The sequence below is a fragment of the Phyllostomus discolor genome, chromosome 2, assembly GCF_004126475.2.
Source record: "Phyllostomus discolor isolate MPI-MPIP mPhyDis1 chromosome 2, mPhyDis1.pri.v3, whole genome shotgun sequence".
NCBI classification, from domain to species: domain Eukaryota; kingdom Metazoa; phylum Chordata; class Mammalia; order Chiroptera; family Phyllostomidae; genus Phyllostomus; species Phyllostomus discolor.
The window spans coordinates 91,997,988-92,142,166 of NC_040904.2; the positions used below are offsets into that span (position 1 = coordinate 91,997,988).

At 37.1% G+C, this 144,179-nt stretch overlaps 1 protein-coding gene and 2 pseudogenes across 1 annotated transcript; 2 read left to right on the top strand and 1 right to left on the bottom strand.

Annotated features, from left to right (window-relative positions):
• Window positions 1-11,329: 11,329 nt before the first annotated feature.
• SLC9C1 (solute carrier family 9 member C1) lies at window positions 11,330-112,477 on the bottom strand. Its single transcript, XM_028504510.2, has 25 exons — window positions 112,327-112,477; window positions 111,092-111,192; window positions 102,641-102,769; window positions 99,472-99,637; window positions 94,561-94,686; window positions 90,263-90,424; window positions 86,669-86,768; window positions 84,811-84,954; window positions 83,441-83,615; window positions 67,145-67,226; window positions 64,506-64,672; window positions 63,739-63,864; window positions 60,773-60,867; window positions 55,359-55,478; window positions 50,283-50,478; window positions 46,973-47,158; window positions 36,795-36,944; window positions 35,382-35,433; window positions 34,074-34,222; window positions 26,451-26,576; window positions 23,514-23,612; window positions 22,720-22,893; window positions 16,966-17,097; window positions 16,648-16,833; window positions 11,330-11,470 (listed from the first exon to the last, which is right to left on the bottom strand). The coding sequence occupies exons 1-25, from the start codon at window positions 112,475-112,477 to the stop codon at window positions 11,330-11,332; spliced, it is 3,435 nt and encodes a 1,144-aa protein (XP_028360311.2).
• On the top strand, window positions 74,776-76,523 carry LOC114490501 (annotated as a pseudogene).
• On the top strand, window positions 107,662-109,398 carry LOC114490502 (annotated as a pseudogene).
• Window positions 112,478-144,179: the final 31,702 nt, after the last annotated feature.

Sequence of the window (144,179 nt, forward strand, 5' to 3'; positions counted from 1 at the left end):
GTTTATTTAAGAGTTTTTTTAGAGTCAGGAATCCAATAGTTAGCTAAGACTTCCTTATCCTACTTCCGTCCAGAAAGTATTCAGAGACAACGGATACTGTGTGGCAGATAACGCTGAGAAGTCTTCCTTAGTGCAAGAGTACTTTTTAACTATTTATTCCTGGTGCCAAATATGAGCTGATAGGAATCTTGCCTAATTTCAGAGAGTAATGTGTCTGGAAACTGTGAACATTAATTGCTGATATTCTCTCTATTAAGGAGCTTTTGGTTTTAAAGAGGAGGAAGCAGCAGAGTTCCATGACCTCTCTAAATAAATTGTGGGGCTGGGATTTTCTTTCCTGGTGGAGGGACATATTCATATAGTTCCACTGACTTGCCAGAAGCAATAATGACACAGAGGGTTATTTTATGGTAAGGCCGCTGTTTGAAAATACAATAGGAATTTGTTTAGCTCACTGAGGGGGCTTCTCAGGATGTACCTGGCAGGAGGATGCTCCAGCACCTCCCTGTCATTGTTTGAACTGTGAACAACCTTTGGGAAAAATGCCTCTTTTTGTAAAGTTTCCTGTTTCTCCTTTGTAAGATTAACATAGAATATAGAACATTAACTATCTAGAGGAAAATGAAAACTAGGTGTAATCACTGTAAAAGTTAAAAGCTAAATTAAAAAAAAAAACATTCCAAAGATCAAAGGACTAAAGGAATCCTTTTATTTAAAACTTTTCAAAGCAGACAATCTTCTGGGCTTTGTGAACAAATAAGTGGGATTCCTCAGAAGAGTCAAATGGACGTGAGCTGAGTGCCCTGCTCAGGCCAAAGTCTGCATGACATTCTCTCAGATGCAGGAAGAGACCTGGGCGCAACTGTATCCTGTTTATGAGGGCTGGTATACACCATGCATGCTGCTGATTATTTCATATCTAAGTGTCTTGTTTAGGGTTCTTTCCCCACATGGCAATGTTTATACTCCAGGACACAAACCTAGTCAGACACTGACAATGGCTACCATTTTTGGTGAGTATCCTTCACTTCTCCAATGGCTTAGATATACAAAACAAACTTGAGAGAACTTAAAAATCATCTCAAATTATATTGAATGTGCTTAGGGGATTTGAGTCTCAGTGTCATCACATTTAACATTGACTTTGAGCAATTAATCTGAATTCCTTAAACTCCCTTACTTTCCCTTTGACATGGGGCAATGATAGCACTCACCTCCTAAAGGTCATCGGGTGATTGCCCAAGCTAATGCAGGCAAAACCCTCAGAAGAGTGTCTGCTCCCTACTGAGCTCTCTGTGACTGACAACTACTATGGTGAAGAGAACTTCTTCTCCCTCTTGGTGTCTTGTTCCAGTTTCAGGGTTTTACTCTCCCTGTCATGCTGAGCTGGACAGAACCTCCTCCTTTCTGTTGAGGTGTGGCTGACCAAGTTGATGAATTTGGAAGCAGAATCTGGATATTTTTTTCCCAGACACTTCTTCCTGATTTACTTTTGAAGAGAAATTGCACTTAGAAATTTTGTATTGTTTATCTGGCCAAGATGGAGGCATAGGTATATACACTTTGCCTCTTCGCACACCAAAAGGAAGACAACAACAAATTTAAAAACAAAAACATAACCAGAACTGCCAGAATATAGAACAACCTTGGTTGTATGGAACTCCAACAATCAAGGAGTTAAAGAAGAAATATTCATCCGACTTGTAGGAGGGGTGGAGACAGGCAGACAGGGTGGAGAGAATTGTGGCAAGGTGGTGGCTGAAGGACAGGGGTGGGTGAGGCGGCAGCTGGTGGAGTGGACTGCCCCACATTTGTGTGCAGATAAACCCAGAGGAGCAACTGGGGAGCAAGATAGACCACACAACCCAGGGTTCCAGCAAGGGGAAATAAAGCCTCAAACCTCTGACTGAAGAAACCTGTGTGGGTTGTGGCAGTGAGAGAAACTCCCAACATCACAGGAGAGTTCATTGGAGAGAACCACAGGGCCCCAGAATGTACACAAAACTACCCACCTAGGAATCAGCACCAGAAAACCCCAATTTGCTGGTGGGTGGCAGAGGAAGTTACTGAAAGCTGGCCAAGAGCTGAGCAAGACATTGTCCTCTCTCAGACCCCTCCCCCACATATAGCACCACAACACAGTGGCCTGGTTGCCCACACTGGCAAATACCTAAGTTTTCATCCCTTACTATGTAATAGACATTCGAGACAAAAAAAAAAAAAGCCCAAATGAAAGAACAGATAAAAGCTCCAGAAAAAATACAACTAAATGATGAAGAGACAGTCAACCTTTATCAGATGCAGAGTTCAAAACACTAGTAATCAGGATGCTAAAACAAATGGTTGAGTATGGTTGCAATAGGGGAAGAAGTGAAATCTATGAAATGTGAAATAAAGGAAAATGTACAGGGAGCCAACAGTGACAGGAAGGAAACTGGGACTCAAATCAACAGTTTGGAGCAGAAGGAAGAAAAAAAACATTCAATCAGAACAGAATTAAGATAAAATAATTTAAAAAAAAATGAGGAGAGGCTTAGGAACCTCTGGGACAACTTTAAATGTTCCAACATCCAAATCATAAGAGTGCCAGAAGGAGAAGAGGAAGACCTAGAAATTAAAAACTTATTTGAAAAAATAATAAATATTGTTCCCCAATCTGGCAAAGGAAACAGACTTCCAGGAAGTCCAGGAAGCTCAGAGAGTTCCAAAGAAGGTGGACCCAAGGAAGCACACACCAAGGTACATCATAATTACATTACCCAAGATTAAAGAGAAGGAGAGAATTTTAAAAGCAGCAGGAGAAAAGGAGATAGTTACATACAAAGGAGTTCCCATAAGACTATCAGCTGATTTCTCAAAAAAAAAATCTTGCAGGCAAGAAGGGGCTGGAAAGAAGCATTCCAAGTCACAAAAGGCAAGGACCTACATCCAAGTTTACTCTATCCAGCAAAGCTATCCTTTAGACTGGGAGGTCAGATAAAATGCTTCCCAGATAAGGTCAAGATAAAGGAGTTCATCATCACCAACACCTTATTGTGTGAAATGGTAAAGGGACTTATCTAAGAAAAAAGAAGGAGATCAAAAATACAAACAGTAGAATGACAACAAGCTCACAATTATCAACATCAAACCTAAAAAACAAAACCAAAAACAAACTAAGCAAAAAACTAGAAAAGGAACAGATTCACAGAAATAGAGATCACATGCAGGGTTATCAGTGGGGAGAATGGGGGAAAAGGTACAGGGAATAAGAAGCATAAATGGTAGATGCAAAATAGACAGGGGGAAGTTAAGAATAGTATGGGAAATGGAGAAGCCAAAGAACTTATATGTATGACCCATGGACATGAACTAATGATGGTGGGAGGGGCAATGCAGGGCAGTGGGATGTAAAGGGGAGAAAAATCTCCCCTACTATGTAATTATTTCTGGGGGAAAAATGGGTTGAAGTTAATTTTAGAGAAAAGTTGTACTAGTTTGATTTGGCTTTTCCAGTAAGAACAAACCAGCCTGTTTACTCCACAAGAACATTTTGCGAATGGAGTCTCTACACTTCTGAAAATGTGCTTAGCATCAGTTGCAGCAAGAACAAAGTTGGGAATAGCATTCAGATTTTCTGACCTCTTTTGAAAGAATGATTCTGAAGACATATATTTAAATTTTTATGAATTCTTCAGATACTTATTTAGTAGTTACTTTGCTGGAAGGCTATAAGATATAATAGCTGATTAGCTATTATAAAATATCTGCTCTGTTATCAAATCTCTGCTCTGCTTCTTAGTAGCTGTGAAATTTTCAGCAAATTATGGCTCGTTATTTTTTTACTTTACTCCTTTGTTAATTGGAATAATAGTATCTACATTATGTGCTTGTTGTGAAGATTACATAAGCTTGTAAGTATAGCATTTTTTTAAAGATTTTATCCATTTATTTTCAGAGAGGGAAGGGAGGGAGAAAGAGAGAGAGAGAGAAACATCAATGTGCAGTTGCTGGGGGCTGTGGCCTACAACCCAGGCATGTGCCCTGACTGGGAATCGACATTGTGATACTTTGGTTCACAGCCTGCACTCAATCCACTGAGCTACACCGACCAGGGCTTGTAACTATAGAATTTAACTGTATAGTAACTGCATAGCATCTAGCATAGAGAAAGCACACAATAATTCTTAACTGTTAAGCCTATTTAAAAAAAATTATGGGCCAGGCATTGTGCTCATTGTGTAAATATAATGTCAAACACTGGAAGGTTCATTTAGGTCTGAGTCCTATGATTTGGTCTAAATCAGTTTCCATTCTTTACTATTTCAACTCACCAAGCACACCCAGGATAGGTGAAGTACAATGAATGACAAAACTCAAAACTTGGTTCAAGAGCAAACATTTCAACTACATTTCAATAAATAATATTTTATTTTTCATAAAGTGAGACCAGTTTTTGCTCTAAGAGCAACAGGCAAAATATCTTGGTGGCATAAATTTATTTTCTGGCTCTAAAACTAAAACTTACTCTAAATTTTTTGAGTTGTTTATGTATTTAAAGTAATAGATATTTTAAATTAAGGAAATTTTGCAAAAAATATTTTAAAAGAAATGGTTCCAAGGTCCAAACTTTTTTCCATGTGGCACCAAGAACATCCACACAAGATCCATCTTGAAATTCCTCCCTCTTGATGTAGGGACATATGTTTAAAAACAGGAGGCATCTCTTGACAGCGAATATGTGCTTTGGTCTTCCAATCAGTCTTGTCAACCATTCCTAGCAGAAGTGGGAAGGAAAAAAAAACAAATGCAAAAGACCTTGGAATCTTTCAACACTGACCTATGTATGACCCCAAACAGGATGTTTAGAGGGTCAGTTTCATTCCCACATGAACATTACACTGAGGTCAACGAAAGAAGCTGAGCAAGTGAGTGTAAATCAGTCATGATATTCATGAACCAGAAGTAAGGCAGCATGATTTAAACTGAGAGTCAGAGTCTGAGAAGCCAATGGGGCCTGTGGAGCTGGACAGGGGGAGTGATGGATTATCAGAAGGAGGGTTTTCCATGTGGGAAAAATTGACTCAAGCCATTCTCACTCATTGAGTTTCTGCTTTGGCTATTCCCATTCCCATTCCTGGCACTGTGATAGCTGAATGTAAAGGAACATTCAACCTTCAGGTAATTTATATTTGAATAATACTTAAAGCCATGTTTTCCATTATATGAGTAATATAACCATATAAATAAAAGAGGTGAATAAAACTATTTGTGTTCTTACCTTTCTAACACCTAATTGAGTCATTGAATCATTTGGATTTATCTTTTCTGATCTTTCTTACTTTAAAATTGTTAAATGTACAGTTTTGCTGTCTTTTATATTTTACATTGGACTACACAACCAATCTTTTTAATAGTTGTATAATATTCCCTTGTATGGATCATGTTCTTTAATGAAATTGTATACTTTCTTATTGTTGGACACTGGGCTCTTTTTAATTTCTTGCCGTTAGAAACAGAAGTGCACTAGACATTTGGCACTACTGTAATACTACATGTGCCTACTGTAATACTTTGTAATACTCTCTTTGGATTGATTACTAGATGCAAAAGCACTGAGTCAAGTGTGTGAGCATTTTTATGATTTTTGACACAAATTCCTTTTACTCATCTCCCAGAAAAGGTGAGAAAATAAGCATCACTCTATTTTTTATAAATTTCAAAAGAAATCGATATTATTACTGAATAAAAATTGTTAATTTAAAAAAGCAATTGTTCACAGAAACACCCCTCTGCCAATCTTCCCCTGAAAGGTATATTTGCATGCTTTAAAAGTTAAAAAAGCAAATATTAATGTTATTTTTATTTAATTTTGCATTTCTTATTTTCTCCACATTTTGGGCATTGTCTCTTCCCTGAATTGGTTGTTCGTAAGTTTGCCTATCAAAATCAGTGTTTTCCTTATCATTTTGTATACATTTTTCCAAGGTAAATATATAAATCTTATTGTAAATAATTCTTGCAAATATTTTCATAGTGTATTGTTAGTTTTTACATATATTTTTAAATATGGTCTTTATCATAGGAAGTGGCATTCAAGGGTTAACATTTTTTAAGTGAAAATAAAACAATTTATCTGAAGGTCATTTTTAAACCCAGTGATATGCTCTATGTAACATAGAGTCATATAAAACACTCATATATACAAATATTTCCCCGCAGATGCCACATTTGAGCAACCACCAGCAAGGCTGGTCTATTCATTGTTCCCCTAAAGTCTTGCTCTCTTGTGTCCTCTTTCTGAACATCGTTTTCCTTTCTCCGCGAAGACTCTGCTTATGCTCAATAGCCAGCTGTTTCTTTTTTGAATTCCTATAACTTGTGTTGGCACTACCCACAGTGCATTTTGTATTGTTACGTAATTGTCTTCTAGTATGTTTTGCCTCCTTAACTAGAACATAAATTTGTCATAATTATTGCCTGTTTACATCTTCCACAGTACATGACGACCTGAGAAATGACCTGTTGAATTGGGAGCAGCCAATGGTGCATGTGAGATTTAGTAGAGTATAGAGAGGAAACCATGAGTCTATAAAGTTTTTAGAACTCTAGATTAAGAAATCTTATTTAAGAGTTAATTTTCCAAATTAGAATTTAGAAATAACATCTTAAAAAGAAGCAACTAGTTAGTGGACATGACCGTATTGCGAGTACTGACTAGTGGGAAGTGGTATATAATTCACACTATCACATGAAGTGAAAATGAACGTCTGGATTCAATCTGTATCAATCTCCAGGAACAAGCGTGCTCCCAATCATGTTGAGGAAATCGTGGCAGCTTACCAGATTTTCATCTAGTTTATTCTAGGTGTCCTCATCGGTGTTCACCTCCTCCTTTATGCTCTTAAGCATTTCTTCAGGCCGTTCCTGAAGATAGGAGATATTAGTCATATTTTGAGACTGTTAATAAGAGTCAGATATATGAAGCAGGGCTGGTCTCAAATCTGGTCTGTAGAGCAAAAGACCAAGAACTGGGACTTTTGGTGGTGGCAGCACTGTGTGCACTGTCTTGGGGACCAAAACATTTTGTGAGGAGCTGCTTGACATTGTGACAAGCCTTTTCATTGTGGAAAGGTAAAGCCACGTTCTGGGGTGGTGGTGTTAGGGGAGGGGATTTGGGGGAAGTGGGGAGGAAGTGGTCTGGAAACATAGCTAGGACCCAATCAGAGAGAAAAAGGTCTACTAAGTCACATGATTTGAGGATCTTCTCTATCTGTCCTACTAGTCGATGGACTGTCTCTCACTTTCACACTACTTCCTCTATATTAACAACCATCATGCAATCACATTTTTTTTTAATTATGAAAAAGCAGCACTTTGGGGGCACATGTATAGGGAGAGCATTAGCATCCCTGACTCTTCCTTCCATTCCATAAAATATGCTATTAAGCTAACCCTGTAAGCTTGGCAGCTGGCCAGGACCAAGGAGAAAAGCCTAATCAGTGGGATCCAGAAACCATCTAATGTTTTCTCTTAACTCTCCTCTACATTATTTTTTATTGCAATTTCCCTCTGTTACTTCCTAGTCTTCAGTAGCAAATGTGTTGAGAGAATTAGAGGGGGTGACTATATCCATATTTTTAAGAAAATTAATACAGAGAGAGCAAAAGAAGTTAGGGAAAGTAGTTTACAAAGTTAAGAAGGGATAAACAAAAAAATAATAGAAATTATGGATTGTTATGTGCCACATACTTTCCATTTCTTTAATCTCCACAACAGCTCTATGAGATAGGCATTGTTATTAGCCCTTTTTTGTAGACAGGGAAAGTGATACTTAGGCAGGTTAAATTTTTTTTCCAAGATCACATGGCTAATAAGTCATGGAACCAGGAGGCAAACACAGACTTCTCAGACCAGCACCCATACTCTTAGTCCCTATGCTATTCAGTCAAGAGTTCCAGGTAACAAGCTACAACCAGGGAAGTTTCAAGAAAAGTTTTCCCAGGAATACTCCAAAATACTTTAGGAGGAAGTGAACTTCCTTTTTTATGCAGGATGGTAACTTGGGTATTAAAGAAGAGTGTTGGCCCCTTAAAGGCCAGGGAACTTGGATACATTTGAGTTAAAGATGGACTTGAGAAAAACACCTTCAACGTCCCCCACAGAACCTACAACCTCCTTTCATTCAACATACACTTGTGAGGAGGGACTGGGGGAGAAGAAACATGTGTTTTCAGAGTTGTATGCCTAGTATAAGTAGAACAAATGGACTTGATGTAAATATATTTTACCAATCAAATATACAATTTTTTGGTTTGAGTATTTGTAGCAGACATTTCTCAGATTCTGGGTGTTACACTTAGCATCTCCTCGAGTAACAACCAGCTTGGCAAAGACTAGAATTAAAAATAAATTATCTACCCCATCAGGGACTCCCTCAGATCCAGTACATAAGTAGGCTGGTACAGATATTGTGAGGGACTTTCATTCTGTTTCTCTTTGCCCCAGTTTCACTTCCAAAGCCCTGTAGTGCTTCATAACTTGGGGTGTTCTGACGAAGTTGGTTTGGGATTTTGAAAATCCCAAGATCCCCAGAGGACCTATGCAATTTCACTGTGAACCCTGAAATTAATTAATATTTGTGGGACTTTCTGGATAATTTGGGTTAATCTAGGGTAGATTATATTAGGGCACTTATTACCGAGCTCCTACTTTGTGACAGGCATTGTGAAAACAGGGGCAAACTGCCTCCAGGTTGGAAGACCCCAAGTGCATAGCTAAGGCAGTAGTAAAGTCTTCAGACCCAGCTTCAGCACAAGGTGGAAAAGTGGGAGAAGGTCATGTACACTATAACCATAGCCTGTCTAGTGGTGCCTGGGTGCTAATGTGATTCAAGCAAAATACTCTGTCATCTCCTGAACTTTGTTTTTATCACGTCTCTAATACTTAAAATATATATACATACTGCCTTCCACAGTGGCTGCATCAGTCTCTAAGGAGTCAGAGAGTATTACTACAAGAGTATTTAACTAATTATGAGGCCCACGAAAACTCCAAACAAATATACAATGGAATAGATTATTTAATCACGAAAGTAAGTGAGATATTTAAATACAATTTTCACTGAAAAAAATATACACACATTTTCCATTGTGCCTTGTGCTAAGACAAAGCATTCATACCAAAGCTACAGAATGATTAGCAGGTCAAATAATTCAAAATAAAAGAAACATTGATAGTTTTAATAAATTCAAGATTCTTTTCTTCTCAAAATAAAACTTTTAAAAAAGAATACTTTAAATTTACCTCAGTAGGTGTTTGATATCGAAGGCCTTCTTCATACACTGTGTTTAGAGCTGGTTCAGGAAAGACTGTGTTAGTTCAAGTACTGAAACAAAGGACTGCTATAATTAGTCCAACTATCAGATTAAACCAGGTTCGAATCTCTCACAGTCAGGGCCTACGATCTGAAATTAGTGGTACACTCGGTGGGAAGAAGAGTCACTTTTAAAAAAAGGATTAGAAGTCTTTTATTATAAGGATTATGCAAATATGCAGAAAATTTGGAAAATAGAGACACAAAATCACCCACTGTTCCACCATCCCCAAATACTTCCTTATTAATATGTATCAAAAGCACCTAGTCCATTGGTAAGCAATGGGGATTTTTTTTTTTGTAGTTTATATTGTAATGGAGTAGACAGACCATCAAACATAAAGACAAAACAATACAATATGAAGAAATAGGACTGCACACATAATGGGCTACAGGCATATACAGGAGAATGAAGTTTTGTGAATTTGGGACTTATCAGTGATGACTATTTCAGAAGAAGCTGAGATTTAAAGGATGAGAAGAGGTTAGATCCAGGGAATGGGAGGTGTGAGGAGACGGATATTTAGAGGGTTCTTGGCAGAAGGAACCAAAGAATGTGCAAATGTGCAGGAATGAGAGACCACAAGCTCTCCCATATTAGAGGAACCATTTTCACTTTGTTGTGGCTCAGTTTAGAAACGGCTGACAAATAAGAAGATGGTGAAGGTCCTAATACCACGTCCTGTTCATGCTTAATTTGAAGGTCAGTGGGGACTCATGTGATAATGGTACTGTGTGCCTGCATGGATTCAGTTATATAATTGTAACATAATAAAGATATAACTTATTTCAAATTAGTAACATAATGTTCTTTTTAATACATCATTACTATTTTTACTTGACATATATCATTGATCCTTTCCAAGTTACTATGTGGGAAATTAGTTGTTGATTGATACATTAATTTAAGTAACCATTTATTTATCATTGGACATTCTGAATACTTCTAATTTTTGTTTTTATAAATAATGCTTAATTACCATTTTTACATGTTTTGCTTCATTTTTTAGAATAAATGTCTAGAAATTATACTATTATTAATTTACCTTTTCATTGAAGTATAGTGACATAAATAGAAATTTTGTTACTTAAAAGATATAAACATTTTTTATAGTTTTTGGAAGCTTGTACTAAATCACATTTATTAATTTATACTGATATCAAAGTAAGAATTTATATCAGATTATCTACATTTTTTTGTTAACAGACATTATAATTCTTTAAAAAATCTCACTAAATAAATACTTTCTATTTCTTTAAATATTAGCAGCATTGAACATTTTTTCCATATTTTGTTTTCAATTTAAGCTTTCTTCTCTGATTATCTCTTTCTGATAATATCTTGATTAGCAATATTTTATTGAGACTTAGAATCTTAAAATTAATTTCTATATTTCTAAATTTAGAATATTATTTTCCCTTCAGTGAAATGATAAAATTGCATTAATATCACTTTTTTCCACAATTTAATTCTTTATTATTCAATTTCTTAATCTACCGGAAACTTATTTTCCAATATTTAATCAATAGCTTAATATTAGTTATTAAATAATCATTCCTGTTATGATTTAATTTTTATTATGAGACATTTATATGACAGTTATACAAATTATAAATAGACATTCATTCAGCTCCAATGATTTATATCTCTGTTGTTCAGAGAGTACAACACTATTTTCGTTATTACTGCTATATAATGTATTTTAATTATGGGGAAGAGCTACAAATTCCCTCATTAATCAATTTTCATATTACTCTTGATAATTACATGTTTATTCTTATAATGAAATATAAAATAATTTCTAACTTTAACTTAGATATTATCAGTCTGATTTCATTCACTAAAAATGAAATATGGCAGTTAAAAGAATTCCTCAATATTCTAGTAAGGATGCATACAACTTCCAAATATATATACATATATATACCTGGTATTTTATAAATGGAAAGTAAGCTTTCAATTTCTCAAAGAAATCACACATACTCACACAATGATGCTGCTGGACTAGAAATTTGACGTGAAGACAAATACTTTCTAGTGCTCCATCTGAATTTTTTTACATCAATTGGAGTCTGAACAATCATTACCTTTGTGAAATCTTCAGTGCCTTGTATCTAAAAGTTGACAGAATATGTTAATTTCTGTATAAATATCATACAATTAAATATTTCTCTGGTAAGCTACTATTCCAGGCCCTTTCTAAATATCTGTGCCTGAAAATTGAGAATATCTTAAGACACTAGAAGGTATGTTAAAATACCTGGACATGTTGTTTTTGTGAAATTCAACATTCCATACACTTTCATTGATTTCTAAATATTTTGTTCATCTCCCTTACAAGTGGGAAAAATAATCAAGAGTTAATTACCAGAGAGGCTTTTTCTTTAACGTATTAGAAAGTTTAAAAAGCAATGGATTGTTTGCTTTTTTTTTTCTTAATGGGCAAAGGACCTGAATAGACACTTCTCCAAAGAGGACATACAGATGGTCCATGGACATATGAAAAAATGCTCAATGTCAGTAATCATCAGAGAAATGCAAATTAAAACCACAATGAGGTATCACCTCACACCTGTCAGAATGTCTGTCACTAATAAATCAACAAACAAGTGCTGGTGAGGATGTGGAGAAAGGAGAATTCTTCTGCACTGTTGGTGGAAATGCGGACTGGTGCAGCCAATGTGGAAAGCAGTATGGAGTTACCTAAAAAAATTAAAAATGAATTTTCCTTATGACCTAGTGATTCAACTTCTGGGAATTTATCCAAAGAAATCTGAAACACTAATTAGAAAGGATATATGCACCCCTAAATTCATTGCAGTGTTATTTACAATTGCTAAGATTTGAAAGCAGCCCAAGTGTGCATTGGTAGATGAGTGGGTAAAAGAACTATGGGACATTTACATAATGGCATACTACTCGGCCATAAGAAAGAAGAAAATTTTATCCTTTGCAACAGCATGGACGGACCTGGAGAACATTATGCTAAGTGAAATATGCCAGTTAGAGAAAGACAAGTGCCGTATGATTTCACTCATATGTGGAATCCAATGAACAAACTGAACTAACAAGCAAAAGAGAGGCAGACTCATAGATAGAGAGCAGATGACACCTGTGGAGGTGTTGAGGTGGGTGGAGGGATCGAGCAAAAAAGAAAAAGAACTCATGGACACAGACAACAGTGTAGTGATTGTGGGGAGCAGGGGGATCAGTGGAGGTGGAAGAGGGTGGAAGAGGGATAAATGGTAGTGGAAAAAATACAATAAAAATGAACTATTAAAAAGAAGAAAAAGAAACAATGGTGTTTTGGGGATATAAAGTTCAGCATAGGAAATAATATTGTACTAAGTATGTATGGTGCCAGGTAAGCACTTGGATTATCGAGAGGATCACTTGAAAATTATATAATTGCCTAAACACTATGCTGTACACCTGAAACTAATATAAAGTAATATTGAATGTCAACTGTAATAGAAAAATTACAGGAATTTAATCCTTCAACTTCGTGTTGGGTTTTCAGTGTGCTCTCAACCATATTGGTGCCCAAATCCCCAGTGAGCAGGGCTTTGTGTCTAGGGGAGTGAACAGAGTCAGGCAGGTTTGGGGCTGCATGGAGATTCTCTTAGTAGGCCACCTAATTCGCAACTAGCACTCACCCCAAAGCTCTGTTATGCGTTCGAGAATAGAGAGAGGACAGACGCACCATAGTTACGAATAGTGCTTTGCTTCCTTTCCCTCGGCAACAAATTGGTGCTGGTGGTGTTCCACATAGAAAATTTTGTTGTGACCATTTTTCAGTTCAGGATTTCTCTTATTCCCCTCTCATATTTTTTTTGTGTGTCCCAAATATACCCAGGAAGTACTTCTATCACATCTGTAAATGTTTTACTTAACATATTTATATATGTATATTTCCACTTGGTTGAGAGCCTCTTGAGGGCAAGTTGCAAATCTCATTTATCTTGATCATTTTAACATCTAGCATTGTTTTTCTTATATATTAGTTGCTTTAAAATATATGCTTAGTTTAATTGGCTTGAATTCCCTCTTTCCATTTATTTTCTTTTTCTATAATATTTTTATTGATAATGCTATTAGAGTTGTCCCAATTTTCTCCCTTTGCACCCTCCACTGAGCACCCCCCACTCTCTCAGGCAATCCCCACACCGTTGTTCATGTCCATGGGTCATGAATATACATTCTTTGGCTACTCCATTTCCTATACTGTACTTTACATCCCCATGGCTGTTCTGTAACTATCTATTTTACTTCTTAATTCCCTCACTTCTTCAACCATTTTCTCACACACCCTCCCATCTGGCAACCATCACAACACTCTCCATATCCATAATTCTGTCTCTATTCTCCTTGTTTGCTTAGTTCATTTTTTAGATTCATTTGTTGATAGCTATGTATTTATTGATATTTTGTTGTTTATAGTTTTGATCTTTTTCTTAAGTAAGTCTCTTAAATATTTCATATAATCATGGTTTGGTGATGAATTTCTTTAGTTTTTTTCTTGTCTGGGAAGCTCTTTTTCTGTCCTTTAATTCTAAGTGATATCTTTGCTGGGTAGAGCAGTCTTGGATGTAGGTCCCTGCTTTTCCTTTGAATATTACTTTGAATATTTCTTGCTAATTTTTTCTGGCCTGCAAAGTTTCTTTTGAGAAATCAGCTGACAATTTTATGGGAATTCCTGGTAACTAACTGCTTTTCCCTTGCTGCTTATAAGGGTCTCTCTTTATCTTTAACCTTTGGCCTTTTAATTGTGATGTGTCTTGGAGTGGGCCTTTTTGCATCCATCATAATTGGGACTCTCTGGGCTTCCTGGACTTGCATGTCTATCTCTTTTACCAAATTAGGGAAGTTTTCTTTCATTATTTTTTCAAATGGATTTCCAATTCTTGCTCTTTTCCTTCTCTTTCTGGCACCCCTATGATGTGAATGTTGGAATGGTGGAAGTTGTCTCAGATGCTGTTTCACTATCTTTATTTTTTAGATGCCTTTTTTGTTGTTATTCTGTTGGTTGTTTTTAGATTCCTTATGTTCTAAATCACTGATTTGATTTTAGGCTTCCTCCACTCTTCTGTTGATTCCCTGTAAATTGTTCTTTACTTCAGTTAGAGTATCTCTTGTTTCTGATTGGATCTTTTTTATGTAGTTGAGGTCCTCACTAAGTTTTTTTGATCAACTTTATAACCAGCATTTTAAACTCTACATGTGATAGATTGCTTATCTCTATTTTATTTAGTTCTTTTTCTGGAGTTTTGATCTGTTCTTTCATTTGGGCCATGGTTCTTTGTCTCCTCATTTTGGCAGCCTCCCTGTGTTCGCTTCTATGTATTAAGTAGAGCTGTTATGCCTCTCTGGCTTAATAGTGTGGCCTAATGTAGTAAGTGCCTTATAGAGGCCAGTGGCATAGCCTCCCCTTCACCCACTGGGTACTCGAGGTGTGCCTTTTGTGTGGGCTGAGTACCTCCCCTTATTGTAGTTGAGACTTTCTTGCTATTGGTAGGTGATGGAAAGGATTTACTGAGGTCAGTCAGCTGCAAGGGCTGGCCATGACCACTAGCCTCTGCCCTCCATGATGATCAGCTTTGCAGAGGGGTAAGGTGGTGGTACACTGATGTGGCTGTAGCTGTTCACTGGGTGCAAAGGCTCTGAAGTTTCCTAAGTGGTGCAGGCCAAGGTCAGCCACCACCTGTGTTTTGCCTGGGGCTACCCTACATGAGATATAAAGCAATTTGCAGATGGCTGCTACCTAAGCTAGGCTGGAGATTCCCAGGGAAAGCCAAGGTGTGAATCTAACCTGGCTGCTGCTATTACCAGGCCTAAGGTCAACATAGGAAGAGGTACAGGTGCTGGGAGCTCATTGAGGCCAGCTGTGTCTTGTTTGAGAGGGTTTAAGAATTGTGAAACATGAGCCCAGGCCAGCCATTCATATAGAAAACTTACTGCTAATAGCTTGGGAGGGCCCATAATTTGGGTGGGACAGAGTTTCTGGGGATCTCCAGGGTGAGGCAAACAGTGTTAGTTAGATCAATGGAGTGTCAGATATGGCACCAGTATGCCAAGTCTGTGGCTCTGTGGGGGAAGCATTCAGAAAAATTACAATGGCCTTTTCCCACCATTCTGTCTGGGAGAAAGCTGTCTCACAGCTCTTGCCCTGATGCTAGACACTTCGATCCCTCCCTGTATGCCACTGGTGCCTTTCAGTGATGTTACCCTGGCACTGGAGCTCAGAGGGCATGAGTCTGAGTTAAGTCCATGTGTGGTTTCTATAAGAAGAATTGCTTGGGACTCTAGAAGTTTCTTCTACCAACTCATTCTCTGCTGGTATTTTGAAGCCAGAAGTTATGGACACCTTATTTTCCTGACACTGAAACCCTGGGCTGGGAGGTCTGGTGTGAGGCTGGGACTCCTTGCTCTCAAGATATCCCTCCCAAATTTTTTTTTCACTACATGTGGATATGGGACCAGCCCATTCCACATCTCCCCCCTTCCCACCAGTCTGAATGGATGTGGTTTCTTTCATTCTGTGGTTGTCAGACTTCCATTCAACTTGATTTCTGGCAGTTCTGAGGATGGTTGCTCTATAGCTTAGTTGTCGTAATTTTGATATGGTTGTATGAGGAGGCAAGCCATGGCTACCTATGCCACCATCTTGACATCAAGTCTGTCCATTTACTTTCCGTAGCTGCATTTTATATGTCTGCTGATTCCTCATCACATGTGTATCCTTTATTCTACTCCAACACATATACACACAGTCTTTTTTCTCTCCTTCTTCACATGGTATAGCTTCTCACTTTGATTGAAAGAAAACATGACAGCTTAAATGTGAGATGTTCTTCACTTTTACATTTATTTTCAGAGTAGTTGGGGAAATACTACTGGTACTCTATTAAACATGGGACTGATAGAACTCTTCTAGAGTACTATTGATACAGTTCAGGGAGTGTGACCCTTTTGCAATGTGTAAATGAACTTAATAGGCCCCCTTTTGCTATTTACAACTGCAACAAAATTTAATTGCAGCCAAAAAGTACAGCTTGACCTGCCTCATTGACATTGAACAGGAATAGCTTGGTATTTGGGCTACCCAGTGCCAAAGCAATCAGTGAACTTAGGATGCGCAGGTGTGTGCATACATGTGCATGTGCGTGTGTGTTTATGGAGTGGTATGGGAAAGGGACAGCATAGGAAGTTGGAAAAATGACAATTTTTTAACATGAATACTTGTTGGACATTTGGCATGCTGACCTGAAGACATGAATCAGTATTTCTTTACCTGATGACATGTTATAGGAATTAAGAAAGGTGCTGTATAAACTTTTCGTAAATGACAGTCTTCTACAGCTCCATGTATGAGAATGACATAAATTACAGTTTCATCATAGATATCACTCTTGGTGTTCTTTGGTATGTCTCTTATATAAACATTACAGAGCTTTAATTGCATCTTGTAGTTCCAATCCTGTAAGAACAACACAATTTCATAATCCTCTGTTTGCTTATAAAGTTTAAATCCCTAAATAGTTAATTTCTAACAATAATTTAATGCAATCCCACTTAAAGAGAAGAGCATATTTACATAAACACCTCTTACCTCATAAGATAAATGTTCTCTGATTTTTTTGGCAGTAATAGAAAGTCCAAGTTTTAGCCACATTTTATATTCAATGTGAGGACAGCATTTTTCAAAAGCTTCATACAAGTGATTTTTGGAAATAAAACATATCTGAACAAAGGAGGATATAAATTTAATATTTATTTTGTTCACCTGTAGTTTAAGGAAGTAAGATTTATTCATCATATATAACACTGAAGCTAAGAATTTAAATTATGTAAGATTCATGTAATTGCCTGGAAACCCAATAAAATGCTTATATAAGTAAATATTTGTGTAATTTTGTTAAATACTAAATATTAAAAGACTACATAATCCAATGAGAGGTTCTTTATAATTTTTTAAAGATTTTATTTATTTATTTTCAAAGGGAGAGGAGGGGAGGGAGAAAGAAAATCTAAATGTATGGAAGTGTAACAACTGAGGAGTTAAAGAAGAAACATTCATCCAGATCAGTAGAAGAAGTGGATAATGGCAGCTGTGTGAAGGGAATTCCTGGCAAGGCAGCAGTGGCTGGAGGACGAGGGTGAGCAAGGCTACAGCTGGCGGACCAGTTGAGGTGGTGGCTGGTGGAGTGGACAGCTCCACATTCACATGCAGATAAACTGGGAGGAACAACTGGGGAACAAGACAGACCACACAGCCCAGAGTTCCAGCATGGGGAAATAAAGGCTCAAAACCTCTGACTGAAAAAACTTCTGGGGGTTGAGGCAGCAGGAGAAACTCCCAGCCTCACAGAAGAGTTCATTGGAGAGACCAACAGGGTCCTACAACATACACAAATCCACTCACTGGGGAATCAGCACCAGAAGAGCCCAATTTGCTTGTGGGTAGTGGGGGAAGCAACTGAAAACCAGTAGAGAGCAGAGCAAGCGACACTGTTCCCTTCAAACCCCTTCCCCATATATTGCATCACAATACAGCGACGTGGGCTGCCCAGCCCTGGTGAACACCTAAGGCTCCACCCCTTACTATGTAACAGGTGCACCAAGACAAAATAAATAGCTCAAATGAAAGAACAAATCAAAGCTCCAGAAAAAATACAACTATGCGATGAAGAGATAGCCAACCTATCAGATGCACAGTTAAAAACACTGCTTATCAGAATGCTCCAGGAACTCACTGGGTACTTCAATAGCATAAAAAAGACCCAGGTAGCAATAAAAGTTGTATTATGTGAAATAAAGAAAAACCTACAAGGAACCAAGAGTGATGGGAAGGAAACCAGGACTCCAGTCAAGGGTTTGGAGCAGAAGGAAGAAATATTCAATCAGAACAGAATGAAGAAACAAGAATCCAAAACAATGAGGAGAGGCTTAGGAACCTCCAGGACATCTTTAAATGTTCCAACATCCAAATCTTAGGGGTACCAGAAGAGGAAGACCAAGCAATTGAAAACTTATTCGAAAAAATAATGGAGAACTTCCCCATTCTGGCAAAGGAAACAGACTTCCAGGAAGTCCAGGAGGCTCAGAGAGCCCCAAAGAAGTTGGACCCAAGAAGGAACACACCAAGGCACATCATAATTACATTAGCCAAGATTAAAGATAAGGAGAGAATCCTAAAAGCAGCAAGAGAAAAGGAGACAGTTGCCTACAAAGGAATTCCCATTAGACTATCAGTTGATTTCTCAAAAGAAACCTTGCAGGCAAGAAGAAGCTGGAAAGAAGTATTCAAAGTCACAAAAGGCAAGGACCTACATCCAAGATTACTCTATCTAGAAAAACTATCATTTAGAATGGAAGGGCAGATAAAGTGCTTCCCAGATAAGGTCAAGTTAAAGGAGTTCATCATCACCAAGCCCTTATTATATGAAATGTTAAAGGGACTTATCTAAGAAAAAGAAGATAAAAATATGAACAATAAAATGACAACAAACTCACAGCTATTAACAACTGAACCTAAAAAACAAAAGCAAAAACAAACTAAGCAAACAACTAGAACAGGAACAGAATCACAGAAATGGAGATCACATGGAGGGTTATCACTGGGGGAATTGAAGGGAGAGAGGGGGAAAAAGATAGAGAATAAGTAACGTAGATGGTAGGTAGAAAACAGACAGGGGGAGATTGAGAATACTACAGGAAATGTAGAAGCCAAAGAACTTATACGTATGACCCAGGGACATGAACTACAAGGGGAGGAGTGTGGGTGGGAGGGGGAGTGCAGGGCAGAGGGGAATAAAGGGGGGGAAGATGGGACAAAAGTAATAATCAATAAAATACATTTTTAAAAAAGATGTTATAAATGGACAAGACATTGTGCATGTTGGTTTTTATTTATCTTGTGTAAGTATATATGAAGAGGATTGCTGGGTAAGATGGTGTGTGTTTAGCTTTCTAAGAAACTGAAAAACTGTTTTCAGAAGGGGCCATAACATTTTACACTCTTACTATCTCCCTGTATGAGACTTTCAGTGGCTTCACATCCTCACCGGTACTTGGTATTCAGGCTTTTTATTTTAAGTCAGTGTTGTAGATGTGTAGTGATAACCTCATCATACCTTCAATTTGCATTTCTCTGAGAGCTAATGATATTGAGCATCTTCATGTGTTTATCGGCCATTTGTACATTCCTTTGTGAAATGTCTGTTCAAATGCTTTGTCCAATTTTTAACTTGGTAACTTTTCTTCTTATTTCTGAATTGTAAATGTTCTTTAAAGGTTCTTTAGTCAAGTCCTTTTTTTGACAAAGATATTGTAAAACGCTACCCCTCCAGTCAATGACCTGCCTTTTTAATATTCTTCATGGTGTCTTTTTAAAGAACAGAAGATTTTAATTTTAGTGACAGTTTAGTGTATCATTGCTTCCACAGAGGTATTTAGTGTTCTTAGTCCCATTTGTTAGAAATACCATTATTGTCAAAATCAATTTACTACATGTATGTGGGCTAACTTTTGAATCCTCTCCTGTGTTTCATTGATCTATAATGTCTCTACCTTAAGCCAATACCACACAGTCTTGATTATCATAAGTTTATAATAAGTCTTTGAATCAGGTAATATATGTCAGCTAATGTTTTTCTTTATCAAATTTGTTTTATCTATTCTCCATTGTTTGCATTTCCATACAAATTTTACAAGCAGCTTGTACATTTCTATAAGATTTCACTGAGATTGTATTAAATCTATAGATCAATTTGGGAAGAACAACTTAATAAAATTATGGGTTGTTGAATCCATGAAGATATTCTACCTCTTCATTTATATAGAGCTTCTATAAGTTCTCTAGAATGTATTTCAGAGTTTTCACTTAGAGGGCTTGCACATCTTTTGTTAACTTTTTTCCTATCCACTTATCTAGTACAATAGGGCTAGAAAAATAAACTGACATAAAAATTATAGAGAAAACACTAAAACTGTCTCTATGTAATATCTACATTAAAAAAATCCTAAAGAATCCACTAAAACTACTTAGAATATATAGCAAATTTAATAATATAGCAAGATACAACTACATATTCCAAAAGTTAATTGTATTTTCTTATACTAGCAACAAGTGGAAAAAAACTTTCTTAATGTTTTTTTTTTCTCAAAAGAACTGAAAGGGATAAAATGGCCCAGCAAACATTTGTTTCCCAAACATGTGCTTTGCCATCCAGGGAAACTGCCTTCCTCCTATTTCAGTTCTCAAACCACTATTCCCCCTTCTCCTCAGCTTAAGATGTCACATAATCCTCCACTGCCTGACTTGTCCTAGGAATCTATATTCTTATGAGACCTTGTACATGCATATACAATTAAACCTGGCTATCTTCTCCTGTGAATCTGCCTTATGTCATTTTAAGCATTCAATCAGCTAGAAGACCTCTGAGGGTAAAGGGGACTTTTTTTTTAACATCCACATTGACAAAATGGAACTTTAAATGTCTCTAATCCCTGGTACTTCTTGACCTCTAATATCTCTGTTCCACTCTGAACAATCTGGCAAATTTAGTTTGTCTCAATCTGTGCCTGTGTGGCCCACTCCTCAACCAATGACTTGTGGAGAACCATCACACAGACTCCTTAGGCTCGCTCGATGCAACTCTTTTTAGGCCTAGCTCTGCAGATTCTTGCCCACGACTTCTGAGCTTTCCCTTCTCAGCTCGGCAAGATCATTACCTTCGGTCTGGATTATTGTTGCTTGTGGCTGGAAACTGTACTAGGCAGAGGGTCAAGGAAAATGTGGAACTTAACCTATGAGTTTTTCTTCCCTCAAGGTTTACAGACTAGTACTGCCTGTTTTCCAGTGGCTGAGAACATTTTCCTCATATGTTTTGTCAACTTCTATGTTGTTTGTGGGCTACCACAAACTTTATTATGGCCAGAAGTAGCAGGGCAGTGTATTTTATGCAATCCCAGATGTATAAATGCACTTGTAAATATTCCAATGTGCACTGCTGGATGATAGACACATTTTAAAGTTTTTCATTGCCTTCTTCCTCCTCCCTAGTCCCCTTTCCATTGATTTGTTGGAGAAAAAATAGGTCATTTGGCCTGAAATGTCTACCACACTGTAGATTTATCTAATTATTTTCTCCTGTTATCAATTAACTTGTTTCTCTCCTTCCTGCCTTTTCTATAAACTAGTTAGATCTAGAACAGGGGTATCAAACTCATTTTCACTGGGGGCCACATCAGCCTCATTGTTGCCTTCAAAGGGCCGTATGTAATTTTAGGACTGTATACATGTAACTACTCCTTAACAGTTAAATGAGAGCTCAGTGCTGCTGCTGGGTAGAAACAAGGTGCTGGCTGGATAAAACAAGATGAAGGGCCGAATTCGGTGTGTTTGCCACCTGTGATCTAGAGGCTTGGTGTTTTCTCTTTTCTTGTATAAGAAGGCTCTGTGGATGGTATGAGTACCTCTGCAGCATTGTATCATGAAGTATATGATATTAGGTTGTCCTAATTTTACTGATGCTAATGTTGTCTTTAGGTGGTGTCAGCCTGGTTCTTTCATTATAGATGTTTCCATTAATACTCCACATCAATTGATGATTGTAGCTTAGATCCATTATTTTATTAGGGATGGCAAAATGAAGATATTATAATTCTCTCATTCTATGCTTGTTAGAGCCAGAATTCCTTACAAAAAAAATTTGTCTTCATCATATTTTTTTTTTACCTTGGAAGAATTCATAGAGGAAAGTCAGGGTAAATGTTTAATTCTCTTAAAACAATCCATTTTCAGGGTAAAAAGTTTATACCCCAGAAACCTTATTGGAAAAAATTTTTAAATGGTATTAAAAATTGACTTATGGATTTTTATATATTTACAGGATTCAGTTGTTCACTGTCACTGGTCTTTGAGTTCCTATTAGGCCAGTGGAAGCCTATGGTGCTTTGAGAATTTTGTCCTCAATCTCGTCTAGGGAAACTTCCATTCATTTTGCTCAACTTTACTATCAACAGATCCTAGTTCTGTGACTTTCCCCTTTTTTCTCCTCCAAATTATTTACAGTTAACTCATTCTGCCTAATTTCCCCATGAGAGACCGCATATGACCACTTTTTCTGATTAAAACCTTATTTCAGTATGGTAGGTTAACTTTTGCCAGGCATTTTGTCAGGACACTATACTGGGTAAGTAGAATTCTGTTAACAAATTCTGTTCCGTTACCACTCCTATTTTTTTTTTTAAATAACTTCCACTAGATTGTAAGCATATACTAAGTACAAAAATAACCTTAAATTTGATACTAGATGTTTAACAAGATACAATAGTAAGACATAAGGTGATGTTTTCTGACCTCCACTACAGTTTTGCAGGTGGCAGAATATTTCATGGGTTGATTAGTTAAACAGTTTAGCTCTCCTATTATTTCTCCACTGATCACATAGTCTGTGAAAGTTATCTGATGCTCTTTTTCCTCCGACTCAGAGAGCATTTCATCGGTTACCAAGACTGGTTTTGATTTTTGAAGCTGTTCAGAAACAAAAGAGAAAGAGAGAGGGGGAGAGAGAGGGAGAGAGAGAGAGAGAGAGAGAGAGAGAGAGAGAGAGAGAGAGAGAGAAATATGTATGCTAGTTAATTTACCAAAACTGTGTAATTTATGGCTTCCTTTTCTTTTGGTTTTAACATATATACATATTATTTTGAGAATACTTATTACTCATATTTTAAGCATGTTTATTAAATTAATAATGACTTAGAAACAAAGCACTTGAATACCTTGATCGTTCTGATTCCTCCAACTCAGCTAACACATACCTGCCTTAAGTGACCAAATTCCTAAGTCAGACAAACACAAGATGAATAACGATTCATATAATAACTTTACATCTTAAAGAGGATTCTTTTACTTTTTTTGTCATCTATTGGGAAGTAGGGCTTAAAAGTGATGGATGGTGTTATCCACAGTGTTTGAAAAAGGAAATTGCTGTTTAGATGGCAGTTGCTGACCTAAAACAGGAACGATGCAGTTCCTAACATAGAACACTATCAATTCTCAATTTTATAAAGTTTTTAACTAAGCTCACAAGTGCATTTATAAATAGATATAACAGATATCTATTTAAACAGATATAAATATCTCTGCCTTACCTTTATCATGCCTGAAATAATTACATAAATTCCTGAGGGTTCATCACCTTCTTCAAATATATCATTTCCACAGTCGAATGTTACAAATTTGGCTCTTTCCTAAAAAATAATCACCAAATATGTGTTATAAACACTACTTTAGCAATGGTTTGGGATGTTGAAATTTACATTTTAATAAAAATGTTTTCATATTTTTAAAGTAAATATCACTCAATAAGATCTGTGACATTGCATTAATAATAATGTTGTAAGAGAAAATAGTAGAAATTATGAATAGCAAAAAGAGGAGGTGAATATTCATAAATATATATAATTTAGATCGGGTATTTATACATGGATTAAGAAAAAAATAATCTAGAAATAAGAATTTCATGGAAATATGAACATATTTTGCCTATATGAGAAATAATCAGAACAGAGGCAAGCTAATGGCATATACCTGTCTCAGTCATACTCATGCTCTTAAACATCTGATGAAGTAAATACAAATGTATTCACTCACAATATTTTAATCAGGTAGACAATTATAATTGGTTTTTTTTGGCACCAAGTAGATATAGAAAAAGAATCTCATTAGAGCAAGATAGGCCCATTTATTTGTTCACCCCACAAACACTTACTGAGCACCCACTCTTCAATGTGCAAAGTTCCAGGGTCTGCATATTCAAAAGATGGATGAGCTAAAAAATTTAGTTCAGCAGGGAGATAGAGTTCTGGCCAAGATGGAGGTGTAGGTAGAAACCCTTCACTTCCTCGTACAACCAAAAGGAGGATAACAACCAATCTAAAATCAATAAACAACCAAAAGCCCCAGAAAATCAAACTGCATGGAACTCCAACAATCAAGGAATTAAAGAAAAAATCAACCAGAACAACCGGACTGGTAAGGTGGACCATATGGGCCAACTCAATCTCAGCAAGGTAGCTGAGGGGTGGAGCTGTGTGGGAGAAACTGACTTAAGGGGAAAACTGAGACTCAGAGCTGACTGTGGGCTAAGGGTGGGGTTGCTGTGGTGGGAGATACTTCCACCCTGACATGAGCGTCCATTGGAAAGTGGGCTAGAGACAAGCAGCAGCAGGCAAGCTGCATTGTTCCCTCTCTGACCCTTCCCCACAGGCAGCCAGCGTAGCAAAGAGAGTTGCCCTGACCAAGTGAGTACCTAAGGTCCCACCCCTTACAACCTACTGGCTGTGCCAAGACAAAGAAATATGGCCCAAATGAGAACACACAGCAAAACCTCAGAACTAAGAGATGAGGAGACTGCCAACCTATCTGATGGAGAATTTAAAGCCCTGGTAATCAAAATGCTCACAGAACTGATTGAGCTTGGTCAAAAAATGAAAGAACAAATAAAAGATACCCAAAATGAAATAAAGCAAAATATTCAGGGAACCAACAGTGACAAGAAGGAAACCAGGATTTGAAGCAACCATTTGGAACAAAAGGAAGAAATAAACATCCAGTTGGATCAGAATGAAGAAATAAGAATCCAAAAAAATGAAGAGAGGCTGAGGATTCTCTGGGACAACCTGAAACATTCCAATATTCGAATTATAACGGTACCAGAAGGAGAAGAGGAAGACCAAGAAATTGAAAACTTATTTGAAAAAATAATGAATATTGTTCCCCAATCTGGCAAAGGAAACAGACTTCCAGGAAGTCCAGGAAGCCCAGAGACCCAAAGAAGTTGGATCCAAAGAGGAACACACCAAGGCACATCATCATTAAGTTACCCAAGATTAAAGACAAAGAGAAAATCCTAAAAGCAGCAAGAGAAAAGGAGACAGGCACCTACAAAGGAGTTCCCATAAGGCTATCAGCTGATTTCTCAAAAGAAACCTTGCAGGCAAGAAGGGTCTAGAAAGAAGTATTTGAAGTCATGAAAGGCAAGGACCTACATCCAAGATTACTCTTTCCAGCAAAGCTTTCATTTAGAATGGAAGGACAGATAAAGTGCTTCCCAGATAAGGTCAAGTTAAAGAAGGTCATTATCACCAAGCCTTTATTATATGAAATGTTAAAGGGACTTATCTAAGAAAAAGAAGATAAAAAATATGAACAATAAAATGATAACAAGCTCACAGCTATTAATAAATGAACCTAAAAAAAAAGAAAAACAATGAAAACAAAAACTAAGCAAACAGCCAGAACAGGAACATAATCAGAGAAATAGACATCACACAGAGGGAGTTCAGTGGGGAGGGGGAAGGGAGGAATAGCAGGGTGGGAAAGGTACAGGGAAGAAACAGCATAATTGGTAGCCATAAAACAGATGGGGAGAGATAAAAATGGTATAGGAAACGGAGGACTCAAAGAACTTAAATGTACAACCCATGGACATGAGCTCAGGGGCAGGGTGGGAGGGGGATAAAGGAAAAAATGGGAAAACTGTAATAGCATAATCAATAAAAATACTTTTAAAAAAGAAGGGAGATATAAAAATGACTGTAACATAATGTACTTAATGTTGTAATAAAGATATATAATGGATAAAATGGTGACACAGAGGTCCTCCCAACTCAGGATGAACCGCCGGATGATCTACTGATAGGGTGTTGGACCCCAAAGCCTACTTTTCTGAGTACCTTCAGTGGGGATGTATCCAGAGAAGCAATAATCGGGGAAAGTTTGAGAAGAAAGTGAGAAAAAGGCATTTCAAGAAAAGTAAATAACAGCCACAGAGAAATGGAATTAGAAAACAGCATAAACTGCTTGGGGAACCATGAGTGGTTCAGCATAGAGTATAAGTGATGAATGGGCAGGAGACAGTCTGCAGACTTTGCATGTCATTCAAAGAGATTTTGATTTTATCCTACAGGCAATAAAAGACATTTAAAGAGTTTTAACCTGGAAAATATCATGCTTAAGACTATTTGTTGGTACACTGAAGATGATATTTCATTAAAGATGATATTAGTAGGAAATAAAAATATTACCTGAATAAATGTTATATAGTCTTTGTTTTTATCTAGCCATGGAATATGGTAAAGAGCTTGACCAATAGTAAGTGGCTTGATGACAGGTTGAAAATCAAGTAAGTCTCTTTTTTTGGCCGTTATTAACTAAAATCACAAAATTTAAGAAAGAAGATGAACAAAGCTAGGGCTCACAGAATATTTAAAAACAATTGTAGCTTTCTCCCTTTTTCCCCCTCCTTTTCTGAGACTGGCTTTTCCAACCATTCCCCTTTTATAGCATTTTTCTGCTATGATATTCCAAAGTCATACATTCAACTTCTAAAAGTAAAAATTTTTATTCACATACAGCAGATAGGTAAAAAGTGCACAAATCATAAAAGTTAGCTGAAAGAATTTTTTTATTGGTTTATTACTGTTGTCCCAATTTTCCCCCATTGCTGTCCCCTGCCCAGCTTTGTAAAATTTGTATTTTTCTTCTCTGAGACTTTGGTTTTCCAGCCTCTCCCCTTTTATAACACTTTTCTGCTACCATATTCTAAAATCATAGATAGAACTTTTAAAAGTAAACAGTTTTACTGACATACAACAGGCAGGCAAAAAGTACACAAATCATAAAACTTCACTGAAAGAAATTTTTAAAACATTGTTTTGTTGTTCAATTACAGTTTTTCTCCTATTGGTCTCCCCTGCCCTACCCACACACCTCTGCCTCATTCAATCCTCCCCCAACCCTGTTGTCCTTGTCTCTGGGTCCTTCATCCATGTTCCTTGACTTGATCCTGCCCTTTCTGTGCCCTCTTATCTTCCTCCCCCCACCTCTCTGGTCACTGTCCAATTTTCTTTATTTCCATGTCTCTGGTTCTATTTTGATCCCTTGTTTGTTTCATTGTTTAGGTTCTACTTATAGATGAGATCATATGGTATTTGTCTTTCACCTCCTGTCTTGTTTCACTTAGCACAATACTTTTCAGTTCCATCCATGCTGTTGCGAAGGGTAAGAGTTCCTTCTTTTTTCTCTTGTGTAGTATTCCATTGTGTAAATGTACCACAGTTTTTTGATCCACTCATTTACTGATGGGCATTTAGGCTGTTTCCAGCATTGGCTGTTGTAAATAACATTGGGATGCATGGGTTCTTTTGAATTGGTTTCAGGATTCTTAGGGTCTAATCCCAGCAGTGGAATTGCTGGGTCAAAAAGCAGTTCCATTTTTGTTTTTTTAAGAAAATTCCAAGTGTTTTCCACAGTGACTGCACAACTCTGCATTCCTACCAACAGTGCACTCGCATTCCCTTCTCTCCACATCCTCATCAGCACTTGTTTGTTGATTTGTTTATGATGGCCATCTGACTGGTATGAAGTGGTATCTCATTGTGGTTTCAATTTGCATCTCTCTGATGGCTAGTGATATTGAGCATCTTTTCACGGGCCCTCTGTATGTCCTCCTTGGTGAAATGTGTTCAGGTCCTTTGCCTGTTTTTTAATTGGATTGTTTGTCTTCCTGGTGTTGAGTCATGTGAATTTTTTATATATTTTGGAGATCAAACCCTTGTCTGAGGTATCATTGACAAACATGTTTTCCCATATGGTTGGTTCCCTTTGGTTTTTACTGATGTTTTCCTTAGCTGTGCAGAAGATTTTCAATTTGATGTAGTCCCATTTGTTTATTCTTTCCATTATTCCTCTTGCCCTAGGGTACATATCGGTGAAAATATTGCTGTGTGGCATATCTGAAATTTTACTGCCTATGTTTTCCTCTATGTCTTTTATGGTATCTTGACTTATATTTAATTTTTTTATCCATTTTGAGTTTATTCTGGTGTATGGTGTAAGTTAGTAGTCTAGTTTCATTTTTTTTTTTTGCATGCACCATTCTAGCTCTCCCAACACCATTTGTTAAAGAGGCTATTTTTACTCTATTTTATGCTCCTGTCCCCTTTGACAATATTAATTGACCATCAAGGCATGGTTTTATTTCTAGACTCTCTATTCTGTTCCATTGGTCTGTGTGTCTTATACCACTACCAGATTTTTTTTTTTATAGTGGGCTTGTAATATAGTTTGATATCAGGTATTGTGATCCCTTTTTGTTCATCTTTCTCAAAATTGCTGACACTATTTGGTCATTCATGGTTCCATATAAATTTTTGAAATATCTGTTCTAAATCTGTGAAATATGCCATTGGTATTTTGATAGGGATTGCATTTGGGTAATATGGACATTTTAATGGTGTTAATTCTTCCAATTCATGAATATGGTATAATTTCCATTAATTTGTATCTTCCTTAATATCTTTTTTCAGTGTTCTATAGTTTTCTGAGTATAGGTCTTTTACCTCCTTGGTTAAGTTTATCCCTAGGTACTTTATTTATTTTTTTGTTGTTGCTATAGTAAATGGGATTTTCCCCCCTAGTTTCTGTTTCTGACATTTCATTGTTGGTGTAGAAACATGCCTTCAATTTCTGATAAGTGACTTTGTATCTGTAATTTTGCCAAATTCACTTATTAGGTCAAGTAGCTTTTTAGTGAAACCTATGTGGTTTTCTATGTACACTATCATGTCCTCTGCAAATAATGACAATTTTACTTCCTACTTTCCAATTTGGATGTCTTTTATTTCTTTTTCTTGTCTGATTGCTGTGGCTAGAAACTTCCAATAGTATGTTGAATAAAAGTGGTGAAAGCAGACACTCTTGTCTTGTTTCTGATCTTAGGGGAAAAGATTTTAGTTTTTGCCTGTTGTGTATACTGTTGGCTGTTGGTTTCTCATATATGGCCTTTATTATGTTGAGGTATGCTCCCTCTACTCCCATTTTGCTGAATGTTCTTATCATAAATGGGTGCTGTACCTTATCAAATGCTTTTTCCACGTCTACTGATATGATCATGTGAATTTTGTCTTTCCTTTTGTTTATGTGGTTTATTATGTTTACTGATTTGTGAATATTATACCATCCTTGCATTCCTGGGACAAATACTGCTTGATCATGGTGTATGACCTTTTTGATGTATTTTGGATCTGGTTCGCTACTATTTTGTTGAGGATTTTAGCATCTATGTTCATCAGAGATGCTGGCCTGTAGTTTTCTTTTTTTGTTGTGTCTTTACCTGGTTTTGGAATTATGATAATACTGGCCTCATAAAAAGAGTTTGGTAATCTTCCCTCTTCTTGAATTTTTTTTTGAATAGTTAGAGAAGGCTAGTAGTTAGCTATTCCTTAAATGTTTAGTAAAATTTGCCTGTGAAGCCATCCAGTCCTGAGCTTTTGTGTGCCAGGAGTTTTCTTATTTCTGCTTCAATTTTATTAATTGTCAGTCTAACCTGGCTTTTTGCTTCTTCTTGATTCAGGTTTGGAAGATTATATGTTTCTAGAAATTTATCCACTTCACCTGAGTTGTCAAATTTCTTGGCATATAATTGTTTGTAGTAATTTCTTATGACCCTTTGTATTTCTGTGGTATTGGTTGTAATTTTGCCTCTTTCACTTCTGATTTTATTTATTTGGGTCCTCTTTCTTGTTTCCTTGATGAGTATAGTTAAAGGCATGTCAATTTTGTTTATCTTTTCAAAGAACCAGCTCCTGGATTCATTGATCCTTTGAATTGTTGTTTTTTTGTTTTTAGTCTCTATGTCATTTAATTCTGCTCTGATCTTGATTATCGCCTTTTTACTACTTGCTCTGGGCTTTGCTTGTTGTTGTTCCACTAGTTCTTGTAGATGTAAGGTTAGGTTGTTTATTTGAGATTTTTCTATCTTTTTTAGGTAGACCTGTATTGCTATGAACTTCCCTCTCAAGACTGCCTTCACTGTGTCCCATAGGTTTTGGGCTGTTGTATGTTAATTTTCATTTTCAGAAATTTTTTATTTGTTCCCTGATATCGTTTTTAACTCATTAATTATTTAATAGTTATTCATTCCCCACAAATTTGAATGTTTTTGAGTTTTATTGTCTGAGGTTGGTCTCTTTTTTTCCAGCCATTGTGATCTGAGAAGATGCTCGATATGATTTCAATTTTCTTGAGTTTATGAGACTTGTTTTGTGACCTACCATGTGGTCTAGCTCTGAAAATGTTCCACGTGCATTTGAATGGAATATCTATTCTGCTTCTTTGGGGTGAAAGGTTCTGTATATATCAATTAGATCCATCTGATCTAGAATGTTGTTCAATGCCACAATATTCTTGTTGATTCTTTGCTTGGAAGATCTGTCCATTTTTGACAGTGGGATGTTAAAATCCGCTTCTATGAGTGTGTTACTATCGATATCTTTCTTGAAGCCTTCCAAGATTTTCCAATATATAATATGTTGGTGCTCCTATTTTGGGTGCATATATATTTACTAGGTTTATAGCATTTTTGTGGATTGTTGCCTTATATAGTGTCCTCTTCTACTTATTTTTATGGCTTTTGTTTTGAATTTTATTTTGCCTGCTATAAGCATTGCTACCCCAGCTTTTTTTAAGTGCCTCTTTGTTTGGAATATCTTTTCCTATTCCTTCACTTTGAATTTCTGTAGATCTTTTGTTCTGAGGTGTGTCTCTTTAGATAGTATATATGTGGGTCATGTTTTCTTATCCATTCAGCTACCCTAAGTCTTTTGATTGGAGAATTTAATCCGTTTACCTTTAAGGATACTATTGATAGGTACTTATTAATTGAAATTTTCCCTTTGTATCTGTGTTCCTCTCTTTTTTTCTCTCTTCATCTTCTTAAGGCAGTTTTTTTTAGCACCTCTTGAATGCTGGTTTGGTGAAGATGTATTCATTTTACCTTTTTTATTTTTGTCTGGGAATCTCCCTATTTTGCCTACCACTTTAAATGAGAGCCATGCTGGGTAGAGTAGTCTTGGTTGCTGGCCTTTGCTTTTCATTACTTGGAATATTTCTTGCCATTCCTTTCTGGTGTGTAGTGTTTCTGTTGGGTAATCAGCTTATAGCCTTATTGCAGCCCCCTTTAATGTTACTAGCCATTTCTCTTTTGATGCCTTTAGGATTCTCTGTTTTTCTTTAACTTTTGCCATTTTAACTATGATGTGTCTTGGAGTGGTCATATTTGGGTTCATCTTGATTGGGACTCTCTGTGCTTCCTGGACTTGCGTGACTTTTTCTCTCATCAAGTTAGGGGCATTCCCCATCATTATTTCTTCAAACAGGTTTCTATCCCTTGCTCATCTTCTTCTCCTTCTGGTATCCCTATGATAGATATTATTATGTTTCATGTTGTCCTGCAGCTCCCTTAAACCCACTTGCTTCTTTTTGAATCTTTTTCTGTTTGGTTGCTCTGTCTGGGAAGTTTTTCTACCTAGTCCTCTGGCTCAATGATTAGATCCTCTGTTTCATCTAGCCTGGTTTTAATTCCTTCTACCGTGTTCTTAATTTCAGATATTGTATTCTTTATTTCCTACTGGCTCTTACTGATAGTTTCTCTGTCTGTTTTCATGCTGGTGTAGTTCAGTAAGTTCCTTATATCTGCCCTGGAGTTCTTTGTAGTTCTCACTGAGCTCACTGAGCATCATTATAACCATTATTTTGAAATCAGTGCCTGATAGTTTGCTTGCCTCTATTTTATTTAGTACTCTTTCTGGGGATTTCTCCTTTCCTTTCTATTGGGGGTTGTTTCCTTGTCTCCCCATTTTAGGTGACTCTTCTTTTTGTTTATGCCTCTTAGAATGATCTGTTTTGACACCCTGTCTTCATGGTGTTACCTTCTGTGTTAGTGCACTTGTGGGATTCAGTAGTGCAGTCCTTGTTCCCCTGAATCTGATGCTTTTATAATGCCCTTTATGCCACTTATGTGAGCTCTCTGGGTGTAGTTGAGGTTTGGTTGTTGTTGAGTCATTCTTTGGTGGATCATTTCCTCTGGCTGGCTTGCTGAGAATCACTCCACCCATCATGTCTTGTATGCTGTTGTGCAGGTGCACTGTCTTCTCTTTCTAGATCTGCCACTGGTGATGTCAGATGGTGTCCTAGTCTGGTCCTAGGCAGCCTGTTTAAGACTACCAGTGATCCACAGCCTGTGACTCTCTCTTTCAGTTGTTAATCTAGTCAATCTGTAATCAGTAGTCAAGTTTAAGCACCACAAGGTTGGTGCAGAGTAATATTGTGGGTGTAGCTATTGCTTCCCCTCAGGCTGATGCCACTTGGAGGGGACTGCACTACCTGAGCAAGATGGCTCCTGTGGTATGGAGAATGACTCAGCACAGGGATCATCACAGCTGTGCCCTCGGTTCTCTCCCCAAAGCCACCATCACCAGTCTCTTCTCAAGCATCTCTAGTACACTCTGTCCCACCATTGCTAGATCCCAGGGTAAGTGGCTGCAAATGAAATTGTGTGTGTTGGCCCCTTAAGAAGTCTCTGTGTTTCCAGCCTGTTCTCTCCCTGGCAAATGAAAACCCTGCCGCTTTTCACAACTGGACATTGTCTGGGTTCTCTTCTGGCTCTGATGCTGTAGGTTGGGGAGCCCAACTTGGAGTTTAGGCCCCAAACTTCTCAAAGGAAACCCCTGACCACTGAAATTTCTCTCAGGCACTGCTGCTGCTGCCCATGGGAGCTCAGCCATCCCTCTTGGGTCTCCTCCACACTCTGTATCAGTCATGTAGTCATGATCAAAGAAAATTTACAATGTGAAAACATCTGTATAGCCAGCACTCAGGTTAAGAAATAAAACATTTACTGTTGCTAGAATCCTCCCTTATGTTTTCTCTTAGTTATTACTCCTATTGAAGGATAATCATTTGTCTATCACCAGAGTCTAGCTTTGTCTGGGTTTGAGCTTTATCTGCATAAAATCAAAAAGTATATACCTGTTTGTGTTTGATTTGATTTGCTCAAATTATGTTTTTGAGATTCATCTACAATGTTGCAGGTAGGAAAATTCATTCATGTCATTTTCATTGTTTTATAGAATTATTTTGTATTATTATACCAAAACTTTATCTACTGTTGATTAGCATTCTGATTGCTCCAGTTTGGGGCTTTGTAATGCTGCTGTGAGTAGTTGTTTGCTGTATATATTTGTATGTATATATTTCTGTTGAATATATGATTATATAATCTTTGTGTCATAAGATATATGGGAAAATTTAGTAGATTTTGCTAAGCAATTTTCTAAAGTGATTGTATCAGGTTACATTCCCACTCTAATGTTCCAGTTGTTCTATCATTTGCTTATACTTGGTATTGTCAGTTTAAAAAAAAGTGAAGAATTCTGGTAGTTGTGTATTGGTATTTCATTTTAGTTTTAATTTGTATTAAGCTTATAAAATGATATTTGGCACATTTTATATTTATTAGCTTTTAAATACCCTCTGTTGTGAAGGGCCTATTCAAATCTTTTCCTGTTTAAATTTTTTTTTGTCTTATTCTTATTGATTTATTTATAAGAGGTTTTTATGTATGGTGTTAGGAGAGACCCAAGCACAGAAAGGAATGATTCTTCATTATGGAAAGATGGGAAAGAAAAGTTGACCACTAGAGTTTCAGAAGGAAACTTTATGGTGTGTGCTTTGTTCTAGATAATTATTTTGTTAGATATTCATACCTCAGGGATGGCCTATACTAGAAAGAGCCAAAAGTAGGCTTGAAGATCATAAATGACTACATATCAAATAAGTATAATTGGTTTGAAGATATTTTATCTCACCTTGTTAATTTCAGAAGCTTCAATTTTATGAAGAATTCCTTTTAACCTGAAAACCCTAACAATTTCTCTAGCCAAACTGAGCATGACATTAATCTCTTCCTTTGTTTTCATAGTGACAGCAATTTCTGGGTGATCATACTCTAAGTAGCCTGAAAAGTAACAAGATAGTTTCAGATAATATAATGACATTGTCTAAATATTTTATTTAAACAGTAAGCTAATATTTCTGCAATAAATCCATGGAATACAACCCTTAATACAGGAAAAGTCTCTCTCCCTAATGAGGCCTCTGCAATCAGTAGTTGCAGCATTCTGCCTGTCACTTTCCTGTGTTCAGGTCAAACTTGTGTCATGAAGAAGGACAGACATCCTCAGCCTTATGATTAATCATTCTACCAATCTGCCCGCACAGGACACTTGAGAGGCTATTGTCAGCTCTAGGTCTGAAGTTCATGACCTGCTTTTCTATTCTGTTTGAACCAGGATTTTTGATTACAGACTGTGGGTTTAGATATGGCTTTGATTAAGTGTCTTCAATCAGCCTGGATCATTTTCCACTCATTCTATCTGTGCATCTGTGTGCCTCATCCATCTAGGCTCTCTGCCTGCCTGGTCTAGATTCCTAGATGCAAAATGTGAGTTTCATCCTCTTAAATTCTACATTTGAGTTTACCTTGGTCATGCCTTCTTGTATGGCTTGACAACTGTCCACCAGGGCTTGCTGTGTCCCTTTGTTGCCTATCATTTAGTATCAAAATCCCTTCTCTTCACACACACTGTGCTATTAGGAGTGTGTCTATCCTACTCCTGGGATTTGTTCTGCACTAGGAGCATGACCTGGCATGATTCAGAGAATATATTCTGCCATGTTCGGGCATTGAGCCTCACAGAAGCCTTAACAATTCTTTCTAAAGCCTAAATCTTCAGATAGCAGCTCTGTGGCAAGTGACAGGAAAAAATAACTTCTTTCCTTTTGCTGCTCAGGAAGGTATGCACACTTCTGCTTGGAAAAAACAGAGTTTATAAAGTGGTAATAACACGTGTCATCATGCCATGCAAATGTGTTTTCTTTAAACAGAAATTAAAAGGCCTGCATTGTGGCATAAGGCAGAGAGAACAAATTCAGAGAGGTAATATTATACTATTCAGTCCAGCCAAAAGTGATCTATTGATTGTTGAAGTAATCTACTTTATTATTGGTAGTCAAAAGGTTCCCTCATAGATCAGTTTAGTTCTCAAAACCATTGGTCCTCTGAAATGGTAGTAATAAGAGATGATCATGAATCTTTTAGGATGAGAGGTACCTACCTAACTCTTTCATGGCATGTACCGTATTCCTTGTTATCCTCCTTAATAACATCTACAAAACAAAAGAAACATTATCCTCGTTGGAAAACAAACTGTTATGTCTTAACATTGGCAACTGGTGCATTTACTAACCCAAATTGCCAGCTAAAGAAAAATATGAAGAGCTTTTCAGGGATTAGAATTGAGTTTTGTACAATGAATTTTATTTTGCTTCAGAAAGAGGGGTGGGGAGGATAAGGAGTGGCATCATCTAGGCTGATTTTGAGAAGCCTGAAAACGAGTTATGTCTTCCCTTAAAGTAACTTGCTTTAGCATACTATTGATTCTCAAAAATGTGGGCATGGAAGATATTTTGCCATTCAACTTTATGACAGCCTCCATATTTGGAACATACAGGTGGCTTTCAAACTTAGGTGAGTTAGAAAATGTGGCCGAGCTCCGTGAGAACAAAAATGAGGGCTAAAAGTGAACAACATCTTTGAGATTTAAGGCAGTTTGTATTTTCTACTGTGTATCTTCAAATTGAAGAGCCAAATATGAGTGGTTAACAAAAGTAACAACATTCAGGAAAATGGTTTTAAAGTTATAGCATACTCACAACTGTAACCCAACTTTTGCCCCACCCTGTATTAAATGTTCAATTTTCCGAAGAACAAAGCTTGGGCATATAATATATATCATTCAAATGTTCTAAATTTCCCTGAAAAGTAAATATTTAATTTCTGACACAGCTGACAAACTTGTGTGCCCAGATGAGTGTTACTCTGCCTCAATCAAGGAAATAAAATATAAAAGCTAGAACTTAGGACCTAGAATTCTCTTTGCCATTTACCAGTTATGTGTTTTGGGGCATCATCATTTAACCTCTCTTGGCTTCATTTTTCTCCTCTGCACATTGAGCAAATTAAAGAAGGTTTCCCTCTAGATGAGTTATTGTTCTTTTTTCCATTTGCCAGGTCCCCATCCTTTCCTTCTTTCACTATTTACTGTGGAAAATTCAGGGGCAGACAGAAATAGAAGGAATCTTTGTGGATTCTGAGGAAGCTCTATTGGCTCAACACTGCCAGCACTTCTCATTCTCCAACATTTATTATTTAATGTATCTGTAGCCTGATATATCCTGGAACTTGTGCTGGGAGGGAACTAACCACTGCTCATGGCTCTCATTATTGCCTCTCCAAGGATGAAAAGGTCTGTTCTAAGAGCCTTGTGACTTGCTAACATGGCACAGACATTTTAGTAAGGATGCATTTCAGTAATTTAAGTGTAGACTAGTTTAAGTTTTTACAAAAATTACCTAGCAAACCTAGGATCAAAGACAACATCTACATATATAGACAGAGACCATGATGGGAATCTGCAACTGAGGGATGGGGAAAATCAACCATTTTCTCAGTATTTAGTTTATCTCACCTGTTTAACCTGTTTAGAACTTGCAATCTGATCAATTATAGTCATTATGTCTGCTTCACCTTGGACATATCCTTTTAGTATAGCATACCTATAGGACAGCTGGTGACTCATCCTTTTATCTAAAAATTGCAGCAACTTTGGTGTTATGAGCTGAAAAAAGAGGACTACTATTTAATATTAATTGTACAAATTTTAGCTGATTATACATTGATTAACTAAAATAGATAATATTTAAAACAACATGCTCTTAGCAGTAACAATACTAATTTGTAAAGTTTCTTGTTATTGTATTCATAGTATTTTTATAACTTCATGGTTAGAGCTATTTTCCTACAACTACTAATATCAGACACCTATGTAATGTTATGGATTTGTTATTTTATTTTATTTAATAGTTAATTTAAATTATATTTTTCTTTTTTCTTTTTTTTCATTATCATTCTCCACCACCCACACACCCCAATAATGGCTTTACTCTTTACTTATTTTCTTTATAGGGAATTGGATGATATTTTCAACTGGTTGAAATTATTGGAAAACAATGCAATCAATCTTTTATGGACTTAGTTATAAAACTACTGTCTATGAAGTACTGTTACTTTTATCTGCTAAATCTCCTACTAAACTTTTTACTAGATGGTTCATTAGGTTAGGACCTATGACAGCTATACTCTCTCTTTGACCCTACAATTAATTTTTCATTGTTTCTATGCTGAGGGTTTAATTCCAGGTTACCTTGTTGCCATAGTGCAACCCTCTCACTTCAGCAGAGTTGGCTGTTCCTTGCTTTCCTGTTTATGCTTCATAATTTTCACACTCTGCCTCTCAATCATCTGCCATTAATCCTCAAGGAGCTTATATTCATCCTTCAAGATTCACTTCAAGTATCAACTAGTGAAGGAAGTCTATATCCCACTAGTGTTCTGTGAATATTACTGTTTTGCACTTTCTCTACCACATAACAAGGGAATGTCTAGACAGATTACTTGTTTCCCTTTCAGTAAACTGCGTGGAAGCAGAAACTATGTCTAATTTGTTTTCATATTTCAAGGCCAATCATTTGAAATAAGGGTTAAGAGGTTCCTGAATATATAAACAAACTTAGTTGGCATATCAATTTCTTCATTTATGATATTTGGTTTACTCTATATCTTCCTATCAGAAAGAATTAACTAGTCACTGGAATACACTAGACTTACCTTCCTCACGTCAATGTACACACTAGCATCACTTACAGTCTCATAAAATACTAAAAAGGAAAGGCTACTAGTTGCATACTTTAGACCTGGCTGGTTTATGCTTCTCAACAGCAAAAGTATTTTTAAACATATGTAAGAGATCTCTAAATGTAAACATTCTAATCTATTAACTTTATATCTTAATGAACTATATATTATTTAGCTTTGCATCTCCCATAGTGCTTATATGTGTATGTGTCTTGTTTTTACATGCATAGAGAAAGAAGAGAGGGAGGTGAGAGAAGGGAGAATGTCTGTATCCATATATAAATAAATATATATATTTTATATGCTTTGTGATAGAGGGAGTTTTATGTCATTGAAATAATCATATAGAAAATAACTACATATCATACTTGTTGTAGAAAGATGTATTAGACAATTAAAGGTAACTTTTGATGCTGTTATTCTATAACACTATAATTTCATATTCCATAAAATGTTTTTTTTTTGTTTCTTGAATTGTGTAAATGTACACTATTTGTTTTGTCACCATGAGTAGTTTGCATGGTTATTTTTGTTGTTATTGTCACTGATTCACAACTTTTATTCCAGGCATCTATATTAACAAACATTCCTTTGGGGTTAATTTGTAATTATATTAATATAGAATTTTTCATGTGCTCTCTATTCAAATAAAAAGCTATGATTAGAGTATTTCTATACTTTCATGTACTAAATTATTTTCTAATATACTTTGAATATTTATACAATATGTCATATAACTTAATTTGTCAAAAGAATCTAAAATTTAAAATATAAACATCAGTCCAACAGAAGTGGAAGCCATAAAACTAGTCAACTTATTTTAGTTTACATTTTTTTAAAACTGTCAAAATAGACTTCTCTGGGAGGTTGGAAGATGGTGGCGAGGTAAGTGGGAGTAGAGCCCAGTTTTCCCTGTGTCCAGCCGGAACACCTAGCTGATCTTCTGAGGAACAGAGTGAACAGCCAGTGGAATCCAAGCTTATATGAAGTTTGGAGGCAAAAAATTGCAGAGAACATTGAAAAACAGATGGTGAGGAGATTGTGCTGGGATGGGAATGTCCCTGGGATCTACACAGGGACCAAGGCTGCTGTGACCCAGCCTGGCACCTGCTGCAGGATATGGGGACAAGAGTTAGATCACCAGCTCACTTCCCTACCAGAGCAGGGAGGCAGCCCGGCACCAGGAGGGACCTGGAGGCTGGAGGTCTGTGGGGGGATAGAGATGAAGTGGGAGATACACAGAGGCAGTACATATCTACTGGCACCATGGACGCCAGCACCAGAGAAATTGGGGTGCCAGACACACCTATAGAAGGGAGGAGTTGGCTCATGTCAGGCCCCGATTCAGATACTCACCAGACTGGTTGGAAAGTTGGGCTGTGTGAAAAGTTGTGCACTTATTAAGAACTGTGGGGAGCTGCTTTGTGAGGAACTCTCCAGCAGTGGCTAGCTCACCCCAAAGGTGATTTCAGCTGCACATGCCCAGAGAGAGTGGCTAAGGAGAACAATGCACCCAGAGGCAGTAGCTGAGCAGAACCATGCACCCCGCTTATCTCGCACTGCACACCCAGAGTGAGTGGCTGAGCAGAACTGTTGTTCCGCTTATCTTGGGCTCTGCACCTGAGATTGACTCATGCTGTGAGCAGCTGAGTGGCTGATTTGAGCCTGGTGGCTCGTGGAGGACCTGGGCTGGAGGTCCAGCTGGGAAACTGTGAATATTGTGACCCAGACCTGGTCCCCATCCTTTCAAAACTATAGGAAGGGAGAAAAGCAAAGCTCAGCCCCCCTCTTCCTGTGGTATCTAGGAAGACCAGCAGAACTTGCTGAACATGTTTAAAGTTAGCAGGAGGCTTATTATTATCTTTTTTCCTTCTTTTTGGATCCTCTCTCTTTTTTCCACTTTTTTCTTCCTCCAAGTGAGACAGTAAGACATGGAGTTACAAAGGGTCTAGAGACAGATTGAAATGGGGAGTACAAGGTTAACCCCCAAAACTGAGAAACTGAGACAAATGTCACTTTGTTAAACCATAGAGTTGGCATTTTATTTTGTATGTGTATTATTATTATCTTGTCATTATTTTTGCTACTTTTATTTTATTAGTATTTTTTATTTCTCTTCCTTATGTTTAGTTTTCTTCATTTTATTTCCCTGTTTAATTGCACTGTTTGACTGGTTTTCCTTACTCTCTTTATTTTAATTTTCCTTCTTTCACTTCACCCTTGTTCCAATAACACACAACTCTTGATCAGGTACTTTCTATTTTGCTTATCCAAATCATATATTTCTTGTCATATTATTGCTGTTCCAGTACTATTGTAAATAATTGTAGTTCCATACAATTGTACATACTATACAAGAACCCTCCATGATCTGAACCCACTTCACTTTCATCTTTAGCATTATTATTGTTGTGGTTAACTCTATTCTCTCTCACACTTCACCTACTTTCCATCCTTTAATCTCACTATATCTCATCATCTAACCTTGCACAAGCATTCTGTTTTCTGGATTCAGCTCACAATCATCCTCCCCTCTAATAAGAGTCTTATCTCTCTTTCACATTTCATAAAAAAGTGGCCAGTTGGGTGAAATATTACAGTTAATACTATACTTATCCAAAGAATCTCCTATCAATTCTCTACTTCCTGGTACTTTAAATCTCATATAATACTCTCCTGCTGTCTTGATCCATTTCTCCTACGCCCTGCCACTTATCACAACAAGAATAGGTGGGAACTGGGAACATAAGTATACCTACTGGAGGAGAAAAACCACTAACAAAGGAACCACCAAAAGGTAAAAACCCAAGTACAACAAGGGAGCCCACACAACCAGAAAGAAGGGAAAATCTAGAGCATCCAGACAAGGAGGTCAAAGAGAACACATGCTGAACCTCATAGAATTCTGACCATAGAAGTTTACCCTACAAAGACACCTAGCAAAGCAAAACATCAGGAAGCACAGACACAAACAAAAAGAGTCAGTTAAAATGAGGAGACAAAAAAAGAACATGCAATCAAAAGAAATGGAAGACTCCCCACTAAAAGAGCTAAACAAAATGGAGGTAACTAAACTATCAGATATAGAATTCAAATTAATGGTTATAAAGATGCTCAAGGAATTCATAGACAACTACAAGGAACTGAGTGAGAACTACATCAGCATGAGAAAGGAAATAGAAACTATAAACAAAAACTAGGAAGAAATGAACAATAAAATTTCAGAAATGAAAAACATATTAGAAGGAATTACAAGCAGGCTGGATGAAGCAAAGAATTGAATCAGCAAGTTGGAGGACAAGGTAGAAAAAAACACTCAGTTAGAGCAAGAAAAGGAAAAGAGACTCAGAAAGAAAGAAGAGGTGGTAAGGGAGCTACAAGACAACATGAAATGTAACAATATCCTTATAATAAGAATACCAGAAGGAGAAGAAGAAGAGCAAGGGATAGATTTGAAAAAGTAATGATGAGACTTTCAGCCAAGATGGAGGCATAGGTAGACACACTATGCCTCCTTGCACAACCAAGATAGGGACAACAATTTAGAAACAGAATAACAACTAGAACTGACAGAAAATTGAACTGTATGGAAGTCGGACAACCAAGGAGTTAAAATAGACACATTCACCCAGACTGGTAGGAGAGGTAGAGTCGGGTGGCCGGGCAGAGAGGGGGCACGGCACTCAGAGTGGTGGGACCAGGCACATAAGGCATCCTGGGTGCACAAGACTGCAGCAGGTAGACCCTGATCCCATAGACAGTGACTGGCAGACCCCAGGCACAGGGTAGGAACTGATAGACCCAGCAAGGCAGTGATTGTGATGTGAGGCACTGTGTGCAACCCAGGGTCCCAGCACTGGGAAATACAGCCTTGGGGCACTGATTGAAAACACCTGTGGGGGTTGAGGCTTGGGGAGAGAATCCCAGCCTCACAGAAGAGTTTGTTGAAGAGACCCACAGGGTCCTAGAGTACACAAGCCTACCCACACAGCAGTTAGAACTAGAAAGGCCCAGTTTGCTTGGGGGAAGTGGCAGAAGGGACTGAAGTCTGACGGAGAGAAGAGAAAGTGCTATTGTTCCCTCTCAGACCCTGCCCCCACATATACTGTCACAACCCAGCAACTGGGTTGTCCTGCCCTGGTGAACACCTAAGGCTCCATCCCTCATACATAACAGGTGAGAGTAGACAAGAAAAAAAATGGCCCAAACAGAAGAACAGATCAAAGCTCCACAGCAAATACAATTAAGCAACCAATAGATAGTCAACCTATCAGATACACAGTTCAAAGCACTGATGATCAGGATGCTCACAGAACTGGCTGAATTTGGTCACAAATTAGATGAAAAGCTGAAGGCTACACTAAGTGAAATAAAGGAAAATGCACAGGGAACAAATAGTGATGGAAAGGAAACTGGGACTCAAATCAATAAAGTGGATCAGAAGGAAGAAAGAAACAATCAAACAGAAAAGAATGGAGAAATAAGAATTCAAAAAATCAGGAAAAACTTAGGTACCTCCAGTTTAAACTTTTCAACATCCGAATTATAGGGGTACCAGAAGGGGAAGAGGAAGAGCACCAAGTGGAAAAGTTATTTGAACAAATAATAAAGGAGAACTTCCCCCTTCTGGCAAAAGAAATAGACTTCCAGGAAGTCCAGGAAGCTCAGAGAGTCCCAAAGAAGTTGGATTCAAGGAGCAACACACCAAGGAACATCATAATTACATTTGCCAAGGTAAAAATGAAGGAGAGAATCCTAGAAGCAGCAAGAGATAAGGGGACAGTAACCCACAAAGGAGTTTCCATCAGACTGTCAGCTGATTTCTCAAAAGAGACCTTGTAGGCAAGAAGGGGCTGGAAAGAAGTCTTCCAAGTCATGAAAGGCAAGGACCTACATCCAAGATTGCTCTATCCAGCAAAGCTTTCATTTAGAATGGAAGGGCAGATCAAGTGCTTCTCAGATAAGGTCAAGTTAAAGGAGTTCATCATCACCAAGCCCTTATATTTTATGAAATGTTAAAGGGACTTATCTAAGAAAAAGAAGATAAAAAACATATACAGTAAAATGACAGCAAATTCACAATTATGAACAACCACACCTAAAGCAAAAACAAAAAGAAACTAAGCAATCAACTAGAACAGGAACAGAACCACAGAAATGGAGATCACATCACATGGAGGATTATCAACAGGGGAGTGGGAGGAGGAGAGAGGGAGGAAGGTACAGAGAATAAGTAGCATAGATGGTAGGCAGAAAATTGACAGGGGGAGGGCAAGAATAGTATGGGAAATGTAAAAGCTAAAGAACTTATGACACATGGACATGAACTAAAGTGGGGGAATGTGGGTGGGAGAGGGTGTGCAGGGTGGAGGGGAGTGAGGAGGGGAAATGGGACAACTGTAATGGCATACAATAAAATATATCAAAAATAAACCATATTTTTAAAAAAGAAAAGAAAAAGTAATGATGAAAAACTTCCCTAATTGGATGAGAGAAAAAGTCACACAAATCCAGGAAACACAAAGTGTCCCTATCAAGAGGAACCCAAAGAGGCCCACTTCAAGACACATCGTAATTAAAATGGAAAATTCTAAGACAAAGAGAGAATCTTAAATGTGGCAAGGGAGAAACAGGAAGTAATACACAAGGGAGCACTGATAAGGCCAGCAGCTGACTTCTCAATGGAAACATCCCAAGCCAGAAGAGAATGGCAAGAAATATTCCAATAACGAGAACCAGAGGCCTGCAACCAAGACTACTTTATCCAGAAAGGCTCTCAATTAAAATGGAAGACCAAATAAGAAGCTTCCCAGACAAAAGAAGTCTAAAAGAATACACCTCCACCAAACCAGCTCTGCAAGAGATGCTTAAGGGACTGTGTTAAGAAAAGGAAAGAAAAATGTGACAGAGAGAGCAACACATGTATGAAGAAATGGCAATGAATAAGTACCTATCAATAATAACCTTAAATGTAAATGGATTAAATGCTCCAATCAAAAGACACAGAATAGCTGAATGTATCAGAAAACATGATCCTCACATATGCTGCCTACAAGAGACCCACCTCAGAACAAAAGACCTATACAGACTGAAAGTGAAGGGCTGGAAACAAATATTCCAAGCAAATGGACTGGAAATAAATAAAAAAAAACCTTGGGTAGCAATACTCATATTGGACAAAATAGACTTCAAAAAAAAGAGCCATAAAAAGAGACCCAGAAGGTCAGTTCATAATACTCAAGGGAAGAATCCATCAAGAAGACAAAAACATTGTAAATATATATGCACCCTTAAAGAAAATCTTGGAGCACTTCAGGAAAGACATTGACAGCAACAAAATTATAGTAGGGGATTTTAACACCCCATTGTCAAAAATGGATAGATCTTCCAAACAAAATATCAACAAAAATATTGTGGCATTGAAAAATGTCCTAGATCAAATGAACATTTATATATATATATATATATATATATATATATATATATATATATATATAAAGCCTTTTATCCCAAATTAGCAAAATACACATTCCTTTCAAATGCACATGGAACATTTTAAAAAATAGACCACATGATAGGACATAAAACAAGACTCAACAAATTCAAGAAAATTGAAACCATATGAAGCATTTTTTCCAACCACAAGGGACTGAAACTAGAAACCAACCTCAAGGAAAAAACTCAAAAACATTCAAACTCATGGAGATTGAATTGCATGCTATCAAAAACTGAATGGATCAAGAATGAGATCAAGGAAGAAATCAAAAAGTTTCTGGAAACTGTTGGGAGCCTCCCTGCCTGGTTTCAGGAGCTATAACCCCCTCATGGCTAAGGTTGAGTGAGCAACCTTCGGACCATAAGCCACTGAGGAGACAAAGCTTATCTCCCTGGCAGAAGCACCGCTTCTGCTTCTTTTCCCATAACTAGCACCCAATACTTGATCAGTCAGCCAATGACGGGTAAGTTCTAAAATCTTATAGATTCCATAAAAAAACTGCTGGACCTAATAAATGAATTTGGCAAAAGAGTGGGATACAAAGTCAATATCCAGAAATCAAACGCATTTTTGTATACCAGCAATGAAATATCAGAAACAGAAATCAGGAAAAAATGCCATTTGATATAGCAACAAGAAAAATAAAATATCTAGGAAAAAACTAACCAAGGAGGTAAAAGGCCTGTACTCAGAAAACCATACAACACTGAGAAAAGAAATTAAGGAAGACACAAACAAATAGAAACATATACCATGTTCCTGGATCAGAGGAATTAACATCATCAAAATGGCCATAGTACCCAAAGCAATGTATAGATTCAATGCAATCCCTATTAAAGTACTCATGGCATATTTCACAGATATGGAATAACACTTCAAAAATTTATATGGAACCATAAACAACCCTGAATAGCTGCAGCAATTTTGAGAAAGAAGAGCACAGTAGGATGAACAACAATACCTGGTATCAAACTGTTATTACAAGGCCACTGTAATCAAAACAGCCTGATACTGGTATAAGAGCAGACACATGGACAAATGGAACAAAATAGAGGGCATGGAAATAAACCAAAGTCTCTAAGGTCAATGAATATTCAACAAAGGGGGAAGCAGCATATAATGAAGCAAAAATAACCTCTTCAAGAAATGGTGTTGGGAGAGCTGGAAAGCTACATGCAAAAAAATGAAACTTGAACACCAACTTACACCATATACAAAAATAAATTCAAGGTGGATAAAAGATTTAAATATAAGTTGTCACACCATTAAAGTCCTAGAGGAGAAGATAGGCATGAAAATCTCAGATATTCCATGCAGCAATATTTTCACTGATATGTACCCTAGAGCAAGAGACATAAAGGAAAGAATAAACAAATGGGATCTCATCAAAATAAAAAGCTTCTGCATGGCTAAAGAAAACAGCATTAAAATGAAAAGAGAACTAACCATGTGGGAAAACATATTGGCCAAGATACCTCAGACAAGGTTTTGATCTCCAAAATATATAAAGAACTCACACAACTCCACTTTAGGAAGACAAACAACCCAATTAAAAAATGGGCAAAGGACTGGAACAGACACTTCTCCAAGGAGGACATACAGAGGGTCCAGAGACATATGAAAAGATGCTCAGCATCACTAGCCATCAGAGAGATACAAATTAAAACCATAATGAAATACCACTTTACACCAGTCAAAATGGCCATCATAAACAAAGCAACAAACAAGTGTTGGAGAGGTTGTGGAGAATAGGGAACGCTAGTTCACTGTTGGTGGGATTGCAAACTGGTGCAACTACTATGGAAAACAGTATGGAATTTCCTCAGAAAACTAAAGATGGAACTGCCTTTTGACCTGGCAATTTCACTGCTAGGACTATGTCCTAAGAACCCAGAAACACCAATCCAAAAGAACCTATGCACCCCAATGTTCATAGCAGCACAATTTACAATAGTGAAATGCTGGAAGCAACCTAAGCGCCCATTGGTAAATGAATGGATAAAAAAAACTATGGTACATTTACACAATGGAATCCTATACAGCAAAAAGAAAGGAGCTCCTACCCTTTGCAACAGCATGGATGGAACTGGAGAGCATTGTGCTAAGTGAAATAAGCTAGGGAGTGAGAGACAAATACCATATGATCTCCCTTTTAACAAGAACCTAATCAACAAAATGAACAAGGAAGCAAAGTATAGCCAAAGACATTGAAATTGAGAACAGGCTGACAGTGACCAGAGGGGAGAATGGAGGGCATAATGGGGGAAAAGGGCAAAAGGTTTATAGGAACAATTATAAAGAACACATGGACAATATCAAGAGAGGAGGTTGAAACAGGGGAGGGAGGTGGGAAAAGGCAGAAACTGTAAGTGAACAACAATAAAAAAGTTATAAATAAATAAATAAATAAAACTGTCAAAATAAATTTGAAATTACATAATTTAATAGTTTATTACCTTCAAAACACGTAGTATGCGAAGAAGTTGAATAGATCTAAAAAAGGCCTCTAATGGATCCAAATTGAAAGTTTCACTAATAACTTGTGTCTCAAATAGTATAAGCTCCAGGATTCCAACTAATGTAATTGCTAATTCAGTTAGGTTCCAGGTCTGTAAATAATATTCCTTCCTCATTGCTGCTATCTATTGATTTAAAAAAGAAATTATAGTATATTATTTGTTTGTGCTTTTACTATACCATTTTCCACAATAACTAAAACATGAACAGATAGGTTTTTCTCTGATTACCTTAAGACTCTACTTGTTGAAATAGTAGTAAGTGATCATATTTTAAACTAAATATAATTAAAAATTGAAATTAAATGGTTAAAACACTTAAGTATCTATTCCAGAAGAGAAAAATATTGAAAATACCCATTTTATTTGTTTATTAATTCATTCTTCTTTATTTTAAAATGTTTATTAAAAATCTACCTAAGAAAGTGGGAGGCATCAAAATTAGTGTGGATATGAGACTGGGAAATTGAGTTTCCTGTGGAATTTTAAAGAAAGAGTAGGTTTGGAGAAATTATATTTATTTTGAATATGGTGTTTGAGATGTCTGCATAGTATTTGGGTGGAGACATCCAATCAGATATTATCTATGTAGACTGAGCCTTTAGATAAAATCTGAGCTGGAGACCTGAGTATAGGTATCATTAGACTATGAATGGTAGTTGGTGCCAGGGAGGTGAAGAGACAGCATGGCCTATGAAGCCCTTTACTATTTAATTCATGGCTCTGTCTCCTGTCTCATTTTCTTTATCTTCCACACAAATTTAACATATCTCCAAGATCCACCTCGACTAAGCCATCCCTAAACTTGAGTCATTGGGAATTATGCTCCTTGTGTGTGTCACACTGTTGACTCTGTTGTCCCTTGTTCTTGTCTATTACGCTAAGTACTTATGGTCCACATTCCGAGTACTTTGACCTTTAGTCACTATTCAAAATTCAACTAACGCATCTACTACCCTTGAAAGCCTTTTTTTCCTGGCCCTATTATTCTGTGTAAGAAACTCCTGTTTCTCCCCACACAGAACCTGTGTAGTCCCTTATTATACTACTTAAGATACTGATTTGTAATTTTGATTACTTTGTCTTCTTTTAACAGCCTGATCCCTCTACTCATCATGATTCAAAGAAAGTGTAGGAGGCAGACATATTCATGTCCCAGGGAAAGCATATGCTCTATTATAAATTAAGAAACTGCTATGCATGCTTATAAACGGACTCCTATGTGTTGAGTGGTAGAGTCATTTTCCATGCGTCTGCTCACATTTTGCCAGGCTGAGGAAATTCATTGTCTGAATCTAGAAAGCACAAGACCAGATCCTGGTCTTGTGAATTCCTGCTCACATCACCATTTAGCCTCTGTAGATGTCTAATTTCTTTCTTATTGAAACAGGTATACATTGGGTAATTCTCTTAGGAACTTAAAAGGACTGGTGTAAAGAATAAGACTTTATCCAAACACTAAGTATTCAGAAGTGTGAAGGAGTTATCTTGAGGTTGTCACTAGAATATAGCTACAAGAGAGGAAGAACTTGCTTTGAAAGGATAGTGTGGGCTTCAGAGAAATAGAGGTTTGCTGAATGTAAGTTTTTCAAAGAATAGAGGTTTAGGTAATGCCACCTCTGGCTCTCAGATGAAGAACAGTGATTACCCTCCCTCTGAGGAAGTTTCAAAAGACCCATTCATCGAATAGGTTGAAGAGTATTTGGGGAAATGCTGAAAATACAGGGAGGAAATTTTAAGGCAATATTGTTTATTAGAAAGAACGATAACTTTGAGGGGTTGTACCCCAATTCTATTATTCATTAGCTATGCAACTTTAGACAAGTTACACAATTTATCGGAGACTCAGGTCTCTCATATGTAAAATGCAAGGCATGATATATAGCTATCTTAAAGGGTTAATTTAAAGATTTGAAACGTTACAATCAAAATCACTGGCACTTCATAGGTGATTATTTTTTATTATTGTTATAAAATATAATGGATATTTTAAAAGGCACTATACAAGGAACAGAATTGAACTAAACAGAAAAGAGGGTAGATGAAATGGTAAATAAGGGCAAGTTGGAAAATTGGGCATTGAAGATGAGTCTTGAGGTATGTAGGAGGGAGACAAAAACAGGGTTGTACAGTGGGCAGTATCCTCTCAGCTGCAAAGTACAGCCATGTCTGTACAGTACAGTGCTGCCATAACTGGGCCTAACTGAAGGGAGTTATGGCTTTGTGGGGCTATGACAGTAGCTTAAACATGGCAGAGTACAAAAAATAATAGAGCTAGAGGGATTTTTATTGATTAAATTTGGCCAACTTTGACTTTTTATAGAAGAAAAAAACTGAACATGGGAGAAGTTCAGTGACCTTGTGAACAGTTAGTCAGAGAGAACCAAAGCCAGGACCAAATTTGCTAAATCACAGCTCTGTGCTCTTTCTACCAATCATGGTACACTGCAAAATGTTATATATTCTAGAGAACTCTTCACTTCCATCCTCGCCATATAACTAACCCTAATTAAAGATTAATTGCTTTATTTTCTCTAAAAACATATGAAATATCCGATGGTCATTCTAACTAACTTGGAACTTATTACATTCAATATGACCAGTTGTGACTCCATACCCGCCCCAACATCATGGCTCTATAATAGCATTTAAAGTTTCCACTAAAAATTTGAGACATTTATTTTGTCCAAATATCAGGTATAATTCTTCTATTAAAATTTTCTGGCTAAAATACTTTATATTGACCATATGACACAATACTGTTGTCAATTTGCAGGTGCATATTTCCACTATTTAATAACTACCTTTATAGTGGATTTAAAAATCAGATTATAGTATCTTTTTAGTATAAAAGTATCTATCTTCTATTGAGTATCTATCAATCTATTTACCCATTTATTTATTTATTTGGTATAAAAATACCTAACAAAACCAACATCCAAGTGCTCGCTACCCTGCTGAATTTAAGAATACTGCCAATACCTGTAAAACTCACTCTGGGTCTCTTTAAAACACACTATTTTAAACTTTACTTTTACAAATACAAAATCAGTTCTTAAAGTGTGAATATGTTCTATTGAGTTACCCTAAATATCACCTTTACAAACTGAAGTTTATTTGTTTGAGAAGTAGAAGAAAATTTCATACACTTTTTTAGAAAACTATAGCTGGTGTTGAAAAATGAAATTAGGAAATCTCCCTCTTGGATATAATACGCACACACACACACACACACACACACTTTAGATACCTTAACTAGGGTCTCCAGGATGTACAATGCAAGAAAAAAGTAGGAACAGTGTCTTATTTCAGTATGATAGATCTCTTCTAATGTGGGTACCCAAGAAATTACAATAAGGAACATATTCATTAGTATCACAATGTATCCAATATACTCAAATTCATCAGTAAATACTATTTTATGGGTCATACGAAGAAAATAATGTCTGTGAAGAAAAGAAAGATAGTTTTATTAGATAAAAAAATTACATTGAATTATTTTCACTGCATATTCAGTTCCATTCCAATCATCAATAGCTACAGAGCCCCGCTTAGTTCTGGAAAGTAGCCATCACTACCCAACACTTCCTGGCATCCTAATTCAGATATCGCCCTTTTAATTTCCTCCCCTGCTACATGACTTGATGCTGGCTTTCCCTCTTTATTTCTCATATCCTCACTTCTCCCTTATTTCTACTGTACTTTTAATAGAAATACTTTTGCTTATAAGACAGGGATAATTTAAATTAGAAATATTAAAAAATGGAGGAAATCCCTTCCACCTTTGAATAATTCCACTTTTCAGAGATAACTACTATTAATAGTTTGAATATTGTTTCAATCCTTTTGTTTGTATAATCATTATCCATAAACACAAAAGGAGTTATCACACACATTGTAACCAGCTTCACCTCTGCCCCTTTTAACAAAGTATTATGAACACCTTTCCTTGTCAAGGCATAAAATCAAGAACAAATCCCAGGATGTGTGTGGTGAACACTATGGTTTCACATTTTATCAAAAAATTTAAAGTAATATATACACTATGGAAAATAGTTTCCGTACCAAGTATGTTAGAAAATGGAATTGCGAATGAGGATTTGTTTTATGTATTTTTAATTTTATTTTAAATTATTCAAATAGTATAATAATGTATTTTTATTGTTAAAACTCAAATAAAATGATTAATTAATTTACTAATTGAAGATTGGTTAAAGTACTAGATTACTTCCCCATTCTCAGAGGTCAATCTTTGTTACACAGGACCTGAAACTTTTACAATTTGGAGTCTTATTTAAGAAAAGAACATAATATTATGAACACATACATAATTCTGTCATTAAATTGGTGGGACCCCCTATGGCCTCAGGCAGTGAGACTGCTTTTCTTGCTTTCTTCCAGCAATAAAATCATAACTGGTACAGCATTGCACTTGAAGTTTACCTTTTGCCCAAGTTTATAATCACCTATAATCTGATTTGTTTATGCCATGTAGATGAATTAAAAAGGATATGATGGGGATAACTCACAATTCCTGTAAGTCTTTAGTGTTGATGTTAATTTCTTAACTTTTGAATGCTATGCTGCATCTTATTACTATTTTAGTCAGGGTTCCACTTCGTCACTTGGCCCTTCCTGCCATAATGTCTTGTTCTGTAGGTCAGTTAGACAATGTGAGTGCATGGCTAGATACTAAGTATGTTCATCCCAGTTATATACTTCAGGACTCAGAGAAATAACACCATAGTGAACCTGCTGGACTTCTCTTAGACAGACTGAGTCAGAAACTTTATATAGCATCTAGCCTAAAAGCTCCCATTTTTAACTTGAGGACCATGAGAGCATTTCAAGCTTTTGGTATCAATATGATTTTAAGTGCTACATCCCAAAAGTGCTAGTCTGGGTGTCCACTGTTTTTCCAAAGCACAGTAACTCTTGTAAAGTGACTAAAGTTCCATTAGAAAAAAATTTGAGGGAATATTTATCCTGTATACTTGTGGAATTGTTGCTATCCTTCCTCAAGGGCTCTGGACCTGAGCCATGACTTAGATATAGAGAAAAATTGAGAAAGCATGATTTTTCTTTGTAGTAGGTGATACCACCCCTTTACCTACCAGGTCTCTCTCTCTTTAGTTAGAAAAGTCAAGTAACACTAAATTAACTATTTGTCTATATTGCCCTCTGACATAATACAATATTTGCTAGCCATTCCCAGGTTTGCTTTTCACAAAATAAAACATGCCCACCTTTCCTCTGACATTTAAGTACTATTTCTTTTCTGCCATTCCCAAATCCTTTTGCTATGAGAGACTAATTTTGTTGCAGTTTCAATTATTGTCACCCATGTCCTGCAGAAGACATCTATTGTCAAGTTTATCATTATTGCCTTGGAGGAGGGAAATGTCTCTCACGTATTCCCAAAGAATAAGGTTGTGTGGCTGGTGCTACATTCTCACATAATTAATCTAGCTAAATATTGTAATTTCTAGCATTTGTACCTCATTTACTATAGGCTTTTGGCTTGGTCAAACTTCACAAAACCGTCCCAGGAGGGTAATAGTACCAACTCCAAGTGTCCTTGACAGAATGTTGAGCCCTGAATCATCATGGATAAGAGCATTATGCCAGTAAATTCTTCACAATCAGGCCTTATGTTTCAATCTTCTCAAGACCCATTCCCTTCTATGTTCTACTAGTGTTCTCTGGTATTAGGTCCTGTAATTACTTTAGTTGGTAATTTGTAGCATCCTGAAATAGGCACTGTATTTCACTTTCTAGCTGTGTTGAGATCTGACCTGGGTAATTACCTTGGAAGCAATGAAAGATGGTACAGTCTAACTTTGAAACACTGACAAGCTTCTTTGCATCATCTTAAGGTGCTAGGAGGCAGCAGGGTAGAGGCACCTGTTTCTGCCAGGTCAGAGTGTTCATGAGAATGTGAGGTTCAAGATCATCAGGTGTGTCCACCCAAGTGTTACCACTTTAGATCTCAGGGTCCTGATATTTTTCTATCAGAGGTGTGATATTAATACAGGAGCTCTGCCAATGATATATATTTCTCTGATTTGCTCTGCTCTAGCTGCATCTCTCAAAATGAGTTATACCACATTGATTTTTATTCAGTTCTGAATAATTTAAGTTGAATTTTTAATTTTAAGAATTATAGGTATTTTTCCACTTTTCTACTCAGTTTCTTTTGGTGACCGATTGTTCATATTTGTGAGTCTATCACCTATCCATTTCAACATTTCAGAAATACTTATGGCCACACAGAATAATTGTAATAACTGGAATTGATGGGATATAAATCTGCCCTTATTTTTTTTGTTGATTGTCTTTCATGGTTATTTGTTTCCTTGTGTGTTTGTTGATCTTTGATAGTGACAACTTCATCATTGGCTAGAGAACTCAATTTTGAACAGAATGTTTTCCAGCACTTAGTAATAAATGTTAACATTTATGAAGTGCTTACCCAGGGCTAGTCCCTAGACTAAAGGCTTCTACACACACTATGTAATCTTTACAATAATCCTATAAAGTAGATAAAGGAGAGCCAAACTTGCATATTTTAGTGTCTATTATATGTCAGTTACTTTCCCAGATACTTTACATAAATCAGTTAGCCTTCAGAGCATTAGATAGTATTATATCCACTTTCAAATGAGGAAACTGAGACCTGAAGAACTCATTCAGCTAATAAGTGATGGAGATAGGTAGTCTAAGACAAGCAAGAAACTCCAGAATCTGTATTACTCACTTTGAGATGGGTGGAATTTTAGAGATAGTTTAAAGCATACATTTACGATCAATTCTAGTTTTTCACATTTTCCTTTCTCTAAGTTACATCAACAGAAATAATTACTCAGAAAGTTGTATCTTAATTTAGTGTTAAAGTCTTTAAAATAACCATAGTATAAAATTGTCTGATTGGTACTTATTGAATGTGGTAGATTAAAGATAGACAATCTTTGATACTTCTGTTAGAAGAGGGGTCTATATTCTTCCCCTTGAATTGAAAATAAGAAATAAAAGCCATCCACATAGGAAAGAAATAAGTAAAATTATCTCTATTCATGGATGATATGGTCTTACATACAGAATATCCTAGAGAATTCCCCCAAAACTGAGTGCTAGTAAATGAATTCAGCAAAGCTTCAGGTCATAGTGTGAATATATAAAAATCAGTTGTATTTCTATACACTAGGAATGAACAACCCAAAAATTAAATCAAGATAAAAAAATTTCTGATAACATGAAAAAGAAAAAATACTTGGATTAAGTTTAATTGAGAACTTGTATGTTAAAAATGATAAGACATTCCTGAAACAAATTAAAGATCTTGATCAATGAAAAGACATTCTATGTTCACAAATTAGAAAGATTAATATTGTTAAGATGGCAATACTACTCAAAGGTATGTACGGAGTTCATGCAATCCCTATGAAAATATCAATTAAAATTTTTCCAGAAGCAGACTAATTAAAAAATTGGTATACAATTGCAAGCAACCCCAAATAGCTGTGACGATCTAGAAAAGGAAAAGGAAATGTTGATGGACTTATACTTCCTGATTTCAAAATAGTCTAGAAGTTGTAAAAAACAATTTGGTGGCTGCTCAAGAAAAACATAAAATCATCATATGGTTCAGCAATTTTACTTCTAGATGTATACCCCGAAGATGGAAAGCACTTATTCAAACAAATACTTGTACACAACTATTCATAGCCGCACTGTCCACAACAGCCAAAAGGTAGAAATAACCCAAATGTCTATCAATTGATGAATGCGTAAACAAATGGGTATATTCCTACAGTAGACTGTTATTCATGGTAAAAAGAAATGAAGTATTTAAACATGTTATAATATGGATGAAAACATTATGCTGAGTGGAAAAAATGCCAGAAACAAAAGGCTACACACTGTATGATTCTATTTATATGAAACATCCAGAATAGGTAAATTCACAGAGCCAGAAAGAAGACCAATGCTATCTAGGTGCTGGAGAAAAGGGGAAATGAAGTGACAGCTTAGTGGGTACTGGGGTGATGAAAATGTGAAATTTGTTAGAGATAATGTTTATCCAACATTGTGTATTTACTAAATAACACTAAATAGTCCACAAAAATGGTTAATAGTTAATCTTGTTATATAAAATTTACTAAAAAATAGTGTTATTATATCATCTCCTTTTATTTTAAGTAACTTTTTGTATGTACAATATGTAAGTAATATTTTAGAATGTATTCAGAATATAAATTTTAACAGATAATAAAAAGAATTTCAAATGAATATAACAGCATTTCTAGTAAGGTTCAGAAGAACTTACCTTGATGGGAGTCCTTTTTCCTTTTTAGTATTGTACACCCAATTCATCAATATTTTTCTAACAAAGGTAATCATTTTTTTGCTTTCAGAATAATTTTTTATTGTTTCAGGACTCATATATCTAAAAAAAGAAAGAAATCTTTAAACATGCTTTTAAAATTTTGGGATGAGTTTAATGTAGTATTGCCTGAAAGCACGAAGACTATTTTTCCCAGTGATGATTAGAAATGAAACATTTTCATGGGCATATGTTCAAGTCACAAATTTGTAGATAAGGTAGATGTATGGTTATGAAGTTATATTGTGAGGTTCTCTCATTAAAGAGGGAATATAAAAAACTGGACATACATGGTTTAAAGTTATAGACAGGTCAAGGTTCAGCGATAGCAAGCATTCCATGATTCAAATATTTGGGATTCAAATACGTATGGATTTTCATGTTGGATCTCCATTATCTGGTGTGACAATGAACAAACTACCTCACTAACTTCTTTGCTCTGTAACATGAAGGTAAAAATACCTAAGCCAGCCTGGAATAATTAAATGAGAAAGTATGTATGAAACATCCAACCCATCTTACATATGCTCCCATCTCTTTTCTTTTGCCATCTGGGCCAGAGGTCAGGAATTTATGGGGGAAATACAAGTGGTAGAATAAGAGTTAAAATGGTTTCTTGGAGCAGTCAGTGGTAACAAAACCCCCAAAGACATTTTGGTGGCACTTGTCCGAAGTTGTATGCAGTTTTCTGCTGACTTTTCTATTGAGACAGCTTACATCTGTGCGCTATGATTTAGCATTGCTTAGGCAATGCCCTTGGATTTTATGAGGAACTTACCTGCTGCTGACCAGATAGTTTCATTGTCTTCAACAAAAGAAGGATAGAGTTCTGTCCTTGGGTCTGAGGTTCTACCTTAGAAAGTGGCTTAATTGGAAGGTCATTGGTGACTTAAGTTCAAAGGTGGACCTTGTCCTTTCTATTGATTATAATGTTCTTTGAAACTTGGGAAATTTCTCTGCTACAGGGAAATTGATGTAATTGAAAAAAAATCATTTCATTCTCTGGGATTCAGTATAATAATGTGGTAATTGCATGGAAAATCACTAATGTATATGTGACTTGATTTATTCCTAATTTTTGAAATAGCTGTTGGTCACCTATTATGCTTGCTAAGTGCTTGGGATAAGGCATATACAAAAACTGGTTCCTGCCATCAAGGATTTAGCACACTAGTGGAGTAAAACATACAGATAGCAATTGTAAAGTGTAATAAATATTGCTATGGAGATAATAAAGAGGACATACTAGACCCACAGAGGGGATATATATTATACAGTCTTTTTAAAATTTAATATTTATTGTATTTTTTCCATTACCACTAAGTCTCATTATAGCCCCCTGCCCCCAGCAATCACCATATTCATGTCCATGTTCATGAAGCCTTTTTCCTTTTTGCTCAGTCCTTCCACACCTAACTTCCCTCCCCCACTAGCTGTCATCTTGCTCTCCATCTCTGAGTCTGTCCCCATTTTTCTTTTTAGTTAATTTTGTTCATTAGATTCCATGTGCCTGAAATTATATGGTATTTGCCTTTTCCTGACTGGCTTATTTTGCTTAGCATAATGTTCTCCAGCTCCTTACACAAAGGGTAAAATTTTAATCTTTTTTGCAGCCAAGTAGTGTTCCATCATGTAAATGCCCCAGCATTGGTTTATCCACTCATCTATTGATGGACACTTGAGCTGCTTCCATATCTTGGCAATTGTAAATAAGGCTGCAATGAACAGAAGGGTGCTTATATTCTTTCAAATTAGTGTTTTTGGATTCCTTCAGATATATTCCCAGAGGTGGGATTGCTAAATCAAAAAGCAAATCTATTTTTAATTTTGTGATGTATCTTCATACTGCTTTCCACATTAGCTGCACCAATCTGCTTTCCTACCAGTGGTGCAAAAGGTTTCCCTTTCTCCACATCATCACCAGCACTTGTTTATTGATTTATTGATGATAGCAATTCTGACAGGTGTGAGATGGTGTCTCATTGTGGTTTTAATTTGCATTTCTCTGATTATTAGTGACATTGAGCATCTTTTCATATGTCTATTGGATATTTGTGGGTCCTCTTTGGAGAAGTGACTATTTAGGTCTTTTTATTATTTTTTAATTGGGTTGCTTTTTGGGAGGGTTGATTTTTGTAAGTACTTTAAACCTCTTATCACATGTATCAGTGAATAGGTTCCTCCATTCTGTGGGTTTTTATTTTGTTGATGATTTCCTTTGCTCTGCAAAAGCTTTTTAGTTTGATGTAGTCCCATTTGTTTATTTTTTCTTTTGTTTATCTTGCCTGGAGAGATACATCTGATAAAAAATTACTATGAGCAATGTCTGAAATTCTTCATGCTGTTGAATATCCTTATAATCATTACTCTAAACTGTCTGAGAAATTTCTTCCCTCCATTTCATCTGTTTCTTCTGGAGAATTCTCTTCTTTCTTTTGGGGTCTGTTTCTTTGTCTTCCCATTTTGGCTGCTTCCTGTATTTTCCACTTTATTTGTTAAACTAATTGGTTGTTAAACTAATCTAGCTATAATCAGCAGCCTGGCTTAATGTGAGGCATTAAGTGGGGCAGAATAATTCCAGGCTGATGTCACTTGGAAGGGAGTGCTCTGCCTGAGAGAGATGGCTCCTGCAGTGTGGGGGATGACTGAACATAGGGATCCTGGTGGCTGTTCCCTCAGTTCTCTACCCAGAGCCACCAACCCCAGACTCTTCTCAACCATCTGTATTCCACTCTGTTCTCCCTCTGATGGGGCCCAGGTTAAGTGGCTGTAAATGAAATTTTGTATCTTGACCTTTTAAGAGGCTCTCTGCATCTCCAGCCTTCTCTCCCTGACAGGCAGGAATCCTGCTGTGTTTCACAACTGGATGTTCTCTAGGCTATTTTCTGGCTCTGGTACTGTAGGATGGGGAGCCCAGCTTGGGGTTTAGACCCCACACTGGGGTGATCCCCCCAGCTTCTGAAGTAACCCCCCAGGGCTTCAGCTTCTGCCTGTGGGAGCCCAGCAAGCCCTCTTGTGCCTCCTCTGCACTCTCTACCAGTCTTGTTGGGTGAAGGGGTTTTTTGGTCTATCCTTGATTATCAGGCTTCTTTCCAGCTATTGTTCATTTGGTTATTCAGGATAATTTCTCTACAACTTAGTTGGAATTCCAGGTTGACCCTGGGAGGAGGTTAATGTAGTTTTCACTTACTCCTCTAACATCTTGGATCTCTGAACACCATCTTGGGCAATCAGGAAACCTCCATGAAGAAATCAATTTCTAAGATATGGTCATTTCACAAGTTCCTGTGAATCTTAAAGTTCTGTGATATCAATAAGTGTGTGATATTTTACAGCTCTAAATTACTAAGTAATGCAGATTCTTGAATTCCTATTTTGTATCAATGTGTTCACTGTTTAGAACTGTATTAAGAAAAGAGTATGATCTTTTTAACTGGATAGTAAGGCAGCTTAGCTTCAAATCCAAGCTCTGTAATTGATTAGACAAATGACCTTGGATAAATTATTTAATCTCTCTGTGCCTCACTTTCTTCATCTGCAAAATGAAAATAATAGTAGCACTTATCTGACAGGATTTTTAAGACATAAAATTTGTAATATATGTAAAATGTTTAAGACTGTATCTGACACAGGAATAAGTAAATAAAGCTCTCTATTCAAAGTATTATTTCTTAGGTAATCACGTAGGCACTTAGCTAAGGTATTGGTACTCCTTTTTAAACCCAACATTCTTTCCTTAGATGTTTTTCCTTGCCACAGGACACCCTAATGTATGGGGCTACTAATAGGAATCATTAACAAATGGCAAAATTAATGCCAAGGCAGCCCAGCAAGAGGCAAGCACTCAATAGAAGTGTAATTAATAGAAAGTTCCCTGGGGATTGGAACACCATTTCACTTATTTTGACATTCCTTACAGTGCCTGGCATGTACCTTTGTGCACATTAGTATTCAATATTTATCTCTTACATGTATGAATAAAATGTAATACATTCCAAAATTTGCCATCACTGTCCTCTATGAGTCCTTTCAACCCTTTAACCCCCTTATTCCACTGTTGACCTCCTTTTTGTGTCCATTATTTGTAGGCACATGTTGTTTCTGCCTTCTTGGAGATTTAAAGAGGAAAAATTGGGTGGGTGGGCTGGAATGGGAGTAAAGGGCAGAAAACTGTACTTGAACAATGATTAAAATAAAAAACAAACAAGCAAATAAATAAATAAATGAGGAAAAATCAAGGCAGCAAGTTTAAGTGCTTTGTACTGTTTTTTGTGTTTTTTTTTTTAACATTAACTGCTCCTTAATGCAATGGTAATGCTTTCAGCAAGTCATTTATTCATTCTTTAAAAAGTATACATTACATTATCACTCTGGTCCCCTAGTCATTTGAAGAACTTGAAGCAAGAGGGCAAATGGAGACCCTTGTACTATATATGAAATATTTAAACATTATTTGCCAAGAAACCACAATGTCAAGTGAGATGTTTTATCTTCTTATCTTGACAAATATAATGTCTTAATGATTTGCATGGCTAGGTTTAAAATTAAAACTCATAGACTCTGAAAATCTATACTTGAACTTTAATAAGAACATACTGCAGTGTCTGGCTGGTTCTTGTCCCACACATGGCTTTATCTCTCACTGTAGCACAAGCCAGTGCATGTGAGTGGACACCAGGTTGACATACCTCTCAGGTTTTGGAGTGTGTACATTAAAGGCCCAGTTTACTTGTGAGATGATGCTCCATGGGAAAAGGTCCAAGGAGAAACCACAAGTGTAACTGGATTCATTTAAACAGGGAACTTTGGTATCCTTCGTACTAGGAGTATGGGCCTGAACAGTAAGGAATGTCCAGACTTTTGTAGTGTTCATCTTTCCACAGGGGATAATCTGAGGGGATAATCCCTAAAACTCTGACATTGAGAAATTCCCTGCTTACTGTGGAGACTTACATAGAAACAAATCATTACAAGTGCATGCTGAATATTCAGACAAGATGTGTTGTGGAAAGATGTGCCTGGAAGGATTAAGGAAGTCTTTGATTTACTGAGGAATTTGAGTAGTCCCCCCAGCCCACCCCCCAAAAAGAAGTGTGTTTACCACAGTTTAGATTTGGAGGGAAAAGGGAGAAAGGGTAGACTGTTCATATGCACAGAGGCCTGAATGAGGACAGCAAGTTAGGAAAACTGAGTGTAGGTGACTTGGCCTGACTGTGGCTTGTAGAGCAGACAGTGGCTTGGGCACATGATACTGGATGATTTCAAATTACCAGACAAAAGCAAGAAAAGTAACTTGCACAATATCCTAAATGCGGTGGCTTACGAGGATGGAAATTTTCTCTCAACAATGTACTTACTCTCCCTTCTCACCAAAGCTTCCTGCTGCACCTACCAGCATCTGGACTGCACTCTGGGACAGAGTCTCATTTCTGTATTGTCTCTGGTAGCTTGCCTAAAAGAATGTTATGTCAAATCATTATATAGCGTGAATAACAATGGCAATTTATTATTTCTTTTAATGGAGAAACAATCTGTAAGAAGTCAGAATCCCCAAATAATCAAATACCTTTATAAAAAGAATCTCTCTATGAAGTCCAGACCATGATGTCAGTGTAGAAGATAAGTCTGAGCTGTGGGTGGAACCCAACTGGTTCTGTAGGAAACTAGGATCCTTCTTGATATTAATTACATTTTCCAAAATAAGTGTAGTTCTATGGCCACATAAATATGGGAACTATGGAAAGCTGTATTTCCATCTTAAAAGTTCATAATGGATATTAATTATTAAAATCTCTGAGAAATTCTACAGTAAATGGCATGAAATGAACTAGTACTGTTGTGTAGAACACAGTCATCCATTCATCCAGTCCATATATTGAGAGCCTACTCCACTTTAGACTCATGCTGGGGAAACCACTCTCTGATACTGCCTCTGGCCTTAGCGTGCTGAACACTCTTGAAAATCATTTTAAAGACCAATTTCCAAAATCGGAATGTATACTATAATTAAAGAAGCCTGGGTTCCATAGAAGACATCCTATCTGCACAATCACCTATGGATATTAAAATACAGTTTTGATCCTGGTAGATAGATACTAGAAAGAGATAGAACTGAATTTAAAGATGAGGAATTGAATAGTGCAGAATTTTCCTTCTCAAACTTAAATAAAATACTTATAAAATTATGTGAGAATTAAATATGTTCCCTATTCTCAAAGATAAGTGCTATATCTTATGGAAAAATAAAAAGCTGAAAATAATATGGAACCCATGAAAACAACACAAATGGTAAAGCAGGTAGTTACTAGAAAAATGTTAATTCTTAAGTCATCATTTACACCAAAATGTAAGAAGAATTTAGAGAATGGTTAATTCACCCAAATAACTGTCATTTATTGAACTCTCTACTATATTATTTTTTAAAAAAATTTCTAGATTCTTCATTCAAGGATACATTTATTGGTTTTAGAGAGAGAGGAGCGGGGAGAGAGAGAAAGAAACATTGATGAGTGAGAGAAGCATGTATCAGTTGCCTCCTGCATGTGTCCCAACTGAGTTTCAAACCTGCAACCTATGAATGTGCCCTAACCAGGAACAAAACTGCAACCTTCTGGTGTATGGGACTATGCTCCACTCAGCTGAGCCACCCAGCCAGAGCTCTACTATATTATAGAATTAACTGATCTCTGCATGCCTTATATACTTATTTCATTCTTGCAACGAGTTTGTGAGGAAGGTATTTTAAACTTTATTTTATAGATGAGAAAGCTGAGGCTCAGAGAGTAAAGTAGTTTTCCCAACTACTTAACTAAGTAGTCTTAACTAAGTTGTTTTAAGTAGTTTTCCCACATTAGCAGCTCAGTTCTTTCTGAATATAAACCTGTCTCTTGTTCCCCCATTTGGTATACTGCTTCTCCTATACCATATCTTGACATGGCAGAGAAGATATTGCTCAGTTAACAAGGGATGGCTGAGACTTAAATAGACATTGCCAAAACTTTAAAACTGAAGTAGACTAAAAATTATTATGGTTAAGAGTAGGGAACATTAGAATGGAGACTGCAGAAACCAAATCAACAGACAGAGATAAACATGAAAATATGTCTAGAAAGAAAAGGACTAAAAATATATGAAATGAGGTAAAATTCTAGAGCAGAGAGATTCGATCTACTTTGGAAAAATAGTGTTTTCTGATTAAGAATCCCAAATAGCACAAAATCAACAAGTTGTATTAACAGAAAAACAAATATTTAAGGCAAGGAATCAAAAAGGTACCTGGAGTGTATATTGCAAAAAAAAAAAAAACAAAAACCATAAGACATCACAAGAGGAAAGAATATAAGAGGTTATTCAGTTAGCACAAGTTTCCTCTTTTGCAGACAAGGAGAATAAAGGCTGAAAAAAATAAGTCCTGAGTCATATATCATAATAACAATGAAAGCAAGACTCAAAATGGAGTCTCCTGCATGGTTTTAAGGGTTCTCGGTTACTATATTTTCCTGAAATAAATTAAAAATCTTGAAGTGCCTCAAAGACACGATCTCCTAAAATCTGCTGGTGAAATAATGCACCATATGGACATAAGTTCATCCTTCATGCATTACCTCCATTGCTTAAAAAAATTATTTAGGTCCTTGGAAAAGCTGCCTTTGAGACTCAACTTGTCTGCACCCTATAGATCTTTTATTTCCGGAGTTAGACTAAGAAAGTAGAATGCTTGGAATCCTGTATGGTTGCAATAGCCGAGGAATGCATGACAGTTCCATACATACTGAGAAAGGCCCAACAGAAACATTTTAAGAGGATGAGCCATGGCAACTAGTCAATATTCTGGCCTGTACAGAAGATGGTAAATAGGCTCTTAACGGTTCCCCACCAAGTCCTCTATGCTGCTGTGCTACAGAATTTCTCTAATTTCTCCCCAAGATATGATGTAAAACCATACCATCCTATACTTGCAGTTAATTATAAACTTGTTGAAAAACTGGCCCAGATCCAGAGATAGGCGGTGTCATCAAAGTGACCGCACAATGCATCTGAAGGGTGGGCTCAGCTCTATTTCCTGCCACTGGGACCTGTGGAATTCCCAGTTTCTCATAATAAAACACCTTTTATTTAAGCTAATGTAAGTGGATCCTTTATTTTATTTTATCTTTTGCAGTTAAGCAGATCCCTAAAACAAGGGCAAACTTCCCTTTGCATTCATAAACAATCTATTAAGCTATGCAGGTTAACATAATCAAGATGCCTTCAAGCAATGGAGAGAGTTTTCAGTATAATTTTAGGCCAAAATTCATTTTAAAGTGGATAATGAAGTACTAACTATTTGTGCAGACAAGAGACGCCTGTTGGCCAGCTCCATTGCTTCAATGTTAAGGGTCTCATCTATTTCCTTGTTACATTTTGGACAGTTCACCTTTTGATGTTCTGTTGTTTCTCCTTGGCTCAGCTAAATTAAAACAAAAAAATACATGGATAATAATATATTGTTTAGTATAAACCTCAAGCAATTTATATACATTTGTTTTGAAAAATTATAGAAAATTTGCTAGATACAGAAAATCAGATGAGTTTCCTCACTACTTACTTGCACAGCTATCTAGAACATAAAATGATTGCCAGTTTGAGGGGAAGGAGTCATAGTGTACCTTTATTTTATCTTTACTTGGCATTGTTAATAGTTTATAAAAAATCTTGCACATATAATCACACTTTAAACCGGTGGTTCTGAAAGTATGTTAGCATCACCATCACCTGGGAATTGTTAGAAAGGCACATTCTCAGGTCCCTCCACAGAACTACTGAATCAGAAACTCTGGGGGACAGGCAGAACACTGCTTCTCTTTCTGAATTTGCAACATATATCTTGTGTCTACTCCAAGATGTTGTCACTTCTACTTTGCCCCTCAGTGATCACAAAATTCCCTGAAATTCCCTCCTTCTCATTGTAGTAGATAAGAAGTTACCAATACAATGTCTCTGTCAATTATACATCTTAAAGATTATGAATTAATACTTACAACATTTATACTTATTTAAGGTCAATCATACCTACTTTGAAGGGATAAATTAAAGACATTACTTGCTTACTGCATATGGGTTTTGAAATATAATTGCTGTCTCAACCATGCTCCAATCTGCATTTGCAAGATCTTTGTCAAATTTGAGTGCGGAGGCTGCAGATTTAGTTATCTCTTGAAAGTGTTGAAATGTATAATAAAGTGATTTATATTTTGTTGATGTGACATCATGAAGACCTTTGATACAAAGAGCACATTTTATAAATAGTGGGAACATCACAATTTTTATCTGAATTATAAAGTTCCCTTTTGTTTTATTATAGGTACTAAGTATTTTTTAAGTTAAAGACTCAATCAACATAAATTGTTTAATAATAGGAGCACTAACAATTTCAAAATTTTCTACTTTCATACTCCTCACAATAGCTGAGGTACACAGTAATAATAGCTGATATTTACTGAGTGCTTCCCATGTGCTGAGAGGAACAGCTCAGCACTCTGCATATATTAAGGTTTTTGATCATCTTAACCTCCTTTTGAGGTGAGTCTCTTTTCTTAGTTTGACCGATGAGGAGACAGAGGATTAAACTGGTAGACTGAGTAAAGCAGATTGCCTTTCTCAATGTGGGTGGGCCTCATTCAATTTTTTGAAGGCCTGAATAGAACAAAAGATTGAGCAAAATAAAATTCACTCTCCCTGACTAATGGTCTTCTAAGGTGGGGTACTAATTCTCTCCTGCCTTCAGATTTGGGCTGGAACTTACACCATTGTCTTTCCTGCTTCTCAGGCCTTCAGATTGCATGTGCATCTTCTATTCATATATGTGCCATATAGGTATAGGTGTAGATACAGATACATATATGCATACATATGTATAGTATATACACATACAAACACACAGAATATATGTACATACATATCTTATTTACATGTAAGATCATATATATAAGTATGTGATACATACATTTATACACACGCACACACATTTATATATGCCCAGACTTCATTAAGGTTTGAAAGACTCTTACTATCAGTCACAAATTCCTTTTTTTTTCTTTTTTTGAGCCAAAAAAGATTGTTTGGAAAGCAATAATGTTTCATGAGCAAATGTTCACTGCCCTCAGTGCAAGTAAACAGATGCCCCACACTGAGTTTTAGGTTTGCCCTGACCTAAAGGTGAGTCACCCAGGTGACTCAGTTTGTTGGAGTGTTGTCCCATACACCAAAAGGTGGTGGGTTCGATCCCCAGTCAGGGCACCTGCCTGGGTTGCAGGTTCTATCTCTGGTTGGCATGTGCATGGGAGGCAACTGGTCAATGTCTCTGTCTCACATTGATGTCCCTCTCTCTCTCTCTCCCTACTCCTCTTCCTAAAATCAAGAAACATATTCTAGAGTGAGGGTTAAAAAAATTTAGATTTACTTAGCTACTAAGTAGAACATCTAATAGTGTTTGCAACACTTTCTCTGTTCCTCCCATTTTACTATGCTAAGGCTCACAGAATTTAGAAGAAAAAAAGAAAAGGAAAAGGATTTTGTTGGAAATACGAGAAAAGAATGAAGATTGAGCAGTATAATATTTCCATAAAGATGAAATTTCAGATTCATAGTATATGCCCATTAGAGTAAAAATTCTGCATGTAATTAAAAGGGTAGTAGAGCAGTTAAGAATATAATGGATTAAAAGCATCAAGGCAATATGTTTGTACTTCTTAACTACCATTACTTAGTTGTGTGACCTTGGGCAATGACTGTTAAGTCTCTAAATCTCAATTTCTAAATTGTTGAAAAGTGTGGGATTAAACACGTGTGTTGCATTATACAAACATCCTCCTAAAACTGCTGTTCTGCTTCCACTCTCTTTATCCCCTGACTCCTAAAATCAGTTATCCACAGAACTAGAGTGGTCTTTTGAGACCTTGATCATGTACTAATTACACATACAGCTTTCTCAGTAATCTACCACCTGTTGTGTTTTCTAATTTATTTATATGTGGTTGTTTATATTGATGCACACATGATTCTCTAATATTCCCTTATTTGACTTCTTTCCTGACTGTTTACCTATCTTCAGTGTAAGTTCTATCAACTCAGAAATCTGCTCTGCCTTCGTAATAAATTACCATCAGTTAAAATAGTGCCTGGCATATAGGAGGCTTTTAATAAATGTTTGCCAAATAATTGAGTACACTCATTGTACTATGTTTTATAAACTGGAAATGTAAGTAATCTTTTAAAATAAATAAGCTTATTGGAGGCAGGGGGAGGAGGAAGAAGGTATGGAGGGGAAAGTAGTAATGGAAAAATTCAATTAAAATGAACAAACAAGCCCTGGCTGGTGTGGCTCAGTGGACTGAGCGCCGGCCTGAGAACCAAAGGGTCACCAGTTCGATTTCCATTCAGGGCACATGCCTGGGTTGCAGGCCAAGTCCCCAGTAGGGGGTGCTCAAGAGGCACCCACATATTAATGTTTCTCTCCCTCTCTCTTTCTCCTTCCCTTCCCCTCTCAAATAAAATTTAAAAAAAAAAATGAACAAACAAAGAAGCTTACTATCCTAAACCTTTCATATAACTTTACATAGAGATCCAATTTCCCCTCTAGGTAGACATTGTTGATTTGCATTTATATAACTTTTTTCTTCATGTTTACCAATTTTTTACACATTTACAATACTTCTCTCTTCATTCAGAATAGTAATTAGTAGGCTTACCTAGTTTACTAACTACCATCGGCAAGACAATTTTATTGATAATCAGGGTAATTATGCATACTAACACTCCATGAAATAATATCTAGAATTGAAAAAAATACAAAGTGTTGGTGACAATTTCATGTAATATCTTTTATATTTACCAATGTAAATTAAGCTAGGTTGTACTATGCCAATAGATGCTCATGGAGGGGAGAATTTGGATGCCAGGCATGATGAAGGTACTCTGGGGATTCTCTGTCTTCCTGCACACATTTCATCCATGCTTTTGGAACCAAACCAAACATCAAGACATGGCTTGACAAGTAAACATAAACAGACTGGGGAAAAAATAGTAACAACTGTCTTTAAATCCCATTGCTGGATTTCTTGGGCCCTGGGAATATGCCTGTACTTTATCAATTCTTATCCACTATATACACTTCTGGCTGCATAGCCACACAGTTCTTTGCTCACCATTACCAGTACATCTGTATCAGACAATTCTTCTCAACCATGAAAAGAGAACAACTCAGAGGTGCTCCACCTGATACTGTGTCTTTCTGGCATCCCTTCAATGTCATCAAGGAGGAATGTTCTTGGTGTCCTTTGTTTTCTGTCTTTTTTATTCCAAGTTGGTCTTCATAGGCAAGTGGTGCAACACTTTTCAATCTGAACCTATTCACACCAGTTGATTTATGCAATCTGACTTCCAGAACCTAGGTTAAACCCCTAGCCAGTTCTCTGTTCTTTGGACACAGATGGAGGTTTCGAGAAACATATTTTAGATAGACATGCATTGTTATGTATATGTATTAATGGACATTTTCTCCCAGTTTGTGACTTACTTGTCCATTTCTATAGAACTTTCTTTTGAGGACCAATGTGTTTAAGGTTCTTGATGTCCAATTACTATTTTTTATGTACTAAGACCTCTTTGTCTATTTCAAGGTCACAAAGTCATTTTCTTATGTTCTTTTTTAGAACTTTTAGGGATTTTGATTTCATATTCAAGTCTATGATCCATCTCAAATCAGTGTAACATATCGGGTGAGGTAAATATAGATATTTTCTTTTCTTTTTTTCTGAATGAACATCCAGTTGTTTAGCACCATTTGACAAAAAGACTATCCTTAAAACCATTGAACTGCTCTGGCATCTTTGTCAAACATCAATTGGCTGTATAAATGCAAGCCCTTTTTGGAGTCTTTATTATGTTCCATTTATTTATTTTTATGCCCATATCTCACCAACTTAATTATTGTATCCTTATGTAAGTCCTTATGTCAGGTAATATAAATCCTCCAACTTTGTTTTTCTTTTCCAAAATTGTTATGGATATTCTATGCCTTTTATATTTTTGTATAATTTTAGAATTGGCTATTTGTTTCTAAAATAAAGCTGCTAGGATTGGATTGTGTTGAATATAGTGACATCCTAAAAATCTAAAGTCTTTCAATCCATGAATATGCTATAGCTCTCCATTTATTTGGGTTTCTAAAATTTCTCTCAACAATGTTTTGTAGTTTTCAGTGCAAAACTTCTACAAATTGTGGAAAGAAGCCTTTAAGATATCTACTTCCTGATATTTAGGTCTTAGATGTAATACCTCCTGTTGAGTGAACTTACTGACTCATTTCTAATGTTTTAATGAATATTAAATATGTTAGAAGTAATGGGAATTCCAAATTAGCTTATAAAAAGACTGTGGCTTCTGTCTTGGGTGTTTGTTCTTTCTCACTTGTTTGTTCATTCTTAGAGAAGTCAGTTACCATAGTGTGAGCTGACTAATGGAGAGACCCAAATGACAAGGGACTGAGGGAGGCTTCTGGCCAAGAGCCAGCAAAAAATTGCCAACTGCCTGCAAGGAAGTGAATCCTGTCAACAATCAGTTATGCAGCTGAGCTTAGCAGCAGATGCTCACGCTTCAGTTGAGCTTTTTGATGGCTATACCTACAGTTTATGCTTCAATAAAAGTTTATTATAACCCTGACTGACATGGCTCAAGTGATTGAGCATTGTCCTGCAAAGCCAAAGGTTGCTGGTTTGATTCCTGGTCAGGGCACACACCTCAGTTGCAGACCCAGTCCTGGGTTGGAGCGTGTGTGAGTGCCAGCTGACTGAAGTTTCTCTCACACATCCATATTTCTCTCTCCCTCTTTTTCCCTTCCTTCCCCTCTCTTTAAAGATAAATAAAAAAATAAAATCTTTAAAAAAGCACATGAGAGAAACTGAATCAGAGGTACCAGATAATCTGCATCCAGATTTCTGGAAAAAAAATGATTACCACAATAAATTTAGTTAACATCCATTCTCTCACGTAGTTTCACATTTTTCTTTCTTGTGATGAGGTCTTTTAAGACATCATCTCTTAACAACTTTCAAATATACAATACTGTATTGTTAACTATAGTCACCATGTTGTACTTTACATCTTCAGAACTTACTTATCTTATAATTGGAAGTTTGTAACTTTTGACCACCTCCACCCATTTCCCCCACTTCTCACCCCCCACCTCAGCAACCACTGATATGTTCTCTGTTTCTGTGAGTTCAGTTTTTTTAAGGTTCTGCATATGGGATTTTTTAATGTTAAATTAATATTTTGGACACATTTTGGACATAACCTAATTGATCATGTTTTATACTTTTATATAATTTTTAATTTATTGGCTAAATATTTTTTTAAATTGCATCATATATAATCTATCATTTTTTGGTAATGTCTTTGTTGGTGTTTGGTGTCAGCGTGGGCTAGCCAAATAAAATAAGGAAGTGTTACATTCTTTTCTAACTTGTGTAAGAGTTTGTATAGAATTGGTATTACTTATTCTTTACATGTTTGGTAGAATTTGCCAGTGAAGCCATTAGGGATCCTAGTTTTCTCTGAGAGAAAATTTTAATTTATGTATCTAATTTCTTTAACATATATAGGGCTATTCAGGTTTTCAAATTCTCTTGTGTCAACTTGGGTAAATTGTGTTTTTTGAAGAATTTAACCATTTTATATAAGAAGTTAAAATATTTTTTATGAAGTTACACATAGTTTCTATTTACTATTCCTTTAATGACTATATAATTTGCAGTCATGTTTTCCTTTTCTGTTACTGATATTGGTGATTTGTTTCCTATCTCTTGTTTCTTCATCTTTATCTCTCTTTCTCACCCTTTTACTCTTTTTTTATTTAACATTTTGAGATAATTGTAGACTCACATTCAGCTTGAAGATATAACACAGAGAGATCCTCTGTAATACTTACCCAGTTGTTTCTAATGGTAACATTTTCCAAAGCTATGGAAGCATATGACAACCAGGAAATTAATATTGACATAGTCAAAACATAGAACAGTCCCATTATGTTAATAACAAATCATGTTGACTTTTATAGCTAATTCACTTCCTTCTTGTCCCCACCCCTCTTTATTACTATAGTCACCATTAATTACTATAGGCAACCACTAATCTGTTCACCAATTCTATAATTTTGTCACTTAAAAATGTCATATATTTGGAATCATGTAGGATGTGTGATTTTTTTTTTGAGAGTAGCTTTTGCACTTAGCATAGTTCTCTGGAGACTCATTAAGGTTGTTGCTTTTATTCATAGTTTGTTCCTTTTTATTGTTGAGTAGCATTCCATAGTGTAGTTGCATAACAAAGTAATTAAATATTCCCTGTTAAAGGACATCTGAGCTTTTTCTGGCTTTTAGTTATTATAAATAAAGTTACTATAGTGGCTGGCAAGATGATGGCAGAGTAGGAGAATATATCATTCACCACCTCCCAGAACCAGACTGGAAATAAAATTAAAAAGGGGAACAATCACCTCAGTTAAATCAAAGGATACCTGGAAAAGAAACTTTCAACTAAAAATGGCCAAAAATCCCCACCCCTAGACTGGTAGGAAGGGCAGGGACATCTTAAAGGGGTCAGCCCCATACACATGGGCAGCAGGCCGAGGCTGCAGCATGGCTTTGGGAGCTTCCCCTTGAGGAGTGAAGCCAGGACCACAGACCAGGTTCCCAAACACAGACAGCCAGTGCCCAGATGGCCCACCATGTAGCATCCAGGGGTGAAAGGCTGAGGGGGCTCTCTCTGCTGGGGAGAGATGAAAACTGCTGGAGACAAACCCACCACCTTTTATTTTCTCTTAAAGGGGCAAAGCACAGGTTTTTTGTTTGTGGCTACTTACCTTAGGCCTCAGGAAGGGGAGGGCAGTGAGGACTGGAGTCACATGAGGGCATGCTAGCGTGGGAAGCACTGGGGAGAGTCTTGGGGAAGCAGCTGTGGGCTTTTTATAGTCAGGATAGACCTGGGCTCCACAGCAGACATCTTCCTTGAGAAGAGCTAGTCCCTCCCAGGGCAAAATCAATGACCTTATCCTGTGGGATACGGCTCCTCTCAGCCTCTGGAAATCTGCTTGCTACACTATATGAAATCCTGTTCACTCCACCTTATACCTTTTTTGTTCTTTTTTCAGTTTTCTCTGTTTTGGTCTTTTGTTCTGTTTTTTACCCGCCCCCCCCCCCCCCGTTTTTTTTTCTCCCATCCTACATCTTAACCATTGCTGAGAAGATAGCACATAAATAGACTCAGGGGTTGCCAGAAACTGGCTTTAGGGTGCAGCCAACCCATACACTTTCCTGGGAAACATACTGATGCTTCCCCCTCATGGGAGAGCCACAGAAACACACTCCTGGCATTGGGAAGACCTAAAATCTGAGCTCTGGAGGCCTACCAAGGGCCCTGCCCTGCTGAGTACAGGGTAATCTCAGGTGCACTCAGACTAGTGGCTCTGGGTCAGGGATCACACCCACCATCTTCCCTGAAGTGTGAAAGGCACTTGCCATGGGAGGTCCAGGACTCACAGCCCCTTGCTTCCACCAGAAGCACCCTCAGAAATAGTTGAATCTGTTACTAGTCTAAGATTGACATCAGGACAGCAGGTAGAGACAAGCAGAGGCAGATCCTGTGGTGACTTGAGAGATTTGCTGACACACCCTTGTACCCAGTGCTGACAAAAGCCAGCTTTGCAGAGCAGCTTAGCCAACCCTCGGAGCAGCCAAGCCCAGAGGAATCAGCCACAAATGGCGGATTGCCTATATCTTCAGAAAAGCTGCTGAGGGCCAGATGTGGACAGCACCTGATATTGGCTTACATAAGACTCAGACATCAGAGTGATATCCAAAAGGAGAAACTGGCAGGCAAGAACTAAACTCTGCTGAGACAAATCCACTTAGGTTTTTTTTTTTCATTATTTTCTCTATTTTTCTTTTTTCATAGTTCTTTATTATTTTTATGTATTTTTTTCTTTTTTGGTGCTCTAATTTTTCTTTCACGTCTCCTAATTTACTTTTATCTTTGATTACTCCATTGTTCCCTTCTTCTCTCCTTTTATCATTTCTGTTACTTTTTCTATGTTCCTTTTCCCCATTTTCTTCTTTCATTCATTATTAGTATTAGTTCCCTTCCAATTTTTCCTCTCATAATCAGTTTTCTTTCCTTTGGTCTTCTCATATTCTTTTTCCTTTCCCCCTTTTCTGCTATTCCATTTCTCTTTCTGCTTTTATTTATTTTTGCTCTCCTGCCATTGATATTGCTGTTGTGGTTTGGGGGGGAGTACCTTTTTTTGGTGTTGTTTTTGTGTTGTTTTGCTTTATTCTACCAGCACCTATACAATAGCATACAAGTGTGGTACCTGTTTAGCCTATTAGTCAGCAAGTGGGAGGGGAGTTCCCAACCAATGAATGGACCAATAACAAGCAGGACTCAAATACAAAAGGAGAGTCAACATAAACCACAAAAGGACATTCCTAGAGCATCCATATCAGGAGATCAAGGAGTCTGCACCACTCATTCCCACAGGACTCCTAACACATAACCCCACTCCACAAGACAGAGAGTCAAAGCAGATCAATCTAACATATAAAAACAAACATAAAGCAACAACTAAAATAGGCATACAAAGAAACAACCTCCAAATGAAAGAAAATAGAGGAATCTCCAGGAAGAGCTAAATGAAACTGAGGCAAGCAATTTATCATGCATGGAGTTCAAAGTGATGGTTATAAGGATGTCCCCAGTGAGAAATGCAAGGACTTAGTGGTCACTACATTAGCATAAAAAATAATATAGAAATCTTGAATAAGAACCAGTTGGACATAAAGAATGCAATATCTGAAGTGAAGAATACACTAGAAGGAATTAAAAAGAGGATAGACAAACAGAGTATAGAATCATGAGTTGGAAGACAAGATACAAAATAATGCCCAGTCAGAGAAGCAAAATGAAACATGACTCTAGGAGAATGAGGATAGTTTAAGGGAGCTTTAGGACAATATGAATGTAACAATATTTGTATCTTATGGATACCAGGAAAAGAAGAAAGGGAACAAGGGATAGAAAACCTATTTGAAAAAAGTCATATCAGAAAAATTTCCCAACTTGGTGATGGAGAAATTCAAGCAGGTTCAGGAAGCACAAAAAGTCCAAATCAAGATGAACCTAAAGAGGCCCACACCAAGACACATGACCATTAAAATGGCAAAATTTAAAGACAAAGTATCTGAAAGGCAGCAAGAGAGAAATAGCTAGTTACCTACAAAAGATCCCCAGTAAGGCTATCAGCTCGTTTCTCAACAAAAACACTATAGGACAGAAGGCATTGCCATAAAATATTCCAAGTAATGAAAAGCAAAGACCTTCAACCAAGATTACTCCATCCAGCAAGGCTCTGATTTAAAATGGAAGGTGAAATAAAGAGTTTCCCAGATATAATAAAGGGCTAAAGAAATACATTTCCACCAAACCAGCATTGTAAGAGATGCTAAAGAAACTGCTTTAAGATGAAGAAGAAATAGAGAGGTAGAAGAACACAGGTACAAAGGGGAAAAGTGTCAATGAATAAGAACCTATCAATAATAATTTTAAATGTTAATGGATTAAATGCTCCAATCAAAAGATATAGGGTAGATGATTAGATAAGAAAATATGACCCACACATGTACTGTCTACAAGAGACCCACATCAGAACACAAAGATTTACACAGGCTGAAAATGAAGGGATGGGGAAAATATTCCATGAAAATGGACATGAAAAGAAAGCTGGAATAGCAATACTTACATCAGACAAAATAGACTTGAAAACTAAGGCCTTAACAAGAGACAAAGAAGGTCTCTGCATAATATTTAAGGGAGTAGTCCAACAAGAGGATATAACCCTTATAAACATATGTATCCAATATAGGAGCACTGAAATATATAAAGAAAATCTTGGAGGACTTTAAGAAAGAGATCAACAGCAATATAGTAATAATAAAGGATTTTAATACCCCAGTGTAAACAGTGGATGGATCTTCCAGACCAAAAAATCAACAAGGATATAGTGGCACCAAAACCACATTAGATCAAATGGATTTAATTGCTATTTACAGAACATGTCACCTAAAGAAGCAAAATATACATTCTTCTCAAATGCACATGGGTCATTTTCAAAGATAGACCAAAGACAAACCAAAGATAGACCAAAATAAGCTGTAACAAATTCAAGAAAATTAAAGTCATATCAAGCATTTTTTCATTTCACAATGGCCTTGAAACTAGAAATCAGCCTCAAGGCAAAAACTCAAAACACGTTTTTCTTTTCACAATGAGTTTGTTGCCAGAAGACATGTGTCAAGAAAACCACCACTAAATCAAAGCCAAAATGGGAAAGGAAAACACTCACATCAACATTGTGGTTATTGGACACGAAGACTCCGGCAAATCTACCACTACTGGCAATCTGATCTACAAATGTGGTGGGATTGACAAAAGAACTATCGAAAAATTTGAGAAGGAGGCTGCTGAGATGGGGAAGGGCTCCTTCAAGTATACCTGGGACTTGGATAAACTGAAAGATGAACATTAGTGTGCTATCACCATTGATATCTCCCTGTGGAAATTCGAAGCCAGCAAGTATTATGTGACCATTATTGATGCCCCAGGACCCAGAGACTTTATCAAGAACATGATTACAGGGACATCTCAGGCTGACTGTACTGTCCTGATTTTTTCTGCTGGTGTTGGTGAGTTTGAAGCAGGTATCTCCAGGAATGGGAAGACCTGTGAACATGCCCTTCTGGCTTACACACTGGGTGTAAAACAGCTGATTGTTGGTGTTAAGAAAATGGATTCCACTGAGCTGCCCTACAGACAGAAGAGGGATGATGGAACTGTTAAAGAAGTCAGCACCTACATTAAGAAAATTAGCTACAACCCTGACACACTAGCATTTGTGCCAATTTCTGGTTGGCATAGTGACAACATGCTGGAGCCAAGTGTTAATATGCCTTAGTTCAAGAGATGGAGAGTCATACATGAAGATGGCAGTGCCAGTGGAACCACGTTGCTTGAAGCTCTGGATTGCACCCTGTCACCAACTTGTCCAACTGACAAGCCCCTGTGTCTGCTTCTCCAGCATGTCTACAAAATTGGTGGCATTGGTATTGTTCCTGTGGGCCAAGTGGAGATTGGTGTTCTCAAACCTGGCATGGTAGTCACCTTTGCTCTAGTCAATGTTGCAACTGAAGTTCAACAGACTTTAGTCTGTTGAAATGCACCATGAAGCTTTAGGTGAAGCTTTTCCTGGGAACAATGTGGGCTTCAATGTCAAGAATGTGACTGTCAAAGATATTCATCATGGCAATGTGGTTGGTGATAGCGGAAATGATCCACCAATGGAAGCTGCTGGCGTTAGAGTTCAGGTGATTATCCTCAACCATCCAGGTTAAATCAGTGCTGGGTATGCACCTGTTGTGGATTGTCACACAGCTCATATTACTTCCAAATTTGGTGAGCTGAAGGAGAAGATTGATTGTCTCTCTGGGAAAAAGCTGAAAGATGGCCCAAAGTTTTTGAAATCTGGTGACACTGCCATTGTTGATTTGGTTCCTGGCCAGCCTAACACATTGAGAGCTTCTCAGACTATCTTCCCCTGGGCCACTTTGCTGTTCATGACATGAGGCAGATAGTTGCTGTTGGTGTCATCAAAGCAGTGGACGAGAAGGAAGCTGGGGCTGGCAAAGTCACCAAGTCTTCCCAGAAAGCTCAGAGGGCTAAATGAATATTACCCCCAACACTTGCCACCCCAGTCTTAATCAGTGGTAGAAAAATGGTCTCAGAACTGTTTGTCTCAATTAGCCACTTAAGTTTAATAGTAAAGGACTGGTTAATGATTGCAATACACTGTAAAACCTTCAGAAGGAAAGGAGAATGTTTTGTGGACCACTTGTTTTTGTGTGTGTGTGTGTGTGTGTGTCAGCTTTTAAGTCTTTAGTTTTTAAAATTAGTACTTTTTAATGGAAACAACTTGACAAAAATCTGTCACAGAATTTTGAGACCCATTAAAACAAAGTTAAATAAGAAAAGAAAACTCAGAACACCTAAATACATGGAGGCTGAATAACATGATATTAAATAACAAATGGGTTAACAATGAGATCAAGGAAAAAATAAAAATGTACAAGGAAACAAGTGAAAATGAAAACACAGCATCGCCAAATCTATAAGACACAGTGAAAGTAGTTCTGAGAAGGAAGTTCATAGCATTACAGGCCTACGTGAAGAAGAAAGAAAGATCTCAAATAAGCAACCTAATTCTTTACCTAAGAGAATGAGAAAAACAGCAAATAAAGTACATAGTGAGTAGAAGGAAGGAAATAATCAAGATTAGAACAAAATTAAATGACATAGAGACTAAAAAGGTAATTCAAAGGAGCAATGAATTGAGAAACTGGTTCTTTGAAAGATAAACAAAATTGACAAACCCTTAACCAGACTCATCAAGAAAAAAAAGAGAGTACCCAAATAAATAAAATAAAAAATAAAGTAGTACTTCTGGCCAAGATGGAGGCATAGGTAGATACACTTTGCTCTCCTTACACAACCAAAAGAAGGTCAACAACAAATTTAAGAACAAAAAACAACCAGAACTGCCAGAGAATTGAACTGTATGGAAGTCTGACAACCAAGGAGTTAAAGAAAAAAACATTTATCCAGACCGGTAGAAGGGGCAGAGTCAGGAAGCTGGGGTGGAGAGGACCAGGGCAGGCAAGGCAGTGGCTGGCAGACTGAGCAGTCCCACATTTGCGTGCCATAAACCAAGAGGAACAACTGGGGAGCAAGACAGACTGCATGACCCAGGGTTCCAATGAGGGGAAATAAAGCCTCAAAACATCTGACTAAAAAAACCTGTGGGGATTGAGAAAGTGGAAGGAACTCCCAGCCTCAAAGTAGTGTTCATTGGAGAGACCCACAGGCTCTTAGAAAGAACACAAAACCACATACCTGGGAATCAGCACTGGAAAGGCCCAATTTGTTTGTGGGTAGTAGAGGCAGTGACTGAAAGCAGGCAGAGAGCTGAGCAGGCAGCATTGTTCCCTTTTGGACCCCTCCCCCACATACAGTGCCACAATGCAGTGACATGGGTTGCCTCGCCCTGGCAAATACATAAGTCTCTGCCCCTAACTACATAATAGGCATGCCGAGACAAAAAAAAATATGGCCCAAATGAAAGAACAGATAGAAGCTCCAGAAAAAATACAGCTAAGTGATGAAGAGATAGCCAACCTATCAGATGCACAGTTCAAAACGCTGGTAATCAGGATGCTCACAGAATTAGCTGAGTATGGTCACAAATTAGATGAAAAAATGAAGGCTACGCTAAGTGAAATAATGGAAAATGTACAGGGAACGAACAGTGATGGGAAGGAAACTGGGACTCAGGCCAATGGAGTGGACTAGAAGGAAGAAAGAAACATCCAATCACAAAAGAATGAAGAAACAAGAATTCAAAAAAATGAGGAGAGGCTTAGAAACCTCCAGGACATCTTTAAACATTCCAATATCTGAGTTATAGGGGTGCCAGAAGGAGAAGAGGAAGAGCAAGACATTGAAAATTTATTTGAAAAAATAATGAAGATTGTTCCCCAATCTGGCAAAGGAAATAGACTTCCAGGAAGTCAGGAAGCTCAGAGAGTCCCAAAGAAGTTGGACCCAAGGAAGCACACACATCATCATTACATTACCAAAGACTAAAGATAAGGAGAGAATCTTAGAAGCAGCACGAGTAAAGGAGACAGTTACCTACAGAGGAGTTCCAGAGGATAAAAAATACAAACAGTAAAAAAAAAAAAAATACAAACAGTAAAATGACAACAAACTCATAACTACCAACAACTGAACCTAAAAACAAAAACAAAAACAAAAATGAACTGCGCAAACAACTAGAACAGGAACAGGTTCACAGAATTGGGGATCACATGGAGAGTTATCAGCAGGAAAGGGGAGTGGGCAGAATTGGGAAAAGGTACAGGGAATAAGAAGCATAAATGCTTCTTATAGAAGCATTTGGTGGGAGGAAAGATACAGGGTGTGGGGGAATAAAGGGGAGAAAAATGGGACAACTGTAATAGTAAAATCAATAAAATATATTAAAAAATAAAATAAAAATAAAAATATTCTCTACCTCAAAAAAAATGAAAGAGAAGTAACAACTGATACCACAGAAATACTCAAGATTGTAAGAAATTACTACAAACTATTATTTGCTAAGTAATTTTACAACCTTGGCAAATGGATAAATTTCTAGAAACATGTAATCTTCCAAAGCTGAATCAGGAAGAAGCATAAAACCTGAATGGACCAACAACAACTAGGGAAATTGAACCAATAATCAAAAAACTCCCAGAGCACAAAAGCCCTGGACCAGATGGTTTCCCAAGCAAATTTTGCCAAACAGTCAATAAAAACTAACCTCTATCCTTCTCAAACTATTCCAAAAAATACAAGATAAAGGTAGACTCCCAAACTCTTTTTCACAAGGCCAGTATTATCCAAATCCCAAAATCAGGTAAAGACATAGAAAGAAAGAAAATTATAAGCCAGTATCTCTGATGAACACAGATGTTAAAATCCTCAATAAAATATTCACGATCCGGAACCAGCAATACATTAAAGAGGTCATACATGGTGATCAAATCAGATTTATTCCAGAGATGCAAAGATGGTACAATATATGCAAATAAATAAGTGTAATACATAAATAAAAGGAAAAATCACATGATCATATCAATAGATGCAGAAAAAGCATTGATAAAATCCAGTACCCATTTATGATAATAAAACACGCAGCAGAGTGGGAATAGAGGCTGCATATTTTAACATAATGAAGGCCATATACATAAAACCTACTGCCAACTTCATACTCAATGAGTAAAAAACTAAAAGCATTTCCCTTAACATCAGGAATGAGACAAGTGTGTCTGCTTTTCTACTCTCATTCAACATAGTACTGGAAGTTAGACACAGCAATAAGACAAAAAGAAGAAATAAAAGGCATGCAAATTGGAAAGGAGGAAATAAAACTGTCATTATTCATAGATACTATGATATTGTACATAGAAAATTCTGTAGGCTCCACCGAAACACTACTAAACCTAATAAGTGAATTTGGCAAAGTAGTGTTAGAAAAAAACCAATATTCAGAAATTGATGGCATTTTTGTATACCAACAATGAACTATTAGAAAGAGAAGCTAAGAAAAGATCACATTTACTATAGCAATGAACAAAACAGCAATAAAGTACCTAGAAATAAATTTAACCAAAGAGATAAAAGACCTGTACTTGAAAAACTATAGAACATTGAAGAGATAAATTGAGGAAGATGCAAATAAATGGAAGCATATACCATGTTCATGGGTCGGAAAAATTAACATCCTTAAATTGTCCATGCTAAAAGCAGTTCATATATTCATCACAATTCCAATTAAAATACCAATCACATATTTCACAGATCTAGAATAAATATTCCAAAAATTTATATAGAACCAAAAGACCCCAATTTGCCTCAGCAATCTTGTGAAAGAACAAAAAAGTTGGAGGAATCACTCTTTCTTATATCAAAGTATACTACAAGACCACTGTAGATAAAAGAATATGGTACTGACATAGGAACAGACCCATAGATCAATGGAACAGAATAGAGAGCCTAGAAACAAATCTATGTCTTTATGGTCAATTAATATTTCACAGAGGGAGACATGTACATACAATGGAGTAAAGACAGTACCTTCAGTAAATGGTGTTGGGAGAACTGGGCTGGCACGTACAAAAAAGAAAAAAAGGAAACTAGAACACCAACTTACACCATACACCAGAATAAACTCAAAATGGATAAAAGACAAATATAAGTTGTGATAACATAAAAATCTTAGCAGAAAACAGGCAGTAAAATTTCATGTATCTCACATAACAATATTTTTGTCAATATATCTCCTAGGGCAAGGGAAATAAAGGAAAAATAAACAAATGGGGCTATATCAAATTAAAAAGCTTTTCCATGGCTAAAGAAACCATCATCAAAACGAAGAGAAACAACTGTATGGGAGAACATATTTGCCATCGATACACTGGACAAGGGTTTAATCCCCCAAATATGGAAAGAACTCATACTACTCAACACCAGGAAGACAAACAATCCAATTAAAAAAAAAAGGGTGAAGGACCTGAATAGACACTCTTAATTATAAGTCTCATTTTCTTATGTGCTCACATGTATAGTAATATTTGATTTCAGGTTGGACACTATGGATTATACATTCTTGAGAATCTTGGTTGTTATCTTCCCTTAAAGACTTTGGAGTTTTGTTGTGTCAGTCAGTTCATGGCCTGGAAGGTCATATTATCCTCACAAGGCATGGCTTTAGTCTTTCTTAGACTGAGTGTAGACTAAACCTTACTGTAGAGCATAATTCTCATTTCTGAGGCATGGTCTTCCTGGGATCACAACTTAATACAAGTGGTGTTTATGACATTTGTACTGTTCCTCATCAGAACTGTAGTATCTGTCAGTTCTGTGTGGCCTCCAGAATGCCCAAAGCTTCCTACTGGCTCTCTTTTGCCATATCTCCTTTAATACTCTGCTTGCACAGATTACTGTTAGGCTAATGACCCCAGGGAATCCTCATGCAGATTTCTTGTGCTCTTTCTCTTTACACGTCTTCCCTCCCTGGCTCTCAACCTCACAAATTTAAGCTGCTTCGGTAGCCCTAACTATTTTTTATACTCAGTGAGACTCTTCTCCGGCTTCCACTTCTTTGTGCCATAATTTGGAAGAAAGCCAGAGTGAATGCAAATTCACCGAATATGTTTATCCTTCTCTCATGGACCTAACCATGTGATATCTTTGTCCAATACTTAAAATCAGTTGCTTCCTATATTTTAACCAATTCTATAGTTGTTTACTATGGGAAATAAGTCTGATACCCATTATTCACCATGGCCAGGGCCAGGATTCCACAGGTATTGGTATGCTTTTAAAGTTCCTGAAGCATTCTAAAATGCATTTAAGGTTGAGGACACTGAGTTAGTTAAATATAATTTAATAGTATTAAGAGCTAATGTTTATATAGTAAACATATTGTATAAAATATCAGGCTTAATTATCAGTACAATCCCATGAAGTAAACACCAATATGGGCCAATTATACAGACGGGAAATTGAAGCACTAGAACTTACCAAAGGTCATTTAACTTGTGAATAGCAGAGACAAGATTAAGTTAATATTTTTAACCTTTTATTGTACTGTATTGTATCTCTTCAGGGGTATTAAAAGTTAGCTGTAGGGTTCAGCCAAAATAAAGTAAGGAGGGAATGTTACTTTCTTCTCAACTAGTTACTACTAGTGAGGACATTTCATTAAATGATTTTACAGTGCTACCTCGGTACTTGTTGGCTTCAGAACTCATCAAACCTGGTATTCATCACATTTTGATGAGAAAAAAATGTTTAGATTTTTAGCATTTAGTTTAGCATTTGGTGCTTGCTCTCCACTCATTGCACTTGCTAGAACTTGTATGAGTCACAACACCATTCCCCAAAAGAAAATGCTTCATCAATTGTTGCTTGCCATTCATTGTAACAAACTAACAATGAGTAGGAGATACCACTGTATCTACTAAGTTTTTATTTCAAAGAAAGTCTACATGGCATCATTATCATCATAATAATCATCATCACCATCATAGCTTATATTTACTGTACATTTACTATATGTTAAACAATCTATTGTGCATTTTATGTATATTTTAATGTATATTATATATAATTATGTATATTTATGTATATTATATAATAATTATGTATATTTCTTATAACAACCCTTTGAGATAGTGGTGTGCTAGAGCTGACTCTTATAGTTTGTAAGACCTCATTATTAAATTTTCAGGAAATTTATGAGCTGATTGATGTACTGTTGGTGGGAGTGATCACACAATAGAAATTGGTAAATTCTACACATTAGGGCTCCTCCCATCCCAAGAAATTTAGTGTTAAACAATTATTAGCAAACCACTGGTACCATTAGTAAGTTTATTTTAGAATGAGGAAATTGACATAAGGGATAGGGGTGGGAATTAAATAACTTGCTGCTGGCCACACAGTAAATAGCAGCTAACTAAAAATTTCAGAATCCAGATTTGTATGCAGTGTCCACCATTATACTGGTAAATATGGTAATGACACCAATTTCGATTATTTTGCCTGGTTAAGATAGCTTAAAAAGAAGGGGGAAGCCATGTAATGCTAGATAATTTTGGTTTTAAAAGCGGTGTTTGAATATTTAGCTTTTGGATGTTTCAATTATTATTTAATTAGACACAAAATAATTACCTTGCTGTTATTCCTGTTATTCTTGGAATTGATGCCAAAAACCACAGTGGAAGTATTAGATGCATTATGTCTGTATTAAAAGAAATTCCTTACACAGATCTCACCTTGATCAAGTAGAGGGAGAGTCATGCCCATTGTGTTCTGTTAGGGAGAGTTTAGGGGTCCTATCTTGAATATAACTTCACTTGACAATTAAAATGTTTGGGTTACTAGCATTACTGAATGCAGACTCATAAAGTTACAAAAGGCAACAGAGCCAATCATAAGTAGGTTTCTGTTTTTTCTTGAGTGGGTACTAGTAAAAAAAAACATTTATAGAGTGCATACCCTATATCAAATACTATTTTAAATGATTTATAAGTTTTAGTTCCTTCAACCTTCATAATAAACTATTTTTAGGTGTGTGAGGAAGGGATTTAGGGACACCAAAGCTAGAACAGCGAAGAAGAAAGTTGCCAGTCTTTCTTCCTTTGCCCCATCTTGCCATCGTAGCTAAGTCACTCCCATTGTCTAAGTGGAGCTGAGCTACTTCACTACAAAAGCATATTTCAATGCAGCAACAGTTTTGATTAAATATTCAGAATAAAAAAACTATGTTTCTTTACTTGCGATTTTTCCCTCTCACTTCCAAAAGGAAGGTCAGAGTAGGCGAATAGAAGGGCCATGTTTATATTAGGCACCCCTTTCATTTCACTCCAGACCATTATGAATGCCCAGCGCCAGCTGAATCCATCAGCAAGTCGAGACAAAAGAGGGCTCAAGAATAGAAGGACCAGAAGTCTAAAAGACAAAACAAATTTTAAAAAGTTATTCTTGTTATAGAAATTTCTTTCCATTTCATCCTATTCTATTCTTTCTAATCTATTCTTTGTGGAATTGCCAACTGTCAGAGAAATAAGCCTTCTTTCACCCACTGTTGGCATAACATCAGAGGAAGGCAGTGGGCATGTCTCTTCCTTAGAGAGACATGCCAAGGAAGCCATTAAATCTTCTTTGCTTCTTCTTATTGGGTGAGTAGTAGGAAAAGTCCACATCACCTTTGTGTGGTATTTTTTTAGGCAAAAAAGGAAATGTTAGAGATGTTTTATAGATATACATTTTATTCTTGGATCCCAAAAAGAAATTTTAAAAAATCTAATAAGAAATAAGGAAAAAAGTTCTCCCTTTCTTTTTCTTTGTAGATTTAAATCTTACTAAGTCTGTATAATATTGATCAACTCATTTCCATTTCTTCTTTCAGTTACATATCATTTCTATATTTTACACTGTCTCTGATAATTTGGGACTAATTTTCATGTACATGGCACTAGCTGACTTGATGTTGACTCCTAGCTGATTTTCCTAGAGGGAAGTGTAAAATATTAACAGTTTGAGTGATGGGGATGAAAGAAATGTGAGACTCCAGTTTGGTGGTGTTTTCTTTCTATGTTGTCTCCTTTTCACATGCATGAACAGGCTCTTTCCTGCCTCTTTACATTGTAAAAGGGACCACAAAAATTATTTGAGCAAAAAAGGCATGTACAAAGAGGATTTTCTTATGATTTTAAAAGGTATTTCCAACCATGATTAGTAGAAAATTATGTTACACAATATTAAGCAAACAAAGCAACTTTTTAAAAAAAAATTGATGATAGTTGTTTAACTTTATGGGCTTTCATAGATACAGAAAAGGCACTGGATGAAATACACCAAAGGTTAATAACAGTTGCCTCTAGGTAAGTAGCATTGTAAGAATTTTTTTCCTTTGTCTAGTTTTCAAAAATTTTACAAAGGTCTTGCATTGCTTTGAAATATTGTTAATAACTAAAAAGAAATAAAACAAACAAACACCTTAGCACTAATTTGCTGATGATTTTTTGGAAAGTTTAAGAGTCACATTTTCATTCTAAGGAATGAAACATTTTTATTATTTAAAAGAATATCTTCAGGTTTATTCAGTATCTTATAAATAAAAAACTTTAAATGACATTCTTACCTTAAAACAATAAGTGTGAAGTAGATATTTAATGAATAGTATATATCTGAAAATGATATGTATAAATACGTATGTGCAGGAATTAGAAGTCCAATGAAAGTAAACACCATAAGAAAAGCCACAAATGATAGACAACTCCAGAATCTACATTTTCAGAAAAAATAATAAATATAGTTAATTATGGTTAATTAATATATTTATTGCAAGGCTCATGTATGAGTGAGGCATTGTGATAGGCACTATCAAGAAAGTAAAGATGAATAAAGTGTTTATCAACACTCAAGGGGCTTAAAATTTCAGGAGGGAGAAAGGGCACTAAGGCAAGTAAACAAACAATTCCAAAGCAAGTTTTGCACTGATTATAAATCGGTGTCTTTCATTTTGGATTGCCCTTGAAAGGCAGATTTAGGTTATAGTTATGCTATTTTGATGAGACTCTTTCAGGCATCACAATTCACACAGCAAAAATATTGACTGAAATCTTTGTACCAATAGGAAGAACTAAAATAATTGATCTTGAAAAGGAATACTGAACTACTAGTCTGATTTACATAGTGAGAGAATTAAGCCTTTGCCTAAAATTTAGAAAGCACTTAGAAGCTATGAATGACTCTTTTATTCACATGAATGCCCCTTGTTGACTCTCTGTTTGGGATTTGTGAGTGTGTGTTTACTCAAGTGCTCCAGAGCCCAGGAAAACTCTGTATCTTCCCAAAGCTCATGTTCTCATCAGCTGCATGCAGAGCAGTTGAAAAAGCACACTCAAAGAACACAGCTGGACCTGCGTTCAGTTATGAAGGAAACTTTCAGAATCCCTTCTCATAGATACAATTGAATATTAGTGTAACATTTTAATTATTTCTACAAACATGGCCCAGTTAGTTCTGCATAATTGCTAGTATAATGGCCTTCCACCGTATTTGATGTGAAATTTAGTGAAGTGCTCCAGAATCCTATAAGATCTATCCTTTTAAGCTTCTGACTTCTGAATTTATTCTATCTTCTATAACAGTCTTCCAAACTCCAAAAAATGATTGATTATGTTCAGGACCTCTGTTAACACATATGTTGCTATTGTGTTATTTCAACCATGTTAGAGCATTACAGAAAACACCCTTATTTTAGGATGACGTAGAGTCTGTACATCCCTTAGTTTGGTGTTCTTGAGCACATTGATACCTCTACTAAAGGTAAGTCTTGCTTTTAGTTTAGCAATACTTTCTTTTATAACAAGACTTACAATTAGCTTGGCCATATTTTCTTTTACAGCACTGCTAATCCTCTTCAAACACCCTCGCTTGACCTTTTAATTGCTTTGCATGGTATCTCTTTATGGTCTTAAAATATTGGCCTTCCACTCTAGTATCAGTGCCATGCTTAGCCTTATTAGAGCCTGAGGCAAAAGGACTATCAGTAATATTGATCTTAAGTTTTTTTTTTTTTTTACATTTTCAGCATTGAATTTTTTGGCATTATTTTCCCCCAAAATATTTCATTAAAACATTATTTATCTTGATTATTAAGTTTTTTGGCATCCTCTAAATTGTGTGTCTGAAGTGAGTGCCTCACTTGCCTTAGCTCAATCCTTGCTTTGTGTAGTGGATTAGACTGGAAATTACTGAATATATGGTGAAGGGATTTATGGGGGAATAGAGCCAACATGAACTCAAGGTGAGCTTACAATTTTGCCTAAAGTTAGAGGAGTAGAAGACACAAGCAAGAGAATTTTTAGGAAGTGTTTTTAGTTGGGTAGTCCAATCAGTATCTTATTTTTACCATGTAGATGTAGATGTAGTTACTATTACAATATTATGGCTTTTAATGTATGAAATAAAGTGAAAATATGCTAGTAACTCACTCGAGAAGTAGTGCTTCAACTCCTGGTTTAAAACTTATAGAATTTAAAAAAAGTCCCATGGTAGCCAGTGTAACAATTCCAGACATTCCAACTTGTTTACCTATTTTTAAAAAGAAAGAAAGTTTTAATTTTACCAAAGATGAAAATATCTTAATAGTACAGACAGGCTACCCAACTTGCTTTCAACTCGTTAATATTGCAAATTACTACCACCACCTGTCATCCTCCTTTCTCCTCAGACACACCCACTTGTGTAGTGAAGTTTATACAGGACATCCTTACATTGTTTTGGCTTCAGATCATTGACAACAATATGGAGCTCACAAAACTCTTCATGGGCTTCAGTAAGGCTAGAGAATCCTCTACAGGTCTAATTTTTTCAGAGGGGCTCTGGTTGAATGAAAAGGAAGTGAACCGATAAGTTCTTTATAGACTAGCCTACTTTGTAAGCTTTCTTCTTGGGAGACAGTAGGAGATACAAACAGTTTGACTCTGTGACAGGTCTAAGAGAGTTGCGTCAGTAGAAACCCAATATGAATCTACTTCCCCAGTTTAATTTTGTTTTGGTGCATGTATGACAGGGGACTGAAAAACTTAAAGTACTGTGGCATAGTCTTATATATCCATAGAGGTAGATAGAAAAATCTCATAGAATGGTGAACTACATAATATAATTTACCCTGTGATCTCTCCTTGCCCCCATCTACAGTAGAATTTACTAAGAACCAGAAATTCTAGTATACTTAAGAGGAGGTTGAAGAGATCACAAAGAAGGGAACTCCAGAAATTTTTAGAAATCATAAGTAGATCTTTAGGGTTTTATAAGCTAAAATTGGGGATTTAATATAATTGGATCAAGATTTTTGAGGTGGAGTGCCCAATGAACACTTACGGTGGCATACATCCAACATACATGTACTTAAATGAAGGAACATAAAAAATTACTATGGGATTATATAGTAACACAGTTCTCTAATGGGCTTCTTCTTTTAATGTTTAGCAGCATTGTCTTAATGTTAATAAAAATATTGATTTCTGTTTTAATACTGAAGAATACTATGACTCTGCCACTTTTACCACACTGTCACATTTACCAAATTGCCATGTGTGTGCCTTCTGCTTTTTTGGTTTACTTTGTATTCCTTTGTTAGAACAGTTGATTTTAATTACTGTAGCTTATTAAATATTTAATTCTTATATATTAGGGAGAGTTCTCCACCTGAAAACATTGTTTTGCCTATTCTCACAATTAATATTTCTAGGTAAACTTTTTAAATTGTTTTGTAAAATTTCAAAACCAAAACTATTTTTGTCATTGCTTGATTCAGATTCTGATGCATTTTAGTTTGATTAGATTAGTGTTATTATTAATTTTAGAGATGGAAAATTGTAAGTTTTATATTCTTTATTTTAGTCCTGACTAGAAATGGTACCTAACCCAGAAACTAACACAGTCATAAAAGAAGCAGTAATTGTGGACATAGATACTCTAATTGAGTTAATGACTAATTAAGTTAACTAGTCACTGTAACTTGATCGGTAATGGCAAAATTTGCAAAGTATTTATGGTACCTACATTGAAGATATTAGAAATGTAAATATTAACTCAGGACAGAATGGAAGTTCTTTTACATTAGAGTTATATTCACTCTGTATCTTGTTTTCATAAATTTTTGTCCCGTAAGTTTTCTTTCTAAAATGTTTTTTTGAGATATTTTGACTCAATGTTTATTGTTTCCTTGGGTATAACTCCTAATATTGAGGTTATACTTGCTTACTTGAATGATGTTAGAGGAAATTACATTTGTTGGAATATATTTTTGTAGGAATTATGTATACACAGTCAGATAGTATATGATAAAGTACTTGTAAATGACTGATCATTTTCTGTCTATTCAATCATTAACTTGATCCTGAAACCTCAGTAGATTACAATTGGCTTTAACTCGCTGATTAATTAAGAAACTTCAAGATCCTACATTCTACATTTTTTTCCTTAGACTTGAAAGTAATGAATTCTGTTATGTTAGCATTTGTAAAGATAAGCTTTTTAGTCTGTCACAACTTATACAAATTTTATACCTCTCAGTAAAATTTTCTCTATTTAGGTACAAACTTCTTGACAAGCCTATTCCACATATGATATATTATAACTTTTTGCCAATATAAAGAGAATCAAATTTTTATTATATTTTCTAAATAATTACTGCTGACTTATAATACCCCTGATTTTTAATATTAAATTTATATCAAGCCATTAAAAAGCATTGCTGGCTGAGTTTATTAATTCTCTTGATATTTCTATGTAATCTAAAATGTGACTAATGTAACCATTTCTCTTTCAAAATATGTATAAACTTTGTTCTTCTTCTTTTTTCTTATTGTATTAGCTAGAACTTCCAGAACTCCTTAACTCTTGGCTATGAGAATAAGCAACATTGTCTTATTCTTAAATGTAATGAAAATACATAATATAAATTGTTAACGAGGGTTTAGCACATATGCCAACTTCAAATCATTTGTAGAGCTGTCTGAAGAGCTAGGTTGAATGTGATTCTGTGGCTGTATCAGGAAATAGTGATATGGCTACTTACTAATTATCTGCCATACTTCCATGAAAAGGAAGTGGTGCTAAATGGATTAGTAACAGATATTCTAGTAGGTAGCCTTACTTGATTTGTAACTTCTATTTTCTTTTCTTTTTGATTTTAAAGTGACCAAGAAAAGTATATTTAATTTCAGGCAGTTAGAATGACTATTTTTTAAGACCTTCCTTCTGTAGTCAGTATTTACTTGCATTGTGGTTGAGCAATGTTTAAAATTTTACTGAAATGTTCTTAAAGTATAGTTTATTTCTGTAAAGGGTCTACAGGTATATGTAAAGGATATGCATTATGTTTTAGAAAGGAAAACTCTTTATATATCTTATAAACTACACATTTAAGTTTTGGTTTGAATCTTTTCATAGCATAATAATTTTTGTATGATTAGTTATGAAATCATCTTGGAAAGTCATGCCAAAATATCTCACAGTTACAATTTTATCAAATTCTTTTGTCTTTAATAATTGTATTTTGTTTATATGTTTTGGCATATTGTTTTCTGTTTTATAGATACAAATATTTTACCTCTTTTGATAGTTTACCCTAACCAAAAGATTACTTTCAGATTGGTTATTTCTTTAAAATATCATATTTGCCATATATAATGAGCACTTTTTTGCACCCATTTTTGAGGAAAAAATAAGGGTGTGCATTATACATGGGTAATACCTGAAATACCTTGTATCTGTTCTTGTGTTTTATAATTATTTGTTACCTAAAATTTCTTGTACCATAATATGTTCAAAAATAAATGTTAAAATTCCTTTATAATATAAAAAAACCAAGTAGCTAAATATAAATAAATAAAAATTGAATTAAAAGTTAAAGTGAAAGATTTTTTTCCTGAAAGTTTGGGCCAAAAATATGGGTGCACATTATATGTGGCAAAATACATACCTTTTGCTGGGTGTTTTATTTTCAACTTTTATCTTTAATATCTTTATTTTGAATTTTTCTGTCATTTAATTTTAAGAATAAACCTCTCACTTACATATAAAAAAGATGAAGTACAGGATTGAAAAGCTGAGACTTATATGATTGATATCATCACCAAAAACAGTAGACATCCACAACTGAATCAGTTTTGAACTAAAAATTCCAACCAAGAAACTTGCTCCACAATATGACATTATTTGATCCATGATGGTATGTGCTGCAAGAAAGGGGAGAAAATAAAAAATAATTAATAGAACTTACTTTTAAGTGATGTTCTAGTCAACTTCTTGTCATTATCTTTTAAAAAATATCTAATTCATGTCCTTTGGGGTAGATGTAGGGTATTTTTCATATTCTTAAAATAAAATTTTCTTTTCAAATTCTGAAAGCCACACTTGAGTTTATAAAATTCAGTCTGTTTAGTACAAGAGCTGCTTACAGTCCCTGTAGGTTAAATGGAGGCAGCCTGGCTTTCTCACTCAGGTGTCTGGGGAACTAAGGGGAAGCAGTTTTTCCATAACCTTGAATGGGCCCTATAAGTACTGTTCTCATTGCCTTGAAACTGGGCCTGATAAACAGTTCCCATAGCATGAAGTGGGCTCACTTGTGCAGATTCGTGCTATTTTATAATTTTTTTTGGCTTTTTGCTGGCTTTGTTTGTCTTTAATACTTAGGCAGGTAGGGGCATCTCATTAGAGAGATGTGCAGCTTGCAGTGTGTGTGGCTTGCCCAACCCTGAATAAGGGCATGTCAAGCATCCCCACAGCTCCAAGCGTTTTCTTCTATCTCCCCAAATCTAGAGTGGACTTGCCAGACCTTGACCAACTGTAACACAGTCCCCATTAAGAAACATATATTGATTCAGTGTCAAATAGTGTAATCAACTTTGTAGATAAAGTAATGAACAATAAGGAGAAAGTCTCTAAATTCATGTCACTTATATTCTGGATCTCACATAAGACAGAGGATATACAGAAAAAGGGAGTGAATCTCCCGTATTTTCCTGGCCTGCCCACCATTTTCCTCCTGATAAATAATGCTGCAGTACATATTTCTGTACATCACTTTTTTGTACTTCTCTTATTACTTCCTTAGTTTCCAGAAGTGGAATTATGCACGAAGACAGTTGTTTCTTTGATATGGTTATATTTTGCCAAATTGCTTTCTATAGTCATTATGATGCTCTTCTCTGGAAAACAGGAAGCCTAAGTCTTTGATAGGCTCTTTTGCTGGAATCAGATGTGCCAGTGGGTGAGAAGGTCCTCCCTACCTTTATAGTGTGAGGAACAAAGGGACAGAGTTTGAATCACAGTGTGTGTCCTGGGATCAGGAAAGGCTAAAGGGTCAACTCCAACAGAACAGGAGGAGAGCAAAAGCAAAACCAAAACAAAGAATGGCCAGCAGAAAACAACAGCGACCATGACAAAAAACAAGGCTTAAATTGGAGGTAAATCCTAGAACTGTGCTCAGAGTGGACAAAATGAAGGAGAAAGAACCCTTTTATGAATCCTTATCTACAAACATCCACTTACTGGATGGGCACTATTAAGAGTACAGAGGCAATTTAGAGTCCTTCTTGCTTAACATCATTCCATGGCTGAAAAGGAGCCCTGGTCTCTACATTTGTCAAACAGAAAGATTTAACATTTGTAGGGATAGTGTGACCATGGGAGGAGAGTTTGGCCCTCCCATGGCCCTCTAGGTCACATCTATTCTAGGCACGAATTTAGCCATGTTGATAATTTTGGGAATCTGGCACCTCTTATAACTGAAACACAGAAGGCTAACTCATTTCACAAGACCCAGTGTGAAAATTATTTTCTCCTTTAAGAAAGGAAAATAGCTTTTAATCAGTAAAATGTTTACTGGATGGATTTATTGTATTAGGTCAGGAAAAGCCGCAAAGCATATTTATTATTTCTTACAATATCCTTAAACTATCCTTAACACTCAAGTTGCAAAAAATAAGAATTCCAGGTGCAATAACTTTTCTTAATTTTTCCCTTTTATGAAACATGCTAATTTTAAAAATAAAGCAACTGTCAAATAAGTTATAAAATGATTATCATGAAAATCATTAGTTCACTATTGTGTCAATAGATAACAATGAAATAGAAATGAAATTTGAGTAAAGTTTAGCAAGTGTTTTTCTTTCTTAAGGGAAAAATTTTCTTTCAAAATTATTAAAAGTTCAGAGAAAGTCCTAAAGGCTTGAATAAAAGCTAAGAAAATAAGTTCACTAGTCACTATAGCAGAGTTTTTATTATTAGAGTTGTTACTATTATATTTTAACAGGGAGATTGCTTACAATTTTTACTTCTCTGAAACTTAAACAAACACAAAATCATGTTCCATTTATTATTATGAAAACTATGAGGCAAGCGCTATGAAAGCAAAAGCTATTATGTTCATGGCTGAATCACCAAGGTTTAGAATAGGAACTACCACATAGTCCATATCAATAAGTAATTGTCAGATTAATGAATGAATGAACTTTCACATCAGTACCTTCCTTTCATTTTTATTTTTTCCTTTGCAGTGAATACAATATCAAGAAATTTCTCTTGATTAGACTGTAAATGTCATCTGTGATATGGTTCCCTGAAATTCTGTGGTCAATATTTACTATCTTAAATGAGGCCTGGTAGAATATTGAAGCAGGTTTATAGGTTGGACATACATCCTTCTGACTATTACGTAGTAGTATTCTGACTGAATACTTCTTTGGATTTTCCAAGAGTGGTCCTTGAGCTTTTAAGATGCCTCTGAATTTAGATATCTCTTTGTTGATCACTTTAGTTATATTCAGAAAGGCATTATCTGCAGGAAGTTTTGTGGTGAATACCCCTCCTGATTATTATATTTTGTCACCTTCCTTTTCACTTGAATTTTGGAAGAGGTTGTATGTGTGTGGTGGTTTGGTTTTCTCACACACCATAGATAATATATATGGAGCATTTAAAGACTGTGTACCTCCCTGTGATAAACTGGGGTTCTAGGCTCACCACAGAGTTCCAAGTTGCCATGGCCTGGGTAAACTTATTGGATACAGAGCAAAGCTAAAGATTAATACTTCTTATGCTCTAATAGGATTATTGTCCACCATCTGGAACAGATCCTTTGAGAGACCATTGATTATGAATATGTAAGGCATGATAAGCAAAAGTAGAGATAACCAGGGACCCTTGAGGCCCCACGATAAAACACTTTCCAGGAACAGGGAAAACAATGATGGCTAAAACTTTTTCTGGAGTGTTTGAAAAAGTAATTCAGCTTATACTTGATTGCTGGGGATGGTGGTAGTAGAAAGATTTTACTTCAACATAATAGATTAGTTGGTACCATACAGATGTCCCAGTATACTAGAATGTGGTCTGGAAGAACCACGCTCTTTTTTCAGGGGTTAGGAGGGTAGAATGAGAGGATGCAGAAGGCCTTAGAACAGAGAAGACATCCAGTGAGTGGAATGGCTATACCTCAGCAATTTTCTCTAGAAGAATATAATCATTGTTTTTCCAAAATCAGTGCAAATGGCAACACAGTAAACATGGTAAATAACTTCTCAGTAGTATTATCAAAATATTTGACTCTATGTACACCCTTAATGGGTCCTATGGACTCCCTCTGCCCAGTCCAGACACTATACTCTAAAACCACCATTCCAGTAGAAGAGTAAGGGGTTTTGATCAGAGAGGCACATAAGATATTTTTGGAGATGCTGGTAATGCTATATTTCTTACCCTGAGTGACAATTACACATGTATCATTTTTATACATACACATATACACAGGATAAAGGAAAAAATACTTATGGCTGAGGGCTATATGAATGTGGTAAATGAGTTCATGGGCACCGTGCAATTTCTCTGCTTATGAGTACTGTTTTCGGGCCTTGTAGATGGCCACATGACTCACACTTCCCCTTTGGGCTGACAGCTTTCCAGGTTGCCTGCAGAGAGATAGTCCCAGAGGAAGGGGAAGGGAAGCTGCCTCCTCTCATGGTTGGTGAATGCATTCTCTGCCTGGATTACCTCTGATTTCATCTTCAACGTATCAACAACATCTCTCCTTCTTGTTGTCAAATATAATGATTCAGCCTAGGCCTGTGGAGCAATGCTGCTTTTATAAGCATCCTCATAAAAGTCCTAACTCAGACTCACAACATCACAACTAATATTAAATAAGGGATGTGTTTTGTAAACACAGATAGTGCTTTTTAAAAAGTAAATCACTCTACTAATACAATTGTGCTTATATGACTATAACTTGTGGTAAGATATTATAAAACCAATGTCAGTTTTTAGAAAAAAGAAGATTCTTTTAAGAAATTAAGAGGAACAAATAAGTCCTTACCTAAGGAATGGTTCATATACTTCTGGTTTGAGTTAATATCCACAATACTTTTAAACATAACAAAAGACATTGTAGAGGTCATCAGACTTTCTCCATTAATTAAATTAATTAGACCTCTAGAAAAACCTATAGAAGGGAAAATATTTTAGGTGAAAAAAACTTCATTAATATTAAAGAATAAAAGTTTATTAACAAGTAGAAGAATATTCTTAGCTATAGATGTATGTCACATACTTTTCTTTTTCTGTAAATGCTTGATTATGCCATTACAGTTGCCTGATTTCCCCCCTTCACTCCCCTCCACCCTGCACACCCTCTCCCACCCACATTCCCCCCCTTTAGTCCATGTCCATGTGTCATAAGTTCTTTAGCTTCTACATTTCCCATACTATTCTTGCCCTCCCCCTGTCTATGTTCTACCTACCATCTATGCTACTTATTCTCCATACCTTTTCCCCCTCTCTCCTTCTCCCACTCCCTTGTTGGTAACCCTCCATGTGATCTCCATTTCTGTTGTTCTGTTCCTGTTCTAATTGTTTGCTTAGTTTCTTTTGTTTTTGTTTTAGGTGTGGTTGTTCATAATTGTGAGTTTGCTGTCATTTTACTATACATGTTTTTTTGTCTTCTTTTTCTTAGATAAGTCCCTTTAACATTTCATAAAATAGGACTTGGTGACGATGAACTCCTTTAACTTGACCTTATCTGAGAAGCACTTGATCTGCCCTTCCATTCTAAATGAGAGCTTCGCTGGATAGAGCAATCTTGGATGTAGGTCCTTGTCTTTCATGACTTGGAATACTTCTTTCCAGCCCCTTCTTGCCTGCAAGGTCTCTTTTAAGAAATCAGCTGACAGTCTGATGGGAACTTCTTTGTAGGTGACTGTCCCCTTATCTCTTGCTGCTTCTAGGATTTTCTCCTTCATTTTTACCTTGGCTAATATAATTATGATGTGCCTTCGGGTGTTCCTCCTTGGGTCTAACTTCTTTGGGACTCTCTGGGCTTCCTGGACTTCCTGGAAGTCCATTTCCTTTGCCAGAATGGGGAAGTTCTCCTTTATTATTTGTTCAAATAACTTTTCCACTTGTTGCTCTTCCTCTTCCACTTCTGGTACCCCTATAATTCAGATGTTGGAACATTTAAAGATGTCCTGGAGGTTCCTAAGCCTCTCCTCATTTTTTTGAATTCTTATTTGTTCATTTTTTTCTGTGTGGTTGTGTCTTTCTTCCTTCTGGTCCACTCCGCATTTGATGTGAGACCCAGCTTTCTTTCCATCACTATTGGTTCCCTGTGTATTTTTCTTAATTTCACTTATTGTAGCCTGTATTTGTTCATCTAATTTGTGACCAAAATCAACCAATTCTGTGAGCTTCCTGATCACCAGTGTTTGGAACTGTGCATCTGATAGGTTGGCTATCTCTTAGTCACTTAAAAGGATGGGTTCTGGGGCTTTTATTTGGTCTTCTGTGTGAGCCATCTCTCTCTCTCTCTCTTTTTCTTTTTTGGTTTGGTCGTGCCTATTTGGTGAGGGGCAGAGCCTTAGGTGTTCACCAGGGCTGGGCACGCCAGTTGCTGGGTTGTGACGTTGTATGTGGGGACGGGGTTGAGAGGGAACAATGGCACTTGCTCTGTTCTCCTTGGGACCTCAGTCCCTTCTGTTGCTTCCCCCAAGCAAACTGGTCCCCTCTGGTGCCAATTCCCATGTGGGTGGGCTTGTGCATGCTATGGGACCCTCCAAGAACCTCTCCTGTGAGGCTGGGTGTCTCTCCGTGTGCCTCAACTCCCACAGGTGTCCTCAATCAGTGTCCTGAGGCTCTATTTCCCAGCGCTGGGATCCTGGGTTGCACGCAGTGCTTTGCTTCACAATCGCTGCCTCACTGCCAGTTGCCACCCCTCTGCCAGGGTCTTCCAGCTGTTGGTTGCACATTCAGGATCCACCTGCTGTGGTCTTGCATGCCTTGGATGCCTTACACACCCCCAGATGCCTTACAAGCCTGTCCCAACACTCTCTGCTCTCTGCCCATGCCCCACGCCCTGCTACCCAACTCTGCCCCTCCTACCGGTCTGGATGAATGGGTCAATTTCAACTTCTTGGTTGTCCAACTTCCATTCAGATCAATTTTCTGTCAGTTCTGGTTGTTATTCTGTTTCTAAATTGTTGTTGTCCCTATCTTGGGTGTGTGTGGAGGCATAGTGCATCCACCTATGCCTCCATCTTGGGTGGAAGTCCACATACTTTTCCTACATACTTCAATAAAGTCATATTTGAAAATACCCTTCAAGAAAATTTAATTATATATTAAATGTAAGTTAAGTCTAGAAAGTGTAATTAGGTACCAAATTAACTGCACTTGATTATGGTTTCCATAACTGAGATAATAAACTAGAGATCTCATTCTTTGTTTCAAAGCAGATCAAAACATAAAATGTATTACTTTTTTAATTCAGTAATTTGGCTTACATAAATACATACATCATGTATTTATGGCAAGATCAAAAGCAATAAAAGGATAAAGTAAATTTATAAACCAAGACTTTATAACTCTGTACTAGAAGGATTAAGGCAATTGTCCAGATATTATCTCTATAATAGAAATTGTCTTGTTTTCCCATATATTCTTTTTAATGATTTTAGAAATCAAGCTTCATAAATAAAGAGCACCTGGATATTACCTACTTTGATACTAATTTTCCTTCATTTATGACAATATTCTAAGTTTAGATAGCCATTATCATTTTTCTCTGCTATTAAATATGCCTGTGAAAGCAAAACTATAACTTTAAGCATCTTTGGTGATTTTCCAAATTCCGGTAGGAAGGAAATGTTAGTGCATGGTAAAAATCCTCTTGTGAACCTTCCACTCTGTAGCTGTCATCACAACCTAGTACAGTAAGTGTACTATTGGAAGAGAAGAAAAACAAGGCAGTCTATTCTTGTGGGAGCTCATCTGGCTTGATAGTGTACTTCTTTACCTATCCCTGCACCTATGCCCTTTGCTATAGGACTTCACAGTTTCTCTCACTGAAGAGATCAATGTATTTTATTATGAAACTTGATGCAAGCAGAGATTCCTGTCACCATCATGGCAACATTTCCTGACTACCCTACTAGAGAAATGGAAAAACATGGATCTTCCTAGTTGAGGACACCCTAAGATCACTTAGTATCCAGATGACTCTCTAGCCAACTGTGGATTTAGTAGTGAGCCTACCCAAGATCAGCAGAGCCCAGCCTGTATCATAAGAACTGACAGATTTATGAGAAATAATATATTATTGTTGTTTTAAGCCACTGTGTGTTGGCCCTGACTGGTGTGGCTCAGTGGGTTGCACATCATCCTAAAAAGCAAAAGGTTGATACTTCAATTGCCGGTCAGGGTGCATCCCTGGGTTGCGGGCCAGGTCCCAGGTCAGGAACTTGCAAGAAGCAGCCGATTTAATGTTTCTCTCACACACTGACCTTTCTATCCCTCTCTTTTTCTCCCTTTCCCTCTTTCTAAAAACAAATAAAATAAAATCTTTTTAAAAAACCACTGTGTTTTGGAGTTCTTACTCAGAAAAACCTGATACTGTTTATAATTATTTCACTATAGAAAATAGATCTATAACAAAATGTGAATATTTGGAAATAAATAATAGGTTTGGGGCATAAGAGGATTCAATAAACCATACAAAGCTCAAGACAGTGTAAATGTACTCTAGTCATAGGTCTCGGCAGATTTTCTTTCTTCTTTTTTTGAGAACAAAGTTAAAATATAAAGATCTTGCTTTGAAAACTCAGGCAAAAATATTTCCACAAGAAAAATATTTATTTTTAAAAATACAAAGTGAGGAGAAAAACAAAGATCCAAAAGTAATGACAAGAGGGCCAAAATTTATATGAATAACCTTGCAAATTAACCCAAAGAAATTATTTAAATTCAAGAAGTGCAGGCCAGGAAACCAGTGGAATACTAACTAGATAACCAGATGATGAAGTTAAGGGCAGTATGGAATGTTCACAGGTAGTGTAGAACTCCTCCAAATCTGAGCAGAAAAGAGGCTGGCACTGACAGAGTCCCATCGAGGCAAGGTTAGGTGATAGATGCTGGTACTTTCTTCTTCCAAAGTTACCTCACAATTTTAATCTCCTCATTCTGAAGACTTGGTTTTCCTTTATTCACAGAGATATACTTGATGTTTCTTCCCTACTCTATTTCTACCCGTGTACATGCATGTGCATGTGTGTCTGCATACACACATAAATGTGTGTGCCATATGAAAATTCTATTTTAAGACAAGTGTTCTACTTCTCATTATTAAAAAGTGACTGGGGGAAACAAATTAGGTTATTATTTTTCTTGAATGGGGCTTTCAGATTTTCAACTGATTGTGTTGATTTGGCATTTTATTTTTAAATATGTATATTCTTTCTCCTAAAATAGTACACACTGAAAGAGTCATGATTAGTGATATTATTGTTTTGTACTTTTCAGGCTTTTGGTTTGAATGGTGACCTGACTCCAAAGGCATTTTTTTTCTTCTTTTTGCAAATGGCGTTATCTTAATGACAGTGTTTTCAAAGGAAAAGAGGAATTGGGCAATAAAAATGTCACCACAATGTATGTGCCATATTGTAAAGCCCCCAGAACTATTCTGTGGGTTTGAAGTAGAAGCATGTCGAAAGTCAAGGATTCCAAATAGTCCCCTGCTCTATTCCATAACTGAATGTAAGACTTTAAAACATATATACTAAGTAAGCCTATCACTGGCATTTCATTCTGTTCAAAGCATCACCACCCAAAGCTCAGTCCCAGTGCCCCAGTACCCCACTTCACATTGTGGAAGGCTACAGTGAACAAAAGATCTTAAAAATAGAAAAGTTAAATATAGAATATGATATTTTAAATATAGGAAAAAAGAAAATATACCTACCAAGGTCTCTTATAGCAGCTACAGTCAGCATGGGATCTGAACTCACAAGGATAACAGCAAATAATAACCATGAGATTGTTTTCAAATTTAATTTATCCACAGATGCCAGATACCAAAGAATTAAGATATAATTGATGAAAAATCCAGGAATTGTAATTAAAACTATCTGCAAAGGATTTTTACAGTAAGAAAAATTAGATTGACTTTGTATTTCATTTTGAAAAGCAGTTAATCAGGATTACTGGAGATATACAATTACACTCAACCCATCAAGGGAAATTTTAAGTTATCTTATTTAGCAGCTATGTGTTTGCAACTCTGGAAATAAAGGGCATGTATTGCAATGAGATCCCTGGTACCTGATAAGTATCATTATAATTAAAAATGAATTTTTAATTTTCTTGATAAGGCTATTAAATATAAATATGTATTTTCAGTTATATACATACATACCATTTATATACATACAGATATATATATATATACACATTTGACTATGCATACAAACTGAGACATAGCTCATGGCATTAAAAAATACACAAATATAAAAAGAAGTGACAACAAAGAAAAAGAAAGAAAAAATATGGTAACAGAAAGAATGTAGGGAAATAATAGAGGCCTATAGAAAAGATGGGAAGAAAAATTTGATTATTTTAGGACTAAAACTCTTTCTACCTTCTGCCTGCCCACCACTGCCTTCTACATTCTCTGATTCTACCTGTGGTGGCTATTTAGCAATTTTATTCTCAAATAGACTTAGGAAAATGTGGTGATTGTGCCTAAAATTATGTATAAGAATTTAGAACTGCACTCACATGCTCACTGAAGTATCATTTACAATACCCAAGACATGGATAACCTTAGGTGTCCATCAGTGGATGAATGGATAAAGAAAATGGTCTACACACACACACACTCCAATATTATTTACTCTTAAAAAATATCTTGCCATTTGCAACAATATGGATAGACCGTTAGGGCAGTAGGCTAAGTGAAATAAATCAGACAAAGGAAGACAAATACCACATGAACTAACTAATATGTGGAATCTAAAAGGAAAAAAAACCCCTGAATTCATAGATACAGAGAACAGATTGATGATTGTCAGAGGCTGAGGCTGGGGGTTGGGTGAAATGGGTGAAGTGGTCAAAAGGTACAAACTTCCAGTTTTAAAATAAACAAATCATGGAGATGTAATATACAGTATGGTGGCTATAGTTAACAGTGCCATATTATATATTTGAATGTCAATTAGATTTATTGACATTCAATATTTGACAATATCAAATAATTATGTTGCATACCTGAAACTAATATAATGTTACATGTCAATTATATAAATTAAAAATAATAAAATAAGAAAGAGTAATTGTAAGGATTTCATGGTAATGTTGGAAAAATGCCCTTATTGCCTTCTGACTATTTAGTTGTTTCACTTGTACAGACACACTCATACAGAATGAATTGGGGAATGAGCACTAGACTCTAATTCAGAAGGCCTGGATGCAGGTGCTAGTGCTGAGTGATTTTGGTTAAGTCACTTGATTATACATCATTAACCCTGTCTTAGAAGTAGCAGAACAATAATAGAGTGCTTATGTGGTGCTACTGGGAGGGGATCTCCTGTGGATAAAACTTGATGACAGCACCAGGATGGTGAAAGAAAATCAAGGCTCTGTAGATCAGATACTTCTATTTCTGTAGATCAGGGTGGATGAGTTCTCATTTTGAAGGTTTCAGTGGTCAGGACTGTTTTATTACTGACTCCTACTTGAAGAGACAAATTAAAATGATGCTCTATAAGAAAAAAGCAAGTCAGGAGGCTCAAATCCTTGTTCTTCTACAAGCTTCTCACAACAGCTATGTGAGCTGTGGTTGATACCTCAGTAAATCACATGGTGTATTGTTGCAAAAGTGACTGTAGTAATTCTGCTTCCTGAAGTCACACCATTGGGTTATCTCCCACTCTGACTGTGAGTCAGTCATGTGGTTCACCTTGACTAAAAGCAGTGAGAGCAAGCAAACATGATGCAAGGAAAAGCTTAGAAAACAATGGCAGATTTAGCTTTCCCTCTCCTGCTGTTGTTTGAGACTCTGCATTGCCAAATGAAGAAGCCTGAAATAACCTTCTACCCGGGGTGCCCAACCAGCAGGCCGCATGTAGCCCAGAATGGCTGTGAATGTGGTCCAACACAAAATCGTACATTTACTTAAAACATTATAAGATTTTTCTTTGATTCTGTTATGCAGTGTATTTAATGTGTTGCCCAAGATAACTCTTCTTCCAGTGTGGTGGAGAGACGCCAAAAGGTTGGACACCCTTGTTAGATGATGAGATATATGTGTTGCAGTGACCCTATTGCCTAGCACTAACACTAACAGTACCAATCAGCAGACACAGGAGCGGGGCCTTCTAGCCACCTAGCTCAGCCTGCTGCTTCAGCTGCCCTCCAGAGCTGAACAGACTCAGGAGACAGCTTGGCAGAGATCACCAGAACCAGCTCAAACTACCTTTATATCTCTATTCTTTTCAATTACATTATTTAGTCATTTGTCTGACCTCCACTTTTCTAGACTCTGTTCAAGTGTATTGTACATTTTTTTAACAGTTCTGCTTCTAATGTTTTGCTTACTTTTAAAGTAATTCACCTCTGCTTAAGATCTGAAGTATTTTTTCCTCGAGGTCTTTCTTTGATGAGGTCAAAATCTCACATGATTAGAAAAAAATCATACTAGTTTATAAATGAGAGTTATAGTTGTTTCTGTAAATATGCTCCTCTGTATTTTTCTTCTACATGTGGGTGTGGGAAGTTTTAGAAAGTATTTAAAATGAATTTTATAAATAATTTTGTACTGGACCCAATATATTTTATGGTAGCTCTCTTATAGCATGTCAGAGTTAAGATTATAACTGGAATTAAATTCTACCACTCATATTTTCAGAATTACTTTTTACCCGCATAATTTTCCCCTGAGTCTTCAATATACTAGATATATGCTAAGATATGGTTTATTCACTAAAATATAAAGTTGAATTACTTCTCCCACACCTCATACTTATTCCCATCTTCTTTATTTTCTAATTTGAGCAAAATCTTAAAAAAGTCAGCATGTACAAAATGTAGTGGTTCATAAGTGAATGATATGATTGAAACAGAATACATTTTACCTGCCAAAATAGCTTGTGGAGCATGTAAACATCCATATCAAATGCAACATTAAAGACAATTACTGGTGTAAATAAATCAAAATAAAGATTTTCATCCATCCATTGTATGGCATCTGAATATTTTTGGACCTAATGATGTAAAAATATGTCATTTTCTCATTATTCATACTTCTATTAGCATAGAATACATGCTAGACACTCTTACCTATAGCAAAAGAGAAAAGTATCATCATAATCTAGTAAGTGCTAAAGTTTTAACTCTGTTTCATTTTTATAATTTCCCATCAGATTATCACTAAATACAGTGGAAAGATAATGTACATATCTATGTTCACTTTATGTTTTAGTGAAAATATAGAATAAATAGGAAGTATATCACATGGGCACTAGAGAATATCTAGGAGATTTTCAGGCATAGAAGAGCTGATTCTATGCATATGGGTCTCTTGGTCTCTTGTGTTCCCTCCATGGTCTCTTGTGTTCCCTGTCTTATGAGTAGGCACTGATTACTTTTCTTCCAGACTACCTTTCCAAGAATACTTGAATGACTAATAATTTTTTGTTTGTTTATTTTCTTAGAAAGAATATTTTACCTTTTGTGTATGGTATAAGTTGGTGATTGAGTTTCATTATTTTGCACATAGCTGTCCAGGTCTCCCAACACCATTTGTTGAAGAAGCTATTTTTACTCCATTTCATGCTTCGTCCCTCTTTGTCAAATATTAATTGATGATAGAGACTTGGGTTTATTTCTGGGCTCTCTATTCTGTTCCATTAGTCTATGTGTCTGTTCTTATGCCACCATCAGGCTGTTTTGATTACAGTGGTCTTGTAATACACTTTGATATCAGGTATTGTGATCCCTCCTACTTTGTTCTTCTTTCTCAAAATTAGTGCAGCTATTCGGGGTCATTTATGGTTTCATATAAATTTTTGAAATGTCTGTTCCATATCTATGAAATATGTCATTGGTACTTTAATAGGGATTGCTTTGAATCTATAAATTGCTTTCGTAGCCATCAGAGATGTGCTAATTAAAACCACAGTGAGATAACACTTCACACCAGTGAGAATGCCCATCATAAACAAAGCAACAAACAGCAAGTGTTGGAAAGGACGTGGAGAAAAGGGAACCCTAGTGCACTGTTGGTGGGATTGCAGACTGGTACAGCCACTGTGGAAAACAGTATGGAATTTCTTCAGAAAACTAAAAATGGAACTGCCTTTTCACCTGGAAATTCCTCTGCTGGGATTATATCCTAAGAACCCTGAAACACCAATTCGAAACAACCTATGCACCCCAATGTTCATAGCAGCACAATTTACAAAGCCAAGTGCTGGAAGCAACCTGAGTGCCCATCAGTAAGTGAATGGATCAAAAAAACTATGGTACATTTACACAATGAAATTCTACGCAGCAGAAAGAAAGAAGGAGCTCCTATTCTTTGCAACAGCATGGATGGAACTGGAGAGCATTATGCTAAGTGAAATAAGCCAGGCAGTGAGAGACAAATACCATATGATCTCACCTTTAAGTGGAACCTAATAAAAAAAAAAAAACAAGCAAGCAAAATAGAACCAGAGACATTGAAATTAAGAACAATCTGACAGTAACCAGAGGGGATGTGGAAGGGGATAATGGGAAGAGAGGGGAGATGGGTTTTCAGGAACAACTATAAAGGACACATGGACAAAACCAAGGTGGGGTGGAAGCAGGGGAGGAAGGTGGTGATGCCTTAGGTGGGGGGAAGTGGTGGGGAGTAAATGCAGACAACTACATTTGAACAACAATAAAATAATTTTTTAAAAAGGAAAGAATATTTTACCTGGTGTAGACATGTATATTTTGATTACAAAAGCTATATGTGTACACAGGAAATTTGTAAGATATGGAAAAATACAAAGTAGGAAATAAAAATTATGCCATCAGCAAAAATAACCATCATGTTTTTCATTTTCTTCTGTTTATATATATACATTTAGAAAGTTGTCTATTATAAATGCAAAATTAGTGTAATAATATTCTTTCTTTGTTATTATATTTGTGATTTTTTTATTTTTTAAATTATATTTTATTGTTTATGCTACTATGGCTGTCCCAATTATTTCCTCTTTGCTCCCCTCCACTCAAACACTCCTCACACCCTCAGATAATCCCTACACTGTTGTCTACATCCATGGGTCATGCATTTATGTTCTATGGCTACTCTGTTCTTTATGCTATACTTTACCTCCCCATAACTATTTTGTAACTACCAATTTGTACTTCTTAATTCCTTTACCTTTTTCACCCATCCTCCACTATCCCTCTTCCCTTCAACAATGTTCTCTGTGATTCTTTTACAGTTCTGCTTGTTTATTTTGTTTTTTAGATTCAATTGTTGATAGATATGTATTTATTGCCATTTTATTGTACATAGTTTTGATCTTCTAACATTTCCTATAATATTGGCTTGGTGGTGATAAACTCCTTTTGCTTCTTCTTGTCTGGGAAGTTCTTTATCTGTCCTTTGATTCTAAATAATGGTTTTGCTGGGTAGAGTAATCTTGGTTGTTGGGCCTTTCTTTTCATCACTTTGAATATTCCTTGCCAATTCTTTCTAGCCTACAATGATTCTTTTGAGAAATTAGCTGATGGTCTTATGGGAGCTCCCTTGTAGGTAACTAACTGCTTTTCTCTTGCTGCTTTTAAGATTCTCTCTTTGTATTATCCTTTGCCTTTTAATTATGGTATGTCTTGGAGTGCACCTCTTTGGGTTCATCTTGTTTGAAACTCTCTGTACTTCCTGAACATGTATATCTATTTTCTTCACCAAGTCAAGGAAGTTTTCTGTCATTCTTTTTAAAATACATTTCCAATTTCTCTTTCTCTTCTTCTTCTGGCACTCCCATGATGCTAATGTTGGTATGTTTGAAGTTGTCCTAGAGGCTGCTTCCACTATGAAGATGGTTTTTTGCTTTCTTATGTTCTAAATCACTGATTTGATTCTCAGCTTCATCTACTCTACTGTTGTTTCCCTGCCAATTGTTCTTTATTTCAACTAATGTATCCTTCATTTCTGACTGGATCTTTTTTATACTGTTGAGGTCCTCACTAGTTCCTTGAACATCCTTATAACCAATGTTTTGAACTTTGAACCTGGTAGATTGCTTATCTCCATTTTGTTTAGTTCTTTTTCTGGAATTTTGATCTGTTTTCTCATTTAGGCCATAATTCATTGACTTATCATTTGGCAGGCTCCCTGTGATTGTTTCTATATATTAGGTAGAGCTACTACATCTCCCAGGCTTGATAGAGTGGCCTAATGTAGTAAGTGTCCTGTAGGGTTCAGTGGCATAGCTTCCCCTATTACCCAAGCTGGGTACTCTAGGTGTACCCACTGTGGACTGTGTATACTCTCTTGTAGTTGAGTCTTGATTGCTGTTGGCATGTCCAAGGTCAGCAACCACCTGTGTTCTGTCTTGGGTCACACAACATAAGCTACAAAATGATTTGCAGATGACTGCAACTTGTGCTGGGCTTGGAGGTGCCCAGGTGAGGCCAAACTGTGAACCAAGGCCAGCTACTACTAGTGCCAGGCCTCATGCCACTTAGCAAGAGGATCAGGGTTCACCAAAGCCAGATGCTTCTTGTCTGAATTTAGGAAAATCTGAAGCATGTGCCAAGAAAAGCCATTTGTGCATAAAAGCCACTGGAAACAGCTTGAGTGGGCCTGAAAGTTGGTTGCAGCAGGGCCTCAGGGAATCACCAGAGTAGGACAAACAGTGTGAGTCAGGTTGATGCAGTCTCAGATACGGTACCTTCCTGCCACTTCTGTGGGGAAAGGACTCAGAAAAGGAATGCTGGCCTCTACTAGCACTTATGTCTAAGAGAAAGCTGCCCCCCAGTTCTTACCCTGATGACAGACAACTCAGTTCTTCCTCATATGTATCTGATGTCTTTTAACCTGGTTTCCTGGCACTGGAGCCCACAGCAATAGAGTCTGAGTAAGTCTGTTCATGGGCTCTTTAAGAGGAACTGCCTAGGATTCTAGCAGTTTCTGTCTTCCACAGTTTCAATCCCTGCTGGGTTTTACAGCCAGAGGTTATGAAGACTTCTCCTCTTGCCATTGGAAACCTGGGCTGAGAGGCCTGGTGTGTGGCTGGGACCCCTCACTTCTGAAATATCCTTCCCAACTTTTATCTACCACACATGGGTGTGGGACCAGCCCATTCCATGTGTCCACCCCTCCTTTCAGTCTTGATGTTGTTTCTTATTTAATTCTGTAATTGTAGGACTTCCATTCAGCTCAATTTCTGACAGTTCTGAATGATGGTTGTTCTATAGTTTAGTTGCAATTTTGGTGTGGTTGTGCAAGGAGGTAAGCCGTGCTTACATAAGTTGCCATCTTGACTGGAAGTCAAATGACTAACAATTTTGGCAGATGGAGCAAGTGTTTCTCTCTAGTGCAAGAGGCATATTTACCATATAGTTCACTGTAGTAAAGATAACATCTCCCCCTGGACAAGAGGGCAGATGAGTTAGCTGTGCATCATAAAATATTCAACTTCTCTAAGCTCATGTTTCTTCTCTTGTAATCCAATCCATTGTGCATGCAGGTTTTGTCTGGCCCTGTTAGCTTCTCTCTGTGGGAACTGAGACTCACTGAACAGGCACAAGAAAATGCTGATACTGTCTGTGGCTTCTGCTTTTGTGATGAATGATAAAATCCTTTTTAACTAACCCAGGATTTGCGTCGGTTTTGCCAGGACCATGAAACTGTGGCAGGCTAAAGTATTAGCTTGCAAGTAGAGTAAAATAATAGACCCTTCACAATTTTTGACATGTGATTTCTTCCCTTAAAGAATTATTGACAATAGTAAAGTTTATAGAAGTATTTAAAATTGAGTTCAACCCATAGGGAAAGCAGAGAGCAGACCCCAGAGAGTCTTGATCAGCCCCACTGCCAGCCTAGTGACCATCACACCTCAAGAGGAGCCACATCTGCCTGCAGCCAGCCCCAGTCACCATCAGGGCAACCATGAGCAGTGAGATTGAGACCCAGCAGCAGCACGACGCCCCCTCCACCCCCTCCAGCACCCTCAGCACTGCCGATACCAAGCCTAGCACTACAGGCAGCAGCAGCCTAGTCTGGGCAGCCTCACATCAGCAGAAACAAGAAGGTCATCACAATGAAGGTTTTGGGAATAGTAAAGTGGTTCAATGTAAGAAACAGATATGTCTTCATCAACAGGAATGACACAAAGGAAGATGTATTTATACACCAGACTGCCATAAAGAATAACCCTAGGAAGTACCTTCACAGTGTAAGAGATGGAGAGACTGTGGAGTTTGATGTTGTTGAAGGAGAAAAGGGTGCGGAGGCAGCAAATGTCACAGGTCCCAGTGGAGTTCCAGTGCAAGGCAGTACATATGCAGCTGACTATAACTCTTACAGACACTGTCCGTATTCAGCGGTCCTCCACCCACTTACCAGCAGAATTACCAGAATGGTGAGAGTGGGGGAAAGAATGAGGGATCAGAGAGTGCTCCCAAAGGCCATGCCCAATAGCACTGTCCCTACTGAAGGTGATGGTTCCCAGTTTACCACATGCAGACACCCTATGGGTGTGGACCACAGTATTCCTGTAATGGGGAATGAACACACTATACTTATATACAGCTACCCATATTAGTCTAAGTTAATATTAAACCCAGCTTGTTACTCTAACCTGATTTTTCTCTCAAAGCTAGTTTACATGTTAAAAGTTTCTAAGTATACTTTACTAGAAGAAACAGGTTCAGCTCCTGAATAAACCTAAGATACAGTCTGACCTCAGAGTCCCTCTAACTCAAGGACACTAACCATAAAGATCCATATCGGGATCAGCAAGGATACTGTTTGCATGTCCACAACTCCACCTCCTGCTGCTTTCTCTCTCTTCCCTTCTCTTAAAAACCTCTGTCTGTGCTAAGATGTTAAATTGTAAATCTCCCAGCCAGTAATCAAAGTTTTATCAACCCAGATTTCAGTTCTCTTTCAAGCTTTGAAATATGCTGGCCAAGAACCACAAGTGCCCCCTAGAGGGAGGAATGCTAATGTAAATAGAGAGAGAAAACCAGATGAAGGGAGTGGGTTTGAGAAGAAGCTACTTGAATCCCCTTTCAGCGCCCCCCTCTCCTTACTCCAAGAGAAACAGCATGCCCACAGTCCCCCTAGGAAGTCTCCCCGCTCTTGAATTCTCACCAGCTCCCTATAAGAATCACTGGCTTGACCAGAGAGGGGATATGGGTTTTTGAGCACAAGGAAAGTCACCTGTCTCCCAAATTGTCAGCAATTGGAATAGACTTCTTTCCTTCTACTCGGCACCTGTCTCCCAAATTTGGCTTTCAAGGTGACGGGCAGTCCAGACCTGGGTACAGATCATTTTCCCAGTTTCATTTTAACCCTACTGTGCAAGGAGGAGTGATGGAGGGTGCTGACAACCAGAGTGCAGGAAAACAAGGTAGGCCAGTGAGACAGAACACGTGTCAAGGCTATAGACCACAATTCCCCAGGGGCCTTCCTCACCAAAGACAGCCTGAGACAGCAATGAAAAAATAAGGAAAATCAAGATGAAACCCAAGGTTAGCAGCCACCTCAACAGTCCATATTACAACTTCAACTGATACAGGTGCCCAGAAAACCCCAAACCACAGATGACAAAGAAACAAAAACAGCCCATCTACCCATTAAGAATTCTTCCCTTTGGAGGCTGAGCAGGGTGGGGCTGAGTAAACAAACTGCTGGCTTATCATCTCTACCATCATCTGCTGTAGTCATCCAATACAAAGAAATGATATGAAAATCCAGCAATAAGAAACAAACAAAAGATTAGAGATGAAATCCTTAAGTGCTTGCGTTTTGCCTGTTGACCAGATGACTAGAACTATCTGCATTATCTCTGCAGCATGGGTTTTTTATTATTTTTACTTAAAACTGTCTCTTTTTAGTAATGACGAAGATGTTTTTTCACCACTTTTTAATTTTATTGTATTTTTTCCATTACCATTTATTCCCCCATGCCCTCTTCCACCTCCACCCAATACCCTGCCCCCTGCAATCACCACACTGTTGTCCATGAGTTTTCTCTTTTTTTCTTTTTTTTTTTTGATCCCTCCACTCCATCCCCCCCACCCTCTAGAACTTGATTTTTCTCAATACACTTCTACAGGGTTTTAAATTGTTTCATAGCAGATCTGGTTAAGCTGGGATTTTAAGAACCTCATTTTTAATTTGTAATAAGTTTACAACTTGTTTTTTTCAAAAAAGTCAACAAACTGTAAGCACCTATTAAAGGTCTTAGATCTTTGTCAAAAAAAATTTTGTAATTGATTTTGTACCAAAATCATGTAGTTATAAAATCTGTTCATGACAAATAAAGTAGTAATCTGCTTTTGTTCTTACATACATATACATACACATATACATATACATGGTATGTGCATATGTATATGTGTAAATACATTTACATCACCGGTTAAGTTTGGGAAAGTCAATCATTTTCACACACATTCTTATTCATATTCTGACTGACTGGAGTAGGTGTTGGCAGAATATGGCCCCCCTGAGCCAAATCTGGCTCAGTGCCTGTTTTTGTACATAAAGTCTTATTGGAACACAATCATGCCAATTCACTTATATATTACCTATGGCTGCTTTTAATCTACAGTAGCAGGGTTGAGTAGTTGTGACTGAGATTATGTGGGTTACATAATCTAAAATATTTACTATATTTACTTTTACAGAAAAAGTTTTCCACCAACCCTTAGGTTAGAGGACTATTATATCAATACTGCATTCTCTATCCCTTATAGTAAATACATTCCCTCTTCTCTACCTGTCTCCAGGTCTTCCTGTCTATTTAGTAATTCTAGAACTGCCTTGATTATCTCTATTGTTTGCCTTGCTCCTCACTTCCAATGCCAGATACAAGATTCAGTTTATATTTTTGATATATTCTAAGTCAGGCACACTTACAGACTAGCCTCTATTCTAATGGGAAGCCCACAAAACATTCCTAACTGCAGCAATAGATTGGTTTAATTCAGACTACTCTTGCTACTAGAGTCTTGTGCCAGCAGCTCTAAGTCTTTCTGGACTTCTATGTTGTTAACCAATTCTTGTTTAAGCTTTTGAATTCTGCTACAATCACTCATTACCCACTCACACTCTCAGTAGCCGCATGTGTACTTATTCTGAATTGCCTACCTAGATTCAGACCCAGGCTCTGTTTGACTGGGTTTAGCTGGATTTCAGCTCTTTCACGCATGATTCCTTTTTCTACATACATCTAATATTATCCAGATCCTAAACATCTATCAAATGGCAGAACAGTGAAGAGGCAAGTATTTTTACAAATTTTAAAGCCATATTTGTACTTACATGAGTCTTAGCTGTAGTACAAAATATTCATATTTACTATACACACCTTGTCTGATGTAAAACTTAATATTTCAAAACTGCATCCCATTAAAAATAATATCACAGGGAGTGGAATTGGAAAGTCTTTCAAGTGTAGGTTCAAAAATGCTGCAAAAAATGTCTTTATTAAAAATCAGTGAAATATTAGATTTTAAGAACTTTAATTCCATATGATTTCTTAATACTGAGGACATGAAATACTGTTCTACTACTCACTTCCTATAAGTCCTGTATTTGAAACCCTCCTTCACAGTTAAGCACACAGAATCAATGTAATTGTTAATCCACTAGATTGCTGCTTGACCTATTTTTTCTATGAAGTATCTCATTTCTTTAGGATTGGTAATAAATATTGCTAGCGATCACTGGTTCTTGGGTTACTACTAAAATGTTTATAGCAGTTTTTGCACATGCTATAAGTTGAGTAGTTTCTGTAGTAATCTTGCAGTGAAAGGTTAATAAATAAACTTAAATAAAATCTCCTGGCTGATTCCCAAGGTAACAATGAGAACTAGCTACAATAATTTTCCCAATGAGAAAAACCAGCTACCTATTGCTAGTTAGCTAATACACATTAGAAAACCTGAATATTTAACTTTGTTCAGTGCAATAAACAATATCACATTTTCTTCAGCTTAATGTTTTCTGCTTCTTTTTAATACAATTACTAGCCAGGTGAAAAAATGCAAAAAAAAAGTGCCTTCTTTTTGTTTCTACAGTGTACTTTTCTTCTCATAAGAGCTGGAAATAATTTATGTCTTATACAAAACCAATGAGACATCCTGTCAAGTGGTTAAAAAATGACTGAACCATTCAGAAGGCCTGTCACTTTGAAAATTCTTTATCCAAGTGGAGAAAGTGGTGGGACAGCTAACTTTAAAATGCGAATGAAACTACAATTTATGGTAATGCCTATAACAACAACAAAAAAAATCTCCCAACCCTTAATTTTCTACTTATCTGTTTCAATTCTTCCCTTCATTTACATTTTTCTATAACCTAGCAAGTTAGAAGGTATGAATATTTTGAACCCAATAGAGGTAAAGAATATGAATTAGATTTTACATGTTTCTTCTCAGAGGTCAGATTATTGTTGGATTCATTTAATTGAAAATTTTGGAATAAAAGTATGAATTTAGGAACAAAATTCTAATTTCCTATTATTAGTACTTAAAAAATTCTGTATGGTGACATTTACAAAGTAAATCCATGGAATAAGCTAAAATAAAGAGTTACACCTACCTCCAATTGTGCAGATCAAAGGTATTATTAAAATGATTTCAGGGAGGTCCTGAGGATAACGAGTGAACTTAATCCTGATAAATTCCACCCACGTGCCAGTAAATCCTTTGTTAATATGAGTGAAATTGTCAATATTGGAATTCATATCCATTTTGTTGTTTCTTACAGACCACCTGAATCCAGCTCTTATGACATTCTGCAAAATGCACCTAAGATCAAAAGAAAGTAAGATTTGCCTATTTGGTGGTCTTCTAATGCTTTTATTTAAAAAAGAAAAGAAAAGAAAAGCCCTATTTCTCCTTAATTATTTCTAGTAATATTTTAGGATATGTCAAAATTAGGGGTGCCTCCCCTTCCTATGATGCTTTCAACTTAAATAAGATGGAAAAAATACAACCCAAGTGATAGAGACTAGCTACAGGTTAGATGAAAAAGCTTTTCAGACCGTTGGATGGAGGCCAGGTGCACAATGTTGAGTGAACACAGGGTGACACTGGTGGTTGGGTATCTCAATAATCTCTATAGGGAGGGCAGACTAGAACAAACTGTAATGGGTACAGATAACAGCCATCACCCATTTTAGCAGAGAGGGGATGTTTGACATTGTATGGGTTGCACAGTAACTTTGTTTTCTTTCACTTTATTATGGTCTCAGAACGACTTCATTGAATGTCGATATTCTGTGGGATTATTTATGGCCAACAGGAGGGTAACATAGACTAGCTGTAAGCATCAGACTGACTCTTAGTAACAATGAATGAGACCTAGCTCTGAGTGTTAGACTAGTTCCCTCATGTCAGGAGCTGCTTTTCTTGTTTGTTTGATTGTTGTTTTACCTTAAATAAATTTTAAGTTCCTAAACCTCACTTTAACATGTCAAGAGCTAGAGGTAAACCAAGGGATCTTGATAATAATATAAGTGATAGAGCAGAACAAGCTCAGCTATCCTTGTGAAAGAGAGATTCTTAACTACACATTGGAACCACTTAGAGGGTTTAAGAGACATAGGTGCCTGGGTGGCACCCTTAGAGGTTAATTTAATTGGTCTGAAGCCTGTGTATTAGGAACTTTAAAAGCTTCCTGGTGGTTCTAAGGAGGAGCCATATTTAGAAACACTGCACTAGGAGAACTCCATGCCATTGTGATAGACTGGTGATAATTGTTCTTGGTTAAGAATAACTACTGAGGACACATTAACTTATTCACTGTTACTCTAGGACTAAAACTCCTGGACTTGACCCAAAAAATATGATTTTGTGAATTATAGTTATACATTCCTACATGCTTTCAGAATTTAATACACTTCAGTAGTGTATTGTTTTTCAAACTAAAAGTGATGATTCATATTCCCATAAGCACTTCCTTTCATTTCTAAAATTGCTTATTTGAAAGCTTTAATGAGTTTACATATTCAATCCTAATAGATCCCTTTTAGAAGAGGATAAAATTACTCCAGGTCTTTTCCTTGAAATTTAAATTTTATATATATATATATATATATATATATATATATCACTATCTTGGCTGTGAATATGTGGCAAATACTCAGTTTGGCTTCTTCAACCTCTACTTCAAATTCTCCTAACAAACGTTTCACCTAAGAAATGATCTTACCTTAAATTAGCATAAATGCTAATATTATTCTAGTTTAATAATTTAAAAGGTATGGGTGAAGAACAAGCAGTGAGAATAAACTGACTTTTGATGTAATTAAAACTCTTACTTAGCTTAAATTGACTTTTGACAATTTATGAGCCTATGTCTTATTAAGAAAAAAAATACTGATTGGTCTTGCAATTACCACACAAGTTTCCTACATTAATTTACTAATAAATTAGACAGTGGCTAAATGCTCTTTGTGTGTGGATTTCATTAATGACTGCCCTCTCAAAAATGGCATTTTGATTTGTCCTCAACAGTCAGTCTTCCAAAATTCTCTTTCCCATGGAGAAGTCCTATTAATTCACCCTGTTCCTGAAAATGGTAAATCTTTTTTCCTCTTAATCTGTACAACCTTACAAGATTCAGGTGACAAAAGTTTCCTGAAGAGGGCACTGTGGGATTCCAGTAGTCTTCACAGGCTGCCAAACTCTCATTTAACGTTTTATGACAGACAAACAACTGAGATTGGCTGATTCAGTAAATTTTTCTACCACACAACACAACAGCCAGTTTACTCACAGACGCTGAAGGTGGGTGGCCTGTTGCCTTCCTAGTGCATCTTCAGTAAGAATGAGCTTTTCCTCCCTCTGACCTGCAGCTCAGCTCCAGGCACAGCATCAGTGTGATTTCCTCTCAGTACCTCATTAAAGCAAAGGGAACAAATACCAGCCAGAAGAATAGTTAGAAAAGTTGACATAGGAAGTTACTGGAGAGGGGGCAGGGGGTAAGGGACAGACATTTCGACTGAGAGGCTGATTGATCTTTGGGCAAGTCCTTGATTAGCTAGCTACCAGCTGGCACAGGAAAGGTGGAAACTCCAAGAGATAACAGGTTGGCCAAATCTGTGGCTGGAATCCATTTGTTCCTCTCGGAGGGGAGGCTGAAGGAGAAAGTACCAGAGTGGAAGTGTAACTTCCAGAAGGGGGAAACTAGGAAGGGCTCACCATCCAAAGCCTCAGGAGTAATATCCTGTGGTATGTAAGTGAGAAGTGAAGGCTGGCTATTAGGTTTGCGCCAGATCCATCAAAACCAACTGCACAAACTCTTGACAGTTACTTGCTCCAAGCCCCGCCCCTGGTCCACACTCATTGGCTTTGAGTTTATAACACCTGACTTGATTAGCCAATCAATGAAGTACAGTCCTCCAAGGTGCTACACTGCATCATTTCCCTTGCACATCTAAGGCAGCCTTCAAAGACTTAAGGTGTGTTCATATTTTTTTAAATACACAACAGTGAAAAGGAACTTTCAGAAATTTTATTGTTATGTTAATTTAGAGTTTCGGTACAGTGAATTTCTGACAAAGAGCCCATGGACACTGATTTCCCAAAATTCTAGTAGCAGTGAGTTTCCTGGATAAAAAGGATTATAGAGATTTTTGAAATGTGATGATGCAGGTTGCTGGGTTAGGGGGAAAAACAAATAGCTATTTTGAGCATATGGGAGAATAGAATCAAGACAGACAGGCAAGGTGAAATTTTTAGGAAGAATGATATATGCATTTCTTTTTTCTAGGCATAATATATATGTAAATAACTTAATTAAAATTACTTACTGATATTATCATTGAATCAGTTTTCATATTCCCACTCTCATCATAAAATATTTTGGGAGAAATTTTGCAACGATTTAGAAATGTAGATACTTCTTTGGCTTGTGCAATACCTTTTTATAATTTTATTCACTCAAAGCCTTTGTGAAACTATTCTGAACCCTAAGGGGAAAAAATGTGCAGAGGAAAGAGGTCAAAGAAGGGGAAAGGGAAAAGCAAACCCACCAAACACAGAAGTAAATGCAAAAGAATCTTTGACTGAATTATCCTCCTGGCTCACAGAGAAGTACTCACAGCCTTCACAAGTGGTCTCCTTGTGACCGGCCACAAATCAAGAGACTTTGCTGAAGGAAATTCTCTTCACAAAGTTAACAATGTAAATCCATTTTAGGAATGGTCAGTCAAGAAAACTAGGGGAGGCTTTTAAAATTGATAATATGTACATAATATTTTAATAAAATAAAAGTTGAGATTGCTGATGAGTAACTCATTTAGATGGTAATATAAGGATCGTATACAAGATCTCTTCTATTAGATCTAGATTTAGATTAACAATGAAACAATCAATATATACATTTGTGAGAACAATATTGATGTTTATTTTAAAGTTATTTTATTTCCTCTGTGTTTCATTTATTTCTCTACCCTACTTAACTCTGCCCCAATAAATACATTTTTATGCAATTCATCTTGGTGGAATTTAGTGGGAAATAGTCATGATTTATTTCTATAATATATACTATGATTTTCTCTCATCCATTATTTGCTTTTTAGAATTTTGATTGTGCTTTTTAAAAATTTCATCACTATTAAATTTATTTTTAATTATATGTTATGATTATGCTATTATGGTTGTCTCAATATTTTCCCCTTTGCCCCCCTACACCCAGCATCCCTGTATTCCCTCAACCAATCCCCACAGCTTTGTTCATGTCGATGGGTCATGTATATAAGTTCTTTGGCTACTACATTACCTATACTGTACTTTACATCCTCATGGTTATTCTGAAACTATTTGTACTTCTTCATCCCCTCACCTCTGTACCCATTCTTCCACAAACCCCTTTCAACTGGCAGCCATCAAAATGATCTCCATATCCATGATTCCGTCTCTGTTTTTGCTGTTTCCTTAGTTTGTTTTTTAGATTCATTTGTTAATAGATATGTATGTATTGCCATTTTATTGTTTATAGTTTTGATCTTCTTTTTCTTAAATAAGTCCCTTTAACATTCTATATAATAAGGGTTGGGAGATGATGAACCCCTTAAGTTTTTTCTTGTCAGGGAAACCCTTTATCTTGCCCTTTGATTCTAAATGATATCTTTGCTGGGTAGAGCAATCTTGGCTGTAGGTTCCTGCTTTTCATGACTTTGAATATTTCTTGCCAATCCTTTCTGGCCTGAAAAGTTGCTTTTGAGAAATCAGCTGACATTCTTATGAGAACTCCCTTGTAGGTAAATAACTGCTTTTCTCTTGCTGCTTTTAAGATTTTTTTAAAATATATTTTATTGCCCTGGCTGGCGTAGCTCAGTGGATTGAGCGTGGGCTGTGAACCAAATTGTCGCAGGTTTGATTCCCAGTCAGGGCACATGCCTTGGTTGCAGGCCATGGCCCCCAGCAACTGCACATTGATGTTTCTCTCTCTCTCTCTTCCTCCCTCCCTTCCCTCTCTAAAAATAAATAAGTAAAATCTTTAAAAATATATATATATATTTTATTGATTATGCTATTACACTTGTCCCATTTTCCCCTTCACCCCACTCCACCCTGTACACCCTCTCCCACCCACATCCTCCCCTTTAGTCATGTCCATGTGTCATACTTATAAGTTTTTTAGCTTCTACATTTCCCATACTATTCTTACCCTCCCCCTATCTATTTTCAACCTACAATCTATGCTACTTATTCTCTGTACATTTTCCCCCTCTGTCCTCCTCCCATTCCCCTGTTGCTAACCCTCCATGTGATCTCCATTTCTGTTGTTCTGTTCCTGTTCTAGTTGTTTGCTTAGTTTCTTTTGGTTTTGCTTTAGGTGTGGTTGTTCATAATTGTGAGTTTGCTGTCATTTTACTATACATGTTTTTTTCCTTCTTTTCTTAGATAAGACCCTTTAACATTTCATAAAATAAGGGCTTGGTGATGATGAACTCCTTTAACTTGACCTTATCTGAGAAGCACTTGATCTGCCCTTCCATTCTAAATGAAAGCTTTGCTGGATAGAGTAATCTGGGATATAGGTCCTTGTCTTTCATGACTTGGAATATTTCTTTCCAGCCCCTTCTTGCCTGCAAGATCTCTTTTGAGAAATCAGCTGACAGTCTGATGGGAACTTCTTTGTAGGTGACTGTCCCCTTATCTCTTGCTGCTTCTAGGATTCTCTCCTTCATTTTTACCTTGGCTAATGTAATTATGATGTGCCTTGGTGTGTTTCTTCTTGGGTCCAACTTCTTTGGGACTCTCTGAGCTTCTTGGACTTCCTGGAAGTCTATTTCCTTTGCCAGAATGGGGAAGTTCTCCTTTATTATTTGTTCAATACATGCTCAATCTGTTGCTTTTCCTCTTCCCCTTCTGGTATCCCTATAATTTGGATGTTGGAACGTTTAAAGATGTCCTGGAAGTTCCTAAGCTTCTCCTCATTTTTTTGAATTCTTATTTCTCCATTCTTTCCTGTTTGGTTGTTTTTTTCTTCCTTCTGGTCCACTCTATTGTTTTGAGTCCCAGTTTCCTTCCCATCACTGTTGGTTCTCTGTGCATTTTCCTTCATCTCTTTTATGGTAACCTGCATTTTTTCATCTAATTTGTGCCCCAAATCAATCAATTCTGTGAGCTTCCTGATCACCAGTGTTTTGAACTGTGCATCTGATAGACTGGCTATCTCTTAGTCACTCAAAAGGATGAGTCCTGGGGCATTGATCTGTTCTTCTGTTTGAGACATGTCTCTCTCTCTCTCTCTCTCTTTTTTTTTGGTCTGGTTGCTCCTGTTACAGTGAGGGGCGGAGCCTTAGGTGTTCACCAGGGCTGGGTACCCCAGTTGCTAGATTGTGACATTGTATGTGGGGGCGGGGGGGCAGGAGGTAACAATGGCGGTAGCTCCGTTCTCCTGGGACCTCAGTCCCTTCCCTGGGATTCTGGGTTTCGCGCTCTGCCCTCGTCCTCAATCGCTGAGTCTGCCGGCTGCCGCTTGCGTACTCAGGGTCTGCCCACTGCGATCTTGTGTGCCCCAGATGCCTTACATGCTCCAGGTTGCCTTATGCGCCCAACATTCTCTGCTCTCCGTACCGCGACCCATGCTGCGACCCATGCCCAGCTGCTCCTCTCCACCCCTCCTACCGGTCTGGATGAACAGGTCTATTTCAACTTCTTGGCTGTTCGACTTCCATTCAGATAAATTCTCTGTCAGTTCTGGGTGTTATTCTGCCTCTAAATCATTGTTGTTCTAATCTTGGTTGTGCATAGAGGTACACTGCATCCACCTATGCCTCCATCTTGGCCGGAAGTCCTTAAGATTTATTTTTTAACCTCTTGTATTTTAATTATGATGTGTCCTAGACTGGGCCTCTTTGCATCCATCCTCTCTGGGACTCTCAGTGCTTCCTGGATGTGCAGGCCTATCTCCTTCACCAAGTTAGGGAAGTTTTCTGTTGTTATTTTTTCAAACAGATTTCCAATTTCTTGCTCTTTCTCTTCTCCTTCTGGCACCCCTATGATGTGAATGTTGGAATGCTTGAAGTTGTCCCAGAAACTTCTTACACTTTCCTCATTTTTTTGAATTCTTTTTTCTTCTTGTTTTGATTGGTTGTTTTTTGCTTTCTTATGTTCCAAATCACTGATTTGATTCTCAGCTTCACCCACTCTACTGTTATTTCCCTGTTGTTTCTTTATTTCAATTAGTGAATCTTTCACTTCTGACTGGATCTTTTTTATACTGTTGAGGCCTTCGCTAAGTTCCTTGAGCATCCTTATAACCAGTGTTTTGAACTCTGCATCTGATAGATTCCTTATCCCTAATTTGTTTAGTTCCTTTTCTGGAGTTTTGATCTGTTTTTTCATTTGGGCCATGAATCATTGACTTCTTATTTTGGCAGGCTCCCTGTCATTGTTTCTATGTATTAGGTAGAGCTGCTATGACTCCTAGTCTTGGTAGTGTGGTCTAATGTAGTAGGCATCCTGCAGGTTCAAGTGGCACTGCTTTCCCTATTACCCAAGTTGGGTACTTGAGATGCACCCTTCATGTGGGCTGAGTACACCTTCCTTTTGTAGTTGAGCTTTAATTGCTATTGCCAGATCAATGGGAGAAATTTACCTAGGCCAGTCAGAAGCAAGGACTGGCTGTGACTACCAACCACCAACCTCTGCTCTCTGTGGAGTATCAGCTGTGCAGGGGTAGGGTTGTGGTGTTCCAACATGGTCTGTAGCTGTTTACTGGGTACACAACCTCTGGGTTTTCCTGGGTGGTGCAGTGGGTGGTATCCCCAACTGTGTTCTGCCCAGGGCCAACCTGCATGAGCTATAATGTGTGCTTGGCTTGGAGATTCCCAGGCAAAGCCAAGTTGTGAATCTTGTCTGGCTGCTGCTAGTGTCAGGTCTAAGAACACTAAGAAAGAGGTACAGGGGTTAGGTGCTCACTGAGGTGGGCTGTTGATTGTTTGAGAAGATATAGGAAGTTCTGAAGCATGAGCCAAGGCCGTTTGTATGGAAAAGTCATGGTTAACAGGTTGGGCCTGTAATTTGAGTCAGACTGAATTTCAAGGGATCTCCAAGCTGGGGTAAACAAGTTAGCCAGATTAATGGAATCTTCTTGGGAACTTCCCTGCCTGGTTTTAGGAGCTGTAACCCCCCATGGCTAAGGCTGAGGGAGTGACCTTCAGACCAGAAGCCACTAAGGAGACAAAGCTTATCTCCCTAGCAGGGGCACCGCTTCTGCTCCTTTTACTTCATCCATAATTGGTCCCCAATGCTTGGTTGGGTAAGATTCCCCAAAGGGGAGAACAACTTAAGACAGGCACGACCACATGGGAGGCCCCCAAGGAAGAACTTGGGGGCTACAGCAAAAGGGGGTAATGGACCCTCACCCCTTGGCTTTGACAAAGCCTGAGTCCTCATCCTTACTGTGAGAAGTCTCCTAATCTCTTGGCTGCCTTACTTCCTCTGCCTGACTTAAGCCTGAAACAATGACAGAGGGCAGTGTAGCCCTGTGCTGGAAAGGGTGGGCTCCCCAGGTGATCAGGCCTAAGAAAGAATATGTAAAATCCTGTGAAACCTGCTGTGCTAAAAATGTTTTCAGTTAAATGATAAGGGTCCGAGCATGAAATGAGTTTGTCTCCCAAACTTTTTATAGCCCTTTAGCTAATAGACCCTGACTCAAAATAGACCCTCAGAGTTCTTTGTTATCTATTGTTTGATCCTTACTGCCTGATAATGATTAATGAGCTTTACCTGTATTCTTGTGCAAAATGAACCCAATAAAAGCCCATTGAGGAAAAGGCTCTTGGCCCTTCTCCTTTGAGAGCTCAGCCACCTTTTCTCCCCAAGCATATCATGTCTTGGTAGACTTATTCTCATTCATGGTGGCTGGAGGGGGAGGAGACCTTGCGGGCGGAGCTCCCCTACAGAATCTCAGATATGTCTCCTGCCTGTGGACTTTGAGGCTCTCTTAGGGGAGAGCTAGAAGAGGGATAATGGCCTTGCATGCCTTTCTATCTAATAGAAAGTTGTCCCACAGCTCCTACCTTGATGCCAGATACTTCAGTTGCTCTCCATATACCATTGGGTGTCTTTCAAGCTGCTACCCTGGTGCTGGAGGTCAGAGGGAATGTGTCTGAGTAAGTCTGTGTGTGGGCTTTTTAAGGGGAATTGCTTGGCTCCAGAGGTTTCTTCCAGTGACTTAATCTCTGCCCGTTTTTGCAGCCAGAAATTTGGGGGACTTATCTTCCTCGCACTGGAAGCCTGCTCAGGGGGCCTGGTGTGGGGCTGGGACTCCTCACTCTCGAGAGACCCCTCCAAAATTTTCATCCCCAAAATGTGGATGTGGGACCAGCCCATTACACATCTCCACCCCTCCTACCAGCCTGGATGAATGTAGTTTCTTTAATTCTGTTGTTGTCAAATGTCCAATTCAACTCAATTTCTAATGGTCATGAGTGATGGTTGCTCTGTATTTTAGTTGTAATTTTGATGTGGTTGTGTGAGGAGATGAGCTATGTGTACCTATGCCGCCATCTTGACTAGAAGTCCACCATTATTAAATTTAAATTTTTAATAGACAAAAACCTATTGATGCTTTTTCTCTGTGGTTTCTTCTTTAATTTTTAAGCGATGCAGACACCAGCCCGCAGTGTCTGCATCATTATGGATGAAATGAGACATTCACATGGACTACCAAGTCAGGTGGAGGAAAAGGGACAGCATGGCTTTTCTTTCAAGGGGAGCCAAAGCCACAGCCTCTGCCATGACAGTCCTTAGTTGGGTTTCTTGGCACATTACATGATGGTCCTTGTTTACTATGCACAGGCTCACTTTAGGTGGTTACCTTTTACAGAAAACAAAGGAGCCAATGCCACTAATCACATCACAGAAGTGCGATATTTCCAAATGAAAAAGCAAAAGTGGTTGAACCGGTTACACTCATCCTTGGAAGGTTTAGCTTGGATTTTAGGAAGTTACTGTGTAGTAAATGTCCTCACTTCAGGGTGAGGGAGTTTTTTAGCAAAAGCAAGACTCAAATCGGCCTAGGCACATTGCAGGCCTGATTCCCCATGGGAGAACCTATCCTTGGGCGTGGGTCTTGTGCATGTCCAAGTGGGAGCTGGGCCCATGCCATGCAGAATGTTCTCCTACATTTAAGTGAATTCTACTCTTTATTGTTAAGAAGTTTTATGTATATTAAAACCTATTTACTTCTAACTTTCAATAAATTGTTCTTTTAGAAAAACTAAGTCATATTTCTTCAGAATTATTTTGGTGCATAGTAAATGCTATAAGAATGACTTAGTCCATGTAGTATAATCATTGAGGAGACATGAAGTCATGATTGCTGTTTGCTGAGAAAATTGATGAAGGCTCTTCAAAGGAATCAGGATTTGAGCCTTTTAAGACAGAAAGGAACTAGGTGACTTGATTAAGATAGTGAAGAAATGAGGGTATCTGGCAAAATAATAATCACCTTCTCTGTATTATTTCTATATATATAGGAATCCTGGGGGATACAGAAATAAGTGATAAGTAACTTCTTCCTCAAAGCAGCTTACTTGTCTGTAAACAGGTACCAATAATGTATATATTACAATAAAAGCAGTCTTGTTCGTCATTGTTGGAGAAGGTCATGGAGAGGATGTGACTGCAGGTTGTCCTAACAATTAGACCCAGAGAATCAGAGACTCCCACTCCCTCCTCTGTCCTTGTAATACATGTTTGGCCCACTATTCCCACAATGAGAGCCATATTCAAAGGCATAACCTTGAGAGAGCAATGTGTTGTTAAGACCATCTGAACATCTGGTATATGAGGCTGAACATAGATAAGGTCAGTCTCTATATAAACTTTTAAGATTTTGGCAGGTGTGTAAGGAGATCTGCATGTCTTGCAGCCACCTAAGATAAGCTTTATTAAGTATTGCAAGTTCTTTTGCTTATTAAATCTGCCGCCTACCAATCTGGTATGGCTGCCTCTTTCTTCGGGCTCTCCTTGTATGGGGGGGTCAGTTTCAGATTTCACCAAGAAGCTCCCATATTTCTGGGCCAAAGATTATTCATACAAAAAATAATGAAATTTTTCTGAGAATTAATAACAGGTTGGCATAAATGAGGTAATGTCTTGGCATATTTTGAGAGATAAACTAAACTTACATATACACAGTGTTTTGTGAAATACTATAATGCATTTGGAATATTATCCATAGTTCACTATAGTGAGGCGTTGGAGCAATAATATCAGTCTTGATAGATAGGTAGAAGACTAAAGAAGCTGAAGAGTAAATATGTATAATGGCAATTAAACTAGAAACAGTGGGTAGTTGAGGAAGGTGTGATTGAATAATAGATCTCAAAAGTTAAGAAGTTAAACAGAAGAAAAAACTCAAAAGAATTTTGAACATATACAAATACAAATTTAAGTTTCCAACTCAATTAATTTATCTATGTATCAACCCATAAAAAGACACAGGGTATTTTGTGCAACCCAGAATATCTCCTATATCTCTTTCCAGTTAATATCCCTTCCCCAGAATTACCATGATTTGGATTTCCATTACTTTTTAATATTTTGCCTATTCTTGCATTTTACATAAATGGGACCAAAGAGTATGTACTTTTTGTGCCTGACTTCTCTCACTTGTTATTTTGTGCCATTAATCCAAACACAATTTTCTTCTTTCTTATTTTATTGCTGTGTTGTATTTAATTTTATGAATATTACTACAATTTATTTATCTATTCTAGAGTCAATAGACATTAAAGTTTTTTAGTTTGGTTACCAAAAATGAGGGTCCTGTAACATTTTTGTATATGTCTTCTGGTGGACATATTTATTTCTCTTAGGTATGTATCTAGGCATCAATTAGTGGGTCATAATGCATGTAAAATACAACTGTGGTAGATACTGCCAAAGTAATTGTACCAATTTTAAACTCCCACCAATCTTGCCAATACTTGGTATTGACAATATTTTTTTTAATTTCAGTTTTTCTTTTGGGTGTTGGTATTATTATAATGACAGATTTAATTGTCATTTAACTGATGAATAATAATGTTGAGTGCCTATCTTTTCGTGTGTATATTGATCATTCTTGCTTGTGAAGAGCCTAAGTCTTTTGTCTCATTTTTAAAATTGAATTATGTGGGATTTCCATTTCTGGGAAGATGGAGTCTATGTACTTTCCCCTATTCCTCCCAATAAACACAACCAAAGCCCTGAACATTATATATAAAATCAACACAAAAAGACTTTGAAAGATGAAAGGAAAGAAGATGAAATAGGGACCTTGAGACCTGATTAACTACACAGGGACGAGTTCCCTAGGTCGTCTTTTTGCCTCATATGTTCCAGATTGGGTACTGTAGAAGCTGGAACCTGGAAATGCCAATAAGTTACAGATTTTAAAATCCTGTTCTCTAAAAAAAAAAAAAAAAAAGGAAAAAGGCAGCCTACCTTTTTTTAGAAAAGATTTACCAATAACTGCTTCACTTCAGTCTAACAGCACAGGTAAGCTTTCACTTACCCCTCACTCACGGAAACAAATGTATACACCAGCAAAAACTGAGTGGGAAGACTAGACTTCATCCATGTAAGACTACAACAAGGTTCCAGAACCCTACTACTCCCACCCTCCACCAATCAGGATGGTATCATAAAAGGCCTAGTGGAAGTTCAGACTTTTATACCCACTAGGCAGTGAAGAGGCACCTCACGACCCTGTGAATAGGTGGAGACCATGTGGGAGCCTAGACTTACACTCCCACCAATCATGCGATATCCTCTTGCCTTCCTCATTGGGGTAGTATCAGAGGAAAATATGTGAACAGTCAGGACATTCATCACTACTCAACTACAAAAAAAGGTGTTGGTGAAGACCATGCAAGAACAGTAAGAAGAATGGTACCTCATTTATACTGTGTTTAGCATTTACCTATACAATGACCTTTACCATATTTTTAATTTCTTGATGTGGATTTCAGTTACTATCTCATGGTGTCCTAGTTTAGGCTGCCACAACTAATTACCACAAATTTGGTGGCTTATAAACAATACAAATTTATTTCTCACAGTTGTGGAGGCTGAAAGTCTGAGATCAGAGCACCACCTTTGCCGAGTTTTGGTGAAGACCTCTTCCTGGTATGCAGACAGTCATCTTCTCATTGTGTCCTCACATTGTGGAAGCAGAATGCAAGCTAGCTTTCTGTGTCTTCCTCTTATAAGGACACTAATTCTATTGATGAGGGCTTCACAATCATGGCTCATTATCTCCCAAAGGTCCCATTTCTAAATATCATTATATTGAGAATTAGATTTCAACATAGGAATTTTGGAGAAACATGAACATGTAGTCCACAACATGTATCATTTCGTTTCAGCCTGAAGGTGCCCCTTTAGGATTTTTGTAAGGCAGATAGATCTGCTATCAACAAATTCTCTCAGTTTTTAAAATCTGGAAATGTTTAATTTTTCCTCCATTTTTCATGAACAGCTTTACCAAATATGAAATTCTTTGTTGATTTTTTCCTTTTAGGACTTTTAATATGCCTCCTCACCTCTGTGATTTCTGGTGAAAAACCAGCTGTTACTGAAGATCTTTTGTGCATATGAGTCACTCTCTCACTGCTTTCAGGATTCTTTATTTGCATTTTACAGTGGAACTATGATGTGTCTATGTGTGGATTTCTGTGTGTTTATTCTATGTAGTTTGCTGATCTTCTTGGATATATGTTTTTTCATTAAATGTGGGAAGTTTTCAGCCAGTATTTCTTTAAATATTCTTTCTACCCCCTTGTCTCTGCTCTTCTTCTGGGACTCTCATCATGAGTATGGTGGTACACTGATAGTGTCCCACAGGTCTCTGAGATTCTGCTCATTCTTCTTCACTCTTTTTGTTGCTGTTCTACAGACTGTATAATTTTAATTGCTCTTCAAGTTTACTAATTCTATTTCCTGCCTGCTCAAATTGTCATTGAGCCCCTTTAGTGAATATTTCTTTTCAATTAATGCCTTTTTCTAGTTCAGAATTTTTATTCACTTTTTTCTTTATTGATATTTAATATATATTGAGTTTGGTTTATATCAATCAGTATGGTACATGATTTTGATTTCTCTTTTGATAGTTTATATTTGGTGAGACATCATTCTCATATTTTCCTTTAATTCTTTAAACATGATTTCATTTAGAGCACTGTGCTGAAATCAGACATTTTTAAAGTTATAATGCTGTATTTACATCCTATTACTCATAAGAAAAGAACTGGGAACAGTTTTTACCTCAACAGAATATCCTGTTTCCTGGATGTGAAGATGGTGGTGAAGTAAGTGGATCTTTCTTGCACTTCTTCCCAGAGCCAAACTGCAAATAAAGCTGAACTGGGGAATGCTCATCCTGAATTAACAACCAAAAACTATTTGAAGAGGAGACTTTACCAAGGATAAGCAAAACCACCTTGAGACTGGTAGGAAAGGCAGGGTCACAAAAGGCACTGGCCTCACTGCCACAAGTGGCAGGCAAGCTTTGCAGAGGAATAACGTGGCTGGGGGAGGTTCCCCCTGAGAGGAGTGAAGCCTAGACCCCACACTAGGCTCCTCAGCACACAGCAGCAGAGCCAAGATCAACCACCCACATAGCATCCAGCAGTAAAAGGTGGTGCAGTTTCTCTCTGCTGGGGAAAGATGGAGTCTGCTGGAAACAAAGCCACTTTTTTAAGGGGCCAAAGCATAAGATTTTAATTTGCATCCGTTCACCCTGGGCTTCAGCAAAAGGAGAGCTATAAGGACTGGAGTCACCTGCGGAGAGACTGGAGTGGGAGGTACTGGGGAGAGATGTAGGGGAGTGGCTGCTGGGATCACTGTGCTGGGTCATCACCCCTACGATATCTCAGCAGCCATTTTTTTCTTGAGAGGAGCAAGCCCCTCCCAAAGAAATTAATCTGGGGAAGAGAAATAACCCCACCCTACACCTTAAGCCTTGATGAGGAGACAGCAACACAGGCAGACTTAGGGGCATCAGAGTTTGTAGCTTTGGAGCATGGCCATTCCACCACTTTCCTGGGAACTGGACTGGTGCTTCTCTAGACAGGAGAGCTGATAGAAATGACCAACAGAAACACTGTCCGGGTGCCTGGCAGATCCAAACACTGGGTGCTGGAGGCCCCTCCTGCCTGTCTAATGGGGACTCCACCCTGCTGAGGTCTGGAAAACAATCTTGGACAGACTTAGATGTGTGACTTGGGAGTGGGGGAACTCACCCACCATCTTCCCTGAAGTGTGAACAGCACCTTCACCTCCCAGATGATCCAGGGAACCCATCCTCTCAATTTTGCCATTAGCTCTTTCAGAAACAGCATTTTCAGTGACTAAGACTGATGATAGCTGGCCAGAAGGCAGAGGCAAGTGGATGTAGATCCTGCAGTACCTTGTGACCTTTGCTGACCCACCCTTAGGTCCTGTGCTGGTAAAAGCCAGTCTTGGGGCATATCTTGACCTCTCCTCTGTGCAGCCAAGTCTAGCAGAAAAAGCCCCAACTGTGGATATCTTATAACTTTGAATTGGTTACTGAGGGCTAGACATGGACAACATGTGTCATTGGTTTGCACAAGCTTCAGACAACATCAGTGCAGTATCCAAAGGGAGATCCCAGCAGACAGGTAATAAATTCTGTTGAGATGAATCCCACTTTGTTCTTTTTCATTATTTTCTTTATTTTTTATATTTTCATAGATTTTTTCCTATTTTTGCTGTGTTTTTCTATTTTTTCTTTCATATCTCATTTTTCTCTTTCCTTGTCATGCTGTATTTTTCCTTCTCTTTTCATTTTCTTATTTTTGTTCTTTCTTTTTTCTTCTTTCCCATTTTTTCTTTCTATTTTTTATTCTTATGTTTTCTCTTCCTTCTACTTCTCATGTTCTTTTTCCTTTCCTTTTTCTTCTCATATTCTTTTCCTTTTATTATTCTTTTTTAGTTTCTCTTTTCTTGTCTTTTGTTTTGACCTTACTGTTGGATTTTTGTTTGTTTTATTTTGTTGTGTCAGCATGTGTACAACAGCTTAAATGATGCTGTTGGAGGTAAGCCTCCTAGCCAGCCAAACTGTGGAGAAATTCCACCCCCAAATGGGCCAACAGCAATCAAGACCCAATTAAAAAGGAAGAACCCACAAAACTTAACACACAAGGGATGTTACCAGAGCATCCAGCTCAGGAGGTCAAGGATACTGCAACACTGGGTCCCACAGGACACCTACTATATAAATCCATCCCATGAACTCTGGAAGTCATAGCAGTTCTATCTAATACATAGAAACAAACACAAAGAGATAGCTACAAAAGCTATCTCTTTGGGGGATACAAATAGCCCCCAAATGAAAGAAAAGGAGGAAATCTCCAGATAAAGAGCTAAATAAAATGGAGGCAAACAATTTATCAAATATATAGTTCAAAGTAATGGTTATAAGGATGCTCGGGGAACTTAATGGGAACTATAAGAAACTTAGTGAGAACTACATCAGCATGAAAACGCACATAGAAACCATGAACAAGAACCAGTAAGAAATGAAGAATACGGCATCTGAATGAAAAATACACTAGAAGGAATGAAAAGTAGGCTGGATGAAGCAAAGGACTGAATTGGTGATTTGGGTGGTAAGGTAAAAAAGCACCCAATTGGAGGAACAAAAAGAAAAAAGACTTAAAAAGAATGAGGTAGTTTAAAGGGACTTTGGGATAACAAGAAACATAACAATATCCACATAATAGTAGTAGTAGAAGGAGAAGAAAGTGAGCAAGGCTTAGAAAACCTGTTTGAAGAAATGATGGTAGAAACCTCCCTTAATTTGAAGAAGGACAGTCATATAAGTTTAGGAAACACAGAGAGTCCCGGTGAAGATGAATTCAAAAGAGAACTACACAAGACACATCATAATTAAAATGGCAAATTTTAAAGACAAAGAGACAATTTTAAAGGCATTAGGAGAGAAACTGATAGTTACCTACAAGGGAGCTCCCATATAACTGTCAGCTGATTTCTCAACAGAATCACTTCAGACTAGAAGGGAATGAAATGAAGTATTCAAAGTAATGAAAAGGAAGAAACTGCAACCATGACTACTCTATCCAGCAAGTCTATCATTTAAAATTGAAGGAAAAATAAAGAGCTTTCCAACAACAACAAAAAAAGGCTAAAGAAGTTCATTACCAACAGACCAACATTGCAAGAAATGTTAAGGGATTGCATTAAGAAGAAAGAGAGTGAGAGAGAGAAAGAAAAAAAAAAGACATAGGTATAAATTTATTTTTAGGTTTTTTATTTTTTTTGAAGCAGTTGTACATGGGATTGTTTTCTTAATTTCCCTTTCTGATAGTTCATTTTTGGCATATAAAATGCAACTGATTTCTAAATATTAATTTTGTATCCTGTTACTTTACTGAATTCATTTAACAGTTCTAGTAGTTTCTTAGTGGAATCTTTAGGATTCTCTAGGTACAGTATCATGTCATTTGCAAATAAAGACAGTTTTATTTCTTTCTACCTCATCAGAATAAATTCAACCAAAGATTTGAAAGACCTATATTCAGAAAATTATAAGACACTGAAGAAAGAAACTGAAGAAGAAACAAATAAATGGAAGCATATGTCATGTTCATGGATAGGGAGAATTAACATTATTAAAATGTCCATATTACTGAAAACAATCTATAGATTCAATGCAATTCTTCTCAAGACACAAAGTATTTTGTGTATTTCACAAAACTAGAACAAATATTTCAAAAATTCATATGGACCCACAAACAGCCACTCATTCCAACAGCAATCCTGAGAAAAAAGAACAAAGTTTAAGGAATCACATTACCTAATATCAAACTATAATATAAGACCATAGTAATCTAAACAGCATGGTACTGGCATAAAAACAGACACATAGGTCAATGGAACAAAATGGGGACCCCAGAAATAAACTCATGCATTTATGGTCAATTAATATGTGATAGAGGAAGCAAGCACATACAATGCACTACAGATAGTTTATTCAATAAATGGTGTTGGGAAAATTGGACAGATACATGCAGAAAAATGAAACTACACCACCTCACACCACACACCATTGAAGGATGGATTCACACCAAGAACGAATTCAAAATGGATCAAAGACTTTAATGTTAGGCCCCAAACCATAAAAATCCTAAAAGAAAACATAGGCAGTAAAATCTCAGACATTGTTCATAGCTATATTTTATTTGATATATCTCTTCAATCAAGGGAAACAAAAGAAAAAATAAACAAATGGGACTATATCAAACTAAAAAGTTTTTTTTTCACAGCAAAGGAAACCATCAACAAATAAAAAGAAAACTCAGGAAATGGGTGAATGTATTCATCTGATAAGGGGTTAATATTCAAAATTTATAAAGAACTTACAAAATTCAACACTAAAATAACAAAAAATCTAATTTAAAAATGGTCAAAGGACCTAAAGAGGCACCTCTCCAAAGAAGATGTAAAGATGGCCAATAGACATATGAAAAGATGCTCAGCATCACTAATCATCAGAAGAAAGCAAGTAAAACCACAATGAGATAATACCTCACACTGGTCCAAATGGCTATCATCAATAAATCAACAAACAATAAGTGTTGGCAAAGTTGTGGAGAAGGGGGAACACTTTTCCATTGTTGGTGGGGATGCAGATTTGAGCAACTACTGTGGAAAGCAGTATGGAGATACCTTGAAAAATTAAAAGTATATATGGCTTTTGACCCAGCAATCCCACTTCTGGGAATATATCTGAAGAAACCCAAAACATTATTTTGAAAGAATATAAGCACCGCTATGTTCATTGCAACATTATTTACAATGGCCAATATTTGGAAGCAGCCTATATCTCCATGAATAAATGAGTGGATCTAACAACTATGAGACATTTACAAAATGGAATACTACTCAGCTCTATAAAAGAAGTAAATTTTAGTCTTTGCAACAGCATGGATGGACATGGAGAACACTATACTAGGTTAAATAAGCCAGTCAGAGAAAGACAAATACCCTATGATCTCACTTATATGTGGAATCTAATGAACAAACTGAACTAACAAGAAAAATAGAGACAGACTCATAGCTCTGGGATAGGTGTTAGGGGGTGGAAGGATTGAGCAAAAAGGGAAAAGCACTCATGGACATGGACAACAGTTTGGTGATTGCAGTATGGATGGGTGTAAGGGGAATAAATGGTAATGGTAGAAATATAATTTTTTAAAAGAGCAAAAGAAAATTATACAACATGACCAAGAGGGATTTATCTTGGAGATGCAAAGTTGGTACAATATTCACAGATTAATAAATGTGATATAGCATGTAAATAAAATGAAAGATAAAAATCATAAAAAGCATTTGATGAAATTTTTTGCTCATTTATAAGAAAAACTTTCAGCAAGGTGGGGATAGGGAGATCATACCTCAACACAATAAAGGCAATATATAAAAAACCTATAATCAACATCATACTCAATGGAGAAAACAAATTTTTTCCCCTTAAGATGAGGGACAAGACAGGGATTTCTACTTTCACCACTCTCATTTAACATAGTATTGGAAGTTCTAGACATAGAGATTAGACAATAAAAAATAAAAAGCATCTGAATTGGAAAGAAAGAAGTAAAACTGTCATTTACAGATGGCATGATATTATACATGGAAAACACTACAGACTCCACCAAAAATGTAACAGACCTAATAAATGAATTTGGCAAAAGAGCAGGATACAAAAATCAATGCTGAGAAATCAGTGGCATTTTTACCCACCAATAATGAACTATCAGAAAGAGAACTAAGAAAACAATCCCATTTACTATTGCAACAGAAAAAAAATAAGGTACTTAGGAATAAATTTAACCAAGGAGTTAAAAGATCTGTACTAGAAAAACTATAGGACTCTGAAGGAAGAAATTAAGGAATATACAAATAGTGGGAGCATATACCATGTTCATAGACTAGAATTGACATCATTAAAATGTCCATACTATCCAATGCAATCTATAAATTCAATGTATTTCTTATTAAAATGCCAATGGCATATGTCACAGATTTAGAACAGATGTTGCAAATATGTATATGGAACCAAGAAAGACCCAAATTAGCTTCAGCTACCTTGTAAAAGAAAAACAAAGCTGGAGGTATCATAATATCTGATACCAAACTATACTACAAGGCCACTATAATCAAAATGGCCTGGCACTGGCATAAGAATAGGTATATAGATCAATGGTAAATAACAGAAAGCCCAGAAATAAACCCATATCTTTTTGGTTAATTAATATTTGACAAAGGAGGCATTAGCGTACAATGGAGTAAAGATAGTCTATTGAATAAATGGCTTGGGAGAGCTGTACTGGTACATGCAAAAATAAATGAAACTAGACCACCAACTTACACTATGCACAAGAATAAATCAAAATGGGTGAATGACTTACATGCAATTTGCAAACCCATAAAAAATCCTAGAAGAAAACATGGGCAGTAAAATTTATATGTCTCACATAGCAATATTTTTGCAGATATATCTCCTAGGACAAAGGAAACAAAGGAGAAAATAAACAAATGGGACTACATCAAATTAAAAATCTTCTGCCCAGCTAAAGAAACCATCATCAAAATGAAAAGAGAACCAACTGTATGACAGAACATGTTTGTCAATGAAGGATTTAAGTTCCAAAATACGTAAAGAACTTACATGACTTGACACCAGGAAAACAAACAGTCCAATTAAAAAATGGGTAAGAGACCTGAATAGACATTTCTCCAAAGAGAATATACAGATGGTCAATAGACATATGAAAAGATGCTCAACATCACCAATCATCAGAGGAGTGCAAATTAAAACCACAATGCAAATTAAAACCAGATATCACCTCACACTTGTCAGCATGATAGTCATCAATAAATCAACAAACAACAAGTGCTGGCAAGGTTGTGGAGAAAAGGGAACCTTACCACAATGTTGGTGGGAATGCAGACTGGTGCAGCCACTGTGGAATATAGTATGGAGTTTCTTCAAAATATTAAAAATGGAACTTCCTCCTGACCCACCAATTCCACTTCTGGTAATATACCCTAAGAATCCTTAAACACCAATTCAAAATAATATATGCATCCCTATATTCATAGCAGTATTATTTACAATAGCCAAGATCTGGAAACAGCCAAAGTGCACATCAGTAGAAGAGTGTATAAAAACTGTGGAACATTTACATAATGGAATACTACACAGCAGTAAAAAAGAAGGAACTCTTACTATTAGTGACAGCATGGATAGACCTGGAGAATATTATGCTAAGTAAAATAAGTCACTCCATGAAAAACAAATACTGTATGACTTCACTTCTGTGTAGAATCTAATGAACAAAAACTAATGAGCAAAATATTAGGGTAGAAACAAAGACATCCATATATGGAAGAGACTTACAGCTGTTGGGGTGAATGGGGAGAGACTGGATGAGAGAAAGTGAAGGAATTAGCCAAAGAACATATATGCATGATCCATGGGCATAGACAATGGTGTGGAGATTGGAATGGAGAGCTGGGTGGAAGTTATTAAAGGGGAAAAGGTGAAGACAACTGTAATAGCATAAATAATAGAGTGTGATTCAAAAAAATCTATAGTTTTGAGGTGAGAAAGAAAATTTGTGTGTTTTATGATGAAAGACTAGCTTTAACTTCATTCTAAGCTTCAATATTTACCATTTATAAATGAATAATAACGCATATTCCTCCAGTGGTGTGCTGTTACCTAAACCCATTGTTTTCTTATATTCATATATCATAGCATTATATTCATGGATATGCCAATCGTGCAGCTTAGAGAGGTTTGGTACGTTTCAAGATTGGCAGATATATATTAAATAGTTTTAAATATTTCTGAATCTTTATAAAAAAGAATTTCTTGTTTTTCAACACAGCAGCAGTGCTACACATTGATCCAGAAGCTAGACGTCTACTCCTAATACCTCTTTATTCACAATGCAACCTTGCTCTGTCTCAGGGATGGCTTCCAGCACTAGAGGTGACAAAGTTATAGAATCAGTTTCCTCTCCCTTTGGGAACTGAGTTTTCCCTGCTTCATTACCCAGGGTGTTAGCTCTCTTGTGGGTAGTGAGCTTACCGTGGGGGCTTAGAGGCTGAAATTTAAATAGGGGGAAAGTTTGTCTTAAGGGAATTCAGGGAGGAAAGACTGCCAACATCTAGAACCATAGGAATCCTGGTGTGGTTGGGGGATGGAGCTGGAACCACCTGTGCCAATGGAGGATTTCGTGTCCTTTGAAGCAGAGGCTGAGGAAAAGTTATGAGAGGGGAAAGGTAATTTTTATAGGGGTTTATTAGTGACAAAAGGGAAAAGAGAAGGCTATTGCCCAAAATGTGTCCTGTGTGTGCACACATTGTGTATGTTTATGTGTGGAGCAGATATTTTTGTAGGTGTGTGTGAAATGGAGACTGGTGAATGATCTTACCCCAGGAAAGGTAAGCCCAGCTGTGCTTCTCTGAGGAAAGTATTTACCCCAAGTCAATGCCTCACCTTGGTCTGTTAGGCTAACTGTAATACTCAGATAAATTCCCTGGATAAAGATCACTGCCCTAACTTGTTAAGAAAGAACATAAGACACTGTCCAAAGACAATACTCATTAAACTACCAATGACAGAAGTGCAGGAGAAATAAAAATTTCACTTTCAAATGGATTGTTCATGTTAAAATATGCTGCGAACTAGTAGTGAATGGGCACTGCTTTTCAGGATCTCAGCTGGAGGAAGACATTCTGGCGAAGCTGGTGTGATGCCAATAGGTAAATGGCTGGGTTGGAATTCAAAGCAGAGAAATAGAAATCAAAAACATCAAGCAAGGAGGGCTTTCTTTCTATTTCAAGTAGTATGCAGAGAGAGAAGTTTATAAGGTGAAAGTAATCTGTGTCTGTTTTTTTTTAAATGTTCACCTTAATGTGTAAATAGCATTGAATTTGTCATTTTAATCATACTACTAAGCATCTTTTTAAATTTCTACTTGAGTTGTTTAGGAGGCAGATTATAGAGATTCAGACCAAGAGAAAAAAAAATAGAAACTTAGCCTAACTCTGCGTAGAGCAGTCTTTTTACTTAATCTTACTTATTGTGGATAAACTAGTTTTATATCTATTATGTATGCAAATAACAGAATATAAAAGACTGTTAATGGTTAGTAACACTCCCAAAAGAAAAGCTAATTAAAATTTCTTTCAAGTGAGGAGGTAAGGTTTCAGAGCCTGTGTATGAATGATTTGACAGCTACAGAATAGCAAGTAGATATGTTTAGGAAATCTATATGATGTGTAGACCTAAGATTAGGTAGACAAGAGAGCTCAAAATTAAGGGACAAGAAATTTTTAACAAACTTTCGGAGCAAGTGCTTACTGAGTAACAGATTTTGGCAGACCTGAAAATTTTCATTTCAGCACTAGAGTTCAGTTAGAAAATAAAATATTCCAAGTGTCAGTGAAGATTTTGTCGTCAAATTTCGTGGGCTTTCCACTCCATCCTGTTCTCTAGTCCTCATGCTTCCCATCTGGGTACAAGGTAACTATTCATTTTTTTCTCTCAAGTGCATTAGGCTGGGAATCAATGGTGGATACATACTAGGTTGTAGTCTTTTTACTTTTGTAAAGTTAGGTGACCAGAGCATTATTTTTGACTCTGCATGTCAGTTATGTAGGTATCCAAGTTGTTGACAACTAGTTAGTAAACCATTTAAGTTGAGCGTAATTAAAAAAGTGACTCAATAAACAGAGAATGAAAAAAGGTAATTAGCACTTCTTCTGCAATGAACCAAGGAATCTCAAACTACAAAAAAGGCCACAAACCTTCTTAAAGCAAATGAGCTCTTTGCCAGTTAGTTAGTAGTTAATTTTGCATAATTTTTGGCAGTTTATTTACTCACATTCTCCATGTGTTCTTGCATGTGTCAACTTTTTAACCAAAATTTTAATTATGCTAGGCATTTATTTTTAATTCCCTGCCTGGTAATCAAAATCTGTACTACATTTAAGTTTGGCTTGAATGCTTATTTGTCTCTTTCAATTGTTTTTTATTCTTGGCTTTCAGCAGGCCTTGTAATTTTTTGTTGAAATCCAGATGCAATACATTAGGTAACAGGAACTAAGGTAAATAAGCTTTAGCATGGGTTTTATGTTAATTTGGCTGGGAGTTGGGTTGCATTTACTGTTTACTGTAGATCTAGGTGTCAAAAGCTTTACATTCTTTTAGTTTCTTTGGGTCTCCCCTGTTATTTCTGAATTTCCTTAAGACTGAATTAGGGTGTGAGCCTTGCAACATTTCAGCTGTAATCCACAGGCATTATAGTGGAGCCCTATTGATGTGGTGGTAAAGGATGGGGTAAGAGAAATATTTTAAATTTTTATCATTAAATGTCACGCTCTTAGTGAGCCTGTGTCCCTTGGCTGAGACCTTCACAAATTATTTTAGCTTTATTATTCTCCTTTCTCCACTTAGATCAGGCAGAAAAGCTAAAGAGAACTGGAATTGGGTCCTTGTCCTTTCACATACATGAAGTAAGGCTCTGGTAAAGCACAGGGTCCAACACAAACAATGCCCCTTTTTTATTACAAAATCATAAGCATTAATTCTGTAACATAACAATATCGTACTTAAGCACTCCTTTCCAGGGAGGAACCCCCCAGGACCGTTATGTCTGCCATCTGTAGGAAAGATGTCTCTCAATACCAGAGATTCGTGAAAAGGAAAGGGCATGTTTATTTAATGCTATACAAACTTAAAATAGTGGCCTAATGTCTTCATCAAAATCCTAAAGTCCCTTAAAACACCCACAAACATACACAGTCCTTCCTTCCCCCTTTGCCCAGTCTGGGGTACCATATCTCAGGAAAGGAAATAGAAGTCCTTGGTTCAGGCAGCCCCCGGGTCTTCCCAGTAATCTGTCTTGACTGGGAGACCTCCCTGGGTTCTCGGCACCCTCAACTGTGTTGCCAGGATCTCTGCTAAAGCCGGGTGGTGGTTCCCCCTACTAATGCTGCAGGGGTCCCCACTCTGGCAAAGGCACGAGGTTCTCTCTCCACTGCTCCAGCCTCGTGGTCCTCTCTCCCAGGGCCACAGGAGTCCCCACTCAGCCAAAACTGAGTGCTTCTCTCCTCAATGGCTGCCATGTCTGGGCTTAAATCCCCGCGCCAATCTTCCTCTGAAGCCCCATTTCCAACTCCTCCCCCACTCAGCCACATTTGCCCTCAATCTCCCGTCCTTTCCAGCTTTTCCTGCTGCCATCGTGGGTCTGGACAGGTGTGGCCCCATGTCATGGAGCCAATCTTCTCCGAGCTCCCACACAGATGCTATAACTCGGGGAACCTGCCCCCCAGTCACATATTGGGGTGGGGTCCCTTTCCATCCCCCTGGCCCAGAGCATGGCCATAGCTATTTAGCATATCTAAGCGACCAGCCAAAGGCTATAGGTATGTTAAATGACCATGCCATGGATTAGCTGCAAAGCTGTCCTGCATGTTCTTGCTCCATGTGCCCCTTCCCCCAACTCACACCTGTTGGGGAAGGGGTGAAGACATCTTAAAATCTCCTGGACACCTTGAGTTCTGGACCCCATTTCAAATGCCCATTTTGGGTCCCCCCTCTTGGCTGCACCCTGTAACATCCAGGCTATTGTATTCCAGGAAGAGATAGATGACCGCCCACCCCTAGGTGCAGCTAACTGCCCAGGGTGAGAATACTGCAGTTTTTTAATCTAATTTTCCCTGAGTTTCAAAACACTGCACTGCACTTTGTTCTCTGTTATAAAAGTCTGGCCTGGAAAGAAAATGTAAGATGGTCTGTTAGGGTATGAACCCGCCATCTTCTTAGGTCACCAACCATCTGAATAAAGTGCCCATAAAGATTCAATCTCTGTCTCTGCTTATTGGGTTTGGTAGTGACAGGCAGCCTGAACACAGATGTCTTTTCCACTTTCGTATTCTTGTCTTCAGTTAGGGCCGTGATGAAGGCTACTGCCCAGAGTTTGTGCTCCACATCAAAGTACAGTCAGTCCAGCACCCAGCTAGTTTGGCATGTGTTTCCAGGGCACCATGCGAGTATAGACCATGAGCAAAAGAGACAGCTTCTTTGTTTCCCTGGAGTTATAACCAGGAGTTTGGATTTGGGTCAGAACAAGTGCCTTTTTCAAAATGACCAATGAACTTCCCAAGCTTCTATGGGCTTCAGATACATCCACCTCCCAACCAATACCTTCTTTCCCCAGGCTAGATTGACAGGCCTTTTAGTTGAGTAACTCCCTTTGTGCCATTTTGACTTCTACTGCACATGTGCCTGCCTTTCCCTGCTCCCACCTGGTAATCTCATACCAGTGGGGGTGGGGAGGGGGGAGATAGGGGTGTTAATCCTTTTGGCAGAGAAATGCTGCAATCCCTTGGAGTGTGGAGATACAGCTTCCTGGCTAGCAAGCAAACAGGTTTATGCTTCCCAGTTTATTACACTCAATATCTAGGTCTTTTTTGCTCTCCTTTCTCAATCTCTAGCTAATCACCAACACTAAGTTACTTTACCCTATCCTTACCAAAGATATGAGGTGATTTTTGTGATTTTTTTCTTGGCTCTTTACTGTGAGACTCTGGTGGGGTTCCTGTTGATGAAACCTATGGAATTCTGGCTTCTCCCTAAGACTGGAGTCCTCAGAGTTTGTTACCCTCAAGCTAGTCCACACTTAGCTTTCAGAAATCAATCAAATTTAACATTACTCATCTTATGGTTATTAATTTATGTTCCAGTTTAAATTTTTTTAATTGTTGTTCAATTAAAGTTGTCCCCATTTTCCCCCATTACTGTCCCCTGCCCTACCCACCCCCCTACCTGTCACTTTCAATCCTCCCTCCCCCACCTGTCGTCTTTGTCCATGGGTCCTTTATACATGTTCATTGACTTGACGCTTCCCCTTGTTTTCTCCGTTTTCCTCTCCCCGCCCCTCTGGTCAATGTCAGTGTGTTCTTTAGTCCATATATCTGGTTATCTTTTCCTTGGTTGTTTGTTTTGTTGATTAGGTTCCACTTATAGGTGAAATCATATGGTATTTGTCTTTCACTGCCTGGCTTATTTCACTTAGCATAATGCTCTCCAGTTCCATCCACACTGTTGCAAAGGGTAGCAGTTCCTTCTTTCTTTCTGCTGTGTAGAATTCCATTGTATAAATGTACCAAAGTTTTTGATCCACTCACTGATGGACAATTAGACTGTTTCTAGTACTTGGCTATTATAAATAATGCTGCTATGAACTCTGGAGTGCATAGGTTCTTTTGAATTGGTGTTTCAGGATTATTAGGGTATAATCCCAGCAATGGAATTGCTGGGTCAAAAGGCAGTTCCATTTTTAGTTTTTTGAAGAAATGCCGTACTGTTTTCCACAGTGGCTGCACCAGTCTGCATTCCCACCAACAATGTACTAGGGTTCCTTTTTCTCTACAGCATTATCAGCACATGTTGTTTGTTGATTTGTTTTTTTTTTTTATTTCAATCATTGTTCAAGTACAGTTTTCTCCCCCTTACTCCTGTTCCAGCCCCTCCACCCAACCCTCCCCCTTCCCCCCATTACCCCCCACTCCTAGTTTTTGTCCATGTGTCCTCCAAATTTGTTCCTGTAATCCCTACCCATTCCCCCCTGAAATTCCCTCTTCTCTCCCCTCTGGCCACTGTCAGACTATCCCCTATTTCAGTGTCTTTGGTTATATTTTGCAAGTTTTTTGTTTTGTTTTGTTTTGTTGTTTAGATTCCTGTTAAAGGTGATATCATGTGGTATTTGTCTTTCACTGCCTGGCTTGTTTCACTTAGCATAATGCTTTCCAGCTCCATCCATGCTGTTGCAAAGGGTATGAGCTCCTTCTTTCTTTCTGCTGCATAGAATTCCATTGTATAAATGTACCATAGTTTTTTGATCCATTCATTTACTGATGGGCATCTAGGTTGCTTCCAGCACCTAGCTATTGTAAATTGTGCTGCTATGAACATCGGGGTGCAAAGGTTCTTTTGTATTGGTGTTTTAGTGTTCTTAGGATAGAGTCCCAGCAATGGAATTGCTGGGTCAAAAGGCAGATCCATTTTTAGTTTTCTGAGGAAGTTCCAAACTGCTTTCCATAATGGTTGTACCAGTCTGCAGTCCCACCAACAGTGCACTAGGGACCCCCTTTCTCCACATCCTCTCCAACACTTGTTGTTTGTTGCTCTGTTTATGATGGCCATTCTGACTGGTGTGAAGTGGTATCTCATTGTGGTTTTAATCTGCATCTCTCTGATGGCTAGCGATATTGAGCATCGCTTCATGTGTCTTTGGATTTTCTGTATGTCCTCCTTGGAGAAGTGTCTGTTCAAGTCCTTTGCCCATTTTTTAATTGGGTTACTTGTCTTCTTAGAGTGGAGTCGTGTAAGTTCTTTATATATTTTGGAGATTAAACCCTTGTCTGAGGTATCATTAGCAAATATGTTTTCCCATACAGTTGGTTCTCTTTTTATTTTGATACTGTTTTCCTTAGCTGTGCAAAAGCTTTTAATTTTGATGAGGTCCCATTTGTTTATTCTTTCCTTTATGTCCCTTGCTCTAGGAGACAAGTCAGTAAAAAAGTTTCTGCGTGAAATATCTGAGATTTTCCTACCTACGTTCTCTTCTAGGACTTTAATGGTGTCATGCTTTTATTTAAGTCTTTTATCCACCTTGAATCTATTTTTGTATAAGGTGTAAGTTGGTGCCCGAGTTTCATTTTTTTGCACGTAGCTGTCCAGTTCTCCCAACACCATTTGTTGAAGAGGCTATTTTTATTCCATTTTATGTTGCTGCTTCCTTTGTCAAATATTAATTGACCGTAGAGGCTTGGGTTTATTTCTGGGCTCTCTGTTCTGTTCCATTGGTCTATGTGCCTGTTTTTATGCCAGTACCAGGCTGTTTTGATTACAGTGGCCTTGTAGTATAGTTTAGTGTCAGGTATTGTGATTCCTCCTACTTTACTCTTCTTTCTCAAAATTGCAGCAGCTATTCGGGGTCGTTTATGGTTCCATATAAATTGTTGAAGTGTTTGTTCTATGTCTGTGAAATATGCCATTGGTACTTTAATAGGTATTGCATTGAATATGTAAATTGCTTTTGGTAGTATGGACATTTTAATGATATTAATTCTTCCAATCCATGAACACGGTATATGTTTCCATTTGTTTGTGTCTTCCTTGATTTCTCTCCTCAGTGTTATGTAGTTTTCTGAATACGGGTCTTTTACCTCTTTGGTTAGGTTTATTCCTAGGTATTTTATTTTCCTTTTTGCTATTTCAAATGGGATTTTTTTCTTGATTTCTGCTTCTGCTGTTTCATTGTTGGTGTACAGAAATGCCTTTGATTCCTGGATATTGACTTTGTATCCCGCTGTTTTACCAAATTCATTTATTAGGTCAAGCAGTTTTTTGGTGGAGTCTATAGGATTTTCTATGTACACTATCATGTCATCTGCAGACAGTGACAGTTTTGTTTCCTCCTTTCCGATTTGGATTCCTTTTATTTCTTTTTCTTGTCTGATTGCTGTGGCTAGAACTTCCAGTACTATATTGAATAGAAGTGGTGAAAGTGGACATCCTTGTCTTGTTCCTGTTCTTAGTGGAAAAGATTTTAATTTTTGCCCATTGAGTATAATGTTGGCTGTAGGTTTCTCATATATGGCCTTTATTATGTTGAGGAATGCTCCCTCTATTCCCACTTTACTGAGTGTTTTTATCATAAATGGGTGCTGTACCTTATCAAATGCTTTTTCTGCATCTATTGATATGATCATGTGGTTTTTGTCTTTGCTTTTGTTTATGTGATGTATTACATTTACTGATTTGTGTATATTGTACCATCCTTGCTTCCCTGGAATGAATCTCACTTGGTCATGGTGTATGATCTTCTTAATGTACTGTTGGATGCGGTTTGCCAGTATCTTGTTGAGGATTTTAGCGTCAATGTTCATCAGCGATATTGGCCTGTAGTTTTCTTTCTTTGTTGTGTCTTTATCTGGTTTTGGAATTAAGATGATGTTGGCCTCATAAAAAGAGTTTGGTAGTCTTCCATCTTTTTGGATTTTTTGAAATAGTCTGTGAAGGATATGTGTTAGTTCTTCCTTAAATGCTTTGTAGAATTCTCCTGTGAAACCATCTGGTCCAGGGCTTTTGTGTGTTAGGAGTTTTTGGATTACTGCTTCAATTTCTTTTGCTGTTATTGGTTTGTTCAGGCTTTCTGCTTCCATTTTATTGAGTTTTGGAAGGTTATATTTTTCCAGAAATTTGTCCATTTCATCTAGGTTTTCAAATTTCTTGGCACACAGCTCTTTGTAGTAATTTGTTACAATCCTTTGTATTTCTGTGGTATCTGTTGTAATCTCTCCTCTTTCATTTCTGATTGTGTTTATTTGGGTTTTCTCTCTTTTTTTCTTGATGAGTCTGCTTAAAGGCTTGTCGATTTTGTTTATCTTTTCAAAGAACCAACTCTTGGATTCATTGATCTTTAGAATTGTGCTTTTAGTCTCTATGTCATTTAATTCTGCTTTGATCTTGGTTATTTCCTTCCTTCTGCTTGCTCTGGGCTGTCTTTGTTGTTCCTCGAGTTCTTGTAGACGTAGGGTTAGGTTGTTTGTTTGGAATGTTTCTAACCTTTTTAGGTGGGCCTGTATCGCTATGATCTTCCCTCTCAGGACTGCCTTGGCTGTGTCCCATAAGTTTTGGGTTGTTGTGAGTTCGTTTTCATTTGTTTCCAAAAACCGTTTGATTTCTTCCCTAATATCATTCTTGACCCATTCATTGTTTAATAGCATGCTGTTTAATCTCCATGAATTTGAGTATTTTGGGTTCTTTTCCTTGGGGTTGGTTTCTAGTTTCAGTCCCTTGTGATCCAAGAAATTGCTTGGTATGATTTCAATTTTTTTGAAATTGTTGAGGCTTGTTTTGTGTCCTATCATGTGGTCAATCTTCGAAAATATTCCATGTACATTTGAAAAAAATGTGTATTTAGCTTCTTTGGGATGGAGGGTTCTGTAAATATCAGTAAAGCCCAGTTCATCTAGGGTATTGTTCAATGCCACAATATCTTTGTTGATATTTTGTTTGGAAGATCTGTCCATTTTTGATAGAGGGGTGTTAAAATCCCCCACAATAATTGTGTTGCTGTCCATATCTTTCTTGAAGTCCTCTAAGATTTTCTTTATGTATTTGGGTGCTCCTATGTTGAGTGCATATATATTTACAATATTTATGTCTTCTTGGTGAATTCTTCCCTTGAGTATTATGAAATGACCTTCTGGGTCTCTCTTTATGGACCTTCTTTGGAAGTCTATTTTGTCAGATATGAGTATTGCTACCCCGGCTTTTTTTTCCTGTCCATTTGCTTGGAAAATTTGTTTCCAGCCCTTCACTTTCAACCTGTGCAGATCTTTTATCCTGAGGTGGGTCTCTTGTAGACAGCATATGTGTGGGTCATGTTTTCTTATCCAATCAGCTATTCTATGTCTTTTGATTAGAGCGTTTAATCCATTTACATTTAAGGTTATTATTGATAGGTACTTATTCATTGCCTTTTATGTACGTGTGACCCTCTCTCACTCTCTCTTTTCCTTTCTTTCCTTAAAGCAGTCCCTTCAGCATCTCTTGCAGAGCTGGTTTAGTGGAGCTGTATTCTTTTAGACTTCTTTTGTCTGAGAAGCTTCTTATTTGGCCTTCTATCTTAATTGAGAGCCTTGCTGGGTAAAGTAGTCGTGGTTGCAGGCCTCTGGTTCTCATTACTTGGATTATTTCTTGCCATTCTCTTCTGGCTTGGAGTGTTTCCACTGAGAAGTCAGCTGTTAGCCTTATTGGGGCCCCCTTGTATGTTACTTCCTTCTTCTCCCTTGCTGCCTTTAAGA

What these genes read in the sequence shown, in the direction of transcription:
- SLC9C1 (XM_028504510.2), bottom strand. Translation starts at nt 112,477, where the DNA reads ATGGATATGAATTCCAATATTGACAATTTCACTCATATTAACAAAGGA. An exon ending in GTCTCTTGTCTGCACAAATA is followed by an intron (nt 60,868 to 63,738) that starts GTTAGTACTTCA and finishes ACATTCTTTTAG; the next exon opens with GCAAGCTACCAGAGACAATA. An exon ending in ACTATATAACATTTATTCAG is followed by an intron (nt 23,613 to 26,450) that starts GTAATATTTTTA and finishes ATTATTTTTTAG; the next exon opens with GAAAGAGCCAAATTTGTAAC.